The sequence below is a fragment of the Nymphaea colorata genome, chromosome 5 (assembly GCF_008831285.2).
Source record: "Nymphaea colorata isolate Beijing-Zhang1983 chromosome 5, ASM883128v2, whole genome shotgun sequence".
In the NCBI taxonomy this organism is placed as follows: domain Eukaryota; kingdom Viridiplantae; phylum Streptophyta; class Magnoliopsida; order Nymphaeales; family Nymphaeaceae; genus Nymphaea; species Nymphaea colorata.
Genome location: NC_045142.1, coordinates 9,588,917 through 9,733,095, shown reverse-complemented (window position 1 = coordinate 9,733,095; position 144,179 = coordinate 9,588,917). Strand labels below are relative to the sequence as shown.

General features: G+C 36.5%; 3 protein-coding genes and 1 long non-coding RNA gene across 5 annotated transcripts; all 4 read right to left on the bottom strand.

The window, feature by feature from the left end:
• Positions 1-9,097: 9,097 nt before the first annotated feature.
• Positions 9,098-22,030, bottom strand: LOC116253864 (serine carboxypeptidase-like 27). 2 transcript variants are annotated; one of them, XM_031628832.2, is made up of 10 exons: positions 21,657-22,029; positions 18,160-18,527; positions 17,984-18,079; positions 17,801-17,893; positions 17,570-17,655; positions 17,227-17,487; positions 12,668-12,795; positions 12,469-12,564; positions 9,588-9,693; positions 9,098-9,497 (listed from the first exon to the last, which is right to left on the bottom strand). In XM_031628832.2, the coding sequence occupies exons 2-10, from the start codon at positions 18,515-18,517 to the stop codon at positions 9,357-9,359; spliced, it is 1,365 nt and encodes a 454-aa protein (XP_031484692.1). In that variant the 5' UTR covers positions 18,518-18,527; positions 21,657-22,029; the 3' UTR covers positions 9,098-9,356. The 2 variants fall into 2 exon arrangements, with proteins under 2 accessions (XP_031484692.1, XP_031484693.1); XM_031628833.2 differs by lacking the exons at positions 9,098-9,497; positions 9,588-9,693 and adding an exon at positions 9,757-9,844 and having other exon boundaries at positions 21,657-22,030.
• Positions 22,031-39,894: 17,864 nt separating this feature from the next.
• Positions 39,895-40,940, bottom strand: LOC116254923 (uncharacterized). The gene is made up of 3 exons (XR_004172785.2): positions 40,552-40,940; positions 40,338-40,461; positions 39,895-40,061 (listed from the first exon to the last, which is right to left on the bottom strand). It is a non-coding gene; the product is annotated as an uncharacterized LOC116254923 (long non-coding RNA).
• Positions 40,941-58,831: 17,891 nt separating this feature from the next.
• LOC116254962 (importin subunit alpha-9) lies at positions 58,832-89,950 on the bottom strand. Its single transcript, XM_031630641.2, has 11 exons — positions 89,763-89,950; positions 86,719-86,938; positions 84,871-85,024; positions 84,571-84,673; positions 80,967-81,151; positions 80,714-80,793; positions 79,225-79,375; positions 67,453-67,534; positions 67,297-67,355; positions 60,095-60,400; positions 58,832-59,196 (listed from the first exon to the last, which is right to left on the bottom strand). The coding sequence occupies exons 1-11, from the start codon at positions 89,827-89,829 to the stop codon at positions 59,029-59,031; spliced, it is 1,575 nt and encodes a 524-aa protein (XP_031486501.1). The 5' UTR covers positions 89,830-89,950; the 3' UTR covers positions 58,832-59,028.
• Positions 89,951-105,618: 15,668 nt separating this feature from the next.
• On the bottom strand, positions 105,619-128,760 carry LOC116254700 (glutathione S-transferase 2-like). The gene is made up of 10 exons (XM_031630244.2): positions 128,516-128,760; positions 128,099-128,189; positions 127,920-127,976; positions 127,716-127,801; positions 127,525-127,596; positions 125,409-125,462; positions 125,219-125,294; positions 120,978-121,039; positions 118,694-118,750; positions 105,619-105,887 (listed from the first exon to the last, which is right to left on the bottom strand). Exons 1-10 carry the CDS (start codon positions 128,531-128,533, stop codon positions 105,786-105,788), a joined length of 675 nt encoding a protein of 224 aa, XP_031486104.1. The 5' UTR covers positions 128,534-128,760; the 3' UTR covers positions 105,619-105,785.
• Between the last annotated feature and the right edge of the window lie 15,419 nt (positions 128,761-144,179).

Below are 144,179 nucleotides of genomic sequence, written 5' to 3'. Positions count from 1 at the left end.
CATAAAGATGTTCAAGCCAAAACGAAATGCATCAAGAATAAACATAGCCCTTAGGTTGATTACCCCCAGTAAAGGCACTGAGAATGGTCTATCCTCGTATCGACAGGGGAGTCCCTTTTTCTCTCATTTTCAAATCTCATTTTTCTAGAGCACTCCAAATACCAAAAATTTTGAGAATGCAAACATTGGCTTGGTTACCCTTGCTAAAGGTGGCAGGAATAGTCTGAACTCATACCGATGGATGAATTCTTTTTTCATAAAAAAATTTCTAAACCATTTCCAATTTCTGTCGCACAGCGTTCCCCACTCTCATGCATGAAGGGTGCAAACAATCATGCGTTACAGTAATATTTTAGTATGCACCTGGATTTTCCTACACCTACATGCACCCCCTCTTTGGAACTAACCAGGTCAGCCTAGTAACATACCCAGGGTTTATTAGCCCATGTATGTGAACACTTGAATCCAATCTGGTCCTGAATGGGAACCAATTCAAAATCAACTTTTTCAAATAATTTCAAAAACTCTAAGTCATGTAGGCGTGTAGTCTAAACCTAGTCAAATTCTCTAAGACTTGACCCAAACCAGTCTTAGAGCCCACTATCCATGAACCTAGTGTCATATTCCAGATCTGGTGAACTTATTTAACGGTCATCCATATAAGGTGAATAAAGTCTATATCATAAATCATATGGTTTGACTAGGACCAAACACATTTACTACAATCAAAACCATCTCTAGGTAGGCTCAAGCCCAATTTAAACAAGACCAAACGGAATCATATCGACCTACCCTTAGCCTATTCAAATTTTGGATTTTAATTTGAAAGTATTGGATCCCAATCATGAACCTTATGTTGAACTAAACTGAACCCAAGTCTAGCACACTTGGAGTTCAATCTCAAGTATTGCATTTTGGATGTAGATTTTGAATATCAATTTTTGGATCTTGGATCTCAAACTTTTTTTTGGATCTTGGATTTTGAATCTTAGATTTTGGATCAGATTTTGAATTATAAGTAACAAACATTAAACCTTAGGTCAATCCCCTTATAATCAAATGCCAGACAGGAATATTGAACCACATTAATCATTAGAATTGAATCTGTCCTCTCGTAATTTGGAAATTTAGAAGATCCAATTATAAATACATGATTAAATTTACTATATCTCTAACCCTGAATTTTGGATCATGAGTCTCAATAACATGAGACTATGTTTGAGACCTCTATGACATCTCTTATTTCAATTTAATATGAATTATATAAAATTTCTCAAATCATGATTACAATCTTCTATTTCAGATCCTGTTTTCCCCTAATAGATCCTCATCCTACGCCCAAGTCCAAGCAGCAACCAGACTCCACATCTATATGGCATAGTTTTACATGTATCATATCAGGTTTATAATATTGATTTTCATTTATCTATGATGATCCCAACATGAACAATATATCAAATTGATTTTCATTTGTTCACCAGTCTATTTCAGGAGTCTACTAATTTCAAAACATGCAAGATTGCAAAACTATGGTGTTTTTTCTTTCTTAGGATTTGGTGAAATTTAGACTTAAAATCTGAAACATTTTAATCTAGTCATTAGTTTGATTACCCTGGTAAAGGTGCTTGAATGCTCAGACTACCGACAAGTCGAGTCCCGTCTCTCGGAATCCCACATAAGTAATGGAGGTGAGTACAAGTAAATTATATTCCATTATGTGGTTTGCATGTAAGATGCAAATTTTACATGTAAACAGTGCCCTATGGCATTAGCCCTAGCATGTGAACACCTTGGCCTAGCCCTCACACAAAACCCCTTTCTAAAACATAGGTTTCTTCAAAATTATTTCAAAATCAACTTTTCAAATAATTTCAAAAACCTTAGATCATCTGGGCATGCAATCTAGCCTCAGTCAAGTCCTCTAAGACCTAGCCTAGGCCGGTAATTAGAGTCCACTATTCAAATCCAAACTCTAGAGCTATGACTTACTCGACCCTATATCAATCCAATGATCACAAGGCAACGTCTTTAAAGTATGTCCTCTCTAACCTCTACTTAGGGTTGACCTAGATATCTTGATTAGACTCGTCCCAGGCAGGTTCATCCCGGTTAAACCCTCAAGCATGACACCTCTTTGACCTTCCTAGCCTTAGGCATTTAAACCTTAGGTGTTGATTCAAAAGGAATCAGATTGGATCAACCTCCGTCATGATACAGAGCTCAAGTCAAGTATACTTAAGTTTAAATTTCAAGTATTGGATTTTGAATCTCAGATTTTGGATCTCAAACAGTAGATTTTGGAACTTGACATTAGATTTTGGATCTTGAATACTAAACATTGGGTTAGAAAACCTTAAACCTATTCCCATAGAATTAAATTCAAAAAAGGTCCTTAAACCATGAAAATGCTCGCATTTGGATCTATTTTCAGATTTTAGAAGATTAAATCATTAATACAAGGTTAGAACTTATTGGATTACAGATCTTGGAGTTTGAATTATGAACTTTTGATACAAATTTTGGATTACAATATTCTAAACTCTATCATAGTTCTCATCACAAATTTAGAACAAAAGATACATGAAATCTCTTGGATCATATTACAAATTTCTGGATTTGGATTCAATTTTTCCTAATAGGTCCACATTCCTAACCTGAGTCCTAGTAGAAACCAGATTCCAATGCTTATATCATCTACTTTTGCATGCATCGTACCAAAAGTAGTATGTCATTTCACATAGATCTGTATTGATCCAAACATGAACAACATTAGATCTATTTGATTAGTCCATTTTTGAGATATAAAATTTAGAAAAAACTATATGATTTCTAAATTAAGTTAAACAAAATTTGGACTTATGAATTGGAACATTTTGGTCTAGTCCTTGATCTAATTATCTCTAGTGAAGGCATGAGGAATGGCCAAATTTTGTACCGATAGGTTAGGTACCGTATCTCAGAATCTCGCATAAAGTAGGAGAGTACAAGTTAATAAGTTCCATTAATACGGTCTGCATGTAAGGTGAAACTTTTACATGTCAACAATTGGACATGCTATTTTTATTTTTTTTGTACTCTAACTAGCCAAGTATCTCTAAGCAGAAAAGTCATTTGTTGTCCACAATAATACTGCACATGTTTAAAAATATTCATGCTTTGATGCATCATATATGCTCTTATTTCAACATCCCATGACACTTTTAACTCATCAACCAATAGCTGCAAAATAACATCAACTTTTATTTCCATTTTGAAGGTTGTTTTATGCATACCTGAGAAGGCAATGTGTGCATCCATTGATACATGCCATACGCTACTACAAGATGTAGTTAGGTTTTCAAATGGGTTGAACACATTACTTGGTAAACCAAGTCCAATGTTCTTATTGTCTAATCAAAACTTGGATGATTCACCAAGTGATTTTCATACTTGGCCATCTGCAGGATGTTTTAAATTACCATATTTTTGTATGACCCTGATCATGTCATCGCATATCAGTTGTTGTCTTTGTTGACATAAATTGCCCTCTAAGTCATGGTATTATAGGAAAATACCATAATATTTTAGCAAGAACTTTCCAAACTTTGGATTCATCAACTAGATTGAAAAGACCATTTATAGTGCATCCATATATTTTCTTTAACTCGATATGTCTTCAAAAGAATGACATGGTAACATGTCCATATTCATATTGTCAGCAAAAAGTAATAAGAAGAAAACATTTATCATTCGTACGTTGGATCTTACATCTAAAATAAGAAAAAAAACCATTTATCTCGAGAACATAACAAAGTCTCAATCATGAAGACATTCACACACATATTTTCAAACAGAAGTACAATCCAAAACCAAAAGGGCAGAAACAAAAAGAAACTGTATTTGAATATGCAGAAGATATAAAACATCATGCAGCAATGGGGTCTGATCTCCTTGCACATTGAATCTACTGGTTCTAGTCTTCTTCTCCCCAACTTTGTTGTTATTCCCTCCTTGTAACTCTTTTCGATCTTCCTGACATCTTCTGACATTCAACACATGTTGTAGTCTTTGATTATGTATTTGTCACTTTTGATTCTATAATTTGAATATATTGAAACTAGCAATCAAAGTATAAGTAGAAATATGAACACAATAATATAAAGATCTGAATAAGATGCACCTTCCTTACCTCAGTGCACTCGCAAGCAAAGTAACCGAACATTTCCTAGTCAAAGCATTTCATTAAAGCTTTATCTTTCTTCTCACTGCATTTTCCTCATTATTGATTGGGTCCGTCTTTTTTCATCTGCTCATTGAACAAAGTCTTGCTAAGCTTCTTTGATATATATCTCCTCTTTTCTTAAAGATGGGATGCCCCGTAAAACCCTCAGTAACAAATACATGATTGCTGGTTTTATAAGCCTCTAAGCACTCATATTCAAGTTCCAGATAACAGGCAATATCATAGTCCTGATCTTTCTATCGTGCTGTATTAATCTTCAGGCATCAATAATGTCCAACCAAGATGAACTTCCTGATCATATTTGCTATCTACTTGAGATCTTGTCTCATAGTAGTTCAAGACAGCATTCAAAATCTCCTCTTTTTCATTGATTCATATATCACCTTTGATCCATCATCTCCTTTTTTTTCTTAAAGCCCTCAGCCATAAATACATGTATTTCTGGTTTTTACAACTTCTAGGCGCTCATCATCAAATATTTTGATGTTTTAATTGTCTATGATATTAAGCGTCATACCCTTTTAATGACTAGGCCGTGTGCCAATCATTATTTGGACCTTCCGTTCAATCATCAAAATGTACAACTAGGTTCAACTTTGTTCATATTTATCTTCTTCTTAAGATGTTGGCTTATAGAATGCTAAAGATGTTTCCAATATCGCTTTTCTTTTTATCCATATTTTTCTTAAAAATGGGATGACTGGGCACTTTGAATAACAAGCCTAGTAGTCTCTAAGTGCTCGTATATATGTTTTAGATAATTACAAATATGATAAAAATTTTGATGTTTACATTGTGTGCTATATTAATCTTTATATGCTTACTACTACTAGGCAGTAATCCAATGACTACAATTGGGCCTTACCATTGATTTGTCAATGATGTGAGGTCCAGTCAAATTGAATTCTTTTATCATATTTGCCATTTCACGGGGTTGTTAACTTGCAACCTTTTTTAAGGGACTTCGAACATGATTCCAACCTGATGGCTAGTTTTCTAAGTTTGATAGTTGATAGTCTACCTAGACTTGTCCTTTAATATTAACCACATTTAGTGAACTACATTACACTGCTTAAACTAACATTAAATAATCTTGCGTTGCAAAAAGAACGGTAATTCCACCACAAAAAAAGGGACCTACTGTTGCAAGACAATGACCGCATCAGTTAAAGTAGTGCCTTCAATGACGTATTTTGAGAAAATTGCACTGAAGGCTCCATCCCTGGGTAGTCAATGATGTTTCAAAGCAAGATGTCACTAAAGGTCGGTCATCAATAATGCTTACAAGAAACCTTCCGTAAACTTCCTTCCTTCGGCCCCTTTATTGATGTTTTCTATGTAAACGTTAGTGAAGGTCTCCTATTCAGTGGCATGTTTGTTATAATAAAAATTATATCACTGAAGTCAATCTTCAATGACATTTCTATCACTAAAGATTATCGCTCTGGTGGGTGGTTACTGATATTCTTTATGAAAAAATACCAGTACAGGTCTCTTCAGTGATGTTTCTGGTAAGACATCAGTGAAGGTCCTTGAATTTTTTTAAGGGGAAGAAGGATCATTGGAGACAGTTTCAGAAAAACGTCAGAAGTTTCCTTCCCTAGTGGACCTTTAGTGATGTTTTTTTATGAAGACAAGTAAAAATACTCTGTCTGTGAGTTGTTAGTGATGTTTGTTGACGAAGCATCAGTAAAGATCCTTTCCTGGTGGATCTTTAGTGACATGTTTTTGGAAAATTTCATGAAGGACCTAACCTTCATTGACTATTTCTAACGAAATATCAGTAAAAGTCCCCTCCTTGGTGGACCTTTATTGACGTTTTTTATGGAATTGTCAGTAAAAGTCATCTTCCAAGTATGTCTTCGGTAAAGGTCCCTGCTGGAGGTGGGTTGGGGCAGTGTCTTTGGTGACATTTTGGGAAACGTCAGCACAAATCATCCACTAAGGTAAAGGTCCACAATTAGGCAGTTCTTTTAGTGATGTTTGGTAATGAAACATCAGTGAAAGTCCCCTCGCTGGTGGACTTTTTTTTTTGTGTTTTTTATTTGAGTAGCAAAAAGTTGAGCATTTTTTATCTTTACCCCTTTCCTTTTCTGCCTGAGCTGCTGATTGAGCAGCTATAAACCTGGGAGCCGTCTGCTGAGAAGAATGGCTCTGCAAATCCCTTTCTGTTTTCTTTTTTCAATGGAGGAAGCCTATAGTGTCGACAAAAGTCACAGCATAGCTCTATAATGATGACAGTCTTCGATGACAGGAAAGACCAAGCTAGTATAGGTACCAACATTTATTGACGTGAAATTCGTGTCAGTAAAAGGGAGGCAAGAAAACTGATATTCGGTGATGTTTTTTTCAAAGTTTATTGACAGTAGAACCGCGCCAGTAATATGGTCTTTGCTGACAGTTTGCATTTTGTTAGTGACGCATTTGTGACATAATTTTCTCTGAACATTCTGCAAAAACGTCAGTAAAGGTATTTTCTATCAGTTATCTTGTCTTTTCTGTGTAACCTACGCAACATTACTTTTGTTCTTTCATATCTTGTAAGTTTTCATGTCCTTATGACCTTATGCCATGTTAGTATTTTTTAGGTCCAGCTGTGCTAGCATTCAAGCCCTCATGAACATGAGCTTCTTCCAATGCAAATTGTATCTTACTGTGCTATATGTCATAGTTGTTGTTCAGTTTGTTTATTAGATAGCACCCTTCAGCGATAGTTATTAATAATCCAAATTATTGATCTCTTCAATCATTTTAATGTCTTCTCATCACACCCTTAAAAAAAACCATGGTTGTTAAGCAAACACAGATGAGGATGAATTACATGGGACTGTGAATGAGAAAGAGGAAAACGAAATGAAATGGAAGGAACGTAACTACATTTATCAATCTTGTTGTGTTTGGCCGTGGAATATGGTGCGCAAACATGTTAACTTTTTTAGAGCAAAAATTTGGTTTTTTAAGAATAAATGAAATATGAAAAGATAACTACATGTATCAATTTTGTTGTGTTTGGCCATGGAATAAGGTAAGCAAACATGTTAACCTTTTTAGAGCAAAAAATTGGTTTTTTAATTAAGAATAAATGAAATATGAATCTGCAAATAAGCCTTTTTTAAATCATCATCAGTGTAATGCAGGAGTATGTCCATCTGGTACAAGTAAAATTTATGTATTTTTTGTCCATATTTTGCTTCAGATATGAGAAATTTTCTCATCTATTTTTTTATAGTAGTGAAGGAATTTGGAGTATGTCAATCTGGTACAAATAAAAATTTATGTATTATTTGGCCATATTTTGCTTCAGATAAGGGCAATTATGCTGATCTATTTTTTATGGCAGTGAAGGAATTTGATTTGGCGACTTTACCTGGTCATTCTTGAACACATATGGAAGCCTTCGGTGTGCAAGGCTTGTGCATGCAGGGGAGATGAAACGGAGAACATAAGATTCACTGTAAATTATCACTTGCATTACTAAGTTGTGATTATATGACCAATTAAAGAGTTGTGATGTATGAAAATGCTGCATTGTTGGTCCTCATTTCAATGAACGGTAAGTTCTTTTGTGGAAGTCTACATCTATTTCGTATAAATGCTTTTTCTTTCAATAAGTGCGTCAGGGTTTAAAAGTTGAATCTCCGAGGGTTGATCCTTTTGTCAATAAGAGCAAAAGAAATGCCATTTGTGGTGCAATTTTTGCTTCATGGTTTCTTTAATTTATGCACGCCAGTTATTGGGTCAACATTAAGGTGGTTTTGAAGCTTTAGGGCCATGGAGTTCAACCACACCCTGGGGCCAGGGCAGTGGGGGAGTCCGGGGCGGAGACAGAAATTTTTCATTGGCTGAATTAAAGTTTCTAAATTTTGACATGAGCCAAAATATCATTTTTCAAAATTTTTATATAGGATAAGTAAAATTTTCTAAAATTAAATTAAAAAAAAAATTGAGGTGGAGTCAGGGCCCATGTCTCCCTCAGTGAGTTGGCTGCTTACAAGGCAATGACCCGAGTCTGGTCTGGGCAGCGCCCAGCACAGGAAACTGGACCTAGGTCAAGTGGGCAAGGTCATCTATCCCTCTATCTGAGGCGCCAAGAGCCTGATATTGATTTTGGTCCGTCATCTTCCTTGTGTCCTTAACATATATTAGCAGCCTATATCCCCTGCAAAATTTTTGTAAAATAAAATTTTGATGTTGAAAATGTACTAGCAACCTTGAATAATTTTTTTACAAAAATCAGTAGGGATGTTCGCTTATATTTTCTGGTGTGGCCTTTCTTTGTTAGCACAACCATGCAGGGAATCTGCACTCTGTGCAGGTTTCCCTAGAGTGCAACTATCGTAGGGTTGTTCTACATGAGACTTTTGAAGTGCTGCTGAGACCTTTATTATCTTCCTGAGTTTTTCGGTTTTGTTCTTTCCCTATGGCCTGCTATGTGTGGTTTTAGGGTTTTTGTTATGATTTTCTGTTATATATATATATATATATATATATATATATATATATATAATACAATATGGTAGACTCCATTCGATTTGATCGATTGATATATATATTCAACAGTTCCAAAAGTTGTAAGAACACCCTTTTCAATTACTTTGTGCCAGTAAATAGAAAATAATTTCCTTTTCCTCCTGATTAGTTTCACAATAAATCTGTAGATAAACTTCTAAAGCACAAAACTCAAGGTTTATATGAAGCAGGTTCACCCTACACACTCCTAAAGAATTTGCTTGAAAGTAGACGGCACTTTCTAATAATGGAAAAAAATATACAAGCACACTTTCAATAACATGAATCTGTCTCAATGGATCAGCCACCAATATTAAAGTGGCAGAAATGGGGAAAAGAGAGATATATCTTCCAGACAAAAAAAAGTAGACAAAGGTTTCAACTTCTTATTCAATTTGAATTTATTTCTCTATTTATTATAAGTATCGACTGTATCGTATGAACCTTACAAGCATGTAATACAGTTTCACAGACAGCCTATCAATTTGCCTTCAGATAATGGGTGAAACCATTGGGAACCAGCAACAATGTAATTAATAATACAGAGGAGAGACCTTTGTACTCCCCAGTTCGCTATTTTCTCCCTTTTAACCCAGTAATTGTACATAAATATATCTCTAGTATATCAACTTGGCATAGGTTGATTATGCAAGAAGGATCTGAATAAGATATAAGCTTGCCGAGGGCGATGAAGTGGAACCTCGTGCCCAGCACCTCTGATAGTTACGAAGGTCAAGCCCTTGTACACCTGACTCCAACCACCGACCTGAGAGAGAAAGAGGGAGAGAGAGAAAGAGCTATAAAAGTGCAGAATTATGAAGATAGTTCAATGTGCTTTTACTTGTACGCAACTGACCTTCCCATTGTCATACCAAGGGTACCAGTTGGTGACAGTTGGAAGCTTCAAAGCATCTATTGAATATCTGGTTGCAGTCACGGGAACAACTGCATCTGCATCTCCACTGGGCAAATGCAGCAGGAACCAGAAATTTGCAGCACAATCAGATTTAAGGTCATAAAATGATCAGTCAACAGAAAAACTATAAAGCGGCCAACATACATCTCTTAGTACAATCCAAATCGCCCTTATCAACCATGCAAACTTTCCAAGTACTAGTCAAAGAAGAAAAGTAACTATTTAAATTTCATAAAAAACTAAAACCATTGTGGTCAGATAATCAATTTAAAAACATTCAGAAGGCCTGTAACAATCAACATAGGATGAGCCAACTTGATATTTTGGCACTATCATCACAAAGAAGAGATTTAGGGTTTTGGATCCCTCATTTTCTCAGGAAAGAATGAAACAAGTGAAGTCTCTAAAACAAGTGAAGTCGCTAAAAGGTTTCAAATCTTTCTTTTATATTGCTTGTTGCAACCAGAACCAGTATTGGGGTGTTTTCGCTTGAGCCAAATGAGACGAAAAGTGGAAGTAGAATCATAAGATTACTTGCTGTCACAAACATCACTATGTGATGTGAAATTAAACTAAGTTGCTTATTGGTAATAATCCATATGAACCAGAAGGATTACAATAAATTTCACCACTTAAGATGCATAATTCCAAGACTAGAAATTTAAAGTTGCCCACATTCGTGGGGCATCCTTTGCCCATGTCAAACAGCATACCAATCGTAATAGCCATTTTCCTTAGCTTGTGGCTCTTGATAATTCATAATTCTTACTTCACAGTGGCATGAACTTGTCCTTGCCTTTGGCTAACAAGAATGCAAAATCAACACTTGCCAACTTTCTTTTTATGGTGCCCCTCTGCTATAATGCGTACATGCTTTTGTTTAATTTCTGTGTGGTTTTGCATGCTTATTAATTGATAGACAGTGGAATTTGTATTCTCCTAGCTCTGGCCCATGTATCGTGTCTGAGTAGGGGTACTATCGCTCAAGCTTTGCATTTAATTGTGTAAATCAATCCTGTAACTAAATTTATTGCAGTAAGCATTTTACTATTGTTCTAATTTCAGCCATAAATTGCAAAATCTCTCATGTACTTCTGTTACAAACTGATGATCTCAAGATGCCTACTAAAATTTGATCTAAGAAGAAAATGAATCACTTTCAAGATTGCCAATATTTCACCTTCCCCGTAATGAAGATATCTATCAAAAGGCATGCATAATGATGATAAATCCTTGAGAATCATGTTAATTTGGGACTTTAGAGATATGCATAATGATGATAATCTGACTCATAACCTCTTCTTAGCACTACAATGTGTTGTAGAAGTTCAAAAAGGGGAAATGGAAAAAAGCAGTGGCCCAGGGAAGGGGTAAGGATCAAGAGAGAAAAACGAAAGACGTTGCCCATGAGCAAATGGATGGAGTGTGTGTGTTTGATCCTAACAACTTCCAACTGTAGCCTGACTACTGTTGCATCCCTATCTTCTTCCCTTCTATTAAAAAATGTCTAGATTTTCATGACGAAGGAGAAACAGAGAAATAGAATGAGAAGACAGGGCCATCAGGATCTGAATTTCCCATCATATATACATACATATGTATGTCTGTGTGCGTACATGCGCACGCGCATATGTGTGTGTGTGTGTATATATATATATATATATATATATACACTGGATGCTTTGAATCAGAGGGGCTTCTTTTTATGAATTATTCAACATTTTAAGAATTTGTGACATTTTGATTTTTAAAAGTGTAATCTTATGAAGCTAATAAATGTACATAGCAAATAAAGAACATAAACATAATTTACTATATATTGAATACAATATTTTGGGATTTTATTTCCTCATTAATTTGAAAAGCTGCCTGAAATTCAACATTTTTGTCATTTTAGTTGTTCAAAAAAGTGAAGTAATTCAAGTTACATATTGTAGGCACCATGAAGGCAATATAAAGCCACGAGGATACACAATGGCATTGCGTCCTTTGTTCTATGTGCTGGGCACTGTCAATCTGTCACTAAAATGAGGAGGAGGGAGAGTAACCAAAATATGATTCCAGAAAGGAGCTTCTTCTTCAATTATTCAAATGTTCAACAAAATCAAAGATTCAAAAGAAGACCTGAACCCAAATGACTTCTGAACTCATTTTGGAAAAATTATACCTACAATCCATTTTGTCTATATATATATATATATATATATATATATATATATATATATATATATATATATATATAATTATATACTGAGAAATTTTTAAAAAACAAAAACTACATGACAAGGGAGGTTAGAACATGTGTTTGACTAAGTAAATACAATAACAGTCAGAAATGTCAACAAGACAACATATGTTTTTCCCAGATAAAGAATGGCTCTAATCTTCAGAGGATTGAAAATTGTGAATGCAACTGTTGGTAAATGGGATAATGGTTCCTTTTAGTTGAGCAGTGAGCCTAGTCATACCAACGATGTTGAGCAAATTATACCAAAGAACAATTTAAAGTCCTACATCCTTATTCCCCACCTCCATCAACTGTGTGTAGGACAGTAGGTATATATAAAGACATAAACATACTAGAGAAAAATGTAGTTAGCTTTGACCTGGACATGAATTAGTGTCCAATTTAATAGATTTTCCTTTATGGAGTTTCAAAAAAGAAAAGATGCAAGTGTTATAATGAGATGCATTTTTAAGTGCAAGTCTATCCACCAATATGTTATTATTGATAATGCAATCTTATGATGAATGGTAAGGGTCCCCGAAAATCACCATATGTAGTAAAGGAGCAACAGAAAGCAAATTAGACATAAATCACCTGAAAACCCATATCCGGAGGCCACCTGCTAGAAGCTCCTGATATATAGGAAGCATTGATTTAGGGGAGTCCTGCCAGGAGCCAGTAAGAGTATCACTGCACAGGAAGAACCATCGGTCAATAAGAAAAATCGAAGCTGACTAGAATACCCTGTACTTAATAAACATAATTTTGGAAGGCTTCAAGTAAATCCAGACACCTGCATGATGTCCAAGGGTAGGGAATTCCGGTTATATTGGCATGCATTGCCTTCTGTACATCTGGACTATTGAAGTATATCTTGGAATATCGCTCTGTGCAAGGATCATATGCTCTAGACAACCATGGCTGTTATAGAACAAACTTAAAAATGTTAGCTCATCCGCCATAAAAAACTTAGAATCTTAACAGAAGAAACGCCTCCGTAGTTGCCTGATGCCACATTGTTCAAAGGGAATAAATTTGCATCCATGGTCATTAGTATAGGCTTTCTGACAGCTTCAACAAAAATCTATTTCGGTAGAACATATCTTTTTCTTTTTCCTGGAGAAAGTTTATGAGGTCCTAAGTACCAGATAAATCCAAAATTAAAGTTCTCAGAAATAGTGCTCAAAATCATATGATGATAATGATATCCTCAATAAGTTCCTATTTTGCTATGAAAATATTCGCCCTTTTTGGGTCAGAAGCATTCAGAGGCAGGAGTTTGTGAGATCACAGGATCTGATTGCACTTCCAAGTAGGTATAGTGAATAATTAGTGTTGAAATTAGAAAGTTTGGTTTTAAATGTGGTAGTTATTTGACTATTTAAAAGTTAGGGTTCCTTTTTGTCTTTTTACTATTTTATTTGTCCTCCTCTTGTAACTGCCTCAGCCGTGCCCTAATCTCCCTTTAAGCAGAGATTAGAGCACGAGATGAAATATACTTTTTCCGTCTCTCTCTCTCTCTCGTTCTCCCCTTCTTCATCACGTAACATGGTATCAGAGCCTCCGCTGGCGTGATCGACTCAAGTTTGCTGGCGTGATCCTCTCGTCACTTTTTTCGAGTCTCAGTCTTACTTTAGTCATACTTCTGCATCATCTGAAGTACCATGTCCTATCCCTTTACCTATCCCTCCTGTCCCGTTGCAATCCTTTCCATTTCCTACTCTAACTATGAATAGGTTTCAGTATCCTCCATTGGTCTATACTCGGCGACGGGACCCTTCTCATGCTCAACCATCAGACTCTTCTCAAGATGTGAGCTCCACTGAAGTAAGAATACCTGATGTTGTTCTTTTAGATGACTTGCCTATAGCCCTGCGCAAACGCAAGAGACAGTGTACCATGCATGCATCCTATCTCTCACTTTGTTTCCACTGCCCATCTTGATGATCACTTACAACAGTTTCTGAAGGCTATGGCAGTTCATACTGCCCCAACTTGTCATCAACAGGCCTTACTAGATTGTAAATGGCGAACAGCTATGCAAGATGAGATGGATGCTCTCGTACAGCGTGGTACCTGGGAGTTGGTTGATCCACCTAAAGATTGTGACATCGTTGATTCCAAATGGGTATTTACAGTCAAATATAATTCAGATGGGTCATTAGAGCGATACAAGGCTCAATTAGTGGCTAAAGGTTACACTCAGACATACGGGGTTGACTTCTTTGAGACGTTCTCTCCAGTGGCACGATTGGGCACTATTCGCCTTATTATTTCTGTTGCGGTACACTCTGATTAGCCTATGTATCAGCTTGATGTGAAGAATGCTTTTCTGTATGGTGATCTTGAGGAGACTGTATATATGCAGCAACCACCAGGGTTCGAAAAACAGGGGGAGTGTAGGAAAGTGTGTAGGTTGAAGAAGGCTATCTATGGACTTAAACAAAGTCCCAGGGCATGGTTCGACAAATTATCAGAGGTGGTTTCACAATGTGGATTTGAACGATCTCCTTTGGATCATTCCCTATTCATCAAGAAGACTTCCATAGGTATAGTTGTCATGATAGTTTATGTTGATGACATTATCTTGACAGGTGATTGTGGTCGAGAAATATTTGCTACAAAGGTTTTTCTTCAAAAACATTTTGTCACGAAGGATCTTGGTCACTTGAGATATTTTCTTGGGATTGAAGTTGTGGAAAACAAAGAAGGTGTAGCATTGTCTCAAAGGAAGTATGTCCTTGATTTACTGCAGGACACAGGGATGCTAGGGACCAAGCCCGCTAATCTCCCTATGAATCCACGTATTCACCTTCATGATGATCAATCAGAACTAGTAGATTCCCGATCTTACAGGTCTCTCATTGGAAAACTACTTTATGTTACTGTAACAAGGCCAGACATAAGCTTTGCTGTTGGAAAATTAAGCCAGTTCATAGAAAAGCCTAGAAAAGTCCACTGGGATGCGGCGTTGATGGTGTTGAAATACCTAAAATCATCCCCAGGCAGAGGCCTCTTCTTTAAGAAAGGTGAATCTCTTGATATTGTTGCTTACAGTGATGATGACTATGCAGGGTCTGTTGATGATAGAAGGTCCACAACTGGCTTTTGTGTCTTTGTTGGGGGTAATCTCATATCATGAAGAAGCAAGAAACAAAATGTAGTCTCTAGATCAAGTGCAGAATCTGAATATAGAGCAATGGCTCAAACGGCGACTGAGATTACGTGGGTTAAATCTATGCTAACGAATATGAGTATTCATGTTCCTCTTCCTATGAAAATGTATTGTGATAACAAGGCGGCCACTTATATTGCAAACAATCCAATATTTCATGAAAGAACTAAGCACATTGAGGTGGATTGTCATTATATTCGTGATCTTATAAAAGAAGGTGTGGTGTCTACAGTTCATGTAGCTTCTGAAGACCGAGCAACAGATATGTTTACTAAAGCTCTTCCGATTGGTGATTTCTCTAGATGTTGTGACAAGCTGAGCATGATTGATATCTATGCTCCAGCTTGAGGGGGAGTGTTGAAATTAGAAAGTTTGGTTTTAAATGTGGTAGTTATTTGACTATTTAAAAGTTAGGGTTCCTTTTTGTCTTTTTACTATTTTATTTGTTCTTCTCTTGTAACTGCCTCAGCCGTGCCCTAATCTCCCTTTAAGTAGAGATTAGAGCACGAGATGAAATATACTTTTTCCGTCTCTCTCTCTCTCTCTCGTTCTCCCCTTCTTCATCACGTAACAATTAGAGCAGCTCATTGTTCAACTTGGTTTAGCCTCTCAAAAAACTCATTAGAAGAGAATAATGGGCATAAGCTCGTCACAGCTGCAAACAAGCGGGGTACGAATACGATGTGATTATCTCAACTGCCCCATATAGGTTCATTTATGAATATTTTTATATGTTTTAATAAGTTGATATCATATTTACTATATATATTTTATTTATTATATTTTATTTTACTTTATTCTTAATATCAAACTAAATGTTCTTGTTTTATACCATCAGTCTCATGCTTGACACATGCACATGCCTCATCTCGACACAAGCCATAAGCGAAGCTATAGCTGGCTTGTGGGTGAATGAGATGGGCCCAAATAAGAAGTGTTCAATGTGTTGAGCATGTTTGCCCCCGGAAAAATCTTCCAACCATCCGCAGTTAAAAGAAGCTCTACAATGACTTGTCAGCAGTGCACTAATTTGACAGTCGACTGACATAGTCAGATTCATGGAGACATTAGGATCAACAACATAAAAGTCAGCTTCACTTTACTATGAATGAAGAGGACAGCGCATAGTAGTCCCTAGTACACTACTTCTATTTCAGAGGCCTATTTTCCTTATGAGCAAACATGCACAAGCATCTTCATCTAAACAATTGTTTATACAAAATTAGTCACTGAAAGTTCATGATCAATAAGCACATCCAGAAAAGTGATTGTATTAAATATAAATTTCACTAGAAAGTGCAATGCTGACTAAAATGTAAGAATAATGATATTATAAAATTGAAAAGAACAACTCATTACTCGACTCTACCATATAGACCATTTTCACCCCTACTCTACTTTCTAGGCTTATGGCCATTGAGGAATTCATCTCTGCTTTACTTAACCATTCCAAAGTAGGCTTTTGGGGTCGGATGTGCTTAGAAGAAGTCAGCATGTTTTCTATTCTAATGAAAAAACATAGTATCTTTAAAAAGAAAGGAGAGGAATGACTTGCATAAGAAGGCATACAAGTAATTTATAGGCAACATAAAGCAATTACTGTGACTATGCCGTTGACCATGGTGAAAGTGAGAGGGAAGAACTTGACTGAAAAGTGAAATGTGATTGTTGGAACTGCCAATCACAATTTGGATTTTTAATTGCCTACAACTCAGAGACGAATCTTCACCAAAAAAGTGCCCCATTTGGAAATATCATGGCATGCTTTTTAAAATCAAAATATAGACATTTTTATTTTGACATCTACAGATAAAGGGAGATAATAAAACATTATTGGATACCAAATTTATACCAAATGACTTTGGCAAAGTGGATATCTCCTTCACAAGGAATGTTAGAAATGAAGTAAACAGAACTAAATAGATAACAATCTTTAAAAGGAAACCTGTTTAGTTTCTAGCACTGAAATCTTAAGTAACCAGAAATGTTGACTAGGAAGCAAAAGATTCCATGTGGCTGTATAGATCGTTAGTGTAACTTGAAGGCTCCAATTGCAAAGATGTCAGAGATGATAAGAAAACTAAACGGACTAGGGAAACAGCACATAGGTGTGTCCAATATAAGAAGTTTATTAGGCGAGCGTAGGATTCAAACAGAACCGGCAACAGAAAACTCACGTAGTGGGCCTTAAGTGATTTCCGGCGAGACCCTGTTTTATTGCAGGAAGGGGTAAAAATACTATAGGCGTCAATATTTCCTTCCTCTTTGTCAGCAAGGTCCATAGCTTTATTGCATTCGACCGAAGGGTGTTGAGAAGAGTCGAAGAGGCAAGCTGCTCTAAGGTAATGATATGTGGAATCTGAAATCAAACCATGATTCCACCAGTACTCAAAAGTGCCCACGTAATCATGGTAGTCATCTGTAACAGCATTTCCTACCTGAAATACAACTTTAATAATGAGAGTCTCCACCTGATACCTCATCAAGAATATGAAAACGCAACAAAGCACCTATTTTTACCATGAAACCTTTGAGGTTGATAACAGGATTCTGCACACCCTGATTCCTTTTGAATACGAGGTGAGCTAACTGTGGAACATAATGCCCTGAGATTGATATAAAAGAAAAAAGGCCACGTTACATTGAGTTTAGCTTGTCAGTTTCTTAAAGACACTATTTCAAAGATAAGACATGAATGAATCACAATAGCTCCATAAAGGATGAAAACGGCTGCTCGCGAACTCTTATTACCTGCATAACTTTCACCGGAAATATAGAAGTCCCTGTGTTTGTATTGAGGAAATCTTTCCAACCAGTTAATAAGAAACACATATGCATCTTCAGCTACAGGTTTGAAACGAATTAAAGTTATCGTCTGAATGTACAAGAATGGGCACTGCCCTGCACTTGTAAATGAATTCACAAAGCAAACACCTGTTCTTTGGTCTCCGGTGTCGTATAGATTTGATGAAGTATTTGTGTAAGAGAAGCCCACGCCTGCTGGCGACTCCAAGAACAGCATATTTGCCACTATATGTCCACGGATTTTCTATAAATCATCCGTCAATCAAGACAAGAACAATTATCAGATTTTCCCAAACCATACTTACAGTTGTTCCATGCGTATTTATTCAAGAAGAGTGTTCTCCCATCAGGGTGAATATGAAAAGGCCCCAACTCTTCCGCAGCTCCATAGGCGATTGAAGAACATCCCGGCCCTCCGTTCAGCCATAGCACAAGCGGCCTTGAGCTTGAATAAGTAGGGGACTCAGTAAGCCAGTAAAAGAGTGCCCTTCCCGCCTCTTCATTAACAGTAACATAACCGGAGAACTGAGAGAAGCCAACACCTTGTGGTTGTCCAGGCAACTCGAATATCCTATCTCTTTCTTGCCCCTCCAAGTTCTGACACTCCACTTTTATTAAGATGATGGCCAAAAAACACGCAACCAATACCGCATTTCTTTTCATTTCTTCTTCCCTGTTTAAACGAACAACCAAGGGTTCAGTTTATCGTCCACGAACAAGTACACAGGCTCATCTTCAATATTAAAAAAGAATGGTGCAAACAAGAACTAAACCTGCTCCAGTTAAAAAGCAGTCAAAAGAACCAGCTTGAATTGCGTGTTGGAAAGCATCATTTCAACTGTTTGGCTGCCATGAGCGCATCAACGCACGCGTGCCCATACACGAAATATGCAATGTTCCAATATTTCCGTTATCTAATGGACAAAAAGGCCTCTACAGTCCAAAAGATGGGTCCTGTGGAATGAAGAATTGGAATACTAGGAAGGGGCTCAGTTTCCGCAGATATCACCAAAAGGTCTATCTTCCTAAGCAGGTACCTTTCGGTGGATAAGATCAATCTAAAAGGTTCAAGCATAACATAACGACCGTCACTGGAGATTGATAATTGAAAATGGGAGAAGGGGAAATGCAGCTACCAGCGGTCTACCCCTGATGTACTCTATCTTGAGACCTCAATAGATTATGAAATCAGAAATATGTAAAAGTATGTTTTTGCTGCATCTATGACTGCTGTAATAATTATACCTTTTCCTTGTTTACATGTCAATTTATTCAGGTACTACGGAGTTTATCTCCTTCTTCTGGGTTGTTGACTATTCCATTGCTAAATACTAGAGATTAATATTTTATATTTTTGGCAATCTGCTCCAACTGTATTTGATGCTCTAAGCCTTGGATGGTTTTACTGTAAATCTTATTCTTTGGTATTCTATAAAGGTTCCATTATGGAGTATATGTTCTGACGTTGGGTTGCAGTAATCATACAGAAAAACGTCTCTATTTATCTCAAAATTCGTTTCCTGATATTTAATTTCCTTTCCACTTCACACCAACTTCAAATCCCATCGCCTATTCCTGAGACTTTGAGTTTTGATAACTTCTGGAGACATCGAATGAGAGCCACTGAGCCGTGACTCTGGATTTTGTTAACATTTTGGGACATCAAATGAGAGCCATCCAAGGATGGATGGCCTCCTTTTCACAGCTTTTTATATTTTATTAATAGTTTTTGAGATTGTGTGAGGAAAATAGAATCCTTCCCCCTCCCCACCCACCCTCCCTTCCCCACCGCCCGCCGGCAGCCTTTCCCCGCGTTCGACGACCCATCATCGGCGATGGGAAAAGGAAACCCCCTTCTCACGTACATTATTGACCTTGAAGCCATGTATAGATGAATGAGAAAATGGGCCGCATGCATTATTGGCGTTGAAGATACCTATGGCTATGGCTAAGCCATGGCATCGATTCCGACACCGGGAAGCAGCAACCAGGATAACAAGGGGATACCATGCAACTCTATAGTCGAAGCAAGCTGATGCTGAACAAGAAGAGGGAAGCCCATAGAAGACTGTTTGGATTGCTCCAGATTTGCTCTCTCAGGGGATCCCGATAAACGCCCGATATATCAAAGATGTGAAACTTTTTTACTTGACTTTTAGTCAAAGCTCTACACCGAACGGAAAATCCGCGACAGGTTCAAGATACAGCGGAATTTCCATGCTCTATTTAAATTTTCTCTAGTTGCCTTTAGATCTTTCTGTAACCACTCCGAAAGAACAGTTGTCTACAGCCAGATCTTCTCTGGCTGAGAAATCCCCAGAAACAAATCCGTGTGGGCCTCAGACTTTCACAGTAAACTGGGATGAGTTCCAAAATTAATCTAAGGAAGTATAATAGACACCAATGCCACTGACGGGTTTTACCGCGTCTCCGGTTGGCAGTTCCTAAAAACATACACACCCCACACAAACAAAAGCATACAGGAGAACGATACTCAAATTATTGTAGTTGTCGGCTGAGGGTGATGTATTTATTCACGTAAATAAGCATTAATCAAATACAAAATCATAAACATGGAGAACGCTTAATTTTTCAAAATTTTTACAGGCGTCTTTCTAAAATTTTAGTATGTAAATTTTAGTTTTTTTAAATATTAAAGGGGGAAGACTAAAAATACTGAAAATCCAAGACTTCCCCACAAGAATTTATGCGTTTAAACTGAATGTCAGGACTTACTTTTCAAAGATTGTGAAGCCAAGCCAAGTGGGAAATAATAGAATTTCTTGAAGAGATACCACTCTGGTATAGAACTGTTTTACTTCCTTTAATGCGGATTTCTTAAATCGCACCTGTTAGGTCCAAAATAATGAAAAGGGACCTTGTCTTGGCATCCAAATCAAATCTTCTAAACCAATTGGTTTCAAAAGATCTAAGGTGACTTTTAGCAGACTAATAAACCTTAATAAAATGTTTGAGAAGGAAAACATTGTGTTACATTTTTTGTCTTAGAGAAGATGATATGATTATAGATGATGATAGATTTATTCTTAAATCCGAAAATCAAACAACGAACATAAACATTTTATATATGAAATAAAGACATAACATACTCAAAGTGTGTTTTAGAAGCATATTTTGGTAAACGTAATGCTCTTTTTAACAATAATCGAAATACTAAAACATGATAAGGTCGAGACTTGTTTGCAGTTTTTCAATTGATACAGTTTACAATTTCCTTTCTATGGTCCACAAAACGCACTTATTTTGCTTTCTTGTAGTTAGCAAAAGAGAGTCATGCAGAAGAACTTTTGATCGTAACTACTTAATATTCTAAAATAATGATAAACATGCACCTTATCAAGGCAATTGAAACCAGTTTTGACGCTAAAACTTCTAAATTTAGCATTATCTGGACGAGCATTTACATCTTCATTCACTTGGACTCGATTAACCTTGTCGCGCAAGAAAGTTGAGCCAATTTTTACGACCAAATGAGATTCAAAGTCCAAAAATGCATGAATGAGATTCAAAGCGAAGGCAAGACATCTCGCAAATAAGGTGGGGAAACGCGCGGTGGTTTTGGGTGAAAATGGAGGGAGGCGAGCCAGTCACTTCCAGCATCGGCGGCGCCGCCGCGGGGCATGGGCTCGTCCAGAGCCCGTCGACGGCCACGGTGGCCGTGTCACCGGTGTGGCCTTAATCGTGAACAACAACCGGACCAAGGAGCTATATCTATCTATACAGGGATTATCATAATCGGATATGTGGCTCGATCGGCTTCAAGCAAGGAGAATGTACTCACCGTCGGCCACCGGAAGCAAAGCACCAGGGAAGTGGATCACGGAAAGCAACGCCGGCGGGAAATCGGCGTCGACGAACTGATCAAAGAACTCTTCAGGATCTGGTGAACTGCCATTCTTCCGCGCCTCTCTTTCACCGAAGCGGCCGCGGCAGTGAAGGGGAAGCGAAATCAAGTGGCGGCTGTCCGCGATGCCGAGGACCCAAATTTGTACCCGTCGCGTCCGGAGACTGCTGGAGGTAAGTCGATGGTGACGTCGATGGACTGATCAGCAGCGCAGCCGACTGCAGCTCCAATCTAGAGGCCTCCCTGCCTCCATCCCCGGTGCTGAGGTGAGGAGGCCCCATGGCCCATACATCTCCCCATGGCCTTGCTTTAACCGCCCGGCAGCAAGGCTTAGCTAGGTCCTGATAAAAAGCACGCACACCATCTGTTTGAGCAATATCGGGAGAGAGGGACACTTCCAGATTTACCATGACGAAGGAGCCCACATTTGGCAATGACCGATGAGTCGGGGCTCTTACCAGGCGGAGAACAGTATGTCCATTAATTAGTGTCGCGCATTTTACTGCTTGCAGTCAACGAGTACTGCTGAATCGAACTGACAATCTGATTTTGATCGACTTTTTCGTGGGAAGAAGATTCATAGCAAAGACAAAAAAAAAAAAAAAACTAGTAGCGCTGCATGGTCAGGGTGTGCTGGTGGAGTTTAGATGCTGGAGCTAGGGCTGCACACGAGCCTAGTCGAGCTCGAGCTTGCCCAGCTCGAGCTCGACTCGACTCAACGAGCTCGAACTCGAGTCGAGCTACCTAACACAAGCTCGAGCTCGACTCGATTAAATAAAGTCGAGCTCGAGCTCGACTCGATTAACTCGATTAGCTCGTCTAAATAAAATATGATCCTTCTTTTTAAAATATCTAGTAAATTTCATGACGTGGGATGAAATTTGTTTACTCGTCGAGTATAAACGAGTCGAGTCGAGTATAAACGAGTCGAGTTCTTAAAACTCGAACTCGACTCGTTTACTCATTCGAGTTTCATTGTAAGCTCGAACTCGACTCGTTTATAAACGAGTCGAGCTCGAGCCGAGTTTAACCGGGCGAGTTCGAGTCGAGCCCGAGCTGGCTCGACTCGTTGTGCAGCCCTAGCTGGAGCCACATGGTCATGACATTGCTGCCTCCGTCCAGTAGCATAAGACCATCCGCTTCCTCCCTTTCTTTTTTCTTGTTTTTTGTTTTGTATTTGTGTTGAAAGGGCATAATAAAGCACTCCCAAAGTGACTCCTCCATTCAGATGGCGTTGATATGTGATAATTTAAACAAAGCATAGGCGCCTCTGATATCTGAATAAGTGATTAGTTGTTGCTGTTGGAATCCATGAGGGGTTAGCCTAGTGGGTAGAGAGGGTCAGATTGTTCTTTTGTTTTGAATCTTCAAAACGCCAACTCCTTACTACAAAAATAGCATGAGTATGCAAGTTGATCATAATATGATGTTTTATTCAAAAAGCAAGCTTATACTTTGGAGATAGGGGAAAGAACGAGGGTTTGAATTTTTTATTGAGTGGTAGGATGAAACACTTTCTTGTTTTTGCTTTGGGGATAGTTATGGCTAGAACAACCTTAAAACCATCCTTTAAAAAAAAAAAAAAAAAGGGAACCTAAACTAAGCTAGCATTTCATATTCATCATACATTAAAAATAACAAAAATGTCCTTAAAATTTTAATGGGATAAAAAAATATGTTCAAGTTTTGACTTCTTTCAGTTAGTGTCTCGAACTATGTAAAAAATGAAGGAGATCAACTTAAGCAAGTTTTATGTTACTCAATTAAGCGTATTGGGCAGTAAGGTAGTCTGTCTTTTCTAAAGACTCAGCTTTGAGAGTTGGAGTGGTCATTGTCAGGTTCCAGTGCGCTAAAGGTCCTGAAACATGTTATGTGGAAACCCATAAAAACAACCACAATAAAACTAGTGTCATATCTCAGGATGGTGGAATGAAAAAAAAAAAAAAATGTCCACCATTTCTCCCCAAATCGATAATCAAACTTGCTTTAACAACTGCAAGAATGAATTACTAAGAAATGAAATGAGGAGGTGGATGCTAACATAACACGCATGGCGCTGCATATTGAATGACTGAAAAGCGTGTGCTGAACAAAGCCAATATTTTGGCAGATGGCTATTTATTTTACTTGTTGCTTTTGTTCAAAGCTTTGACAAAAGCCAGGCTAGCATTTTGTGGGAGGGGGGGACCACGTCTCGGGAAGCGCCCACATGGTGACCTCGCTTTTCCTTTGAGGTTCAGGAAGTAGCCATTTATTGCACTCACATGGCCTTGGCAGGAAGGGGCAAAAGTCACCCATGCGCGTCCACTGCGACCAGAGAGATGGAGAGTAACATGACTCTGCTTAAGCGACAGAGAGAGTTTTGGCAATGGATGTTAATATGACATGTTTACTTTGAAAGCGTGTTTGGATGACACCTTTAATCGGATATTTTTGCGCATAAATTCATGTTTTGCATCTAAAACCTGGATTAACGCTTGCTTATGTGACAGTCAAATTTGAGTTTCAGAAAAAAAAAAAAAAAAACAAAAACTCAAATTTCATAAAATGACATTTTTGAAAATTTGCGAAAAACTCAAGTTTTGCAAATTAGGGTTTAGAAACTGATTAGAAAACCAAGTTTGAACAAAATATGATGTTTTCTGATGGTGTCACGAGCGTTGTTCAAGGGTTCGTTTGTACCCATGAGTTGGTTGGGTTGGAACTTTGGCGTTCGTATATTGGTTGCTAAAGTGGGGAATGGAGCCTTACCTAAATCCTCCTATCTGCAAACCCGATAAGCACAAATTGGTTTTCCTTCCTTTATGGGCCGGAGTGCCATGTTACTTTCTGGTCTCGGCTTAATGGTAGCCTAGTAGATGGCATGCATGATCTCATTTGCACCCTTTAGTTTATGTCATCTTGTTTTTCCATATTTCTATGTGACATTCTTTTAGGGGGCGTTTGATACACTGGGAAGAATTTAACGTGGTAAATTTTTCTGAAAAATTTTTCTGAAAAAAAAAAACATGATGAAATTTAACCCTCTTTCGATTTGAGGTCATGTTTGATGAACTGGAAGAATTTAACTTGGTATTTTTAACCCTGTTTGTTTGATGCCCATGAAGAATTTAACCTAATTGAGGGAGCTTCACTCTAAAATTTGTGTAAAATCGTAGAAGTTTCCAAAAATTACCAAATTTGGTCATGAGCAAGCCAACATTGTCAGGAGTAGACGCCCCAAATTTGAGGCAAATCCGAGCAGTCTAAGGCCAACTCATTGAGCCTTGAAGATTCGGTTCACTTGTCGCCTGTGGAGAGACTCAGTCCTGGAACACCGTGGATTTCCGGCTGTCGCATCCAGATTCGCCATCCATTGTCCGATCATCCTAAAATTTGGTGGAGAGGATAGTATTGATGTCACGGATCGAATGGCACCGGAATCAGTTTGATCCAATGGTCTGATCGCCGGCAAAGTCGCCGGAAACACAGACTGGTCGGCGGAATAGTAGGGCAGAAGCTGTTACGACTTTCGGAGGCCGTAACTCGCGCTATACTAGGCCGATCATCGGGATTTCACCTCCCTTGGAAAGATCTCTTCGAGAGGAATCTATCGACACCCAAAGCCCTAAAAAGTTAACTACGATTGAACTATCGATCGTAGCTAAAACAATCTCAGGCTTAGTTAGGCCTATTCACGCCTGAACCGAGCGATTGAAGCTTTGATCGTCGAAAAAAGGGAGAAAGTGAGGAAGGGAGATGCCTCCGAACCTGCGAGCGAGAAGCCGTTTGCTGTGCGATGGTGATTAGGCCACCTACTAGGGCACTGATTTGGGAGAAGATGAGGGCAGCAGAGAGAAAGGGGGAAAGATCACCGGCAGAGACGTGGAGCGGCGACCGTCAGTGCGACGACGGCGGACTGGTGACGGTGGGAGCGGCCAAAGACAGTGAGCGAGGAGGAGCTGCTGGCGGAGGGAGGAAATCGAGCCGGTGAAATTTCACCCGCTCACGTTACGCGTTAAACGGGGTGAATTTCACCCCGTTTGACGCATGTTTAGGTCGGGCGGGTGGAATTCCACCCGCCCGTATGGTTTTTTCTGAAAAAACGAAATTCACCCGGGCAATCAAACGCCCCCTTATGGAAGATTTTTTTTTTGTCAATTTTAAATGGCTACTTACGTTATATACAGCTATGTCCGTTAATTCACTTTTTAATTATGTCACATGTTTTTCTTTTTTATGATATTTTTTTGAGTGAGCAAGAGATTCATTCTTATGATCGAGAATGAAGCTTGAAGGCCTCACCATTTCCCTATATTTGGGGTTTTGAAGCCCTTCAAGTTGAATGCGGTCTCATGGTCGTCAGTCCTTGAAGTCCATCGGTAAGTTTCTTAACGCGTAGTGTTTGGTTGTGTACGGGGGTGCACGTGGGTTATGGCTAATTCTCACAATTGAAGCATATGCTGTATCCACAACTACGTAGAGTCACATGGGAGTAAGCAAGTAAAAGTTCATCATCGAGTGGGGTGATAGTCGGCTACCTTGTTTAATGACATATAGTTGGTAACTAGTTTTTACTAAAGACTTCCTTCAAAGGGAAGTCTTCCCCACCCAAATTTCGTATAGAGGTAGATATGTACTTGAAGAAATGAAAGGATTCTGATACGGCCTTGTAGCCATGACTTGCTAATGGTATACTGCAGGATAATTTTAGGTAATGGTTGAACGAGTGCCTAGTATTCCTAGTTTAGTTCATGGTTCTAAAAAATTAAAGAATGCTTTGGCTACATTAAGATTGATCAAATGCTGACCCCTAAAAAATGTGGAATGCTTGTGTTCATGAGAATCCAATTAAAGACTTGCTTTTAGAAAGAACACTTTACCATTTCAGTTTTTTGCTTTAATTATTGATTCCCGTGGCCCATGTTAGGTGGAGGGCTGCTAGGCAATAGAAGAGATTATCCATGCAGTGAATTGTTCAATAAATACGACAAATAATACATTGGTGGGGGATGGATGTAGATCTAGTGGCTGGTCCCGGTCGAAGATGGTAAACACGGCCGGCCAAGGACAGTGGTTTCTTGGTATTCAATTGGCAACAGCTGGAATTCGGATTCGTCAAATTACTAAAAAAAAAAAATAATATTAGTAAAAGTAATCGGGATAAAGTTTTCTTATCAAAATCTAAATTTAGAAAAGATTTACCTGATTAGCTGTAAATTATAATCTTACGTTCATCACGTTTAGATATTCTTCATCCGAATTCAGTTATTAGTAGGGGTGAACAACACTCATGCGCGACTGGTTAAAACTCGGCTCGCGAATGAGTTCAAATCCAGTCATTTGCTTAACGAGTCTATTAGTAGACTCGTTCAAATAATCAAATTGAGTTCGAGCTCAACACGTAACTGTTAAGTCGAGCTCAAGCCTTAATCGAATTTGACGAGCCTTAATCAAATCAATATATTCAAAGAGTTTGCGAGTTTGTCGAACCTTAATCAAGTCGAGTTTCAATTCGTAACAATGAATATCAATTCTATTCAAATGAATTTGTCGAACCTTAATCGAGTTGAGCTCGAGTTCAACACATAATAATGAATATCAATTTTATCAAACGAGTTTGTCGAGCTTTAATCAAGTCGACATCGAACTCAACACGTAACTACCAGTCGAGCTCGAGCTGCTTCTATCGAGTTATTTTTGAGTTGGAACCGAGTGAAACTTGAGGTTTCATTAGTCGAGCCGCTTCAGCTAACTGAACTCGGGGTGATGATTTCTCGGTAACTTGTGGCAGCGGGCGGTGATTGTGATGGCGTTTGATGGACTGTTTTTTCTTTACCCAAGTGAGAAGGGGGGCAGAAAGTGAAACGCTTGTGGTGGCTTCAGTGTCATTAATGATGATCATGATGATGATGTTACGATTCGATGGTCATGCATCATCGAAGACCGTTACACATGACAGCTGACAGCAAGAACCGTCGATGACAGAGAGGAAGTAATTAAGCCGAGTTTTGTCGTGCTCCTTTCTTAAGAGCTTTGGTCGTATATATTATTTCTACCAACTAATTATTACCTTTCCTACAGTTTCTATTAAAAATGCACCTGAGTGTCAATAGCTAGAAAGTTCCAGCAGTTATGATACTTTGGAGATTTTTTTTAAAATGTATTTTTTAGTATTTTATTTTATAATTTTTTTGTCCTTATAAAAATTACAAGATTCCTCCTTTTAGTGATCAGGGGTACTTTAGTTATTATATACAAATTTTTTGTGCAAAGATGCGTATAAACAGCTTGAGAACGAAGCACATGCTATATATTTACATCAACTAATTATTACCTTTCTACTACTATTTCTATTAAAAACGCACCTTAGAGTTTTTTCCACTGTTATTTAGAAAGATGTAGTAGTTGCTCTCCTTCGGGGCCGCAATTGAGGGGATCCTGGAAAATGGTTTCAGATTGACCATAAACAAAGAAGTGAGAGTGAGTTGTGTGCAAGCAACAGAAAAAAGAAGGTACAGGTTATGATATTTTGGAGATTTTTTTTAAAAAAGAAATGTTTTTTTAATATTTTGTTTTTTAGTACCTTTTTTGTTCTTATAAAAAGACCCATTTTTTTTATTGTCAGGGATATTTTGGTCATTAGATAAAGCTACATAAGAAAAAGCAGATACCTCGCCCAAACTTGAGCATGTTTTCAGGAAAACTAGTTCTCCAAGGACTTTCTTTAATTTTTATTCAAGTAGCAAAATCTTAACTTCACAGCAGCGACAAGAAGAGAGAGAAAGAGAGAGAGAAAAACCAGTGTTTAAAGATATCACCAGCTACCAACAAGTGTTGAGAGGGGAATAACCAACTTTAAGATAAAAGTTAAGGCTGGAAATAATAGGACCATGGATGCAGGTTAGAGTGAAGCCAGAAATTTTTCATGTAAAAGGTTAAATTAGAGTTTTTAAATTTTGACAAAACATGAAATATCATTTTTGAAGATTTTTATATAACACAAGTAAAATTTTTTAACTTTACATGTAATATTTTTTAAAAAAAACTGAATTCCTAAAGTAAAATTCAATTTTGCAAGCGAAGTCTCACCTTTTAAATCCACGAATATGCTTGCTTTTAACCAAGAGTCAAGAGAGAGAGAAAGAGATGCGGAAATGTCAATTTCAAATTTAAGTTGGAAGATAGCTGCGTTAGTTGTCCTGCATTAAATGGGAGAATGACCGTGCGACGGAGCCGAAGATTCAAAAGACTGATACTTGAAAAGAACAAGGGCGCCCTCGACAAATATATCAACGAAAAAGCTACCGTGAGAAGACGCCATTGAATAATCCAAAGCTGCATGTCTACATACCGATCTCCCCAGTGCTAAACATCAAATCAATCTACCTCCATATCTACAGAAACGCCTTTGGAAGAAGGCCAGTCAAACATGCACGGCGACTCCATCGCCAACACAGGTGGTGGCAGTGGATTAGGCGGCAACAGCAACAGCTGCAGCACCATCATCATGCCCAGAGCGTGCATGGCTGTCGCTGCTCTTTAAAAAATACGAGCTTTTATGTAAAGATAATCTGGTCAGCTTTTGAATATGCAAAAGAAAAGGAAGAAAGAAAGAAAGAGCTTTTCATAAAAGAGCTTTTCATAAAATACAGGGACACATATGAACACTTTCATGTGCTTTATTAGGTTTGCATTAATATATCATTTGTTTTTCTCTGGTGGTTCCTGACTTGTCGACTGCAAAGTAAAATAGTTCTTCTGCCTTTCCATATTTCTTAGTGAACTTTCGCGGAACAGGTTCTGAAGTTAATGGCTGTTTGCATCGAAGCTGTTGGGAGTAAAGAAAATATGAAGATCAGTTTGGCTAAACGCAAGTTTGCTTTTGAACTCAACCGTTGATGAAACTCATACTCTTTAACTCCTATTTTGCAAAGCTAACTGTAAATCAAGATGTAATCTCCATAACCTGTAGGTATCAAGCTTGTGTAGATTACTAAATTAGAGCTAAAGGTGAAATATTTTGTGCTCCCTGCAAGGATGTGAGAGTGCCAGCCTGGGCCAGTAGCTGCTGGGCAACCAGTCGCTGGTTTGTGTCATAAAGGAGGGAGTATGCATTAATTGACTTATGGTGCGGGCTCCAATCCAGGCACCGACGCAGTTCTGCATCACAAATGTGAAGAGTTTCGGCTCTCGGTAGAGAGATGAGATTTCCTTTCACTGTTATGAATATTAATGAAAACTTGTTTTCAACGAGCGCTCCCAAGTTCTTTAACGTAGAAATCACATCCTTTTGCTTTTCTTTCCTGTCATCCGAAAAATTAATGTAAAATATGAACATCGAATCGGTTCTAAATAACAAGGGGTCCAAGCATTTTGTTCCAAAGACAAGATTGTGATAACTCTACAGTAGTTAAGTAGCTATAACAAAGTTTTATTTATCATAGTTACTAAGATGTCGCACTAAATTTAAAATGAAAAAAAATGGACACCTTTTTTGTAAAATTTTATAATTCAGGGATTAATTTTGTAACATAATGCACAAAGCAATGGTACTGATAGGTGTTGCCTAAACATCAGTTGGGAAAAGGGATGAAGCTAATTAATTCTCAGAACAGACACTCCACGAAGCCGGCTTCTCTGTACCATTGCATCCACAGACTGCACTAAAGTGTTATTTCTTACGCATACACGAACATTGGTCGATGAAGGAAGATGTCAGCTAATTATCAGAACAGGAACCCCACGAAACCTGCATCAATACCAAGTCCGTGCAGTCGTTTGTTTCTTTGTAGATTTGTTTTTCCTCCACCAGTGTATATTATAGCTTCCACTCACCGCAACTTACAGATCTGAGCTACTTTCTGTGCAAATCTAGTGGCCTTGAAAATGGCTTCCAACGCTAACATTTTTATTATCAGTGGGAGTCAACGAGGTTTATTTCTCTTGATATATACTTGGTGACATATGATATGGATACACGCATAAGCATAGCCAGAAAAAAATTCTAAAGGGGTACACATTCACAGTTTTTCATATCTGAATGGACACTCATATGCCTAACAAGACAAATATTTTAAGATGTTAATGTGAAAATAAAGAAACATTGAGGGTTTGGTGTTGGTAACACTAGCTCATTTGTGGCTTCGCCACTAGATACATGAAAAAAATAGGTGGAGGTCACACATATTTTCGCCATGGGCCCATATCTTTGAATGAATCTCACAAATTCTTCTACCTGTTGCTATTTTTCGAGCTCTTCAAAAAGAAAGATGTTCATGATACAAGGGGAAAGGGTTAACACTGAATCTTAGTTATACAAGGGGAAAGGGTTAACACTGAATCTTAGTTATCTCCCTACATCATGTGTACTAACGGATAAATAATGATCCAAACGTTGGTAACTCCAATCTTAAGATTGCATCTATATATGCTCTTAAATAGCAGAGACTATCTCTCTATTTTGTCCAAATTTGCGAGTCTTTATTTGAGTACAAGAAAAGGCAACCTCCGGTATGTTACTGTACTGAAGGCTGATCGATGGGGTGCAGAATTACAAAAGGCTTTTTATTATTAATACTACACAAGAACTATGGACTATTATGGCCCATGACCAAAGGCAGCATTAAAAAAACTTTAAGGTTTAGAGAAAAACCAACTATTTAGTAGGGTTCGTTGGAAAATCCACATCCTTGATAAAGACTCTTTCTCTTTTAATTTTATTAAGTGATCCCACAGTACCTGTTACAAAATTTTTCTCGCCACCTATATCAATTCATGTTGCCATGTTGAATAATAAGTTCATGGTATTCTGTTTTGGTAACTCTTCTTTAACTTTTTGCGGTAAATATCTTCTTATCATCTTGAACTTGGTAAATACCAAAATTGTCACTCGTGCTAGAGTGGCATGTTTCCAAGGCTGAGTGGTGGTGTGGTGCTCTCTTTTCTCTAACATCCCCCTTCAAGTTCATGGGGTCAGATACCACATGTAACTTGTGTTACAAAAATGAGAACCTATCCTTTGCAAGTGGCTTGGTAAAAATATCAGTTGTTTGATCTTTTGAAGAGATATGTTGAATCGAATTTGTTTTCATGCTAGTTTTCCCTAAACAAACAACAAGTTAATTTTCAATGTTTCTTTTTATTATGAAAAGTATGATGAGAAGCAAGACAAATGACACCAATGTTGTCACACCCAAATAATTGGTGTGCAAGACATTTTTACAAAAAGTTTTGGCTTTAGTTAGCTCATCCACAAAGCTTCTACAGTAGCATTGACAAGTGCCCTATATTTGACTTGACTAGGACACTCCACTCTTCTTTCAAGAACTCCATGAGACAAGATTATTTCCCAAGAAAACAACATACCCACCTGTATAACATACCTGTATAACATTAATAAAAGGGACAACTTGCCAATCTACATCTATAAAAACATTGAGAGAGGTCAGATAAAGGTTAAAAATATAGTCCTTCATCGATAGTAGTCTTGAGATATCTTAGGATTCATTTGACCAATGTCTAATGATGTTCATTTAGAGAGTGCACAAACTGACAGGCTCTCTTCACTGCAACGCTTATGTCAAACCTTGTTAAGATGACATAATGAAGTGCACCAAGTGTACTTCTAGACCAAATGACATCCAAAAAGGCTTGTGTTTCTTCTAAAGGCCGTGATGTGGCAATGGGGGTAGTCACTGGTAGAAAAAATACCTTCCATATGTACTCTAAAAAGTGGATCCATAGTGTATTTTTTATGACGTAGAACAAGTCCATTTTCCTTTTTCATTTTTTGCTTCAGTGGCCAAGAAATAGTGAAGTTGATTCAAATTGTTTAACGTAAACACTTTTCCAAAAAGAAAAATGAGTCTATTAACTTCATTGTCCTTGTTGCTTGTGATTATGACATAAACTAAGATAAAAATTTAGGCAAACTCTGTATTAAGAATGACAAATGAAGTATTTGTATTTGCAATTAATAAGTACTCAAATATAAGTACCAAGCATGTAGTGCTTGTTTCAATCCATAGAGTGCCTTTGTAGTTTGCATACATAATTGGGTTGTTGAAGGTCCTTAAATGCCGATGGTGTTGCATGTAAACAACTTCTTTCAAGTTGCCATGTAAAAATGCATTTTGAACATCTAATTGTCTTGTGCACCATCCTTTGTTGAAGGTGACAGTAAGAACTATTCTTATGGTTGTTGGCTTGACTACTGGACTAAACTTTTTTGATGTAGTCTAGTCCTTTTTGATGGACTATGTCCCTTTGTAACCAATCGGGCCTTATACCGTTAAAGAAACCCATATGCTTTTCTCTTCACTTTAAACACCCATTTTAACCCTCTACTTCTCTTAGCATGGTCAAGTGGCACTAACATCCAAGTTTGATTTTGGTACAAGGCATTGAGTTCAGACTTCATAGCTTCATATCAATGTGGCATTTGAACAGGTGCCTTTACACCTTTTGGTTATTTATCTGTCATGACCAGATACCAGAGAGCAATAGGAAAAGGACATTTGCTAGTTGAAAAAGTTTTAGGTTTCAAACTATGTGTTTGAAGCCAAGTAACCATTTGGTGAATTCGACCTTGAAATTGTTGTTCAACTTGTTCTAAATTAACCTCAAGGTTGATGCCTTGGTCACTTTGAATACGTCTAGTTGAGAGTGATCTTTGGGCTGAATGTGCATGTTTTGCAGGTCTTTGTTACAGACTTTAATATGCTAGTTCTCATTGTAAACTGATTCATGTCGAGTCTACAACTCTTTTGACTATGAAATAATAAAATTAGGCACATCAATTGTATGCCCTAATGAATAGACTGTACATGTATTACTTTTTTTATCTCTTTTTTGTTGTTGTTCAACAAATAGAAACCTGGTTTCATTAAATTTAACATGGCATGACATAAATATCTTGAAACCTTTCATTTTTAAACAAAGATAACTTTTATGCTGAGGAGCATATCCCATGAAAGTACACAAATCACATTTAAAATCTAACTTGTTTCTTCTATAATCATCCAAACAAGGGAAGCACGTACAACCATATACCTTCAAAAAATCATAATTTTTTTTTTATGTAGAACTTCAATTATTGATTTGAACTTTTTTTTGTGGGCATACAATTTATGAGGTAAACAGTTGAATTCAAAGCATAAAGCCATTTTTTTTTTGGAATCCCTACATGTGTCATTAGTTTAGGTCAGTTTCTATAATTTGTTAATGTCTTCTTTGTGTCATGCCATTTTGTGGCAGGTGTGGACATGATATCTGGTGGCCTATTCCATGTTCTTTCAAGTAGTTTGAAAAATACTTGAAACTCACCACCCCAATTTGAAGGAAATAATTTAATCTTTTTACAATTAATATTTTCAGCACGAGTTTTGAAGGTAGGGAACATATGGATCATGTTGGACTTATTTTTTAAGTAATATAACTATATAAATTTTAAAAATCCATCAATAAACTCAACACAGTAATAATAATTATTTGTATCTTGAACTGGGACAGGTCCCCATACATCAAAAGACACCACGTTCAAAGGTTCCTTATAGGACTCATGTTTACTTGAAAAGGAAAATTAATGACATTTTCCTTCTTGACATGCTTCACATATATAAGCATCAAAATGAGAGTCATATTTTAGATTTAGAGATTCTAAAATAGACTTCACTATTCTAATGCAGGATGACCCAACCGTTAGAGCCATTTAATAATTGTATCAACTTCTAGCAAGTCACTCCTTTCCTCTCATGTTGCAGTGCCATTTGACATAAACTAATCTTACATAGACCTTGAAGAATGATCCTCCGTACTTCTATTCCTTGACATAACAAGCAGTACGAGTAAACTCAAATATTACATTGTTACCTATCATAAATATATGTATCGATAACAAATTCTTATCAATTTTGGATATACGTGAAACATTCTTCAATTTAAGTCTGTCTGAAACAAGAGAGGAGCCAATGTTTTGTATATACAAGCCTAAGCCATCTTGTATTTTGACATTTGTCATTGCCATGGTAAGAAGAATGTAGAGTCAACTTTTTGAGGCCATTAGAGATATGGTGACTCACACCTAAGTTTGGGTACCATATTTTCTCGTCTTCACACATTGAGTTACATGCAGTGGATGCATAATAGGCATACACATTAGACAATAAATCATCTTTCATAAGCAAATTTTTATACCTATAGCAATTTTGGTAGAGTGTCTAATTTTTATCACAAATTTAGTAGACTAGTTTGCTTCAATTTATCTATCCTCCTCATTTCTTCCAATATCTCTTGTTTTCTTAAATTTCATTTTGTTCAAATTTGTCTCTACTCTAATAATATTGATTACTTCTTTAACCAGTTTTGACAACAACATTTACACTCAGCCTGGTTAGAACAGATTAAGAATGGTCTTTATTAAAGTGCGCTTCTTGAATAAGAAGCAGGCTATGTAGCTGACTTAGAGACATAGGATTTGCACATATCTTTAACTAAAAATATTTTTTTTTTCATGTCGAAAGGGAAGAAGATACCTAACCTTGATCCAAGCAAAGTAAAACAGGTAGCTTGAGGCAAAAGGATAATAACTCTCTTCCCCTCATTTCAGAAGCTCAAGTTTTTGAAATTGAATGTTCAAAACATGGTTTTCAAACAAGTTATCACTTTGTGTGAAAATTTTCAAGCGTTTATCTTTGCCGCTAAATACGGCTTTGGCAGACTAAGTCCGACTTAGTAGTGAAGTGAGTCGTTTTTATAAATACCCAATTTCCACCAATCAGAATTACCATTTTGCTTAGTGACCTTGTACCATTTTGCCCTTAAAACCTAGAAAAACCCTAGGAGTGACCCCATTTGAGTAAATAGATCTCAATTAACCCATTTACAATCTTAGATTAATTTCTAGTACCTTCATTTTTTGGCTTATGAGAGCTCTACCTTGCTCATCCTAGCTGAACGAAGCTCAACTAGGCTCAGTTCATATCATTTTGTCAAAAATAGTAGGTTTTCAGCTCTGTTTTACACCTTCAACCTTGACCGAGCCAAGATATGATAGTTATGGTGTGGATAGCCTAACCCTAGCTCAATTCTAGTTAGCTCATCCCATATTCAATTCAATCTATTTTCCAAGTTACTAGATGGCCACTCTCCCTCGTGTCTGTGACTATATTTGATGTTTGATATCAATTTCATCACAAGTTCATCATGTTAGTTCCTGATGATCAGTGAATATATTTATCATGAGTTATCTACCTTCCCCACAACACCATCCATGGTAAAGTGCAATTTTAATTTGAGGAATTCACTAACCACTTCACCTACTCGCAATGGAATTGAAAAATAATGGCAGGTTTTTGTCCTAAGCACCACTAAATTGACATTAAAAAACTATGTTCTCTAAAGTGTAGAAACACAATTATGATATGGTGCGACAACTTTGGACATGTGAAAGGAACCATGGTTGAGGCTAAAAATTGTTGGGAAGTTGGTACGTGAATGAATACGTTGCACTTTATAGTATTTCAATATCGAACCCTATCTTAGACTTATGGGGTTCAAAAGTTTGCAGTGTTTTTTGTATAGTACAAGAAAAACAGAAAAACGTGTTAACTGGACAATCTAGGATGATTAGTGGATGACCGTAACGACCATGAACATGACTAAAACATGTAAAAGATAAAAATAGAACAACTTTCCTTCTGGATTTCTTGCATGGGTTTCATGGAACAACTTTCCTTCTTGGGCAAGAGCGCCTAAAGTTAGGGATTTATTCAAGTCAAAGATAAAAATAGAACACAAAAGAAAATAGAATGTGAATGGGAGACTAAAAGGTAACTAAATCAACACTAAATCCAGAGAAAATTGAAAGGACAACCCTAGGCACATTGACAAAGTTACCATTCATTGGTGGACTTGAAAAACGATGTCAAAATCTGACCATATAGCATCGAGAACACGTGTTGATTCTCGTCATCCATTTTGCTGCAAAAAGTCAGACTACAGAAAATAAGTTCTTAAAATATAGTTAGTAGAGGGATCAAACGACATAAAAAACACACAAACTGGAAAGCTAAAAACAAAGGTTTCTTGCAAGATCAAGATATTATGCCTGGTTCATAAGCTATTAAACTATAAATTGTAACATAATTTTGGGACAAGAGTTTTCATATATAGAAATTACAGAAAATAGGTGTTTATATTTCATATAACTAAAAGGCAAAACAGACCCCAAATTAATAAAAAATGGTAGCAAGTGAAAGTAGATATTCTGTTGATTCCAATGTTTGTCTAAACATGAAAAAACTTCTATTATAGAAGTGGTTCCAAAATCTGAAAATGTGAAATTTTTACTACGCGAGGGATGGAACTACCTGAGATAACTAGAAACAGGAAGAACTATTATGTGCATGGGTGTGTGTACATGATTTACACCACTAATGCAATAAAACAACAAGATGACCCTAAGGAATGGTATGTACATGATGGGAACATATTTAAGCAAATACTAGTTGGTTTGATCCATTGAGCATATAGAATCTCCTCTAAATCAGCCATAAACACACATGAAACATAGAAAAGTATGAAGGCATGAAGAAGAATATTGCAATTCCTGATGTAGACATGAGATTCAAAGGCTAGATTCCTTACTAGGATGCCATGAAACCCATGCAAGAAATCCCTACGAACCTTTGTAGAGAGCAAGTGGTGTCACACAAGGAGAAAATATGCATGCAAAGAAAGAGAAGAAGATACCATGGTGGTGTTTCTCTCTTCTTTGATGAAGCATCTTTTCTTCCTTCTTCATCTTCTCCACTTTCATTAAAGAACTCTAGAGGCAGCAACTTTTAAAATTCTTAAAACTTAGAAATTAGAAAAAGATCAACAGAAAGGAGGGATAACTTTATCTGAAAACTCAAAGTTAGAGACAAAAAGGGTCCACGGTACCATAAAAGCTTGAAGGATGGTGAAGAATGCTTGAAGGTGCAATAATGAAGACTCTCTAGCTCAAGGATGAAGAGAAAGGAGAAAGAGATGTCTCTTTTATTTCTCTCATTCTCTTTGTCTTTTAAAAAGCCAAAAATAATGTTTTTTCAAAATAAGCACAAATATTTTCTAATCTCTTCTAAACTCAAAACACACTCTTGAGGCCTTTTTAAATTTTTCCAAAAAATCATGGACGGTTTGGAGCTTTGAGATCTGATTTGTACTCCAATATGGTCCAACATCCATCATTAAGTGAGCACTAGGTGGATCCAAATCCAAACAGATTTGCTTGAAAGCACGAAAAATGTTAGATCTTCCTCGATTTAATTTTGAATTCGTTCAAATTGGAAACACAACTCATTAACAAATCAAACAACATAATCATGGGTCTAAACACTAAAAATATGGATGAATGCATGTAGATGATGATAAAATATAATGCATTTCATGCATTATCAATGTGCATCATGTATCTACAGGTCCATGTCATGATGCAGTGATGTGATGAAACGTTAGACTTTTTCATAACCGATGCCCTAAGGGTCCTCCTGGTTTTCTAAAACCAATTCTTCTTACACACTCTAGTATCATGTGTATATTCATTCACCTTATTCATTAGGATCAAAGCATAACACTTAGCATTTAGGCATTGAACGAGTTAGTTTGAATCTTGGATTGGTTATCCATAGTAAAGGTGCTAGAAACAGTCAATCCTTGTACTAACAAGATAGGTCTCATTTAATTTCCATAAAATGGATGCAAGTGCTTTGTTTTCCCATGAAGGTTATGAGCAATATTTTTCCCACAAAATTTTGCATATAAACAACGAGACCCTTTTTTATAGCCTCACAGAGAGAGAACACTTCGCTCCAAGAATCGAAATATGACTAAACTTGTCTCCAAGAATCGAAATATGACAAAACTTCTCTCCAAGAATCTTATGAAATCAAGTATTAAACACAAAAATTTTATAAAATGACAGACATAAAAAATACATTATGATGATATTTCGACCACTTTGCACTTGATTTTCAATGGCAACTGATTGTTTCAGTTGAGAGATGATGTAAACAAAGTGCTCAAGAGTTTTGTAAAGTTGGTTGACATCAACTTATTAAAAAAAGAATGAAATTTAGAGAAGCATTTGATGCAAGAACCATATTATAAACAAGATAAAACACATATATTTGGCACAAAAGGAGAAGTGTTTATGTTTGATGTAACTGAACACACTTAATCAAGACTGAATTCTGAGGTATAGAGCATGATCTGAATCCAATGAAAGTTCTGGAAAAAGATCCTGCATATGATACTCAATCTGGATAGGGAAGTTCATAAATATGGATCTGGAAAGATGTAAATTATAGATCTAGGATTTGATATAGTGATCTAATTGAAGGTCTGGAAATGGCGTGTCTTTCCACTGACCAACTGAGCATCACTTAAACTTTGGATGCCCCAAATGGTTACAGATTCAAATCAGCTTACATTCTTTGAATATTGTAAACTTCCACCAAAAAAAGTTGTTATAGCTCATGAATTTCTCAAAAGCCTCAAACCTACTTGTTGCAATATGCTGGTTGGCACCACCATTTTGAGCCTTCTTGTGATTTTTAATATTTTCGAGAATGGATAAGGATCTTGGGTTTAGTTTCCAATCCAACACATGATTTAAAATAATCAAATTTGTAGCAGTTTCAGATCTAAATTTTCATGCAAAACAAATCTAAATTACAAAATCACTTGTACCTAATGTAATTCTAGTTGCAATGCAACTTGGACTTTGTCTTCTTGATGCCCCAAGCAATCTAAATGAAAAGTTATATGCTAAAATAATGTATGAATTACGTGCACTTAAGCGGACAAAACGTCTTGTCCACCACACCACTGTTTTGTCTGTCTTGTCAATAGTGTTTTCTGTCCACTGTTTGATAATTTTAACAACATAAAACTATGTCCTTGCTGTCTAGTGTTTGAATTGCATCAATTTGTTTTTTGTTTTTTCTTTTTGTTCCACCCATTGTTTGTGCCTTGTAATACCTCAATTTTTTTGAACCAATGGTAGTGAGCAGACATGCATATGTTTGTGTGTGTGTGTGTATATATATATATATATATATATATATATATATATATATATATATATATATATATATATATATATATATATATAGAGAGAGAGAGAGAGAGAGAGAGAGAGAGAGAGAGAGGGTTATTAAAAAAAAATAACACAAATTCTATATTGATAACTTGTTGATTACATGACTAAAAGAATTAACTTGTTACAATCATTCATCAAACATACAACAAAATTCATGATCCATCAAGTAATTATCTTCACCTCCATGTCCATCTTTTTTCTCTTTCATGACTTTCCACCTGCAAATAAAAAAAAAATCATACTTAAAATGATAAATCATCAATGAAACATGTACTTTCACCAAACGTTTTCTATGCAAACATTTCATCAAACATTTTCTGTGCAACAAATATTCATCCTTGAACAGACGATGCAAAATAAAAAAAAGTCCCCAAATCTATTTATTCTTATTGTAATTTATGTATAGTTGATGCAAAGGTTAATGGTTTGAAGCAAAACCCCAAACTAGACAATGCAAAAGGAAAGAAAACAACTGGTGTTCATTATAATGTTACCTGAAAAACTAGTCATAATTTGCTCCAAATTTAACAAATACAGAAGAAATCAAGAGCTTCACGTTTCCGATACCCCTCTTGCCACTGATTTCCCTCTTTACTGAACCAATAAAGCTTCGCCTTCCTGAAAAAAGACAATCATATCAGCATAAAACTCTTACGCTTGAAGAGACCTCAAGCCCAAACAAACGATCAGAAGGCTCCCTTCACTTACATATTGAGAAGAACTTCTTCGTCCTCCTCAAGCTTGACAATGGCTGCACGACTGCTGTGGTGTCCTTGTCATCTCTCATGGCCTCTGATGTCACCTCCTCTAGCCCATTCCTCTCTGGATCCTCGGTGTCATGGATAATCGGTCAATCGTGTGAGGCAAAGAGTTGAGGGCAAGAGTGACAGAGTGAGTGCCTCGGGAGGGATGAGAAAGAAGAAGCTGCAAAGATTAGGGATTCCAACCATTCCTAGCTCAAAACAGCGAGAGGGGGCGAGAGCGCAGCGGGAGAGGTTGAGGGAGGGAGAGAGGAGAGTAAGAAGAGTCGAGGGAGATCGAGCCGTGTACTGTCCTCTCCGTTCCTTGCTTACCCTCGGAACACTTCAAGACACGGGCAAAATTTATACCCCATGTCCCAGTGTCCGCCCTGTCATGCGGCCAGCATTTGATGGTATTTTTTTAAAAGAAGGAACTGATCGTTCTGTTCCTGCAGTTTCGGCCTATCAAACGACCTCTAATTGTACACATGAAATGAAGTCCGTTAGTAATTCTTAGGTTCTCAGTTTAGATTGTGCATCACAAACACTACAAAAAGAGATGGACTCACCGACGCATGGGAAAAGGGGCATGCGCGAAAGGCTACTTTTACTGACATCCGGCTTAAAATGTTGGTGAAGAATAATTTTTACCAAATTCCAAAACAAGATGCCGGTGAAAGTAACCTTTCCCGATGCGTTTCACTAACATGTTGCTGAAGTTGGGATGTTACCGACAGCACGTCAATGTCGCCAAACATTTTACTTTTACTGACATCAAAAGAACAAGGTTAGGATGGTCATAAAGTTTGGCTTTTACTGACATCATGCTTAAAAAAAAGTCGTGAAACATTACATTTTTACCGACATTTAAAAATAAATGTCGCTAAAAGGGTTTTTACAGACGTTCATTTTACAGATGTCTATAAAACAGAAATTAGTTTTACCAACATGTGGTCATGCTTGCGTCGGTAAATGTTTTCGGGCAAAGAATTACCGACATCCACCCATGCACCGAGCCTTTATTGACGTGTTTGCTTTGGACGTTGCTAAAGTCGCTTACACCAACACACGTTAAATGTCGGTAAAAGTTACTGCATAAATTGCATCGATGTTTTTAAGTATGCCCTTTTACCGACGTCTCCATCACATTGATAAAAGCTTCCCCGCCTTTATAACCCCACCCCCACCCCCCACTCTCAGAGAGCCTTTCTTATCCTTTTTCTTCCGTCTATTCCTCTCTCCTCCTTGATTTACTGAAAATTTTGGGTGATTTCAAGCGTTTTTCATCAATTTTTGATATCTAAATAATAAAAAGGCAAGTTGCTCTAACTTAAGTTTTTCTCTATTTGTGGATGATTTTAGGTTTTGATATTGTTCTAGGGCATGTATTCAAGTTTTTCCAATGAGATTTCACAATTTTTCGGTAGTATTTGATCATGAAACTTTCTAATAACGTTTGTTAAACTTAAAGAGTATCAATTTGATACATTAATTGTATAAAATATCTGCACAAACACAAAAGCCCTAATTTTAAATTGAGCACAACATTTCCTGAACATGGAATGTAAACCTTTGGTTTTTTTTCATGAGATACTGTACTCAATACTCATTGCATCTTTTACCTATTTTTTTAAGAAGTTTTGCAGTTGGAGTAGTTGCTATTTCTTCCGATGTCCCTATTCCATCTTTTGGTGACTTAGTGGATCATGTTCCGAAGTTCTGGCCATTTTTTGAGTATATTGAAAATAGTTAAGCACAATTAGAGTCACTTTTTGAATTATAAGTAAACCTATAAATGGTTTCATGTAGCTGCTAAAAAAAATTTGATTGTATGCTTTTAGGTTATTAATATATCAAATTTTATTGTAGTCTTGCTTATAAAAAGTTTTACCGACACCCAACTTGCCGCTAACTTACTCGGACGTGGATAAATGTTTTACCGACATATCACCATGTTTTTACCAACGGTTTTTTAGCTATCGGTGAATCCTCCGTTTTTTTTGTAGTGATAGATGTCAACCGTGTTCGGTATGCATATAATTGGCTGCCTCTTATGTGATTTGAGTGTATGTTTTCTTAGGAACAAAAGCTGATGAACCTTCATTTTGCTCGAGTCGTAGCAGCTTTATGCTTAGTCATCCATTTGTATGAAAAAAAAAATGGGGCTCCAGCATATTTTAGGCAAGGTAGGGCCTTCACAAATTTGCTATATAAGTAGATAACATTTTCTAGATATAAAATATCTGGCTCAGGTGTAGAGCCATTTTTGTTTTTCCCCTTTTCAGCTTTGAAAGCTTGCTACATTTGAAACCACTACTGAGACAAAAATTTTGAAATGCTTAATTGGACATCAATATTTTCTATCAATTTGATATTATTGTTTTTGTTGTTGTTGATGTGCTAGTTTATGGTTTTATATGTTGCACAAGTGATGCAATATTGGTCCTGTATGGATCTTCATTCTTGGAGTTGCAATAAAGTTTTTTGTTTTACGTGCAGTTGAACGTATTATAATTAAAAAAATTGCACATAAAAAGTACTTTAGGACAAGTCTACTTGGAGATTGCGATACTATATTTTAGAAGGGTTGCTAGAATAAGGTGTTTGAGCCGTTTTAATATAAGTTTATGGTTAAAGATAAAATTTGTTGTTTTTCATTGTCAATATAACTTGATATACGTGTATGCATGAAAGATAATTAACAAAAACTAATTACAACAAATACTTATTTCACATTGTTGCGTCATAATATAATTGTCACCTGGATTGTGCTTAGGCCGGTTCCCTAGAATAAACCACAGCCTTACCCAGATCAAACACTCTAGCAGATCTGCATTTCTATTTCATCATAAGAAGAAGAAACACTCCATGTACCTGGCACACTAGCGAAGCACCAACTGCCTAGCCCGTCTGAGGATTCACCGGCTGACAAGCAAAAAATGGTCCATAGAATGGAACCCATTTACGGTGCCAAAATCTGGAAATACGTCGCAACTGTTGTGAACAAATAAAAAAAAAAATTTACAGGATCATGCTTGCTTCTGTTAAAACTACAGCACGTCAAAGACAATATTGAAGACACTACCATGGCATTTGACTTGAACCAAACAAGATAATGCAATGTCATTATTCAATAATCATGTCTTCAAATGTTTGTTAAAGAACTAACAGAGAAAGTATGTTTGTTAAAGAACTAACAGAGAAAGTTACATTCTATTATTATATATACGACAATAAGATACATCAAAATTGAAGAAGTTGATTTGAATTGATGCAATCAAAATGACTTTGTCCGGCAATAAAAAGTTACCAGGTAAGCTCAAAAGCTGCTTGTGCTTTTATTGCAGCCTGCTCTTCTCTGATCTTCTCAAGATCATGTGAAACTCTGGTTCCAACACCTGCATCAGCACTCTGTACATCTTGGTGCACAGCCACAAAGGTATCTACTTCACATGATACTTCAGCACTTGCCCTTGTCTCAGTTTCCATGTTAGAGACATTTACATCATTTTTTGTAGGAACTGGCTGGGAAACAAGGTTGAATTGGCAATCAAGTCAGCAAGAGGCTCATTCGCAGAGCTCAGCTAGCCCTTCTCATTTGTGACCTTCGCATGAAGATCCAAAAATATCCATTTTTCTCAAATATTCAAACAGTCTTTAAGTTAAACACGTCTAGGAAGCAGAAAACAATTTGCAAAGAGAGAAAAATAGTTTTCCTTCTTCTAAAGCATTGAAACTTTTAATGCCCAAAAAATGCATTTTATGTATGTTCAAATGCTAGCAACAGTTAAATCATTCATCTTAGTCTGAGTAACAAACAAATGTTTACATACAATAATAATAATAATAATAATAATAATAAAATCTTAATGGACTTGGTGAATTCTATAAATGTACGAGCTAGCAAAATTATAAAAATTAAGATCATGGGTGTCATCAACTTCACCAACTGGCAGACCCACAAAACTTTTGCAGCATTCTCCTTTAAACTTCAGGGCTAAAACTGGACGAGTCCAAATAAAAAATCTTCAGTAGATTTAATGCTTAGAGAGATCGACAATCAATCCAAAGAAAAGGCAACCGAACTTTTATTTATCAAATCATTCAACCATTAAGGTAAGTATAATTTTTTTTATATATGCTCTTTCTCCTTTGGAACGTAACTCGTAAAAATCACAGTTTAAATTCTGTTTTTCTTTTTTTCACAAATTCTTGTTCTTTATGAACTGTTATAAATCTTATCTAATATTGTAGGAGAGAATCAATTAGTTGCATTAATATTAAAAAATAAAATATCCTCTTGTCAGGAAGTTATACTCCATCACCTCAAAGATTGACCATATTGTAGTAATTCCTGCAGCCAAGACCCCAGCAGATATCCTCTTGTCCTTCAACAGCAGCACATCAGCAACTGCAAAAAAGCTCAATTTATTCTTATAACTTGATCACAAGATACTGCATATAGTTCAAAGGCCAGCGTGAATCCTCAAAAAAGGAACTTAACCAATCTTTGCAATCCGTCTCAAAAATTCTACTGTTTTTCTTGTTCACCAGATCTCTCGAGTATCATTTGAGAGAAGATCTTCAGACAAAAAAGGTATTTAAGAGATCGAGCTGGGAAACAGGTGGGTTTCAGCTACAACCACACGAAACATAACTCGCTACAATTGCCAATTGGGGGCCCTCCCGAGCCCTTTCTGTTTTTAAAATTAGTAAAATGAAACTAAGCTACAACTATCCATGGGGGGCCTCCCCAATGCTTTTTGTTGGCATCACCTAAAGGTTTGTGATTCAAGGAAACCATGATTTTTAGTAGAACGTCTCTCTGATTGCCGAAATCAAAGCCGCGTGAATGGACAAACAGCCTCTCCAATTTCCTCCACTACTTTCGTCGGAGCTCAAAATTGAACTTTTTCCTCTTTGATTTTGTAACAAAGAAAAATCGAGATGACCACCATATGGTTATGAGAAACAAAAACTTAAAAAAAAAAAATCTGAAAGAACAAAACTGCCTCTACAATTTCAACATTGTTCTAATGAAAAATGGAAAAGGGGGGTGGTAATTGTCTCTGCAGAGAAGGAATTCAGAGAAACCCCGTCACTTGGATTTACAGTTCACACTAGACCCTGCTAAACGACCTGAATGTCCAAGAAGAAAAGCACAAAAATCTGAAAAGAACCCAAACCAGGAACTCTAAAAAGGTTGCATTCGGTTACCAATTAGAACTGAGGAAGCACGTCAAATTCTTGATGAGAGATCACCCTTTTCATGTTTCGACAATTGCACTAGCAAGGGACATGAAGGCCAAACACAGATGTGGAGATGATGCTTAATCTAATCTTTGAAGGGCTCCCCAAATTTTAAGTGGATACTGCTTTTACGCAGTAATTAGGGCTGCATAACAAGCCGAGCCAACTCGGGCTCGACTCGAACTCGGTCAAAAAAACTCAGCTCGTGTTCGACTCATTTATAAATGAGTAGAGTTCGAGCTTACCAAGATACTCAAAACCATAAACGAGTCGAGTTTAAGTTTCAGGAACTTGACTCAGACTCACAAACCAGTACTTTATATAATATTGCCAAAACCTTCACCAAAACACTTTTAACTTTTAGTGTAAATATAAATTTTCACAAGTTACACGAGTTGAACGAGTTATACGAGTTAAATGAGTTACATGAGTTAACGCTTATACGAATTAAACAAATTACATGAGTTAACGCTTACACGAGTTAAACAAGTTAATGGTTACATGAGTTAACACTAAACGTGTTAATGCCTAAATGATTAAATGGTTAACAAGTCAGGTTCTAGCTTGATTTTGTGTAGTTGAGTCAAGCTCGAGCTTGGCATAAGGAGCTCGACTCGAGTCCGAATGGAGCTCGAGCTAGAGTTTTTTGAGCGGAGTCCCTCGGCTCGTGTGCAGCCCTAGCAGTAATAGTTTTGAAAAACAATTTGTTTTTTCAATGGCTATTAATGGCGCCATTCTTTTGCAACAATGCACATGGCATCCAACCCTTATCCGAGAGAGAGAAAGTTGATGATATAAAAAGTTACCCCACGCCGAGAGCTTCACTGTTCACATAGTAATGAAAAATAAAACCTAATTACTCAAGTTGATTACCAGAGCATCGTCGGCAGAATTGAAGTGGGATTCGACTTCTGGGCCTTTTGTTCTAAAAAACTCTGTTGTGAACAGTGAAATCGAATCTATCAAACCTGATGTATTGGGTATTCTAGAAAAATAAATGGAGATGAGATGCTGTGCACTGGCACTAGAACAAAAAATGTCTTTTCATGATCGAGAAGAAATCAATGGCCAGCCAGTGACAGCCCACATGTAATTGTCATACAGCTTGCTGTGAGCTAATCGAATCGTCAGTTTGTGGTCTACTCAATTATTGGTCAGTAGGGACAACGCGCTATATTCAATGCGGGAGGACCTCTAAATTTGAGTGCGTTATTAAATCGGTACTTGCATCGTAATATAAGAAGATAGCAGTAGTACTACTCTAAAATGAGCCAAATGAAGCACATGAAACGGCCAGTAATTCAAGCGTCAGTGGTTCAAATTAAGAAAAATTAATCGTTGAATGAATCCAAATTAATAATAGTTCATCACTAAGAGTTTCTTTAGATCATCGTCTAAAAAAGTATTTGTTGACAACATAGGCACTTTGTAAGTGTGTCATGAATCTATTTTACCGTTGAAGTAAATTCATGAAACACTAGTTCTAGTGCTTTATGAATCTGCTTTAATCTTTAAGACAGTTTCAATTGCATGTCCAACACTGTATCCTATTCATTTATGATTGTCAACGTTTGTCTTCCTAATCTTAGCTTCTCAATCTAAAAATGGCAAATTTGTCAATTAAGCACACACTACTGCAAGAGACGTTGACGACCATGCATGCACCAATCATGATCCAAACTCATGAGGTTGTCTTCTTAAATGGTTGTCTGCCTTTTTAGCTGAGAAGAATACTTTTAATCTATTGAAAGGGAGACTCGTGTGAAAAGCAGTCAAAGGTAAGTAAGTTACTTGCATATGCCCAACGTCATCCTGGCCCTCAATAAACGATAGATGCACAACTGGGTCATCCGGATGACTTAAGGCTCCTAACTCAAGGCCTTACGTTTGCAGTAATTCCTTTTGGAAGTATAAATTTACTCGTCCTCCCGGTTACTTTTTCTCGCTTATCCACCCGACGTTGTGGATCACCACGCAACACAGCCCTCTCTCTCTCTCTCTCTCTCTTTCACACAAGGGTTGCTTTCCAGGGAGATGATACCGGTGGGTGGACGGTTCTCCCCAACCAGCATCCTGCCTGCCGGTATCATCATCCCTTGTAAAGTAGCCAAGTGCTGGAACGTGATCACCAGAAATTTGGAGCGGAAATGAGAAGAAGGAATTCTGGGATAGAATGTTCTGCTCTCTCTCTCTCTCTCTCTCTCTCTCTCTCACCCACACACACACATCTGTCCTTAATTATATCTTGTAGGGCTTGATTGGGAGAGCTGTAGCCCCCATATGTTGGTGGTAAGAAGACATTAGATTAATCAATGAGGAGAAGCGCCGCGGATCAAGCTGAACTAAAGTGAGTCAGCCTTTGAGGCTCCAGAATTCTTATTTTTCCTTTTTTGTTCTCTCTACCATATAATTGCCTTGTTCATTGGTTTGTCCCGTTGGCTGTTCAGCAGATATTTCTCAGATCATTGATTCATATCGTTTAGTTTTAAACATTGCCAAGGCAAACAACAAGATTTGTACGTGGCAGCTAAATACTGCTATTACGAGGATCAGAACATATAAATTCAATTGTTTCGGACTAATAGTTCTCGTAACTTGTTAAAACTTTTACCAGTTTCCTACAATTCCTTTATAAAGAAATTTCAAATTTTCCTTCAGGATGTTTTTCTCTTAACTTGGAGAAAGGACTTAATTTGTCGATGCGTAGCTGCAAATTAATTAATTATGCCTATGGAAGCGGTCGATGTATTCGTATTCTGAACTTTCTTCAACTTCAAGGATGTAAGATCAACCCAGCAACCTGGTAAAAGGAACCTTCCTTGCATCCCATTTGCTAGCAACTAAAACAATTAAAATAGTTCCGCATGAGCTATTGGGTATCCATTTTTGAGATTTTAAGCCTCTATCATACTGGTATTAAATGTAGCTGCTTGAAAAGGCTGCATGCACACGTTACGCGTCGGTGAAGGCTGATTTTCATCAGCGTTTGCCTCCGGATGCCGGCGAAACTCAATCTTCACTGACATCACATCCTAGACGTGGTAAAAATACACTTTCACCGACAGCCATTTTTCCATGCGTCTGTGAATCCATGCTTTTCTGTAGTGTTTGATTGCCTATGTGTCCCTTGATGCAACACCGGATCAATAATTTTTTCTCCAAAAAAGAGGAGGAAGAGCAAAGAAAGGATGGTCCATGTGAAATTTAAAATACTGCAAGCTATCGACTTTTACGCATCTTTCTTGTCATACAAAAACTAAAAAAAAAAAAACACGCACACATGCAAACTTTTGATATTAATGTTTGACCTTTGGAAAACGAAACTTGAGTTTAAAGATAAGAGGGATATATATATATATATATATATATATATATATATATATAATGCTTACAATATGACTTGGAATAATCAAAGTTTCACGTTAAAAAGACACCTAAATATTTTAAAATACCGATACAATTTAAAACAGCAAAAACATGTCACTATACATGTCGTTGCAATTAAATGAGCACATGCTCCAACTGAAAAGTTCAATATGGAGAACTCAAAATTAAGAGTATTTCAAAATTGTCACCAAAGCCTTAAAATGTCCAAGTTATCAATTCCCTTTATAAGACTTCGACTCTTGATCTGCTTGTTGGAAATAAAATCCAGATCTAGCAGGCACCATATCCAACGTTTATATATAATCAAGTCAGTTGATATTTTTCAAAATTTCACGCACAGTTTTGGATTGGGTGACCTCAACCAAGAATCAAGTTAGAGTTTTGCTATACTAGAATTCATTCTGGGTCAGCAATTGGATATCAGTATTAGTGTAAAGACCGGTTCATTAACTGAAGTGGCAGAGCTACCAAGTTGGTGAATCGATCAACCAATTTACAGATTCAGTTGAATCAAGTGTCGTTAGATGTGTATGCCTTGCTTGAAACAGTGGTCGAGCCAGAAACTTTTGCTTTAAGGCGCTATTTCTCCATGCATTCGCCATCTGTTTTCATTGTTCAATTTTTTACAACATGAAAAAACCAAACGCTCTTCCTTACATCTCTCTCTATCCAGGGGATGGAGGGGAAAATTTTAGGCCCCCTCAGATATATGGCAAAATGACTGAAAGGCATTATATGTAGATAAACAACCAAATGAATGGGACCAACTAATACGCAAATAAGTAAATTTTGTGGGACTGTGTAGGCAACTGCCCACACAGGCCTACATGTGGCTCTGTTCCTTACTTCAAGGCTTTCTTAGCCAAAAACACCTTGAGGTGATAGTGTGAGGTGGGTCTATGCTGAGAGGCATGAACTTCACCTTGTGAAGCATGCACGCCACGCACAATAATGAAAAAGAAAAAAAAATAGCTTTCTCGTTTGGTTGTTTTCTTCTTTTGATTCTTTTTATAAATGATTGTGGTGTTCTATGGTTCAGCACGTCTGACGTTACTTGATTTGTCCTCTCAGTTCAGTAATCTCTTCGAAATTCTGCATGTGGGATATCCTATAATAACAAGTTCTGACTTTACCACCATGCTTTTAGCCACACATGTAATGGAACTGAAGAACCTTTTGCATAAGCAGTTGATATCAAATGCAGCACGGTTCAAGGACTCAGGAATACCGATATCGTTGTACACATGAAATGAAACCATGAATATCCTTTCGTAATTCTCATGTTCTCAGTTTAGATTGTACTATGCACCTCATCGCATAGATGTCATCTGTGTTCGGTATTCATATAATTGGCTGCAGCCTACTTGTGTAACTTTAGTGTGACGTTCTCCTAGGAGCAAAAGTTGATGAAACTTCATCTTGCTCGAGTCCTGCAGCTTGTATGCACAGTCGTTCCTTTTGTATGAAACAAAAAATGCGGTTCTAGCGTACTCCATTCTAGTGAACGTAGGGCCTTCATAAATTGGCTATATAGGTAACGTTTTCTGGATATAAAATATTTGGCTCAGGTGCAGAGCCTTTTTTTTTTTCTTATTCTCCTTTGAAAGTTTGCTACACTTGAGACCACAACTGAAACAAAAAAATTTCAATATTTTCTATCAATTTAATATTATTGTTTTCTTTTTTTGTTTTGTTCATGTTGCTAGTTTATGGTTTTATCTGTTGCACATGTGATGCAATATGGGTCTTGTATGGATCTTCATTATCGGAGTTGCAAGAAAGCTTTTTTGCTTTATGTGCAGTTGAAAGTATTATGATAAAATTTTTTTGCACGTAGAAAAGTACTTTAGGACAAGTCTACTTGGAGATCACCATAGTATATTTTAGAAGGTTTGGTAGGATAAAATGATTTGAGGATGAGACCACGTTAGAAAAGTACTCTATGTTTTGGTTAATTGGTTAAAATATAAAATCTTACATCGTGGGAGGAACACTCAACATTCATTCAGGCCTGAGAGATCCATTGAAATAGACCTACTGGGAAAGTAGGCCTTCGCTCGTCCATTTACTACGAAGAAGTCAATCAACATATTTACAAAAAAAAAAAAAAAAAAACAAGCGTTAACACAACATCCAAAGCAAACATTACAACGGTGAAACGTGAAAACATAGACAGACCTGGAAGTTCAAATTTCAACTTGGTAAGAACCTTATAGAATCTGGTCCGACATTAGAAGCTTGAATACCAACTTCATCAGACATAAACTGCTCCCCTCCACTCCTCTTGGCCAATGTTTAAAAACCCTATTGAGTCAACCAAGTTGACTCGACCGATTCAGTAACTCGGTCTTCAAACTGGTAAAAAAAATGGATAACCCAAGAATTGTCAAGACTTGGCCGAGTCATTGGAAGACCAGACCCACAAGCCATATTTTGGTTGACATAGAGGTGAGTTCAAGCGAGTCATGTATGAGTACGATCTAAGCATTTCATATTGTACAAATATACTAGTAAATGATGCCAAAACCATATGTTATATCTACTTGTAACTGATACCAAAATTGTATGTTATATCAAATTTATAGTGCAGAACACACACACACACAGATATGTATATGTATATATATATATATATATATATATATATATATATAGATTACTAAAATTTGTATTCTATATATGCATTTACAATATTGTACTGTGATATGTAATAGATATCAGCCTTATAATGAATCAAAGTCACTATTTTATACATATGAAGATACACTTTGTGCAAATAAAAAAAAAATGAAGTCATCAAAACCATGACAAGTGACTAAATTGACTCCGCAAGTCACGAGACAATTCACTTTATGATGTCTTCCTTCCTATCCATTACACAAACTAAAATAAAATCTGAGCAACATTTCCATTGCCCTTCACTTCCCCTACATTCCCTCATCCGAATTAATCATGCAGATCCCAATACTTGATATAAATTCCATACAACACCATGAAAGCATAGCCTCCAAAATAAGGTTCACAGGCACCTCTCCCTCTCCTCAAACTCTCTCTCTTGTTAAGGGATGGGAACCCTGTCTTTCTCCTCTTGCTGGCAGCCTACCAACCATGACAGCTAATGTTGCTGTAAATGCATCATATTTTAAGGCTTAGGTACTCTTGATTCCTTGAACCATGCTGCATTTGGTATCGACTGCTTCTGCAAAGCTTTTTCAGTTCCATTACATGTGTGGCTAAAAGCATGGGGGTAAAGTCAGAACTTGTTTAGGATATCTGGCCACATGTAGAAGTTCAACGAGATTATTGAACTGAGAGGAGAAGCCAAATAACGTCAGGCATGCTGAACCACCACAATCATTTAAAGAAATCAAAACAAGAAAACAACCAAACGAGAAAACTACCTTTTTTTTTTTTCATTATTGTGTGAGCATGCTTGCTTCACAAGGTGAAGTTCATGCCTCTCAACACAGACACGCCTCACTATTATTTCAAGGTGTTTCTGGCTAAGAAAGCCTTGAAAACAGGGACTGAGCCACATGTGGGCAGGTCCCATTCATTTGGTTATTTTATGTATTGTGCCCCTCAACCATTTGGTTATCTGCTTATAATGCCTTTCAGTAATTTTGCCATATATTTGAAGGGGCTAAAATTTTTGAAATAGTATCCTCAACCAGAAGTTTTTGGCTCAGCCACTGCTTGAAGCGAGACATACACATCTAACTAGACTTGTTTCAACTGAATCTGTAAATTGGTCGATCGATTCACCAACTTGGTAGCACTGTAGCTTCAGTTAATGAACCGGTCTTTGCGTCAATACTGATATCCAATTGCTGACCCAAAAAATAAATAAATAAATAAAAACGTCTAGTATAACAAAAATCAAACTTGATTCTTGGTTGAGGTGACCCAATCTGAAACTGTGTGAAATTTTGATAAAGATCAACTGACTTGCTTATATATAAACACTGATATGATACCTGCTGGGTCTGGATTTTATTTCCAACAATCAGATCAAGGGTCGAAGTCTTATAAAGGGAATTGATAACTTGGACATTTTTAGGCGTTGATGACAATTTTGAAATACTCTTACTTTTGAGTTCTCCACATTGGGCTGTCGGCTAAACTTCTGTAAGAAAAAGTAGATGGCTAAAGGTGTAGTCAAAAAACGATCATGCTTGTTGTAGATTCCATTTCTCAACAGTTGAAACTGTAGCGAAATATGCTAATTTATGGTTGCATAGGATGTCTCAACACTCCTAACCGTTGAGAAAACTAGTGTTTTCCTGATGGCAATACCATATATATATATATATATATATATATATATATATATATATATATATATATATATATATAAGAGTCCTTGCAATAAGAAAAAAAAATTTGTAATATTCTTCAATTCTAAATAGAGCACTTTCACTCAATTACATATAAGATACAAAAATTTTAATGGTTTGTTCATAGGACAAAAACATGTTGATAGTACAAAATATAAGTTCCTCCAAACAACCCAATACAAGATGCCAAGAAGGTTTTTCCTTCACAAGGCCTGGTGTGAGAGTACTCCAACAGCCAACCACCATGCTCGAGAGATAGAGTTGTTCGTATGGTATTTCTTCGCTCTTCCTGCCCTTTTTCAGAGAAAAAAAATTATTGATCCGGCGTTGCATCAAGGGATACATGTTCCAGGAAACAAATTTTTGACCTCCTTGTGCTTCAGGTTTTGACGAACCATGTGCATGCAGCCTTCTCAAACAGCTACATGTAATACCATTATCATAAAAGGTTTAAAATCTCTGGAATGGGTGCCCAATATCCAACGAAGAACTGTATGGATGGCTTTAGTTACTTGCAAAAGGAACGCAAGGAGGCCTTGCCTTTTACCAGGTTGCTGGGTTGATCTTACATGCATCCTGGAAGTTGAAGAAAGTTAAGGATATTAATACGGCGACCGCTTCCATACGCATAACTAATTGGTAGGCAGGCATCGACCAAGTTAAGCCCCGGTCTCCAATTTAAGAGAAAAACATCCTGAAGAAAAACAATGAAATTTCTTTATAAAGGAAAAAGCTAAATAACTTTTGGTGGAAACTGGTAAAAGTTTAACATGTTACGAGATCCATTAGTCTGATACAATTGAATTTATATGTTCTGAGCCTCATAATAACAGTCTTTAGCTGCCACGTACGTACCTTGTTTTTTGCCTTGGCAATGTTCAACAATCAAGTATACGGATCAATGATCTGCTAAATATGTGCTGATAGTCAACGGGACAAACGAAAGAACAAGACAATTATATGTTAGCGAAGAAACAGAAGAAACAAGAATTCTAGGTTCAGCTTGATCTGCAGGCGCTTCTCCTCATTGATTAATCAATCTAATGTGTTCGCATCACCAACAGATAGTGGCTCCAGCTCTCCAAGACAAGCCTTACAAGATAAAAATAGTTACCTTACAAGATAAAAATAGTTACAGATGAAAGAGGGAGAGCAGACCATTATATCCCAGCATTCCTTCATGTCATTTCGTCTCCAAAGTTCTAGCGATCATCTATCAGCACTTAGTTGCCTGCTTCACAAGGGAATGATACCGGCGGGATGCTGTTTGTGATCAACCGTTGCTTCCAACGGTATCATCTCCCTGTGAAGCAAGCTTTGCGCGATGAAAGAGAGAGCTGTGATCCACAACTCTGGGGTTGTGTGGATAAGCAAGATAGCGTACCTGAGAGGGCAAGTTAATGTAAGTTCCAAAAGGAATTATTGCCAACGTAAGCCCTGAAGTCACGAGCCTTATGTCATCCAGGTGACTCAGTTGTGCGTCGATCATTTATTGCGGGCCCCGGTGATGTAGGGCATGAGTCTCCCTTTCCATACATTACAAGTATTCTTCTTAGCTAAAAGGTAGAGAAAAGTGATCCATCTAAGAAGAGAGCCTCATGCTGATCCATTTAAGAAAACAACCTCGAGCTGAACTCGGATCAACTTCTATTGTTGTTTGTATGGTTATCATCACCTCTTCTAGCTGTGTCTTTTAATTGGCAACTTCGCTATTTTTCACATTGGGAAGCTAAGAACAGGCCAACAACATTAATAACCATTGACGAACGTGTGAAGAATATAGTATTGGACATGCAATTTATAAAACTAATTGGTATAAATGTTGATTTTCTCTTCCATTTGCTGGTTAAAGGTATCAATTAGAGTGGTTGCACGTGATATTTTGAAGGAAATCGACCACCGGCTTATTCAAGAGAGAAACATGGCAATGCTACCAGGATGGTACTCTTTAAGGGGTTGAACCATTAATTTGCACTCATTCAGCGATTAATTTTTCTTAATTTGAACCACTGATGTTGGATGACTGCCGTTTCATACGCTTCACTTGGCGCATTCTAGAGTACTACTGCTATCTTCTTCTATTTACCATATAAGTACTGACTTGATAATGCACGCAAATTGAGTGGTCTTCTCGCATTGAATATAGCGCACCCTCCCTATTGACCAATAATTGATTAGACCGCATTAACGCCAGTATTGGAATATCTCACATGCAGCAAGCAGGATGACAATTATATGTGGGCTGTTAGCGGCTGAACATTAATTTCTTCTCCATCAAGGGAAGACATCTTTTTTCTAGTTTTTCAGTGCATAGCATCTCATCTTCATTTACTTTTCTAGAATACCCAATATGTCAGCCTTGATAGATTTCATTTGACTGTTCACAATGGAGTTCTGAAGACAAAAAGCCCAGAAGTCGAGTCCAACTTCAATTGTGCGAGAAAAAGCGAAAGCTGTGCCGTTGGCGAAAGCAGCCCAATGAATTAGACAGTCTGGCCGACGATGCTTTGGCAATCAACTTGAGTAATTAGGTTTTATGTTTCATTACTACGTAAAGCGGTGAAGCTCCCGACATGGGGCAACTTTTTATATCATCGGCTTCATCTCTGTCGAATAAAAGTTGGATGCCATGTGCATATTTGCAAAAGAATGGCACCATTAGGTGAAAGTGGTTTACACTTGAGGGTAACCCTTCAAAGATTATGGATGAAAAGGGTGATTTGCTACTCCAACTTAAGCAAGCAAACACACGTCCATACATGTGTGTGCATGCTCAAATGCATGTACTTATACATGTATGTATGTATGTATGTATGTATGTGCATGCATGCGTGTGAGCGTGGCTGTCATGAACTGTGAATGAATTGAGAGTGAACAGCAATGGCATAGCCAGGAATTTTTAGGTGAGAAAAGCCATTCGTAAGAGTTTCATATTGAGTCAAGGAGACATGGCACAAAACTGGTCTGTGCTTGCCCTTGAAAAATGAATGTGTCGTGTGGGCAATTTCCCCCACACGTTCACACTGATCTCCACTGCTGGTCAATAGAGAAATTTAAAACCCGTACAACAAATAATGCATCATTTGACCTGGTAATCATGTTTTCGAATTTGTGCTCATCCAACTTGCTCATTAATCCAAGTGGGTCAGTTTCCGTTTCCCAACTTTCAATACCAACGGACCACACTGTTCATTACGTCGCTATATAAACAACTCATCATGAGCACGACGCGCACATTATTAGTAGCCTTTCAAACTTACAGTTGCCCCTCCGAATAAGAACCTGTTTGCTGTAGCTTCAACGCTTGTCTGAGACTATTCCATCTGGAGTCCAATCATTCTCCACACGCGTGCGGGCACACACACACACAAATCCAAATGATCCTCATCCCATGATTTGGATGAAGATAGACGGCTACGGTTTTAATAAAAAATTATTTTTTAAATTATGAATTTTTTTAATATAAATTGTATTTTAAATAATAAATATATATTATTAAATTTAAAAATAATAAAAAATATTTTTTTTTAACATTACCGAGCCTGGGTCAGGCCTGGTCGAGGCCGTTACCCCGCCACTGCCCCGGCCCGGTGCCCACCTCTAGCAGCAAGATCTAAGAAACTTTCCAATCCTTTTATTATACAATAGGTAACAAGATATACACTTCCATAACCAAGGCCTACATACGGAGTGAGAAATAAGTAACCATAATATGGAAGAAACGCAAGAGCGTTGGGCACATCAGCTCAAGCCAGTGGCTGGCTGGCAGACAGCTAAGGATGTCAATATATCTAAATGAAATCGGATATCCGACCATTAAAAAAAATGGATATAAAAGGAAATTTAACATCTCAATAAAAAATGGAATCGGATTCTAATTTAAGAAATGACATCAGATCGAATTTGGATATACTTAAATATTCGATCTGATTCAAATGGGATCAGATTTAGTTTCAAATAAATATCTTATATGCAATGCTCTTACATTTTGAAAATTGATCAGATTCGGTTCAGAATTTGGATTCGGATTTGAATGTAAAAATCTAATTTATATCAGATTTGGATTATGAAATCAGATTTCAGATTCTTATTCGGATGTGACTTATTTTTTCATATTTGAACTGAATATATGAATATCCAAAAAAACTGATACAGTTAAACTATTGTCATATTTGAGATCCACTGACATTCTTGTAGACAGCCGCTCACCAAGTCGAGTGGCATTGCATCAACCTCCATTATGTCAATGGGATCATATATTGAGGGCCTCAAATACAGCCCTTCACCTTGAGAGCAAAGAGGGATAAACTCCAACTCTCAGTTGGGCAGCGGAATGCCCGTCCAATTAAACCGAAAATGTTTGTTTAGACATGGACTCAGTTACCTTACCTAATATGTGGACATTCTTTATTATTTTTTCCCCTTGAATGTTCTCTTTCCTTGTGTCCCGTAAAAGCATATATAATAAGAGGTTAGGTCTAAAATGAGAATCTAGTCAGGCCAACTTTAATGCCGTGCCCCATGTGTCTCCTTGATTTGATTAGTGAAACCATTATAATTCTCGTGCACGAACTTGTACGATAAACCTCGGAAAGAATTTTTAGCACGTTCGTATCGCAAAACTACTGCTATATTTGAATTTAAAAGTATTTGGTAGTATACAATGCCTTCATATAATAATATTTATCGATTGCAATCCATTTTTTACAGCAAGCTTTGCTGTAACAGGTTTAAAAATATTAAAAGAAAACGAAGCCACTTGGCTTTGTGCAACCTGCCAGCCATAAAAAGAATTGAATGCCACTAGTGTCACATGATTCAAATGTATCCTTCTTTATACCAGATAGTGGCACCTAAGCCCAAGAAATTCACGATGGTTCCTTTTCTCCATCCAATGGTATATAACGGAGAACAAGTTGGTAAATTCCGTCCTTACTCTTCAGTTGCGATGTATAGGATCTCTTGCAGGAGAGGTGATACCGGGTGGAGTTTGAAGCCTCCTCCAGCCGGCATCACCTTCCCGCAAGTGAACCTATGGTGTCATACAACTTAGGAGTATTTCCTACACTCATTGTTTTCCTGAACAAAATACTAATAGCAGACAGATCGGGACCAATTCTCCAGTTTCCACAGCGTTTGGTGAGCACGTGCACAAGCATCAGCACACTTCAGGACACATCAATGAACTGCTTTAAGGTATTGAATCTAGACCAGCATAATTTTCTTTCAGAAATGTGAAAGCCATATTATTGGAAAACAGTAAGTACAAGTATCTTAACATTTTCCAGGTGGAGTTTTTTGGAATTGATCTTATGCAGGCAAACATGCATACGTCGATGAAACTCTTCAAAAGAGTGACTAGTACAAAAGCATATGTAACTTGCAGGTATGAATGAAACGAAACATTCATCAGACTATCATTAGCTTGTGATCATCGTTATCACCAGAGCAATCAGATGCGGACGTTCCCTCTACATTTCATCAAGCCCATAGTCCTCGCCAAAATATGTATCCACTAACTTGTTTGCCATATTTCTTAGATCCTCATTTTCATGAAACTGAAACCTTTCCATTGCATCGATACCATCTTCCTTTTCAACAAGCTTTGGACCTTCACCATTAGGAAGTCCCCGCATGACCTGAATGCAAAAGCGACAATAAGAAGTTGCAACTTGCAATGGCATGCTGAACTACTATTCCTTTCAAGCAGATCCAATAAACCAGTGAGAAACATAAAAATTCTTTCCTCCCTTTCAATTTTTGAGTTTCAACTTTTGGGACAAAAATAACAACCTTGTCAAATTAGGAGGCTACCATCCATCCAGTGAGACAAACGGCTGTGTATTTTGAAAAAAGAAGCCAACCATTTCTTTCTTGCCTCCCACTTATTTACTGATTTCAATCTTTTCTTAGGACAAAGATTAACAACCAATCACTTTCAGCTGTCACGGTCAGAACAGTATGCTTTCCAAGAGTGTAGATAAGTTGGACGTGGGTGCTTGGGAAAGGTGTGGAGTTCAGACCATAATCACCAAGGATGATAGGATGATTCATCTTGAACCAAGAAGCCAGGAATAGAAACTCACAGGCGTATACAGGCATATGACAAATCATAAAGATTTAATTTGAAAACGAAAAACAATCTGCGTCAGCATATGTTTGTGCATGTAGAAGACCAGAGCTGTGACAAAGTGGAGATCCAGAAAATAGGGTTCCGACCAAACACAGCCTGACCAGTTGTAGAAGTTACTCCAAGTAGACAAAGCAATTATATAGTTGTCAATATATTATCCACTTTTACTACTAAAGGACAGACCAAATACTGATTTTATGTGTGAAATTGTAGCATTCAATTTTTTTTTATTGAAAGCATAGATATAGGTTCAAAAAGATAGGGATAACTGATGAAATTCAAACTATATCAGGAAATCTTTCAAAAGTTTTACAATAATTGTGCAATCTGACAAGTATGGCTGCTATTACTGATATTCAAAGAAAACTACTAACGAAAGTCATCTTGATGAGGATTATGCTTACCAGTTCTAAAAATTGAAGACCTAATCTTGCAGCCTCAATATCAGGTGATCTGACCAAACTAATATATCCTGAGAGGCACCCTCTGTCAATAAGTGCAGTTAAGTGCTCCAACATCACGTTTGGCTGTCCAGAACCTTCTGCTGGAACAACACAGAGGTTTCCTAATGCGTAAGCTACTTCCTTTCTAATATCAAAAGAAGCAGTTGAGAGAAGCTGCAGCAACAATAAGACAGCCTCGCTAGAGTATATCAACCGTTTGTGGCTGACTGAACCAGCAGCTATGTTTGATAAGACCCAAGCTGCCTCCTGTACAAAATTGAAACTTATGTGAGAGAGAGAGAGATGTCTTGATTGTAATGTTCTCTTTCATTGCCACTTAACATCATCACTGCTGATCAAAAGTAGTCTTTCATATGACATTTATTCCAAACAAATTGTATGAAAACTTCAAAACAATTCATCATGCTAATAAAAAGCAAGTATTTATAGTCTTATTAAATTCTTATGATTTACCATGATATCTTATTTTTGGACCTTGCAGTTATGTATTGAGTCAACTTGCAGAAGATAAGGGCACAAAGACAAGCCAAACATGGATCATATTTTGACACAGTACATAGTGCATTGGTCTGCCTTTCTAATTTCAGCCTTCAGATACTGTTGACTGAAACTTCATCTCCTTCAGGAGGCATTTTAGCAGATCCATCTCTGATCTCCCCCAATATAGTATTTAGACACCAACTTGTTAACATTCTAAAGATGCTTCATGCAACAGACCATATAATATTTCTAACGTACATTTACTGAAAGAACATGTGACAGACAATGGGGGTTTCTAGCCAAAGCATTAGTCAACTTTGAGGATTCAGGTCCCTGAGAAAGAAGGTCCATGCATTGCCAAGACTACTCAGTCCAAGCAGACTTCCCAAAATAAAAAATCAAAGTGTAAAATATTTATCAGAAATTGCTAAACCTTGTCGGAGAATACAGCTATGAAATTAGGCTGCAAGGTTACTATAAAAACATCGTAAGGTACATCTTTCAGAAAGATATAGATAGCATAGGATACTGGAACTTAAAAAACACTTAAGAATATATGAACACACAGAACACTAATATTGCTTGAAACTGTAAAAACAACAAAATAATGGGCCACAGTATCCAAAAATTAAAACCTGATTGTTGCTCTAGGCAGCTAAGCGGTCTTAGGTGCCCTAGGCATGTCTGAAGGATTAATACAATGTATGATGATATATGTAATGACTCGGGCATCTATTTCAAATGCATATCCCATTTGTGCGTAACCCATCTTTTTCCGGTTTATTGGTTTTGTAATGAAAAGTATAGGGTTTTGTCACCTCTCCAACTATCTTTCCATTCGATAGGATTTTGTTGGCCCAAGCACGTATTTGTTTAGGAGAAACTAATCCAATTCAAAGTTTGAGTACCTCTATAGGATAGACCTCAACAGAAAACTGAAGAGTAATGGCAGCAGGTGATTGAGTTCAGTGGTTCATCATATAAAATTATTGACTCTAGAGATAAATTGTCTTTATACCAACAAAGAAAGCTCCATCCTTGCTACTTCAATTCTGATAAACGAAATGAACTACTTTTTTGCCTTGATATTCAGAGAGGTCCTTTGGTTACACCAAAAAATGGCCTGTAGCATACCAAAATCATGATGCAAAAAAATTGGTCCTTATTTTCAGCTGCATCATAAGCATACTAGAACCCCAGGACAAACAATTCTTGTCTGATAAGTAAATAAAAACAATAAATAGCCCTTGGACAGATTGTATTGTAGTATCCATCTAATAGGAACTCTTTAAGAAGATGCTCCCTGCTGCACCTGCACTAGTGCTGATGCAGGTGATGCTCTAACTCATCAAATTTAATCATCAGCCATGATGATGTGATCATCTACATCTTTAACATTAGACTCAACATTGATTCAAGTTGTACGTCTGCTATGTCATCTACTCATGCATTCATTAGTTTCGTTGCAGCTTAGGCTGGCAGTTCAGCCTAGAGCTAGGATGGGCACACACAAAGAACATACGACTGTAAACTTGTAACAACAAAGTAATTAAATGCACAATAACACTAAAGCATTAAAAGCATGACACAGTAATAAAGACAATAAAAGGTTTTAAGAATAAAATTTCAAGGTTACCTAGAACAAGGAGAAACAAGTATACAATTTAACACTAGCACTTTTTCAACAGCATAAAGCATGCAAGATCTTTGAGGGAATTAGAACATCACGTAAACAACTGTGCTTGCATAGACCACTTTGCTTGCAAGCCTAAGACCAAGAAAAGAGTATACATGCAAAGTAGTCGAAAACCTATAGTAACATAAGAAATATTCCAACTATAATCTAAAAGAACCATAACTGGTAATTCTATATATATAACGCACGTGCACACAATGCAGACATTTCTAATGCAAAATGACATAAAACAATAAAAAAGCATTAGGAAAAGAAAGTACATATAGGAAAACAATAGAAAAGAAAAAAATAATACAAGAACCTTAGATGGCAGAAGAAGAGAAAATTAAAGGAAAAAGCCTTTCTTTGGTTGTTTTTGAAAGAGGAAGGGGGTGGGTGGGTGTGGATGGAGAGGGAAATCTAGGTTGTTAAAGGAAAAAGTGTTGAGGTAAGTCACAAAGCTAGGTGTAATGTGCCCAAGTATCTGTATCGGTATGCGTGTACAGTTACACAGGTACGTGGGTACAATTGTGCTTTAAATTTTAAAAAATTTATATTTGCAAATTTACTTTTTTTCTTTAATTTTGTTTTTCTTTTTTTCTTTTTTATTTCCCTTCCACCTAGATTCTACATCTTCCTCTCATTTTTCTTTAATTTTTGAGAATTTTTGTGGATTGCTATAGATATAATGTATATATTAAGTTATTAACATATACACTATGTTGTAACCCCGTACCTGGATTTTCTAGAATTGCGGTACTCGTGCCGTAACACATACCGATGTGACTTAGATGTTGAGGTTGTTGGGTCTCTAGGCAAGCCTAGGTGTCCCAAGTGTGATCTAATGTTTCTATTGGCCAATAGCCTAGGAACAGCCAGCCTAGGCAACCAGCCAAGTCTTGGGGCTTAGATGCACTTAAGCCCAAGCCTGGGCTTGCATTGGACAACACAAATACAATTTATCAGTTTTGCTCTTCTTTAGATATTAAAAGATGCCACATCCACAATCACACCTATGTTCCATGCAATGTTGTAAAAAGCGTATCGTAAGCCGTATCGGTCTAGCTTTAAGATACGCCGTATCGTAAAATATCGTAACGTATCGTAATCATATCGTTTTTTTTTAATAAATCAGAAAAAAATTCAAAAAAAATCGAAAAATTCATAAAAAAAATCAGTAAAAATCAAGAATAATGTGTTCTTCATAAAAACACATAGATTCATAAGTCATAAGGTCCATAAGTCTATGAAATACCACATCAAAAAATAAGTTTTAGAAGTTATGTATTATTACATCACAAGATGATAATAAAATTGTGAAAATGTTCAATGTCAATACATATAAAATGAAAGCACTCATCATATTCATTTTCATCCTCATCTCCATCTTCTTCTTCATTTTCATCTTCACGATTTAAAAAAACATTTTTCCTTCCAACGGGAATCAGCCACCCACGCACAAATCCATGGTTTAATCGATGATTTAACAATGAAAATCGATGATTTCCCTCCACGGAAGCACAATCTCTAGGTTAAAAATAAAGAAGGGCCAGGTTTTTATAAAAAAAAAACTCGAAAAAGAGGGGTTCCAGCCCCCCTTTTTTGAAATCAGTCTGTATCGTACGATACAGGGCATATCGCACCATATCGTACAATACAAAATCCTGTATCATACGTATCGTAAGATACAGGCACGATACACCTCTATTTACGATATAGGGGGTGTATCCTATCGTATTTTGTAAAAAATACGTATCGTATCATACGATATGACCCTATATCGTATGTATCGTACAACACTGGTTCCATGTATATGTGTAGGATTGATAGATATGAGCACAATCATATATGAGCGCTTTGTGTGCATTGACATCAAACATTCAATCAATACAATCATGTGGTTTACAAATGAAGACATTAAAGTAACTTTTCAAGTTGGGTGGTCCTCTCTTCTTAAACAGGCAAGATCCTTTAGGCCACGTTTGATGGCTTGGATTTTTTTGAGGGGGAATTTTTTTAGGAGAAAAAATCCACGGTAAACTGACATGAAGGTAAATTTTTCTTTTTCCTGTTTCAGGCCATGTTTGATGGCCTGGAATTTTTTTTCAGGGTAAAAAATCCTTAGTTTGATAAACAGGAAAAATTTTTCATGAAAAAAATTATTGACCGTTACACTAGCATTATTAATGCATTATTAATGGGGCATCCACATAACATGGTTAGCATAATAACCACTGCAAGATGGACCCATGTCTTTTTATTTTCTAATTTTCCTAAGTAGATAGGAGTAGGACCCTAGAGAAAGAAAGAAACTAACATGTTCATCAGAATTACATGTTCACTCATGAAATGCTACATTCAATGTGGATCAGAATTACATGTTCGCTCATGATATGTGTAACTAGAAACACCAGAATATGCCAAGATTTTTCCTAGCCAGTAAAAAAAACAACTACCAACAGCATGAAAAGAGGGAAAATAACAAAAACATAGAAGGTTTGCTCTTTAATTTCAACTATTAAAAGACAACAAAGCAATAGTTCCTAAAACCCTAACCCCAACCCTAACTTTTCGGATTCCACCACCATGAACAACATGAAGAAATGTGAGAAAAATTCACTCGGAAATGAATCCTTCACTCAAACAAAAGGCCTCAAATTGCTCCCCATTTCTCACTGTTGCAAAGAAGATGGGATTAGAAAAAGGAAGAACGCAGAATAGGGAGAGAGAGGTTGGGGGTACCTCAACAACTTCTAAATCAACCACGGCGACGGACAGATGGAGGCAGAGCGGCAGTGGTGGTGGAGAGCACGACGACGAAGAAGAACTTCTAACCACGACGATGGATGGAGGTAACGTTCAGCTGTGGTGGTGAAGAAGGTGATATCCATGCCGGCGCAGGGATTCAATGTCGAGGACTCGATTAGGGCATCTTTGATATGCCCAGATTACACTGATGAAGATGAGAATAATCGTGTTAACAATCAAAATCATGCTTTGACGCCCACCACACCATTGGAGCTTTATGGGGAACGCAGAACCGCCCCTTCTCTTGTTCAATCAGCAGCAGGGCAGGTTGGGGCAAGATGGACGGAGATAGAGAGAGACAAGGAGCAAGAGGGAATGGGAGGTAGAGAGAGAGAGAGCGAAAGAGGGTCCACATCCCAAACTTGAACAAGAGAGTGAAGGAGATGCTGCCGTGAGCTGAACCAAACTCGGTCGATCAGAGGAGGAAGAGGCGGTGGCGACAGAGAAGAGAAAGGACGCGAAGAATGAACATAACGGGCAAAAAAAAAATCCTTAGAAAAAAGTCGGACCCTTCGGGGTCCGACTTTTTTCCAGGGGAAATTTACCCGGATCGAGCCTTTTTTGTGTGGATTTTTTTCCTGCGTTTGATGACACCGGTTGAAGCCGTACGAAATTGAAAAAAACCACTCGATATACAGTGTTTTTCTTGGCCATCAAACGTGGCCTTAAGTTGACCTATGCAGCCACAGATTTGACACAATCAATCTGATGATATGAGTGCATACAAGTTCCCATATTTGGCAGTGTCCATATATTGTATGTGTGTAGGTTTCTTAGATATTAGCACAATCATATATGAGCACTTTGAGTGCACCGACATCAAACATTGAATCAACACAATCATATGGTTTACAAATGAAGACATTGGAGTAAATTTTCAAGGTGATTGCACAAGATCCTTAGTTGGCCTCTGCAGCCAATGATTTGACATAATCAATTGGATGAGATGAATGCATACGAGTTCCCGTATTTGACAGTATCCATATCTTGTGTATGCATTCATGTACGTGTGTTTCCTAAAATCAATCACCTATAAAAACCCAAGAAGAATATATGTGAAAACATTTTGCATGTACATTTGTAAGTGCAGTCTCATTTGGATTTCATGATCCAAATTGTTTTAACTTGATCCAATGGTGTAGGTGTACTCAACATGATCTCCATTTGTGTTTATTGACCTAAAAACTGTTTTCCTATTTCGAGTTTACCAAAGAGAATTTTCAGCCATTGACTTTTGGAACTTGGTATATGTTGGATTTTGTTTATTCAAAAGTTACAAACCACATCATGTGTCTGAGAGAAAGAGAGAGAGACAGAGAGAGAGTTAATAATTATAATCTCTACCAGATCACTTTCAGCACTTGTTGGTGATTTTGTTGGTTTGGTGCAATGAACTAATAAGGGCTTAAGCAACCCAAGGAAACCGAACCAGTAATAGTATACCATCTAGTTTCTCAGCAACAGTACCATTCATTTGTTGCTTGATAAATGTAGAACTGGATAACACCAATCCAAGTCTCTGCTGATGATATTGGAACTTTAGTGGGCTGTCATATTTCAGCATTTGAAGTCCATTAAGCTGAAATGTATGAGGCACAAGAACAGAGAGATTTATGTGTACTTCAGATCTTGGGATGCACATGTAGATCTGAATTTTTAAGAGGTATAAGCTTTCTAATTGACCCTATTTAGTTTTCTCTATCTTGGCCAAAATGAATACATGCATATTCACGACCAAGAAGGCAAGAAGGGTGTCCAATACGGGTGGCATATATGGATGACATCCATGATCCAACAACCATAAATAGGATATGGCAAGAACTTTTCATTGATCCGCAACTAACCATTTGGATTACCCCCACAATAAACTGTATGTAGTATATAAGATGTATGTATGTATATATATATATATATATATATATATAGAGAGAGAGAGAGAGAGAGAAGTCCAGTTACAGTTACAGAAAAGGAACTAAAAAGAACCAATTTTAAACTCAACAATGATATATTAATAGAGGGTGTGAAATTCTAAACTCCAATATACCAAGTAAATGAAAAAAATTTAAGTTCAGACTTCCCGAGGGCTATATAATATGAGTTAACACTGTATGCAATTACTTTCTCAGTTTAATATCAATGAGGCATGAGAGCGTGCATTCCAAGTAAAATTGGAACTGACCTTCTTCAACACCCGATGTTCACTTTTCAGACATTTAATGAGGCCAAGCACAATTTTATCTGATTTTTGAATGAATGACAAAAAGTTAGCTACAAGGAAAAGGAAAATGCAAGCTCAAAAGAAGCAAACTTGAAAATATAACTAAAAAATTCTAACCTGTGATACCATGCCCTACAACAAGGACTGCATCTGTTATATAACTATTGCCAGCTACCAGATTGCCAATGCTACGCAGCACCTTCATTACAATTCAAACAACTTACTCTCAGATTTATGTACGTATCCAATAACATCTAAGATTTTATATGCAAAAAGGATAATCAATGCTGTGCAGCACCTTCATTACAACCAAAACAGTGAAACACCTACTCTCAGATTTATGTATGCATCCCCAATAACATATTAGATTTTATATGTAAAAAGGATAATCTGATTCTGAAACTAGGACCACTTCTTGCCACTAGATTGGATGTAAGCACTCATATAATATAATATATATATATAAAATTCAGTGTCACAGTTATCACAATATTTTCAAAAATAAATATCACCATATAAATGTTAAAAAGGGGAAAACAAAAAAAATGCCAAAAATTCACGGTTTTTTTTTAAATATCGACCAAAAATTTTTATTGCGATACGATATTATCACGATAAAATCGTGATTTTTACACCACTTAATTTCTGTGCTGTTTATAAGCTCTTGCACACGGTTTTAACTCATAAAAACTGCACATGATGAATTCTTTTGTTAAAGAAGGGTATAACGTGTTAAAAGTAAAGAAGCAAAGGGTATTTTTTGAGCTGAAATTTCTCTTTATTGTCAAAAAGGGTACTTAACTCTAACTTTTAGTGAATAGGTTTATTAACTTTACCTTTCGTGTGAGATGTGAGAGTGGAAGCTGCGTATTCCAGCTGTGCCTTACCTTTTATCGAGTTTTTGCCTCTTCGGTGAGGGTTTGAGTGAGGAAGCTGCATCACAAACTGTTATTAGTTGTTACTTGTGTATTTGGTATTTATTAAAGTGCCAGTTTCTATTTTCTAGTTTTCATTTCTTGTTTGTCTAGTTAGATTTTTGATGTTTCCATATTAGTTTCTCCTTTATTTTATTTTTACCGAATTTTGACAATTTTTTTATTTTTTTTAAATCGTCGAGATTTTTCTGAAAAAAACAGCTTTGCCAAGAAATATCTTGCTGCTAAATGTTAAAATATAAATCATTCACCAGCACGTTGAAGAGGAGTCTCTTAGGATTCCACCTCCTTGTAGAATGTATTAAGATATTTAATGTCCTTGTAACATGTGAAGAGTCGCCTAGGATTCTATGTTGTAGTTAATATCCTTGTTATATGTGAAGTCTCCTAGGATTCCATGTTGTAGTTAATATCCTTGTAATATGTGAAGTCTCTTAGGTTTCTATGATGTAATTAATGTCCTTGGAGCTTGTGAAATCTCTTAGGATTCTACGATTGGAGACTCTTAGAATTCTGGAAATGGGATTATAAATAGAGGCCGTGCAAACCATTTTGGCTACGGCTTCTTCTCCTCAGTTTCTTCTTGTTTTCATTCTCTCTCTCTCTCTCTCTCTCTCTCTCTCTCTCTCTCTCTCTCTATCTTTCTGCGTGAGTACTGTTTTCTGGTTACAGATATTGGTGCTGGATTTCTATCATGGTATCAGAGCGCCAGGTTACGTTATCTCTACCAAACGAAATGCCCAAACAGGTCTGATCTGGTTAGAACTCTTTTCTCATCTTGTCTCTATCCTGAATTTACTTTTCTCTTGCGCAATTCTTGTTCCTTTTTCTTCTTGCTTACCTAAGGACACATCTTGTTATATCGTGTCTTCTTTCCCTCTCATCTTCTACCTATGTACCATTCTTTTCTGCTGTCATGGAAAACCTTTCGCATTCTGGCATGTCCTCAAGTTTTCTTCCTCACCTTATTACCGAAAAACTCAACCATGAGAATTATCTGATCTGGAAAAGGCAAATCATGCCTTTCATAAGAAGTCAAGGCCTCTTTGGACATATCGATGGTTCAACAAAGGCTCCACCAATATCCGTTTTACAGGAAATAAAAAATGAGGCAGGAGAAGTTATTGTTGTTCATGAAAACACCAATCTTGAACATGCTACGTGGATGAGACGTGACCAAAGTCTGGTTGCGTATATTTTGTCCACTTTATCTCAACAAATGTTACTTTCAGTTTCTGATGATTGTACTGCAGAAGAATTATGGGAAACCTTTGCTGATACCTTTTCCCAAATATCAGAAGCTCGAATTATGTACTAAAAGAAAGAATTTCAGAATTTGAGCAAAGGTTCAACGTCTATCATGGATTATTTGGGGCGTATTAAGGCCGTCGCAGACCAACTTGCTGCCTCAGGGAATAACATTTCTGATAAGGAAAAGGTGCAGCAAACCTTGAATGGACTTGGGCATGATTATCATGCTTTTATTACAGCTCTTGAGGTCCTTCCTGTTCTGCCTTCCTTCAACGAACTACAAGGTAAACTTCTCCAACACGAAATGAATATGAAAAGAGTCATTGAAAGGACTGATCAAGGGAACTCCCAAAATGTGTTGACTATGAATGTAAAGTTTGGTAAGAGCCATGGGAACTCCAACCATGGTGGTCGTGGCATTCTACCAACACCACATAACCAAGGTATGTCTCCTTTGGATACTTCAAGAAAAATACCAATTTGTTTTCAGTGCAACAAGAAAGGGCACAAGAAGGCACAGTGTTGGTTTAATCCTCAAAATAAAAACAAAGGGGTAAGACATGATTATAAACAAGGAAGACAAAGTTCTAAATCCACCGCTGAAGATATGCAACAGCTATTGATGACCGCATTCTCAAAGATGACTATAAAGCAAAATGAGTAGGGAGAATGGTTCTTGGATTCAGGTGCAGCTACCCATGTGACAGGAAATGCAGTTAAATTGACTAACTTATCCCCTCATTACGGTAGAAGTTGCATTATAACAGGTGATGGAAAATCTCATCCCATTACACATATTGGAAATGCACATATTCCATTGTCATCCTCGTCTCTATCACAGTCTAATGTTGTTCTTGCTCCCAATATCAAAAAGAACATCATATCCATTTCTAAACTCATTGATGATACAAGCTCTTCTGTTGAATTCACACCTTCTTCTGTCTATGTCAAGGACCTCCAAACGAAGAAAATGTTCGCTAGAGGGGAGCGTCAAGGGAATATGTACGTCCTCAAGGAATGTCTACCCAAGGATTCATCCACTTTTGATATAGGATTGAAGACATTTTCTCTTTCTCATAATGCGTCATCAGTGCCAAGTTCTTGCCATTTTCAATCAAAAGTAAGGGGCCCTAACCAATTTTTGGAGTCTGATTTGTGGCATAGTCGGCTAGGACACTGTGGTCGACATTTCATTGAAAAACTTGTCACAGATAGTCTCATTCCAAGATCAAGCTTACCTCTTACTTCAAGTGTCAAAAAATGTTCGCCTTTGTAAGAATCATGTTTTACCTTTCCATAATATAAATCAAAGGGCTTCCAAACCTTTTGAAACTATTTTTTCTGATGTATGGGGGCCAGCCCCTATTGATTCCATGTCTGGGTCAAGATATTATGTCTTATTCATTGACTCTTACTCACATTTTACCTGGATTTACTTCATGAAACACAAATCAGAAGTACCCCACATATTTCGAAACTTCTATGTCATGATTCAAACTAAATTTTCATCCAATGTGGTGCATTTTCAATGTGATGGAGGGGGAGAATATTCCTCGCTTGATTTTATTGAATTTCTACGTGAAAAAGGGATAACTAGACAAATTTCCTACGCTTACACACCACAACAAAATGGTGTAGTTGAGCGGAAACATCGACATATAGTTGAAAGCGCCATGAGCATGATGCATGATACTAATGTGCCCATTTCCTTGTGGACTGAAGCCTTCCATACTGCTGTATACATAATAAATTGTTTGCCTATGACACTCTTGATGTCTAAATCGCCATATTTTACACTCTTAGGAAAACAACCTGATTACAAGAACTTGAAGGTTTTTTGTTGTGTATGCTATGTTCACGTTGATGCTGCCTTGAGGAACAAGTTTCAAGACAAAGCTATTCAATGTAGATTCGTTGGATATGCTGATGAATATAAAGGTTTTCGATGCTATGATCCAACAACTAAACGTATCAAAACTTCAAGAAATGTCATTTTTGATGAACATAGTTTTGATAATACAAATGAAATGCCTATGACCATTGAATCTTATGATCCCTGGACCAGTACACAGTTATTCAATGCAGATCCTGTTATAGAAAATGATGTGCCTTAAAATGAAGATCTAGATAGAGCAATACAACCGTCGGATATGGCTCAAAGTGAAAATCAAGAAGATCCAACACAGTCATCAAGTCATCACGAAAGCAATAATGAAGAACAGAGCAACGATGCACATCGGTATTCGGGTCTTATCTACAGTCGACGACTAAGGGACAGAGATGCTCACAGTGAAGAAGACAACATGCACCTTAAAAGATCCCAACGCATTCGTCATCCCATTCACAGGTGGGTTAGCTATGATTCTTTATCACTTGATTTTCAGTTATTCGTGGCAAAAGTTGGCAAGGAGGAAGAACCTACTTCATTTGATCAAGCATCAAAATCACATCATTGGAGAAAGGCAATGAAAGAAGAAATGGATGCCTTGCATGAATGTGGAACATGGGAGATCGTTCCGAGGCCACACGAAAAGAACGTAGTGGGCTCCAAATGAGTATACAAAATTAAATACAAACCTGACGACAGCATAGAAAGACACAAAGCAAGGTTAGTAGCAAAAGGGTTTACACAATAATATGGAGAAGATTATGATGAGACATTCAGCCCTGTGATCAAAATTGGAACAATTCGCGTGATTATATCATTGGCAATTGAATATGGATGGAGACTACATCAAATGGACGTGAAGAATGCTTTTCTTCATAGTGATTTAAGGAAGGAAGTATATATGGAACAACCTCCAGGATACACAAAAGGAGACTCTCATGCATGGGTTTGCAAACTAAGAAAATCTATTTATGGACTTAAACAGGCCTCACGTTCGTGGTTTGACAGTTTCTCCTGCAAGATTCAAGAATGTGGTTTTCGGAGATGTCCTCTAGATCACTCTCTTTTCATTTATCGAAAGGAAAACATATTTATTTTACTTCTTATATATGTTGATGATATTGTTATCACAGGCAATTCAGAAAAACACATAGAAGAAGCTAAAGTTTTGATGATGCAAAACTTCAAAATGAAAGAGCTTGGTGATTTACGATTCTTTCTTGGAGTGGAGATTGATAGGCACAATAATCGCCTTACATTGACACAACAGAAATACACGTTGGATCTGCTAAAACAGTCAGGTATGTCTGATTGTAAGCCTGTTGGAACTCCTAGTATTCTAAATCAAAGACTAAGTGCTCAGGATGGGGAGTTATATGAAGATCCTACGCAATATCAAAGTATTGTTGGGGCACTTCAATATCTTACATTTACTAGACCAGATATTATATATGCTGTGAATCAAGTATCTCAATTTATGCATGCACCTAGAGATACTCACATGGATGCTGTCAAAAGAATATTAAGATATCTTAAAGGGACAGCAGGAGATGGCTTAATTTATGGTAAGAGTGAAAATATAACTACTGGACATCAACTTATGACATTCACAGATGCAGATTGGGCTGGAGATCCCGATCAAAGAAAGTCCATTTCTGGTTTTTGTATTTTCATTGGACGTAATCTTGTGTCTTGGAGTTGTCGAAAGCAAAAGGCAGTAGCAAGATCCAGCACTGAAGCTGAATACAAATGCATGGCTGCAGGTACTACTGAAGTTACATGGGTTAGACATTTGCTAGAAGACATTGGAGAAAAGATTAAAACGTCAATGTTAATGTGCGATAATCAAAGCGCTATTAACATTGCCTTTAATCCCATACAACATGGTCGAACAAAGCACATTGAGATTGATCAACACTTTGTTAGACAAAAAGTGGAAGACAAGGAGATTCAGCCTATTTATGTTCGTACAGATGAACAAGTTGCAGACTTATTTACAAAAGGATTAACAAAAGAACGATTCTGGTTTTTAAAAGGCAAGTTGTACATGGTGCAAAACCATGCACAACTTGAGGGAGGGTGTTAAAATATAAATCCTTCACGAGCACGTTGAAGAAGAGTCTCTTAGGATTTCACCTCCTTGTAGAATGTGTTAAGATATTTAATGTACTTGTAACATGTGAAGAGTCTCCTAGGATTCTATGTTGTAGTTAATATCCTTGTTATATGTGAAGTCTCCTAGGATTCTATGTTGTAGTTAATATCCTTGTAATATGTGAAGTCTCTTAGGTTTCTATGATATAATTAATGTCCTTGGAGCTTGTGAAATCTCTTAGGATTCTACGATTGGAGACTCTTAGAATTCTGGAAATGGGATTATAAATAGAGGCCGTGCAAACCATTTTGGCTACGGCTTCTTCTCCTCAGTTTCTTCTTGTTTTCATTCTCTCTCTCTCTCTCTCTCTCGCTCTCTCTATCTTCCTGCGTGAGTACTGTTTTCTGGTTACAGATATTGGTGCTAGATTTTTATCACTAAAAACCCAAGAGTGATATTTGTGACAATATATACATATATATATACACACACACACACACGCATATATATATATATAGAGAGAGAGAGAGGAAGGGAGAGAAATTGGTACGAAACACTTAGATCAGGGATAAAAGCCAGACCTTTCATTTTTTGCTAAAAAAATTATGTTAAATAAAATGTAAACCACAACCACAAATATCGTTCGTGGGAAAATATCGGCGAGGTTTTTCTATCATATTTCTTGGAAAAATCTCGGCAATTTTTTTTTTAAATAAAAAAAAATCACATGTCACACCTTAAAAAAAGAAACAAAACAAAATTTGAAGTCTATTCTGGAATTAGGCATAAAGCTTGTTGCTCCTCTATTAAATAGTTAAAAGATAGGACTAGGTGGGAGTGAAGGGGAATCTACAAATAAGATTTAAAATATAAAACCTACCGCACGTGGTTTCTGCCTAAGTTCACTAAAGAGCAGCAACACCCAATTCCTATCGAGGTGGGAAAAGAGGGTTTGGAAACCCTAATCCTTTTTTCCCTTTTCCATTTTTACCGTTCAAAGGAAAAAAAGAGTTCAAAACTGCCCTCTTAAAACCTGTTCATTACAAAAATTATCCCTGTTTAAAAAGCAAATGGAGCACATGCAGGTTAAAGTTTTAAAATTTTTCAAAAAATGCCAACAAGACCCCTGTTTGAGTGCAGGTTTAAACAGGGACAAAAAAAACGTGATAAAATTGTGTTTTTATTGCGATATATTTTTTGGTGGTATTTTGAAAATATTGCTGTATTTTTTCATCTTTTTCGTTTTTCTTGTTTTTATCGTAAATATCACGATATTTTCGAATATATCGCGATATTTGTGGCTATGATATAAACATCTTAATATATTTATAAAAATTATTTTGATATAAAACATTCTTTGAATCAAGTTGTTTTCATGAAAAATGTTGATTTTTCTATTATCAAAATGTTGATGCTATGAGAGCCATTCAATTTTGCTTATTATAGAAAGTAGAAACACTATTAAAACCCAAAAATTGATCAACTTAATATATATTTTGCATCAACCTTAAAAAAAAACACTTTAAATATCAACATTAAAGGGTCTGGTTTTTGTCCCTGACCTATTGGTCTGGTTTCTACCAATCACTCTATATATATTTATTGGATTTGTGAATTTTCCCATCCGGGTTTGGACGGAGAATCCTGCAGCCTCTCACAGCACATGGCCCAATGCGTAGCATCAAGCGGTGTGTTGAATTAACCACATCTGCCTGATGCAATCTGTGATTGGACAAAACTGAAGATGGTCAAAGGATAGACACACACACATATATATAGAGAGAGAGACCATTCTTTTGGTAAGAAGATCTATACTCCTCAAAATTTTGGGGCACAAAAATCCAAAAAACCAGTAAGAAAACAAAAGAAACAATCAATTGATAAACCAAGAAGAAAAACTAAAAAGTACTTCTTGTGAAAATCAAAAAATAAAGCTTCATATCTCAATAGGGACAAACAGTCTGCAAATACGACTAAAAACAAAATTATAAAAATAAACTTAGTTGTATTGTCTGCAATGAAAACAATCATTTATGAAGTTGTTGCCCTAAATTATTAAATGCTTACACTAAAGAAGCAATCTTAATAAATACTACAAATCAATAACTCATTAACATCAATGAATATGTTAGTGATTCTGAATCCATTTATTTTATCGTCTCTGTCAAAGACATAGAACAAACCAAAAATAGTAGTTGTAAAGAAGAGTATCCTTTAATAAATAAATTCACAAAAAATGATAAAAACATTCTAGACAAATTTATAAAACTATATATTCCGGATAATGAATTATCTCGAATGTTATTATTACTGGAAATTCAAAGAAGGAAATCTAAATAAGCAAATGTTTTCATTGCTACAGAGGCCCTAGTATGGATAACAGATGGGGATGTACCCTCTGTTACAATGAAACTTGTAGGCTTTGTCTGCAAATTTTTGAACCAAATTTGGAGTTACCAAGACAAGAAAATGGTAAAACAAAAGAAAAATGGGAAGAATCAAGTTAGAATATGAAGACTCGAAAACTATAAAGATGAGATTGAATCTTTCAAAATAGAAAGACAAAATCAAATCTTAGATTTACAAGAAAAATTGAAAGAACTTACAACCCAACCATCTTCTTCTGCTTATATGCATAAAGAGGTGGAAACAACTGTTGCTGATCAGGAACCAGAAAAATTACAATAATAAGGAGCCAGAAAATTTACAATATTTTCATCAGTAGCTGATCAAATGTAAAGTTACAATAGGGACCTCTATTATAGATGTCCAAGCTTTAGTAGATACAGGATGTACTAATACTATTATTGATAAGTCTCTAGTAGATTCACAATATATTAAAAACATGGAACATCCTATTGCAGCCGAAACTATGTCTGGAGCTAAACTCCACTATACAGAATATATTCCAAAGGAATTAAACACAATGAGTATGAGGGATCGTCGTTGAGCAGGAACATGTTGAGTATGAGGGATCAGCGAGAGACACTGCCTGTTGACAAGGAACCCTCCAGCGGGTGTTGGTCCAGCGATTGAGACCAAACCAGATTAACGACCGAAGGAGAAAGGGTCTGTGTTTTCACTTTTCAGTGCGAGAAAAAAAGGACTCTAGGACACACTTGAAAGAAACTGCACATGTACTTAGTAGATGAATCTGGGGAAGAATTCCAAGAAGCAACAGCAGAAGATGTTAAGCACAGAAATGACAACATACCAGAAGAATCCATTCCTGAAATTTCCCTACATGCGTTGGCAGGGGATAATGTTCCCCAAATGATGCGCGTGGATGGTAAGCTGAAGGGGCATGAGCTTAGCATTTTGGTGGACACAAGGTCCACGCACAACTTCATTGGGAGAAAGGACTGCAAAAATGTGTGGATGCAAGGTGTTAGAACAGCCAGAATTTAAGGTGGTGGTTGGGAATGGGAGTTTGCTATGGTGCAAAGGACACTGTCCTCATGAGAAAATTAAAGTGCAGGGACAGAAATTCAAGGTCAAACTATTTCCCTTGGCCATGGGGGTCGCTGATATTGTATTAGGAATCCAATGGCTGAACAGCTGGGTAATGTGATATGGGATTTCACCTCAATGACGATGACCTTCAAAGGTGCAGATTGGGAGCAGCACATACAGGCCAGGACAGCAGCCCCCATGGTAGTTGAAGAGAACATGCTGATAACCCAGGTCAGACCCAGTGAGGAAGGACTACACCTCCTGATGACTGTTAGGCCTAACAGCCCAAAATCTGGTGATACACAGAAGCCAACAGCTCCTACCTTCTTGCATGAGGTGGTAAAGGAGTACGCAGACTCGCAGAGGTGTTTGAGACACCTAAAGGTCAGTCCCTAAAGAGTCTTTAGTTGGGTCATAGTGAAATAATGTATGGGTCGGGTCCATAGGAGAAGACCCAATCATACTATGCTTTCCTTGTATAAAAGGTATTACTCGATGTAAGTTTCTTTCATCTAATAATTAGACATGAGTCTTTCCCTCAAGTGAGAGGGTTAGCCCTAATTCTCTGGGAGATTAGGCTTGTTTGTGTGAGTTGAGTGTTGTGTTACCGGCAGCTAACACATTGCCTACATGGTTGGTACCAAAGTGGCAACATGTGTGTGTATCCACATTTCCATCCTGCTCCCTTCGTACTCTGTGGAAACATAGTTGTTTGGGAGAAATCATGTGCAGCTGATCCAATGGGTGTAGATGTAGGCATCCTAAATCGTATACTTGAAATCGTCCATAGTGTTCTGAAGCTTGATGGTGCAATAACATGAGGAAATGTCAATCTAACAATTGTTGATAGAGAAAGGGATAGGGTGCATCCTTGGAGTGGCTAACAAAGCGTCTGGTGGTAGCGTTGGTGCTAAAACCCCATGGACAAAGTCAACATCCCATGCACCGGAGAGGGTGAACCGGTTATCAGAGGAAAGGATGATGTCCTGGATGTGGTAAGAGTTTCCAGTGAGACGTCGCCAAGGCATGCCTATGCAGACAGACTTGTCGCTCGGAAAGAAGATAGTCGGTTTAGAGTTGTCAATCGACTCACCGTCGCCTTCATGGCGTCGAAATCCACCTTGATTATCCCTCTCAACACCAAAATATTTGCCCTTAGCTTTTCATTGTCACTCAGACAAAGAGCCATTGTTGACACCTCATGCATTTTGCTCTTATATCCTTCCATAGCAGCTAAGGTAATAGCTATAGGCGACTGGGAAGGTTGTGTTAGAATTTAAAGTTTATCTTAGATTTCATGTACGTATATATATATATATATATATATATATATATATATATATATATATATATACACTTTCATATGTCACATACCCTTAGTTGCTTGACATATGGTTGTGTATATTTTTATGTATGTGTGCATAGGTCTCTTGCATATTCTTCTTTCCTTTTATGTATTTTTCTGTTTCTTTTTACTTTTATCATTTTTATTTGTAAAAGGGAGAAGAACTAGCTGTTGGAGCTAGCCCAACAGCCATCTCCCTCTTCCGCTTTTCTTTTTCTTGTACTATAAATAAGGGACTGTTGTCCCTTGATTTGATAAGGATTTAAGGCCTGTTTCTATCGTAAATATCATGATATTTTCGAATATATCGCGATATTAGTCGCTATGGTGTATATGTATATCTCGTACTAATGTAACGATTTATTATGCATGACCCATACTTTTTTGGCATTAATATAGCCTGTTATTTTTTTTCTCAAATGTCTCAAGTGAATGTCTTTGTGATTTGTCCTTATAGTGACAATATTGTTCTTTCGCTTTTATTCCTTTGCATTGTTCTTATGAACCTTGTGAGATTCAAGTCTTTACTTAAGGAGTTTCATTACAGAGGGATGGTTTATGAATTGTTCCTGTGAGGTCCTTTAGTGGTGGCTTGGCAGTTGTAACACTTTTTGACTGTTCCATGAACCTACTTCAAAGATTGGGGCAGATTCATCGAACATGCACAAAGTGTTCCATTTGCCATGTGAGTCCTTATGATTTGCTTTGTGCTATTGTTAACAAAATTGCATTTGGGCAAATCACAGAATAGTTTCCAAACTAAAACATAAAATTTTTAATAGGACAAGTCCGTTCACATTGACCATTTTGATAGGAAAAAACATTTGTTCAGGTATTCATAGAGATCAACTTTGAACAAATACAAATCACAAATGAAACCCTCTTACACTCCCACAAAATATCTTTAATTCATAACTTTTACCGGAATCAGCAATTGTAATTGTTCTGAAGCAGCTAACCTCTCGACGAGTAGATGGACAACCTCACTCTTCACCATTTCATTAACAGCAAGATTAGAGAGGGCAGACAGGTAGACTACCACCCACGAAACTTCAGTGGCCAATTCATCATCCCTGCTTATATGAATAAATAATTACATTGAGCTCTTGAAAAAATGGTATTCTAATAATTATCCCACTGATTAGAGAAGTGCATGGACCAACTCAGTTCAGAAAGCTCAATTTTGATTCGAGATTCAGGCTAGTTCAATGGAAACATTTTTACATGTTTTCAACCGTAAAAGTTCTGATCTAGCTTGTCTGTAAGGAAATAATGACAGGCTTAACCAAAATATATTATTCTCAATTGGTATCAATTAAAAGAAAAGGTCTGATAAAGTAAAACTATCTTTGCAAGGTCCAATCTTAGTTTGAAAACCATATCTTTAACAGTATGTGTCAGATAAGATGCCCAATGAAAATTGCATCCACTCACTGGCACTTGATAATACATCAAAAATACTCATAAGAAGCATATATGCCTGATGGATACATACTTCATCAGTCCTTACAAACCAGAACCCTGGGTGATTATAAGGAACTTATTATTCGAAGGTTAAATGAGACAAAAATATAAAAGAACATTTCCACTGAACATGTAAAACTTATCAAAAATCTATGGGATCTCAGTTTTTGATGCATCACATTTAGCTCCCTTTGGTATTGAACTAAAAATACTTCTGCAAAAGGTTATTTACTCCCGAAACACATCTGAAGAATGAAGTAATGCATGAAGCAAGAAAAATTATCCAAGTAACTACAGTGATAGATTCAACAAGAACCAATTTAATTGAACATATAGAAATATTCTATATGATATATTTATACATGAAGCTAGCCACACGCATATACAAGTATCAAACACATATTTTTAACTCTGCCCTCCACTGTGCCATCTGGAATTTTAAAGTTGTTTTAATAAATCTAATGGCACGTACAGATTAAGAGCCCAAAATATAGGAATAAATAGAAAGAACTTGTATTCTTCAAAACATAGATAAACAGTGGAAAAACTTGAAATATTGATTTTTAAACCCTTATAGAGCTCAATTACTCGTGGACAAAAAGTGAACCTTTTCTTCCTACATCTTTAAACATGTAAAATGCATCTATTGGTTGGATTTGACTCATTTGAGAAATACAGCCCACAAAGTGCTGGTCTGCTGAATGTTACACTTGAGGGCAGGCAGATAAGGTGGACACCACAATCTAAGCCTACATATAGAATTTAACTAGACACTCCTTGAAAACATGCGCATATTCAACTTTGAATATCTGGCATACCTGAAGCAGCATGATTCTTTCTACTTAAGCCATCAGCATAGCTCAGTTTGAGAAATACTAAAGCTATAAGAGATGTAATGTTTATATTCAACCAAGCTTATTAACAGTAAAAGCTAACTTGAACCTTACATTTTCTTTAGATGCTGAATAATTGATTCTAGGACACCATTACTCTTTATTAGATCCATTGCAGCTTTAGGATCAGGACCCTGCAATCATTGATAAAAATATTTTTGTCGTAACTGACATATGAGGGACAAAACTGCCAAAATGCAATCTATGATCATGTACATAGGAAATCACTACCCTAGACTGTAATAAAATTAAAGTATTGTCAACATATCATGTTAAGACCTTTCAGAAGGAAAAATAAAAAACACACCTTAATTAGATTGGACAATGTCCATGCTGCAGTTCTTGCAGTGGAACCCCTATTTGAAAGTAACATTCTTGCTAGAGGTGGTAAGGCCCCTTGTGCCAGTAAAATGTTTCTCATCTCTACTCCCTCACCAGCAAGGTTGCCAATAGCCCATGCACATTGCTCCGCAACATGAATTGAGCTCTTCTCTGATCAAATATGTCCAAGAAAATTAATTGGTCTCAGCGAGAATTTGCATTTAGTATTAGAAAACCATCACGAGCAAGTAATGAAGCTGGAAAGCAAATACAGAGGCTGATATGCAGAAAATTTATGTATTAAAAATAGTCTTAAACTGAAGGGGAGCCACCAAAAAAATTTCCGTGATTTAGAAAAGTTGAGTGGGCATTGCATCAGTAAGCTGGAGAACTGAAACTGCATAGCTAACATTGGCACAGACGATCGGGAACTATGCTTACTGTTAAAGTCACCCTAAAGCATGATACGTGTAAAGACAAAGAATGAATCCTTTGAGATTTCCACCATCAACTTTTAAAAGCAGCAAAAGCTAAATGCCTCAAAATGCAAATAGATGAGACGTTGACAAAAATATTTGGGTACTTTTTAAATTTACTGTTTTCTGAATGCCTTACAAAGTCTTTCCTTCTTCAAAGCTGACATGCTTAACTACATAAACACCAACGTAAGAATTGGTACTGAACACTCTATGTGACATATATGATAGAGAAGAGTAAAAAGGGGTAAAGCATCTATTCTTCCTCCCACTGTTTATATCCTAACTAAAGTGAAGAGAGAATGGCAGCATTTCACTTATTTCCTCATCTGTCAAATTTAGTTCTTCCTTTTCTTGTCACAAGGACGTAGGGGGTAAATCATCATCTCCCTCATTTCTCTCTGAGTGTGGCTGTGGAGAGAGTTTCTGACCCATTTAATGGAACCTACTTGAGGCGAATATGCACACGTGTAGTAGTGGACTGTGCTCACCATGACTGATGATTGAATTTCTGAGGCAGAGCTATTGAGATCAGGGTATTGGATGCATTTAGCTATTTTCATTTATTTAGTGAACTTGGACCTTTTGTTATTAGCTTTTGGATATTGCCCCTTTTGTATGGATCCGAGATCCATTTGTTTTGGCAGCAGCCGTGTTTAAAGGGCACGTATGATTTGTTTGAGTTACTAAAGATTGGTTATTGAGGTTTGCTTGCCCTACTCCTTTCCTCTTTCACGTTCTTTTCTCTATTTTTTACATTACATTTGCTTTCGCGTTTCCTTCAGTTTGCATTTTCGTGACAATTAGAATGAGGAACTCCATCAAGTTCATTAGTCAGACCAGCACGTGAACCAGAACCCCATTGAAGGTGCAAACAGCTGCAGCAATATCCTCAAGGACTTCATGTTGCTCAGGTCTACTGCTTCTCACAAGGACATTTAGAAAAGGATCCCCTTTTCAGATCTAAGTGGCTGCTATGCTTTATTTGCTAAAAAGGGCTTCATTTTCTAACATGTCCAGTTGTCAATCTTCAACTTCCAATCTATTAGGAAATGCCAAATTTTTATGCCTAAAAGCCAGAACCCTGTTATAAGGTTTAGCAAGTTTCTTGGTCAGAGAGTATACGGACATTACTTCCATGAACTATGATTAAGATGATGTATTCTAGAACTTAGATTCCTATTGCACAGGAGATCCAAGGACAACCCAGGACAATTTTGTGTTCGTGATTTCTGCTGATGGCTTGTAATTCATGAACATGGATTGCCATAGAAAATGGTTTACAAAGTCAGCATGGGCTCCACATTTGCTTAGACTCTTCGAAAAATCACCCACCCTTGCAGAACCAATCTGCCAAGCAGAACCAGCCCAGCCATCAAAATTAACATGGCTCTGATACCACATGCGACAGGCGAACTTTTTGAAGCATCCTGTGCTAAAGGTTACCCAAGCCTTAATTTAGTGCAATCTTTCATAAATGCTTCTTGGCGTGCATTATTCTTTTCAATGTCTCTACACTAACAAAATGATCTGGGAAGGACCCAGTTGAGAAGAAGTCCCCAACCAAAGTTTAAGTGGCGACTGTCTTGTAAGCAACACACTCGCTCATCACCTTACTCAAAGGCCAGTTTGCTGTTTACTCAACCTTGCACCATCATTCATAGTTGTGACTGCAGCCTATGTGTCCACTAAAGGAATTAGCCCTACCTCATGTGCACCCCTATACACAAACCAAATGCTATGCATCTTATTCATACTCGGCTAAGGGTTCACTGCCTTGGACATATATCTTGCATGTCTTTGTGTTGCCGCTGTACACATTGCAAATGCGAAGCTTTTTGCTTAACTTTCCTCTGATTCTTCCTAATGCTTTCTAAGCTAAAACAATACACATTCGGTTGCATGAATATGTCCTACCATTCACTTCTCCTAGCCAGACAAAGTCAGTCCAGAACATAGTGTACATACTTATATGTTGATACGAGACATACATACATACATACATTACTGTATAGGATTCTGACTAGTGTTTCATCACCATAGGTGGTGAACAAGTGGTAAGGGAATGTCAAGGGTGTAAACTTGAAGACACTAGACCAAACTTCAACCTTGTTATTCTGTTGTCTAAAGTTTTTCCCTAGCATTTTCTTCACAACCTTTGACCTTCTGTGTTCACCATTATCATCAAATGAAAAGAAAAAAAAGGGTATTGATACTTCAAAAATGGTATGTGTAAAGTGAATTCAGAAAGGTGGATGACAAGTAATACATTGATTTTGAAAAGGTAGTTTCACACAACAGCTTCTGAGTCCTCATATTTTCTTAATGCACATATCCTAGAACTCCCTATAAAAGATTAGGTAGAAATCAAATAAATCAGAAACTAAGAAGAAAACATAAATAAAACTAGATAAAAATGATAAAAACTAAAAAGAATTTTTAATGATGATAAAAATGATGAAACATGATTTCCTTTAAGTTTAAATTGGAATACATCATGATATTAACGTTTTAAAAGAGAAAAATGAAAAAATTGGAAAAGTAATGCAAAAAAAATGCGATAAATATATTTTCCCATTCTTTTTCAAAATACCACAGTTTTTTCTTATTTCATTCATTTTTCAGGTTATTATCATTTTTGAAAATATCGTGATATCTGTGACACTGGCTAGTTGAGAATAACAGAAAAGCTACAAACTATAAGGTTTTCATTATTCTTTTCGCACAAGTACAACGAAAGAATCAGTAAGCACAAAAGAAACTAAAAAATAGTAACTACACACTTTAAATGAAATTTTTTGAAAGTTTTTCAAAAAAATATTTTAACACTATCATGTTAATATTGCAATATACAATTTGTAACCAATTACAACGGCACATTTTCATTAACAAGAGAGCCACGCACTTGGTGAGGGAGTGGCCTAATTATTCGAAAATAAAGGAGGTCAATAGTAGGACAATTGGAGTGCATCCCTCAGTAGTTGGATAAACTGGTAAACGACCTGTCTAATGGTAGCCTGCTTTAAGTGGAAATTTCCAAAGCACTAGATGACAATCACATGACTAGAAGAAAGTGGTTATCTACATAATCAAATCTTAAAAACTCATACAAACCACCAAGATGAGCTATAAGCAATGGAAGTGCAGGTAACAAAGCTTGTGTCTGCTCAGGCTCTCCTGCAGCTATATTTGTCAAGCACCAAGCTGCTTCAAGCAACTGTCAACCAGAAGTAAATAAATTAAGCTATTAGAATAAACATTCACATGAATACGCCTCCATCACAAAGTTGACATCAATTTATCTTTAAAAACCAATGGCCATCTGGAAGATAAGCAAACCAAGTAAACATATCTACATAAGGCCATTATTCAAGCTGGAATCAGGGAATAACTACTATGTTTTTCAAAAGAAACCTGTTCATCTTGCGATCCAAAGGAAAGGCATTGCACAAGTAAAGGTACTGCACCAGCTTCAACAGCAGCTACTATTGGAGGTGTCATTGACTTTGACAATAATCGTCTCAACTTACGTAGTGATTCTATTTTCTTTTGTACTGCTCCTTTTCCTCTGAGCAACAACAAGAAGAAAGTACGGTAAGTATTGTAGCAGCAGAGAAGAAATAACTTTTTCACTGATATATCAGAATATTTGGCTTCCTACAAACCCTATCACAATGCAAGGAAATGGTTCCTTCAAAAGGATGGTCAAAATTGATTTTTCAGAGGGTGATACCCTCTTGAGGAAATACAAGCTTAAATAAAGAACAAAGTAGAAGGCTTAAATAGCCAAAACCACCACTAAAGGTCTTTACAGAGCATAAGCACACAGAGAACAAACGAAGTTTACTGATATAATGCTCAAAACAAGCATAAACACAAAAAGTGGATGGAACACCTGATGTATACCTCATGAAAAGATATTACAGCTGCTCTGTATCTCCAAGTGGCTAGAATTCAAGCCGTTGGGAGCTGTCTAACAACTAGAAGCTGTCCTTTTTTTAATGACCAAAATGCCACATGGAAAAAATTAAAAATGGAAATTTACAGTCATAAAGAAAGAAAAATCATGAACATATATACATATATACACATGATATGCCCATGCATACATATGTATCAATAAACATGCATATGTGCATAGATATATACAATCCCTCTATAGAAATTGTTTGTCTAAAACTGTTGCCCATAGGTCCCGACACAAGGTTAGAATTCTATATGCCCAAACCCAATCTTACGGAAGCGTAAAGCTTCACAAGGTCTAAGACTGTCACTTGGCCCAAGACTGTCTCAGACAGTCACTTGGCCCAAAGCTAATCATGGTGAACAGTAAAGCTTCACAGGGTATTTCTGTTAAAGTTATAGCTAGTCCACATCTTCACATATATGTCTCTTTAGCGAGCCTCTCTCTGAGACGATGACAGATTGTCATAGCTTCCACACAAGGTCAGAAACTAGTCATCAAGGAACATTGCTACCTTAGGACCATTATAGATACCGCCAACATCTGTAGGGGCCTCAGTATTATCTCTTCTGTCATTAGGTTACGAGCTTCCTTAACTTTCTAAAACTGGGCAAGCATTTAAAACCTAATTGGAAAGATTAATGAAGGGGCTTAGTTTGACCATTAGCAATAGGTCACTCATTCCCTATGTTTGTTTATATATTGCATTACATCTCATTGTACAACATTCTAGTCTATGATATTTAAGAATCACCATCAATACCTCAATGTTATAGGACAATCCTTTGGGCTTTGTTCTATATCCTTGGGGATATTTGTAACCAGCGTTTAAGAATTCTTAAATGATACACTAGCAGTACATTAAAGATGAAGTCAGACATTCCCCCCAAAACGCAACAATCACTTAGAACAAGCATAGCACATTCATGTTAATGTAATGATGAAGAATGCATGTTTGCTATGTTATTTTGTACAAGTTCAGATAAGAAATAGTTTTGGGTGGTAAAACCATAAAACACAAACATGATAATTCAAACCCGAGTACTATTTGTAACTAAAATAGTAAGTCCATTTCATCTTGACACAAGATCTAAACCCCTATATAGCAATTCAATGTTTTTCCTAAGCTTGGAAGTGCTAGCCTTGTGCGGCCTAGCCTGCCCTGGCCAACAAGGGGCGTTATGCTACATCACGGCATAGGCAGGCATCAACACTAAGAGGCTTAACATAACCAGATATCTCCTGCTATTTGTTGCCAAAACATATTCACATGATTACCAAAAATGGCAAATTCATACATATAAGAGGCTGCAGACTTTAATTCTTCGACTGCAGCTGATGTTTGTGCATTTAGAACTACTTCCTCATCATCCATAATAGCATCTTCATCAGAAAGTGCATTTGTCCCATCCAAAACTCCATCACGGCAGAGCCGTTTGGTGCGAATTGCTGCTTCACGTCTTTCTTTTCCCACTGCAACTGCATGTTGACGCCTCTTTTGTACAGCAATATTTCCAACTGGGAAATAAATATGACAAGTTACTGATCAAGCACTTAAGGAAATTAAAAGGGATAAGATTCACCCAGAGGTCAAAACACAGATGCAGACATAGAAGAGAGCCTCAGACACAACCTGAAAAGTAAGTCCATCTAGAGCCCAAAGGAAAGAACACAAGAGAGTTCAACTTGCAAAAACAACCTGAAAGTTATCCATGAAATGCTGATGGACATCACATAGCACAAGTACTGGTATGTAAAACAAGAATAAGCTGAAAAGTAATTTCAGCTTCAATATGCCTTAAAGGTGAACAATAATCTCTCTCATACACCCACATGCATGCATACATGCAAACATACATACAATCTACAGTAGATCAACAACATAAGTTCACAGTGTCAGCAGTTTTATATTTATTATTTCATTGGTGTTGGATTTTTAAACTCCACATTCTAGTTTGGAATTAAGAATGTTTTGACAAATTGTCATGCTAAGGGCCTCAAGATGTTAACAAAAGCAGCTAAACAGCTAACTTGGAGCATTAATGAGAACAACAGCCTAGGAGCAAGTGATTGGTAAACTTTAAGAGAAATCAGCAATTGTTCAGGCTCAATGGCTTATGACAATCAAGTATTTCACAAACGAATAGTTTCGCTATTCGGTAGCAGCAACCAGAGAAGCATCATGGCTCAACCAGTGGGGACCCTACACTGGTCAACTAGATCTACAAGAACACTTTTCAGGAATTATTGTGCCTTTCCATAGCACGGTTTTGTGGCAATGTGCTCTAAGATTGAGTGTAGAAGGTCAGTTCATGGTAAATGGAATTTATATCTTCATATCAACTACCTACAAGAGAGTGAATTTTACATGATCTTCTAGCCTATATTTCATTGTAAATGCATCCTTTCCTTTATCGGGTGATTCTAATCATGTGCATTCATCTGTTCAGTGTTCACAACTTATCCATCGTGTAAATGATAACTTGTTATGAACTTAACAAACATATCAATACAGCAGGTCATACTAAAGCTATTGCATAGACACAGGTATACCTGAAGATATAAATATAGACCAGTCACAACTATTTTTTACCATTTTCTTGTACAATACAATCTGTCATGTGGATTTGATTTTCATGACCAAAACATTACAAATCCTTATAAAAATTACATTTTTAAGTGTGTAGCTAAGATCTTATAAAAGTTTAACAATCAAATATCAAAATTTTTAGCCTACAGAACTCATCTTATACATCAAAAGAAAATGTTTTTCTATATAGATTTTTCATAATTTTCTACTTAAAGAACACATCTATATATATATATATATAATATGTTTGTGAGTGTGTTTGTTAAAGACAAATTATGTATAAGAACGCTGACAAACCTATGAATTGCTTTCCCATTTGCGAACATGGATCTTGAGACAAAGTCAAATCTAATATACACAGTCTCTGTTGACTATGTCTGACATGACTGATAATTGAATTTGGTGAGCTGGAGCAGCATTGACACCTGAACCAGCATCTGACATGGGTGACACATGGGCAACATTACCTTCCTAAAGAGTATGTGGAAGTATCATGTTATCAATTTTAGGCATTCAAATTACAAGTTTCACCCTCTGTGCATACGAGATTGGATTTTGTTGGTTAAGATGGCTAGGTCTGTGTCCTGCAAACTGAGAGGTATGTCTTCTACTCCATGCAGTTTCATGTTTAGTTCAAGCATCTTTTACAGTTCTGAAGTCAACTCTACAGGAATTCTCTGTGAATCAGATGAACTGAAGCAGAATTCATATCATGTGTGAAAATATTGATTAAAAATATATATGTTTAATTTAAAGAAAAACTAATCTAAGGAAAAATCGGCCATTTAACTGACTCAAGCACGGTGCAGCCAAGTCCGCTGGTAATCAACCAATTTTCCCCTTTGAATTGATGCCTGCATTGAATTAAAAAGGTGTTGATTCAATTTTAGAAGGCATTGATTTGATTTAAATCAGCCAATTTGAGCACATTTGATCCGACCTTGACAACACCGATAAGTTACAAGGATATATTACGCCCGCCTTAACACATGGATCGACTTGTCGCCAAAATGTTGAGCGCCAGTACCCTTAATTTGTGGTATCCAATTTACAGGCCTTACCCATAAAATTCAAAAGGAATTCACATTTCCAAAAAACATATGGTTCAAAAGTGATTACTTTTTTATAACATTATAACAAGCCTACGTCAAGGTGGATTTACTTAAGGAGAAGTTCATTTTCCCCATCAGCTCGTTATTGAACAAAAGATATAGGTTGTTCTTCCCGTTCTTCGGATTACATCTGCGGAAATCTACACAAAATACAACCATTTGGAGATTCAAACCTCCACCAGCACCCCACTCCCCTCCACAGAGAAAAAACAATAGTTTCTTCTAATGAAACTGAAACAAAAATTAACTGAGCGAGGCAAACTCATTTTTTAGAATTATTTTTTTTAAAAAGGATCAATTTGATGTGCGTAGTCACAACAAAAGATACCACAAAGTGCTCAATTCCAGCCGCGGGAAGCAATTAGCTAGATTTACGTCTATCGCAGCTATCGTTTTGGAGCGATCTTCCAAAAATTTAGCGGAGGAGTTTCATAAAGGAGCGAAGTCCAAGATGGAGCTTCTGCCAAGTGACAGCTACTTCCCTTAGCAAACGCCAAAGTACGATCTCCGACTATTTTTAACGAAACTAACGCAATTCCAAACAAAGCAGAATCGCGTAGTCTGTCCAATGGGAAGCAGGTAGGAAGCAACAGAGACCAGAAGAAATCGTTGGAGGGGAAGATGAGGGAGAACAACAAACCTGATGTTTTGAGAGGCTCTCTTATTTGGGTAGACGATGAGCCTTCCTGGTCTCCGGAGTGGAGCATCGAGGCCACGGAGATAGCGGGCAGGGCGCGGGCGGGACGACGACGGAGAATGGTATTCTGGAGGCAACCCACTGTTTTGAAAAAGGCCCCGCTGCAGCGTTTCTTAGACTCGCACCACGTATGTACCCGGGATCGTTTGATGACTGAGAATCAAAAATCCACTTCAAACACGAATGGGAATGAAAGTTCTTGCGTGTAAGATCATTTGAAATTTTTGATTTCGGAATTAAAACAGGACTTGTTTGATGAAAAGGAAATTAAATTTTTTTAATTCATGAATTAAGGTCTTCATGTCTTCGCCTTAAAAGCAGATGAAAAATTGCCAGAATCCCAAAATCATAATTTCATCTATCGTATGAGGTCAAAATCCCGAATTTTGATTTCAGAATAAGTTTATAATTTCATAATCAAAATTATTTTGTTCGATTTAGCAATTACTTTTTTTTTTAAATAATTCTAAAATTTCACTATTCCCAAGCCAATCAATTGCCCGCAATCCCATAACCGAGTGTTCGGATTTTAGAACGCAAATTGCCTGCAATCCCCTTTCGAACACAATACTTTTTATATCCAATGGTGAGAAACAAGGTTGAAAAAGTTTGACCTCAAGACATGAAAGTGATATGTCCTAATCCATTTGTATAGCACAAATGGCCCACTCATCATACACACCAATAATTATATACTAATATGTGATAAGGGTATTGATACACCTACAACTTGGACTATCAGTTGGTCCTTGTTCTCTGGGGCAGAGCCAAGAGGTGGGCCGCAGGGGTCTTGGCGCACCTTAAAAATAAATAAATAAAAGAAATTTACATTTAAATTTTAGAAAATTTCACTTGTCTTATATAAAAATTTTGAAAAATAACATTTTGGTCTCCATTAAAATTTAAAAACTTTAATTACACCCCTTCACAAAAAAATTCTAGCTCCGCCCCCGCTTGTTCTGCTGCATCTTGCTTACGCTTACCTTAGTTTTGCATATTTGACAAGAACCGTATGCTCACTTCCATCGTCTTTTTAACTGCAAAGTCCATGTATGCTGCTTACTTTTTCTCAGTGCCTCGTTGATTCATGTTCAAATGTCCATCAAGGCTTATAGGCAACTAGCTAGATTGCCCTCTCTTTCACCCTAAAAATGTTTCAACTAGTAAGATTTCAAAGCAAAAACCTTCTTCACCTATACAATGGTCTAAGATTTGAGGTCTCTTTCTCTCTTTTTATCTCAGGTTTGATTAATTTGCTTGTCTTTGAGCGTGCATTAGAGGTGCTTGCTCATTTTCTGGTGGTGGTTTCTGTGAGTTGATGTTCATAGCAATGGGAAGTAAGTATGGCAACTCATGGCCATTATGGTTCATGTGATTTCTTGGTTTTCATGGTGATGGTGGTCAATAATAGTGCATGTAGTCAATAATAATGAATGTGATGGTTGCTAGCGCGTTGAAAAGTGTCAAGATGAAAGATGTGCATTGATCGTAGTGGTAAAATAAATAGTAAAGTAATGATTGGGCCGATAAAATGGGAAATATATAACAAAATTTGGGGACAAGACGTCCCCTAGATATAGTAAAGTAATGATTGAGAGTCGCATTAGAGAGTAGCGGATAGATAATGGTTGCTAACTGCTTTGTTCTTAAAGGTTGATAATAAGGAAGCTAACTGCAATGAATAGAAAAAAGAAGAGGCCGCTGACACGTAGGCTATTGAGGTCATTGTTAACTAAATTTTAACTTGTATGGTTTTTCTAACAGTGATTGGATTGGTTCAATGAATGATAAGAAAAGCATGTGGTCACTCTTAGATCCAGTGCAGTATCTTGGAGCTCAAAGAAACAAAGCTCTTTGGTACTATTATCCTTTGAAACAGAATATGAACTTGCAACTACTTGTCAATCTATCTGGATGAGGCGCATCTTGAAGATATGCACATTCAATAGAATCATTCAACTGAATTTTTTTTGCTACATGACTACCATTTATAGGGCAAAGAGTTTAGTATAGCATGGAAGGACAAAGCATATTGAATTCAAGGCACCATTTCATTTGCAAATCTGTTGTTGCAAATGAAGTCATCTCAGTCAACTATTACAATACTAGTGACCAAGTTGCAGACGGTCTCACCAAGAATTTATCCAAAGTTAAATTTTAGAAAGTCGATGAGAATATTTCAGTTCTCACATCAAGGGAAGGAATTGATGTTCATAGTAGTGGGTAGTATGTACGATCATTGTGGTTTTTACGACCTCTTGGTTTTCATGGTGGTGGTCAATAATAATGCATGTGGACTTTACGGAGTGTAAGTGCATGGTGTTCATGGCTACAGGTTGAAGTAATGAAGGGAATGGCTGTTAGGGTGCTGCACTATGTCACCAGGGTGCGGCAACCCTGGTGACGCACCCGCGTCGACGCAACGCGGGTGTTGGTGTGGGTGCGACCCAAATTCGCACCCAACCTGCACCCTATTGATTTCAGTTTTTTTTTATCAAATTTTATATTATTAATATATTATAATAATAAATTAATAATAATAATAAATACCTTCGCCACACCGTAATTTTTTGAGATGTATCGCGCCGGCACCTGCATCCGCACCCCGCATTCTGGTGACATAGGTACTGCAAAGTGTCATAATGTAAGAGATGTCATGATGGTAGGTATAGTCCATGTGTGTTTTACAAAGTGTCTTGGTTTTACGAGTAGGGGTAAAATAAATAGTAAATTAATGATTGAAAGCCACATGAGAGAGTAATGGATAAATAATGGTAAAAAATAAGTAGTAATAGAAGGGTCTCTAAGATGGGCATTTTAATGTCTATAAGTTACTTACTCCTTCATCTAATACCTATATATACCTATGTTCAGCTGAAGCAAAGTGTGAACGAAAAGAAGTGCCTTTTGTGAAATCTTTTTCCAGTTTTCCTTTATCTTTTGTTAGATACTGCAGGTCATTTTTGTTCATGTGTTGAAGATACTCCAACAGTTTCTTGGTGATGGACATGTTTGTGTGTGGAAAAAGAGAGAGCCAACTGTGTTGTTCTTGTATGATATATCCTAGCAAAGTATACCTAGACCATGATTCATTATGCTAAAAAAAAAAGTTTGAATCTCATAGAGATTAGCTCGGAGATTTGAAAGATATTAAAGAGCAAAAGTAAGCTTTTGAATATGTAGGTTGTGGTGGTTACTGTCAAAGTCAATACATAACTCCAACATGACATCATGAACAATTGCTCATGTATCCTTCAGAAATTTGTAAAAATAAGCCAGTTTCCATCAAAATTGATTTTCATGAAGATGTGACTCCAGAATGAGCAAAATACTGTAAAAATATGAGTTCTAACATAAGGTTTTTTTCATGTCAAGTGAAGGGACCAAAGTTTAGTTATGTATTGAAAGTTTCAGAGAATTTTTCCCTCTCAAGTCTATTTAACACTTTTGATTTTAATCCACATATATTTGCTTTAGAGATTAATTCATATTATCATATAGTTTGCATTCTTGTCTAATCATAGTATACATTAGGGTCATGCATATGCATTACATTTTAAATTATGCACCTAGATGTAGGACCATGTAGAAGCTAGACTTGACTAATTAGTAGCATGCCATGTGACAAACAGTCCCAACATATAAAAGCTCACCTCGACCTAGGCTCTCCAGTGCGCTCACCTTCAAAACATAATTTTCAAATGCACATTTTCTAAAATCCAAACCCATTTCAACATGTGTTCGTAAAACCTTAAGTTCAAGCATGGTTGAGACCTAGCTTAGGGTCAAACCCAGTTTAAGTCTTCTACGACCTAGATCAAACTGGTCCTAGAATCCTCTACAACTTGACCTAGTGTACATCAAGACCTTAGAGTCTAACTCAATTTTGTTGGTCACCAGTGAACCCACTCAGTGTTTAACCTTTCTGTTTTTGACTTAGGTTTACACCTTGGTCGAGTAAGAGCACATTTTGATGAACCTAATATAAAACAATAAGTAAACCTAGTCCCTCCTTGGCTGAAATATAGTTAAGTCTACTCCAAGTCTCCAAGATCGTACCATGTGTGCATCTATTGAATCATGTCAATTGGGTCAAACCACTGTTCTTAGACGAATGCCATTGAACTTGGAATTTCAATTCGGATCAAGTTCTAGATTGGATATGGTATTCAATCAAACCTGGAATTTTGGATCTACAACTTAGAACTTTGAATCATGATTAGATCAAGAGCATTTTGGAAGTTAAACTTGGATATCAAACCCTAAGCAAATTACTGGATCCAGATCAACCTAGTTTAAATGTGGATTAAGAATCCAGATATTGGATCATAATATCAGATTGCAGACCTTGGTTTTGGGTCTTGAAAGCCATTGGATTTTAGAGTTTAGATCTTTAGGTCCATGATCATAAACCCTAAAATCTATATCCCAACCACATCTGATCTTAGTCTGGAATGCATCATATTAAACATAGATTTCGTTAGCATGGATCAATGATGATCAGAAACATGAACTACGTCCTTTATTCATATTACCAGTTCATGAAATTCCTAAGTCTGAAGATCTGCATAGGTTTCCAAACCACATGATTTCTAAAACCTAGGGCACATTTATTTATGTTTCAATAGAACATGATGATGACCAAAACTTAGACTTATGCAATAATTTAGTCATTGGTTTAAGTACGCTTGGTAAAGGTGCCAAAAACGATCAAACCTCGCACTGAATGGACGTGTCTCATCTTGGATTCCTGCATGAGCAAAATGGAGGCCAGTGCAAGTTTTATTTCCCTAATGAATGGTCGTACGCAAAGTTAAAAAAAAATTGCATGGAAAACATGTGTTTTAATTATATCTAATTAATCTGGATCTAACTCATGTCACGTATACCATCTTACATTTCTTGATTTAATGATTAAATTGTACAGAGATCTGTATTTGGATCTGGTTGACTTGAGACATATACATCTATATGTGCAGAGTTGGCCTAAGGGTAGGAGTTGCTTGAGAAGGAACAAGGTGATACCATAATATAAGGTAACTTGGTAGTGATTTTTTCCATAGATTAGGAGGCAACTGCTCAAACCTTAGCCATAAGTTGAAGATAATGAACCCAAGTAATGCCATTAGTGACTTGCGGTGGTGGGTTTGTAAAGCAACTGTCTTTGTAATTAGTATTTAACATGTATGAAATCAAGGTCTAATATAATGTATTAACATGCATATTTAGTGATGTCTCTACCTCTTGTTATGTTGTGAATTTGGAAAAAGGGGGGATGCGCTAGTAAGTTTCCTCCAAGCTGGCATTGACAATGCAGAATTTCCATGGAATTTTTTGATGCCAAAATCTTCATTCTTGGTCGAAAACAAGCTATGGAAAATTTTTAAAATGTTTAATGATTATAATGATGAGATAGTTGAAAACTTTGGGTCAGCTTAGGAGGACTATAGGAGCCTGTCCTGCTTGTTTCCATTTTTCTCCATCTTGATTTTCTGATAAACTAGGATCTTGATTCTTTAGATACATTTGAAAAGGCTCTTTTCTGATTAACTGATGCATCTGCTCACAAGCCCCTTTAAACAAGCTCCAAACGAGCTCAACAAGTCGCTGTATCATGTAGCTTGATATTTTAAATGAGTTAAAAAAAAACAAATTAAACGTGTTAAACGAATTGACCTCAAGCCCAACATTGTATGGTTGAGTTGAGCTCAAGCTTGTTCTATGAAGCTTGAATCGAGTTCAAGCTGAGCTCAATCTCGAGTTTTCTGAGTCGAGCTGAGCTCTAGCTGGCCCGGCTCGAGTCATGGTCACCCCTAATGTATCATGCTGTGTTTCCTTGTTATCGTTATCTTCTTTTAAGGTAGTCTTTGAGGTGTCCCTGAAATTTTAAAAGTGGCAACAGTTTTCAGGGAGGTAGTAGTCTTTGAGGTGTCCCCAAATTTTAAGTGGCAACTACTTCCAAGAAGTAATAGTACTTTTGAAAAGAAATTTGTCTTTTCAATGTTTATTAAAAGCGCCATCCTTTTGCACCTATGCATAAAGGCAGAGTTAAGGTAGGGCTTGCATGGGCCTCAACTATACCTAAAAAAAATGTTAAAAATAAAAAATTTACATGTAAAATTTAAAAAATTTTACTTTATAAAAATTTTAAAAATAATATTTGATGTCAAAAGTTAAAAACTTTAATTTGCTTCATAATAAATTTCGATTCCGAGGTCCAGGTCCACTTTTACCTATGAATCAAACCAAATTACTCATGATGCGATTGCCAAAGAATAGTCGGCCAAGACTCCCTAGCTAGCTGGGCCTTTTGTTTTCAACACGTACTCTACCAAGCCTGACACACTGGTTATTCTGGAAAAACAAACGAAAAAGAAATGCTATGCCCTGGTACCAGACAAAAACGTCTTGCCATGATATAGAAGAAATTAATGGCCGGCCACTGACAGCCCAGCTGTGAGCTAATCCAACGCTGGGTTTATGGTCTACTCAAATTACTGGTGAATTGGCAGCATGCGCGATACGTCAATTCGAGTCGGCACTTATATGTAACATATGAAGATTGCATAGTAGTACTCTAGAACGAGCCAAATGAAGCACATGAAACGGCCAGTCATTCAGGCATCAGTGGGGTTGAAATTAAGAAAAACTAATTAATAGTTCATCACTGACGACATAGAAGTTTCTTTAGATCATCAACCAAAAAAGTTAATTTGTTGAACACATCTAACACTTTGGCATGTCTTGAAATCATTAACACCACCACATGCAGGGGCCGAGTTAGGGTAGGGCTCCCATAAGCCCTAGCCTCACCTTCATTTTTTTTTTTAAATTTACATATAAATTTTAGAAGATTTCATTTATAGAAAATAATATTTCGACCTTAGTCAAATTTAAAAAAACTTTAATTTGCCTTTTTCAAAAAAATTTTTGGCTTCACTCCTGTAGACTCTTTAGATAATACCATCCTTGCATCCTTGCCATGTTTCTCTCTCGTATAGACAAGTGGCCGATTTCGTTCATAAAATCACGTCCAACCACTCCAATCAATAGGTTTAACCGACAAATTGAAGAGAACACCAAGATTTAGACCAACTAGTTTTATAAATTGTGATGCACGTTACCATGTGTCCTTCCCAACGTCGTTAATGGTGATTAATGTTGTCTGCCTAACAGAGAGGCCAAGCTATATTGTAGCTTGTGTTGGCAATTACCCATACCAGCCCACAAAAGTTACTTTATTTACATATATAAACTTCATCAATTTGTAGTTTTTTTTTTATATATGAGTGCCTCTTATACTTTAAAATTTAAACTTAAAGTGCCCCTCAACCAAAATTTTTTAGCTCCCCCACTGCTGCCTAATCTTAGCTTTTCAATCTAAAAGACCTTCAATCTAAAAGACCGCGAGTTTGCCAATTAAGCACACCAACCATGCACGCACCAACAGAAGTTAATCCAGACTCAGCTTGAGGCTGTCTTCTTAAATGAATCACTTTTGTCTACAAAGAATATTTTTGATGTATTGAAAGGGGAGACTGATGCCTAAATGAAAAGCAATGCAAGATAGGTCGGTGGGTTACTTGCGTGTGCCCTACATCACAGGGCCCTCAATAAATGACATAAGGCTCGTGACTCAAGGCCTTACGTTTGCAATAATTCCTTTTGGTGGTATAAATGAACTTGCCCTGTCTGATACGTTATCTTCCTCATCCACGCAGCGCCAAAAGTTGTGGATCACAGCCCTCTCTCTTTGGCCGCACAAAGGCTGCTTCACAGGGAGATGATACCGGTGGGAGCGACGGTTCACGCCAACCAGCGTCCTGCCGGTATCATTCCCTTGTAAAGCAGCCAACCAAGTGCTGCAGGAAGGCGATCGCTGGAAGTTTGGAGCCAAAATGACATGAAGGAATGCTGGGATATATTTCATCTTCTGCTCTCTCAGCTGCACTTAATTATTTCTTGTTCTGCTCTCTCATCTGCACTTAATTATTTCTTGTTCTGCTCTCTCATCTGCACTTAATTATTTCTTGTAGGGCTTGTTAGGGTGAGCTATAGCCCCCAGATGTTGGTGGTAAGAACACATTAGATTAGATTAACCTGTGAGGAGAAGCGCAGCAGACGAAGCTGAACTAAAGTAAGCCTGCCTTTCACTCCAGAATTGTTGTTGTTTTTTTTTTTCTTTTTGTTCTCTAACATCTAATTGTCTGGTTAATTCATTCGCTTGTCCCGTTGAGTATCAGCACATATTTAGCTGATCATCTTTGATTCTTGTAGCTTATTCTCAAACTTTGCCAAACAGCTAAATACTGTCAACACGAGGCTCAGAATATATAAATTTAATTGCTTCGCACTAATGGATCTCGTAACTTGTTAAGCTTTTACCAGAAATTTCCTTCACAAGTTATTTAATTACTTTTTCCTTGGTAAAGAAACTTCAATTTGTTCTTGAGGATGTTGTTCTCTTAAATGGGAGAGCTGGGGCTTAATTTGGTCCATGCGTAGCTAACAATTAATTAATTATGCCTATGGAAGCGGTCGATATATTAAGGATGTAAGATCAACCCAGCAACCTGGTAAGAGGAACCTTCCTTGCATTCCTTTTGCAAGCAACTAAAACAATTAAAATAGTTCCTCATGAGATATTGGGCATCCATTTTTGAGATTTTAACCCTTTATCATAAGGTTATTACATGTAGCTGCTTGACAAGGCTGCACATGGTCGGCACAGATATATCTTAAAACCTTCTACTTTAAGGCGGTAAAAAATTTGTTGCTTGGAGTATGTGTGTTCCCTTGAATTGTGTTTGTATAGTCATCATCTGCTGTCGTTGTACTTGCTTCATTTATGTTGAGTCTTGGTGTAAGCTCGAGTGTTTACCTATGTCTCAGAACCCTCTCAAAACCGGCCCCAAGTGTAAGATTGTGATTCTTTGTTTTGGATAGTCGGCTAGAAAATTCTTTAAGTGGCTTCGGTTATCCTTTGTAAGTAAAATGTAAAGCTTGTTTGTTTTCCCTCATGATGTACTCAACTGTTTAAGTGAATATATTGTGAGTTTTCATTTCACATTTTTTGCGTATTGTGTCTTGAGTTAAAAAAAAACGTTCAAGTGAACTGCGTCCACTTGAACAAGGTGAAGGCTTGCGGCGTCCTGACGAGAGTTTGCCATGCCGCATGGTTCGGAGGAGTCAGGCAGTGACAATGTGTCTGTGGATCAATAATTTTTTTTCTAAAGAGCGGAGGAAGGGCAAAGGAATACTATATGAACAACTCTGTCTCAGGAGCATGTGGTGGTTGGCTGTTGTAGTACAGGTACATCCCAGTCAATTAAGTAGATCCTTTTGACTCTAAATAACTTCTCATTGATCTCCATTGAGCACCATGAGATGTCAACTGCACTAAGGAAATTTCACAAGGCCGAAAGTTACCCCTGTTGTAAGTAGGCTTCCATCATTTAGTGTCAAAAACTATATGCACAAAAAGCAGGAACTTGTCCTTGTGCATTTTATACAGCAAAATCCATTGCTCCTTTGTTCTCCATTTTTTTAAACTCAAATTTGTGGAAGGTACTTCTTTTTTCAGGCTCATGCTTCCCTCCAAATGATAAATTGAGTGGCTTCTTAAGAAGAAGGAAAAGACAAATAAGAGAAACTGCCTAGAAAGTTAGGCCCGTCAAAAGAAAAACATTCAAACATTAAGCATGTTCTTTAGTATGCCTTTTCTTAAGGGATTCTGTGTGGTTGTACATTATTTAGTATAATACTTTTCATTGAATTGATGCAGGAAAAAGGTGCATGTTGTCATAAAGTTAAACACATTATAGGGATGAAACTTAAACGATAGGAGGTTTGTGCTTCGCCCTTGCAAATTTAGACTAAAAAGGTCGTTGCAAATGTACACTCTCTAGCTAAGTTGAGAAAAATAAATCCATTAGTTTAAGTTTGTTAAAGAAAAGTAAGTTTGATTAAGACCACTCTGAATTCTATAATTCTGCAGCCTGAGATTTCTCATGGTGTTTTTCTCGTAAGATGTGATGCCGGAAGCCAGGGAAAAGACATAAGAAGCTAACCTTGACTCGATGAGCAGCTTTTTGAATTTCTGCTGTCTTAACTGGAACGTCTGCCTCTTCGTTCCAACTTGTTCCCAAATCTATCAAACACAATGTTATTAACGATTAGAAATCTGCCAATCAAGTTGGGCATCCAAGCTGGACACAGTATTTTAGCCAATTAAGATATTTTTAACACCCCACCTAATTGTCTTAGCATCCAATTGGTAAATTGTTGATTCCTTAAGAATTTCATAACAAAGGGACACGATTCATGTGCTGTTGGATTTAATAATACTTTCTAAAACATTAAAACACATTATTCCTTGTCCATGCAATACCTTCTATTTCACAACACATTAACGGTGGTCTTTTCTTCTCCATTTCACGACAAATAGGACTCTTTAAAAATCAGTTTTTTTTTTATGGAACAGACTGAGTTTGAAGATGCTATTTTCTGGTTTTAAAAAACAGAAATTTGATTTGGATTGGTTGCAAGAATCGCGAGGATACATGGACATATGCTTTTAACATGTACATTTTTTTCGTGGCAACCCAGCTAGGCATCATACCCAACTTTTAAGTTAAGAGAACCCCACCTCACCTCACCTCACAGTCATTGATTGTCTTCATCCACCATTCACGTGAAGATTTATATAAAAGGTCCACCATTTTCTAGCAAGTGATGCTTCGCAGCACCAAGGATCCTGTTTTTAGGACAGCAAATGAGGCTGCTGAGTTTTGGATTGACAACTCCCATATCAATTGGCCTTAGGGTACCAAATGTAGAACACCTCTAGAACTTGCTTGCTCGAATTTAAAAGGCTTTAGAAGACATAACTACACAAATGTTTATAGTCACGTAACTTCACAGAATAGACATAAATGAAGATTTTTGCCGCTTCTTGCTTGTTTTAATTGGGTCAACTCATTCTTTCTCTCTCAAAAGATCAAAAAAGGGGAAAACAACATGGAGGAGAAGGCCAAAACTCCATATCTCTCTCTCTCTCTCTTCTTTTATATAGGATAGAGTCCAAACCTGGCTTTGAGGTGATCGATGGCCACAACATGCCATGGTTCCTATCCAAGCCTAACATTAGTCACAAAGAAAGCATTTTTTTGAAAAAAACGTGAAAAAAACTTGATAAATTAACTAGCCGTTTAAAACCTAAAAAAGAACACATGTTTTTGAAAAAAACGGTAAAAATGAAAATGCACATTTTTAATGCGTTTTTTTCAGTTTTTTTAATGTCAAATAATTTCTTTTCATTTTCTATTTTTTATTTATTGCAAATCTACTTATCTTTTGATGTTTGTGTTATTAGTTTTTCACTTATTTTATTTTTCCCTTACTTTTAGTTTTTTAAAATTTTTTAAAACTTTAAGCTTTTTTCCCTTGTTTTTTTCAACTTTACCGTATTATACTTGAGAAAAACATCGCCGTTTAAAACTCTGAGACGTTATTTGTGACTATGCTTCCGACTAAGTCATTTGTAAGTTATTTGTGTTTTCAGCCAACTTTCCTTGACGGCCATTTTTTTTGTCCTAATCAAACAGTGGAATAACAATTGTTGGAACCAGTTCATTCCTTTTTGGGTTTTGAGATGGCTTTGACTCCTACGAAGAAATTTATGTATTCTCTCAGTTTTATTCCTAAGCCTACATTTCATGTCCTTTTCTCATATAAAGGATGGATCCGCTTGCTTGTCGACTTAGAAAGACTCAAAACGGAAGCAATGAGTCGTCAAACTGAATTCTCAAGTACTTCTGTAGTTCCCTCCATTTAGGGATGTCAACCGACTAGATTCGGATCGGTTATCTCTTTTTCAGATATTCACATATTCAGATTCGAATTCAAATTCAAATTTGAATAAAGAAAAGTTATATCTGGATCCGAATCCAAAATCTGATTTTACAATCCAAATCTGACCCAAATCCAATTTTTATATTTATATCTGAATCTGAATCCCAGTTTTGAATCGGATTTTGCCAATTTTCAAAATTTAATAGCATTAGATACAAGATATTTGCCTAAAAATGAATCAGATCTGAATCCGATCGGATGCCATTAAAAAAATCCGAATCCGATCCGATTTCTTAATCGGATATTAAATTTTTTTTCATATCCGATTTTTTCACATCGAATCGATCAGATATCCGATTCAAATCAAATATATTGACATCCCTACCTCCATTCAATTGCACTATTCGTCTTCCTAGTGCAGCCTTGAAATGCATGGTCGTGGAAGGAACTTGTTGACTCTACGAAGCTTTGCTTCTGGGTTCACAATTAAAAAATGCCCCTTCTTAATGAGTCAGAGTGCTAAGGCTTACAAAACTACGAGCTAAAAGGCATGCCGAAAAACGAAAATGCAGAAAAGTCAGGTCACCAGTCATTCGTTCGATGTGCATGCATGATTCCCCTATGGCTGGACACAAGCTATTCACTCTGCCTGTTGTATAGCAGGATTGAATAACATGAAAGACATCTCAGGTTGGCATTATCTATATTAAGAGAAAATGGGTTGAATGTCACGTTCAGCATATGTGAATTTTGGTTGAACAAGATAACATTCTTGGGTCATATTATATCTGGTGAAGGTATTAGTGTAGAACCATAGTTGTTAACTGGGAGCAGCCTGCTATCCTTATAGAAATTCGTAGTTTGGTATGGTTGGCTGGATATTGTAGAAGATTTAATAAGAATTTTATATTACAATATCACTATTGATTCGGCCGATAAGGAAAATGATAAGTTTCAATGTGATGTAACTTGCGAAGAGATTTTTCAAGAACTAGAATTGTTTACCTTACCATAAGAAGGGATTAAATTTGTGATATATAGTGATGTCTCACGTAGAAGTGGAGGTTGTGATCTGGTGCAGAATGATAAAGATGTTAATTTATGTTTCCCAGTTCAAACATGGAGAAGTCTATCCTACACATAATCTGAAGTTAAGTTTTTTATTTTCTTTGAAAACAGGAGGCATTATTTATATGAAACATACCAAATACTTATGTATCATACAAGTTTAAAGCATTTACTCAGCTAAAAAGAATTAAACTTTAGGTAGAGAAGGTGACTGAAATTGACAAAGACTATGATTGCACCACTAATTATCATCATGAGAAAGCTAACTTAGTGGCAAACACCCTAAGCAGGAAGAACACCAGCACTATTGCCTAGTTGGCAGTTGTATGCCTTCCTTTTTATTGGAAATGTGATCCTATAAATGCGTAACTTCAGGTTCAACCCACTGCATTTGATCAAATCATGAAATTAAGAGTTCAAAATGTAACTTGCAACAAATTATTTAGGCAATAAAAAGGGGGAGAAAAGCAGGCATTTACATTGGATGAGGGAAGCATATTGATCATTGGGAAAATATTATGTATTCCTTCTAATGAAGAACTCAAAAAAGAAACCTTAGAAGAAGCACATGCTCCAACCTATACTATACACCCTGATCGTACAAAGGTGTATCACATACTTAACAAAAGCTACTGAAACATTAAAAAAAAAAAAGGATAGTGCAATATGTTTCTAAGTGCTTAACCAGTCACATAGTTAAAACAAAGTTGAGGGCAAAGTGAACAGGAGCCTGAAAGGAGTTATGGCTTTCCTCAAAAATTCTAGAGTTTTAATTTGGTCCCTGCAACAATTTTGGAAATTATACAATGTCCCCTCTTAGAAAAAATTCTCACTCTACCACTGAGCAGAATATCTGGTTGAGGGATTTTAGGGGTTTTTTTCTATATTGAAGTATAGAGTAATTTGAAAGTGGGAAACAGGAGGATCATGATTAAAAAATTTAATTCCAGCATGTTTTAGATTGAAATATTATCTTTTTCTCTCAAGAAGGGTCTTTCGTGTGCATGTTCTACCTTTGGAGGCCTTGAATAGAACTGATTTTCTTTTATTTAAATTATATTGCATTTAATAAAACCATAGAATAGTAAAGTCTGTGTTTAGCATGAAAATGAGAGTGAAAAGGGATTTTCTTTCAAATAGGATTTAGATTATTTAAAATTGGTAAAAATTAGAATAATTGTAGTGAATTAAAGGAGTTGAAGAAAAGTAGCACTATGGGACAATTTTGCATATTTGAGTTACGTCTACATGTAGAACTTGTCACAGAACTTATATTGTTCAAATATATAGGTGGATCAGCTTGGCAGACACGCAAAGACATGCTTGAAAATCCTATTGAGCAGGAAAGCTTCATTTTTTTTGGTGAGTAGATTTTTAGTAAAGCCTACTTAATGCATATTCTTGAATTGTTTAGGTTAATGGAATATGGATTTTGATATTTGAATCATAAATTTGATTCAGTTAGTTCTCGCTATATTTTTGAATTACTATAAGCATTATTAAAATGATCTGATCTCAAACCTTACAGAGAATTACGTGTCTGGATACTGGTTATATATGTTTTCTAATGTGGGATATTAATTAGAAATTCAATAAAAAAAAGATTTTTCATGTCACAAGAATTTGTCATATTATGCAAAATGAGAATTAACTGCTGCAAATGGGAAGCTTAAGTTCTCAAATATATTCTTGTTAACTGAGCTACATTATATGCCAAAGTGAGCTGTTAGTATGAGAACTAAAGATTCAAATAGTTGATCATACGGAACAACTCGTAATGAGTTAAATGCTAAACTTCTCAGTTACCCTTTGGAAATCTAGAAATTAGAGAGGCATGAATGTACCTATTAACATTTCTTTGAAGTTTAGAAACTAGAGGTATATAATTGCTAGATTTAACACTCCTTAGGAGTCTAAAAACTAGAGGTGGTACGATGAACCTAGCACTTCGTGGAAGTCTAGCAACTAAAGGTTGTGAAATCTAGAAATTAAAGATGAACGGTCACTAGTCGTGAGTTCTACAAAGGAGTGAACTCCTCAAGAGTTCATCAATATGGAAAACGAGTCTTTCTTGAGGTAAAGAAAGTGCATTGAGAAAAAGAAAATTGAAAGACGTCAAAATGTTAGAACAAAGAGAATAAGAACTTAGTTTAGAGTGAGATACAAGTTTATTCATGTTCAAATTGTATCTTGTACTGTTTAGTCCTTCATTTCTTATCTAATGCTGCAAAATTTGTCTGTCCGGATTGCTTTTTGTGGACTGCCTACCAGGTCTTTAAGGCATCATTTTTTTGTATTTCCCCTCTTTAATGGAACCAAATAGGACTCCAAACAGCACGCCAAAGTAGAGCCAGGATAGATCAACCATCTAAACTGTACTACTATAAAGTTGCTTATTTTGTTTTGTTCCAGCATGGCATGTAGAAGGAACATGCAAGATTCTTTTATAAAGAGAACTAATTGTAATGCTCGTTTTTTGGCAAATGAATGAAAAAGTTGATGCTACATTTGAATTTTCCAGCCCATGCTACTGTTAGAATTTGAGTTTAACTTACCATCAGAATTTGAAATCTGTATAGCAAATAACGGGTTTCTTCTCTTCACACACTACAGGAGGTGACATTACAATGAGCAAAATACATATGCCGATGATATATCTTTTGTTCCTCCTTTCAAATGATAACGAGAATCTATTATGAAAAGCAAAAGATAATTCCATGTCATGGAAGAGAAAAAAATAACCTTCCTAGAAATAGTAGAACAACCTTAAGCATTTGCAATGAACAACTGAAAGTACTTTTGCTCATCCGACATGGTTCAGAATGCAGATCACTGGATTTGGAGGATCAAATATTTGGGGTGTTAGATCCTGAACATCTGAAAATGAGACATCCCTCACCAGATGGTGAAAGATGCTAAATTTTATTTCATCCACCGAATCTCTTTTCTATTACATAAAAGACGTCAAAGAAATAACATCATAAATCATCTAGGAGACAATTTATTCACGAAGCTCAGGGATTCTACATAAGCCTGGCAACAATATCATGGTTTCACAGCATCCGGTTGATTTTCTGGAAGGGCAGCTTGGAAAGCTAGGTGTTCTTTATAAGCTTCACTTACCCTACTTATAGTCGGAAACTCAGACTGCAAGGCAAAGGAAAACAAGAGTTAAAAACTTAAAATGTCTTTCATCCTTTAACTACACATGAAGGTTTGTTCAAAACTGTAGTAGTACTAAATTCAGATTAATCAATGAAAAAATCGACCATATTATGTTTCAGCAATTATTTTCATTTTGAAAAATTAAAATTGATCATCTTCACTAGAGAAATTTCACGCTTCATTGTAGAAATATTTCCATCATGGGGTGTCACCCAAGCGGCTATACTCGCATCATCTAACATATTTCTAGCATTCCATTGCTGATGTTTCCATTTCAACGAACTCCTTGCTGATCGTAGAGGAGCCACTTGCACATTAAATTGACCTCTAAAATATACACTTTCTGTACTACAATAATCAAACAATACCTTGTTTACTCAATATTTCTCAGAAATCAAGGTAATATCCATTAAATTAACTGTAAGTGTAGAGGCAAAATTTTAATGGCTTCACTAGGCCCTTTTGCTTTGCAAGGTTCTGATCGTCCACCAAGTTTCTCTTGATCTGGTGGTCGTACAACTAATGTTTCTGGTGTTATTGGTGCAAGATTCCCACCTTAGAATTAGAGGCAACCATATCTTCTATTGTACCTTCTCGATCATTAGTTTCGAGAACAACATTTGAAAAAGGTGGATACAGGTTGTTAGCTGCAACTGTTCTTCTCTGAGTGGACTAATTCATAAATCATTCATAAATCAAATGCCGTAATCATGTAAATGCATGGTGGCACAGGATATGGACCACCATCTTGTCAGCCAATTATAAAAAATTTCATGTACAGACTCCACCTGCAGATGTCAATTTACCAAAAAAATATATTGCCATTTTTTCAATCATATGTAACTGACAATCATATGTCATCAAATCTTATGAATCCAAACATTGTCAAATCTGAGTCAAAGAAAAAACTTGTTTGGTGATCCTCTAAGATCTAACCAATATTAAAAAAAAAGACTGATAAAAGTTAAAAACTTGTGTATCTTTGATGGTGAAAAATGTTAAAGACCTATGTCTTTAACATTTTTCACCATCAAAGATACACAAGTTTTTAACTTTTATCAGTCTTTTTTTGTACTGGAACATATTAAATGATATGGTATATTACATACAATACTACTTTTGACAGCATAGACTGAAGATCCTGATCTACGTTGCCAAAAACAAAAGTTGGACACTCAAAAACCTGAAAAGACTAAACGGGATTATTTGGTCCAAGTCAATTGACTATAAATAAGTAAACACACATATTTACATGGAAATATGTACAAAAAAATGTATATCTATAAAGAATGCCATAGATATTTATAGGTTATGAATTATTCATCTAACCAACTACTAAGCTGTCTAAATAACTAGTTTGAATAGCTAGTCACTGGCATGAAACACAGGTAGGTCAATAAATGATTCAACTGACTAGTCAGATTAGTCAACCAATTGGCGAAGGTCCTGATTCAGTCTGAGTGACATGAAAAAGATTTCTCTCCCTTTTTTTCATAAAGGCATAAACCTTCTTATCTTACAAGTGATGTCTCTGACCTTGATCTAGGACAAAGTAGGACAAAAGTGATGTCTCTGACCTTGATCTAGGACAAAGTAGGACTAAACAAGTTTTATCTCATGATTATGAGCTATTATACAAGAATCTATAACTAACCCAATATTATGCTAAAAGTAAAGCAAGATTAGAGTTTACAATGGTCCAAGTCTGACACAATATGGTTCCACTATATGCCCAAGATCTAGAGACAGGGTTGGGCATAATCAAATTGTGAAGAGATTAAAAAATCAACTTTGCCCTTTAATGGCTTTTGAACTAATACCAGGGTGTGCGAATTCATGATAGAACAACCTGTTGAGGAGGTAACCTCTAGATTGCTGACACTTGAAATTAGAATGTCATTACAATTGTTGACGGATCTTGATGTATGGGTCCAGGTCTGGACCCGATCCAGTGAGTCCTGGTTTGGGAATACTTATACCATTGTAAACTCTAATCTTGCAAGTTAATGAAGTTTTCTAAGAGAGAGAGTCTGGCGGCTAGTGGGCACCAGATCTCCTCACCCGTGGTTTTTTCCCTTTAGTTGAGGGTTTTCCATGTTACATCTGTGTTCGATCTTCGTTTCTTGTGCGTCTATTATTTCTACATGGTACCAGAGTCGACGAGTTTGGGAAATTTTTTGGGGTTGTGAAGTTCCAACCCTAACCTCTCTATCACTCACTGCTGCCGCTGCTGCTGCTGCTGCCACAGCCGCCGCCCGGCTGCATCGCATGAGACTCTCTGCGTTGCCCGTGTCTGCCGCTGCCCTTTGCTCCTCTAGCGCCGCCTGATCTCTTGCCTGATGCTGTTGCTTCCACCCAACGGAGTCGCCTCCCACGTTCTGCCCGACATCGCCACTTCCGCTGCTGCTGTTTGGTGTCGCTGGACTGCCTTGGCGACGCTCGTAGAAGCTCCCTGCCGCTGATAGCCGTCCTGCTACCGCTGCCTTCATCTATCTATATGCCGCCGGTGACCTTGCTGTCGTCGGTGACCTTGCTGTCGTCGGTGTCCTGTGCTGCAGTCGGAGCCCTCTATTGATGTCGGTGCTATTTTTTTGTTGCTGCAGTCTGGTTCGTGATCATGGCAGCGTCATCCTCTTCGACCGTCAGCACTGATCAGACTGAAATCGGGGCTTATAGAACTAAGAATGTTCCGGTTCAGGTTACTACCATTCGTCTTACCAAGGAAAACTATCTTAAGTGGTCTGCCGCCATCACTATGGGTATAGCTGGTCGAGGCCGTATTGCCTATGTGAATGAGAGTAAGGTTGAACCTACTGCAAATAATATGGCTTGGGATACTTGGTTTCTTGAGGACAACCAAGTAAAGACGTGGCTTGTTAATTCAGTATCCTCTGATATTCAACCTCTCATTCTTCGTAAGAAGACTGCGAGAGATATGTTGATTATTTTGGAACACATGTATGGTCAAAAGAAGAGAAAAGTTCGTGTGTATCAACTAATGAAGGACTTGTATGCTCTTCGACAAGGGGATCTCTCGGTCGCTGATTTCTACGCCGCATTAAAATCTAAGTAGAAGGATCTTGACTACCATTCTGATGATATCTGAAGTTGTCCTTAAGACCAGATGCATTATATGACCAAGGAGTGGGAGAATAGGATATTCCTTTTCTTAGCCGGACTGAACGATGAATTCGAAAATATAAAGAGTCGGATTCTTAACTCTAAAGAATCATTCAATATTGAAGATGTTTATTCCCGTGTTGAAGCTGAAGAGCCCGGTCATAAATGGGAGAAAGGGAGATCACATGTCTCACAATGAACGGTCAGCCTTCGTTAAACGTGCCTCTATGGGAACTGCCCGTTTCTTTCGTAAATGTACTCACTGCAAAAAACTAGGTCACACTATGGAGTTTTGTTGGGATCTGCATCCAGAGAAGAAGAATAGTAGGGGGAGGTCTTCTGGTGGGAAGAAGTCTGTTTCGAATGCAATGAACCATAGTGACGGTAAAGTTTCTATTTCTGCGGAACAGATTCGTGAGCTACGAGCATATTTGAGCCAGATTGATGTTGGTCAGGCAGACACATCAATCAAGCACTGGCCGTTTCGGGTGAAAAAGGTACTTCTTGTTAGGAAATAAGATATCTTGTTGATATCATAGCTAGATTAGGTTTTACATTTTTTACATTTTATTTTCATTTTTATGTATTTTATTATTTCTTTTATTTTTCTTTTTATTTTCTTTTATTTTCTTTTTCTTTTCTTTTCTTTTCTTTTTCTTTTCTTTTATTTTTCCTTTTCTTTTTCTTTTTGTTTCCCCTTTGTTCTAGCCGTTGGGAGTTCCAACGGCTCCTTTATAAGCCGTTGGAACCTCCAACGGCTAGAACAGCCCTCTCTTCCTTCTCTCCTTCACTCTAATTGGTTATATATATTCTTGGGCTGCCTCTTGTACAAAGCATGCTGTTTTACACTTGACATTCATTCAATAAGATTGATATATTTCAAGTGGCCTTAGTGCCTTTTTCTATCATATTCTTCTTTAGTGACTATTATAGTCACATTTATATGGTATCAGAGCCATTGGGCTGCATGTTGGAAAGCTTTTATAAGCTGTTTTTTGCTGTTTATGCTACTGGACTGTTGAAGAAAATTTTCAGACGAGGCCATTGTTGCTGATCAACATTTCTTGAAGACCTTATTATTGTTGCTCACCAACTGTTTGGTGAAATTTCTAGGAGGACTTCCTCTTTGTTTCTCTTGGAGATTGTTACTTAAAATCTTGCTCTTATGGAGGACTCCAAAGTCTTGATCGAAGGAGGAAGTTATCATGCTCCGTACAAGCTTGATGGAACCAACTACACTCTATGGGCATAATGCTTGGAGATGCATATCAAAGGGAAATATTTATGGGGTTTCATAAGAGGTACGTCTACCCCTCCTTCTCTCAAGTTGACCAAAATTGAAAATGGAGTTGAGAAAGACTTGAATGTAGAAGAGAGAAAAAATGTCATGGATGAATACTATAAAAAATTAGATGATTGGGAGGCCAAAAACTCTAGAATTAAAGAATGGATTTACGGAAGTATAGAACCTAGAATTGCCCAAAATCTCATGTATTATGAAAGAGCAAGTGAAGTTTGGGAATATCTCAAGGGAATGTTTACCCAAAAAGATATGGCCCGTAAATATCTCTTGATTCAAAAAGCCCAAAGTATCAAGCAAGGTGAGAATAATGTTAGAGATTATTTTATGGAAATCTCTGGTGTATGGAATGAGTTAGATCAACTTACTCCCAAACTAGAATTGGATTGTAAATGTCATGAGATTAGAAGAGAAGAAATCGATGAATTTAGGTTTTTTCAATTTCTTCAAGGTCTACGACCCGAATTTGAACAAATTAGGTCAGCCCTACTTTCTTTAGCCTCTCCTCCACCCATTCATGAACTTCTTACGAAGTTAAGCGATGAAGAAACTAGAATGAAATTATCCAAAGAATTAGATAGTGTTCTTATTTCCAAACAAGAAGAAAAAGTTTTAGCCGCCTTTAGACCCGGGAACAACATCAAATCTTTTAGACCTCCTCACTTTAAAAATCAAAATAGAGGGGAATTTAAGGTTGTTTGCCATTTTTGTCATGAACCGGGTCACATTAGACCTAGTTGTCCAAAGTTGAATAACAATGAAGGACAACCACGAAACTATGGAGGAAATCTTTTCAAAGGAGGAGCTTCATATCCTCAAGGAGGGCAACACAACCGTGGAAGTGGAACTTCATATTCACAAGGTGGGCAATACAATAATAGACAATTTGACCAAAGGAGGGTTGCAAATGTTGCAAATGAAGGATGTGATCTCTCTTCAATCTCCACAACGTTGAATCAAATCATGTCGGTGCTTCAACCTATGATCAAAGAGTCGAATCCCGGAGCACTAGCAACAACAGCATCTACCTCCAACACTCCCGGTATGTTTTCTTGGCTTTTAGATTCCGGTGCATCTTTTCATATGACACCAAATATATCATCTTTGACCAATTTTGAACAAGCAAGAAAAGAATCTAATGTAGTTACTGCCGATGGAACATCTTTGAATGTTAAAGGGATCGGGGATTTTGAAAAAGAATTTGGAAAACAAAAGTTCTTTGTTCCAAAAGTTAGTTATGTCCCTAGACTTAATCTTAACTTACTTTCTGTATCTCAAATTTCAGATCTTGGTTTTGACATCGTTTTCTCCTCAATCACCAAACCGGGAGATTGATTGGGGAAGGTTTTAGAAAAGGGGACCTTTACTACATGAACAATTTATGCATCCCCAAGGAAAAGTTTTGTCACTATGTGAAAAATATGGACATTAATGTTTGCCATCAAAGATTAGGTCATCCAAACATTAGAAAATTGTCTATGATGAGTCCTACCAAGGACGTTTGTATTGAGAATTTCAAATGTAATGATTGTATACATGGAAAAATGAAATCCTTATCTTTTGGACAAAGAAGCTTCTTTTCCTCTTTTCCCTTTGAACTTGTTCATTCCGAAGGAGGGCTATCATATTATGTGATATTTGTTGATGATTTCACTAGATATTGTTGGATATATTTCTTAAGATACAAATCTGAGGTTTTTGAGATGTTCAAAATTTTTCACAACTTAGTACAAACACAGTTTAATGCTAAATTAAAAATCCTAAGGACTGATTCTGGAGGCGAATACATTTCAAATGAGTTCAAAAGATATTTAGAAAACTATGGAATAGTCCATCAAAAATCTTGTCCAAGAACACCTCAACAAAATGGACCTTCTGAAAGAAAACATAGGCACATAATTGAAACAACTAGAACTCTTCTTATTGCCAAAAATGTGCCTAAAAACTTTTGGGCCGAAACAGCCCTAGCATCTGTATATCTCATCAATAAAATGCCTTCAAAAGCTTTAAATAATACAACCCCTTTTGAAAAATTATTCAAATATGAACCTGATTTGAAAAGGCTTCGTGTTTTTTGTTGCAAATGTTTTGTTCTTAATGACAAGGCTGATAAACTAAGTTCAAAGGTTATTGAGTGTGTTTTTATTGGTTATTCTGAAACACAAAAAGGCTACAAATGTTATGATCCAGTCAAAGACAAGATCATAGTTCAAGAAATGTAAAGTTTTGTGAAGACGAAAATGGATTCAAAATTTGTGAAAAATCACAACACAACAATGATTATTCCTTTTTATTTAAGTATCTCTCTCAATGTGATGATGAAATGCATGATGTTGATGATAGTAACACTGATGATAACGATAACGGAGTAGCCAAGGATATAATCACATATCAAAGAAGAAACCGACAACAAGATGTTGATGAAGGAGAACATCATGAGACTATTGATCTCCAACTAACTCCACAAAGTGAAGAAAACCTTAGAAGATCTATTAGAAATGTAAGACAACCCAATAGGTTTGTGTCATATGAAACTTTCACCCCAACTCATAGAGCTAGAATTAATGTCATTCACTCTCACTTTGAACCTTCGACTTTTAATGAAGCCTCTAAATATATTGAATGGAAGAATGCCATGATAGAAGAATTAGATGCCTTGAGAAAAGCCCAAACTTGGGAAATACAAGACCTACCTATAGGAAAAAAGACTATTGGATGCAAGTGGGTTTACAAGGTGAAGACTAGAAGTGACGGATCTTTAGAAAGATATAAAGTCAGGCTTGTTGCCAAAGGTTACGCTCAAGAATATGGTATTGACTATGAGGAAACCTTTGCTCCTGTAGCTAGAATGACTACTGTTAGGACCCTTATTGCTTTAGCATCTATTAAAAACTGGAATATCTACCAAATGGACGTTAAAAATGCATTTTTAAATGGAGATCTTATGGAAGAAGTTTACATGAAAGTACCACCAGGGTTGTCAGTTCCTCAAGGAAAAGTTCTTAGACTTAATAAGGCTCTTTATGGCCTCAAACAAGCTCCTAAAGCTTGGTTTGACCGTTTCTACTCTGTTATTTCTGATTATGGATTTCATTCATGTTTAACTGACACTGCCTTGTTTGTTAAGAATACTAATGCAGGTATCATAATCCTCCTACTGTATGTTGATGACATGATCATTACAGGTAGTGATAAGGAAGGTATTAGAGAATGTAAAAAATTGTTACAAAGAACTTTTGAAATGAAAGATTTAGGTTTTCTAACGTATTTCTTGGGTATTGAGGTTGCATATTCTACTAGAGGATATTTTTTATCACAAACTAAGTTTGCTGCAGAGATCATTGCTAAATCAGGCATAACAGATGATAAGGCCATAGAAACTCCTGAAGCAGTAGAAAACAAAATGAAGATTGATGATGGAGTTCCACTTACAAATCTCACTCCTTACCGACAACTTGTGGGTTCCTTAATGTATCTTAGCATCACTCGGCCTGACATTGCTCATGCAGTTCATACTGTGAGTCAATTCCAACATGCTCCATCAACCGTTCATATGGGAGCTGTTCTTCGTATCATTAGATATATCAAGGGAACAATAAATAAGGGAGTATTTATGTCTTCCTCTTCCCCTTTAAACTTGATTGCTTATACTGATGCTGATTGGGGAGGAGATCCAAATGATAGACACTCAACTACTGGTTTTTGTGTTTTTTTAGGAGAATCACTCATCTCATGGAAGTGCAAGAAACAACAGAAAGTCTCTCTATCCTCTACTGAAGCTGAATATCGAGCCATGGCTTCTACAACTATGAAAATTGTGTGGCTTCGTCAAATGCTTCTTGATATGGGAACAAGAATAAAAGAACCTACTGATTTGTGCTGCGATAACAAGAGTTCTATCTACATTGCCAAGAATCAAACATTTCATGAACGAACAAAGCATATAGAGATGGATTGTCACTATGTTCGTGAAGAATTTTTGAACAAGACAATCAAACTTCCATATGTCTCATCCGAGTTCCAACTGGCTGATTTCTTCACGAAGCCTCTATATTCTCCCATATTCAACTTTCTTTTAGATAAACTTTCGGTGTTAGCACCGTAAGTTTAAGGAGGGGTGTTAGGAAATAAGATATCTTGTTGATATCATAGCTAGATTAGGTTTTACATTTTTTACATTTTATTTTCATTTTTATGTATTTTATTATTTCTTTTATTTTTCTTTTTCTTTTCTTTTATTTTCCTTTTCTTTTTCTTTTCTTTTCTTTTCTTTTTCTTTTCTTTTATTTTTCCTTTTCTTTTTCTTTTTGTTTCCCCTTTGTTCTAGCCGTTGGGAGTTCCAACGGCTCCTTTATGAGCCGTTGGAACCTCCAACGGCTAGAACAACCCTCTCTTCCTTCTCTCCTTCACTCTAATTGGTTATATATATTCTTGGGCTGCCTCTTGTACAAAGCATGCTGTTTTACACAGCCATTTGACATTCACTCAATAAGATTGATATATTTCAAGTGGCCTTAGTGCCTTTTTCTATCATATTCTTCTTTAGTGACTATTATAGTCACATTTATACTTCTTGCATGGGGAAATGGATGGGGAAATGGATTGTTGATAGCGGTGCCACTCATCACATGACTGGCAACCCCAAACTCTTTCATGACTACAATCTATCCTCGGGAAAGTAACATGTATCTCTTGCCGATGCTTCTTTTACCTCTGTGGCAGGAAAATGAAGTCTTTCTTTGTTGAACAATGTTTTAGTGCATGGAGTCTTGCATGTTCCCCATCTTCCCTTAAATCTTTTATCTGTTAGCAAGATTACCAAGGAACTGAAGTGTGAACTTATATTTTCTAAACAACGTTGTGTTTTGTAAGACTTGGTGACAGGGAAGAAGATTGGGATTGGTTTGGTGTCTGATGGTTTGTATCGGCTTTCTATACGCGTTTGCCACAGCTCTTATGTCAGCAATTAGTAGGACAGAGAAGAAGAAAGAAGAGTGTCGTCAATTATTTTTGTATTCGCATGAACGCCTTGGTCATCTCCCTTTTGGGGTTTTGAAACAATTGTTCCCGGAATTATGTTCTAGTTTAAACATTTCCATGTTATCTTGTGATGTGTGTCAGTTTGCGAAACATGTTAAAGCTTCATATCCAATTTCAAATAGTCGTGCTAATAAAGCTTTCTCCTTGATTCATTCTGATGTGTGGGAGCCCTCAAGCATTCCTTCTCGTGGTGGTTTTCAGTATTTTATGACTTTCATAAATGACTATTCAAGGTGTACTTTTATTTATCTGTTGAAAGATCGTAGCGGAGTGCCTCATATTATAGAAACATTCATCCTCCTAGTGGAAAACCAGCATGGTGGGTCTGTCAAGACATTCCAGTCCGATAATGCTCGTGAGTATATGTGTCTTACTGTCGAGGAATTCCTTCGAAAGAGGGGGATTGTTCATGAAGCATCATGTAGTTATACACCCCCTCAAAATGGAGTTGCTGAGAAGAAAAACCGTCAGTTACTTAATGTCATCAGAGTTTTATTGTTCCAAAGAAATCTTCCAAAATGTTATTGGGGAGATGCGGTTATTACTAGTGTCTATTTGATTAATCGCATGCCTAGTAGAGTGCTAAATGATCGTACACCCTACTCCATGCTTCCAGGGAGTAGCCAACCTTTTCACCTTCCTCCTCGTGTCTTTGGATGTGTGTGTTTCATTCATGACCACAGCCCAAATGTGAAAAAACTTGACCCCAAATCAATTAAGGGAATGTTTATTGGGTATTCTCCTACTCAAAAGGGTTATAATTGTCTAGATCCCACCACTGGTCGAGTTCACATTACGAAGGATGTCACATTCTTGGAACATGTGTCTTATTTTGATGAGAATTCTCTTCAAGGGGAGAAGTCAATGTCTAAGAAAGAGTATTCTCCAAGTCAGGAAATTTAGTTTACAGATTTTTTGGATTACAGGCACGAAGAAAATCCATCTGTTGAGGTGCTTGGAAAAGAAGACGAGACGTCTATTGACGTACAAGAACACGAAAAGGAGGGAGAGTGTTCTATGGAGACAGAAAGAGAATGCAATCGTCTGTTTGGGCAGGTGTATTCTAGGAGAAGATTTTGTACTGACAATGTGATTGATGGGGAGAAGTCCACTTCGAATCCCAATCCTACTTCTTCCTTGGATGACCCAAGTCATGCTCAGAAGCAACCTGTTGAGAGAGAAAGTCAGACAAAAAATGAAAAGGAGGATCTTCCCATTGCCCTGAGAAAGGGTGTTAGGTCAACACCCTATTGGTAACTTTGTATCTTACTCTAGATTGAGCACTGACTACAAATGTTTTGTATCCTCCTTGTCTGTGGCTGTGATTCCCAGGAATGTTACAGAAGCTCAGAGTGACCCCAAGTGAACTCATGCTATGCAAGAAGAGATGGAAGCCTTAGACAGAAATCAGACATGGGAAGTGGTAGAGATTCTTGAAGCAGCTCATTTGGTTGGGTCAAAGTGGGTCAACACCATTAAGTACAAACCAGATGGGAATGTTGAGAGGTACAAAGCACGTCTGGTGGCCAAGGGGTTCAGTCAGAAATATGGGATCCACTACTTAGAGACGTTTGCTCCTGTCGCGAAAATGAAGACCGTTAGAGTTATTATTTCTTTAGCGGTGCTGAAGGGTTGGGAGATGTGCCAACTCGATGTTAAAAATGTCTTTCTCAATGAAGATCTCGAAGAGGAAGTGTATATGTGTATGCCCCCAGTGTTTTGAGAGACCTGAAAAATACTGTAAACTAAAGAAGACCTTGTCTGGGCTCAAACAGTTTCCCCAAGCATGGTTTGAGCGTCTCAAACTTGTTATGAAGAAGCATGGCTATAAACAAGGAAATATAGATCATACCATGTTTATAAAAAGGATGAAGGGTAAAGTTACTCTACTGTTGGTCTATGTTGATGATATGATTGTTACAAGTGATGATGAAAAAGAGATAGCAAGATTAAAGGGTTTACTATTTGCTGAATTTGATCTCAAGGACCTTGGCAAGCTAAGGTATTTTCTTGATATTGAAATTGCCAAATCAGGGTACGACTCTTGTGCTTAATCAAAGGAAGTACACCTTGGATCTACTGAAGGAGATAGGAAAACTGGGATGCAAACCAGCCTCTACTCCTCTGGATGCTGGGCACAAACTCGATAGCAAGGATGGAGAACCTTTGTGTAAAGAAGCTAAAGGGAGATATCAACGTCTAGTTGGTAGATTGATATACCTCACTCTGACTAGACCGGATATCACCTTTGCTGTAAATGTGATGGGTCAGTTTATGCATGCACCTACGGATGTGCACTTGAAGGCTGTAGATAGAATCTTGTGTTACTTGAAGAAGAATCCCAGAAAATGACTTTTATATGTGAAACAATGGTCATTTGAAATTGAAGGGTATTCTGATGTAGACTGGGCAGACTGTGTTGACACCAAAAGATCTACTTCAGGGTACTGCGTCTACTTGGGGGGAAATCTAGTTGTTTGGAGAAGCAAGAGACAAGATATTTGTTCCCGCTCAAGTGCAGAGGCTGAATATAGGGCTGTTGCTACTGGAGTATCAGAGTTGTTATGGCTAAAGATCTTGCTGACTGATATTGGGATAGAGACTGAAGGGTCTATGAAGATGTATTGTGATAACAAGTCTGCGATTAACTTGGCTAACAATCCAGTACTTCATGATCGAACAAAACATGTTGAGATTGACCGTCACTTCATCAGAAAAAGAATTGATGTCAGGGAGTTAACATTACCATACATGAAGTCTGAAGATCAAATTACTGATATTCTGACTAAAGCTTTACATGTAACTCCATTTGAGAGAAATGTATCCAAGTTGGGCATGTTTACTATGTATGCCCAACTTGAGGGGAGTGTTGACGGATCTTGATGTATGGGTCCGAGTCTGGATCCGATCCAGTGAGTCTTAGTTTGGGCATACTTATACCATTGTAAACCCTAATCTGCAAGTTAATGAAGTTTTCTAAGAGAGAGAGAGAGTCTGGCGGCTAGTGGGCACCAGATCTCCTCACATGTGGTTTTTTCCCTCTAGTTGAGGGTCGATCTTCGTTTCTTGTGCGTCTATTATTTTTACAACAATCAAGCAAAGAAATATACTACTTAGGTAACAAGGAAATACAAAGTTGAAATTGGTTTGTTGGAAAATGTTTTCTTCCTATGCCAGAAACTGGGAAAATATTTGCTCAATATGAAACCTTGCTAAATTCTCTACGAGTCTTCATATTGATGCTTCACATAGATACCTAAAGCAAAACATAAACACATATTCCTGTTTTTCCTTTTCTTTCAAAAAGAGAGATAGAAAGAGAGATTACCACGTCTACGTTGAAACGTTTTGCACCATAAATCTGTGGAGCCAAAAACAAATCTGCCTGCAATTACCACAGAGAAAGCACTTTGACATTTTATAGAGGACATAAACAATTGAGAAATTAGAAATTGACAATTTAAAAGACTTCAAATAAATGGAGCAAAGAAAATGGAAGTTTACAATTTGATTGAATGTCAAGGCAAAACCTACCATTAAAATATCCAAATCTTCTTTTTCAGCACCACAAGAAAATTCTAACCAGATGCAGTCAGGGCCATATCTATCTATCTAGTTATGTGTGTGTGCATATAGGGGGTATATAAAGGGGAGTTCAAACCTGCCAGATGCTGGATGAATAAAAATAAAAAACATGTTGCTGAACAAACAGTTGTCGCAGGATCATTAGCACCAGTTTATGGTGCAATAACGGTTCATTTTGTTTCTAGCAACAGGTCAAAACCATTTGCAACGGTTTATGGTGCAACAACAGTTCACTGCATTTTTAGCAACAGCTTATGGTGCTTTCAGCAACAGATTTTTATTTTCAGCCATCTGGAAAATTATATATATATATATATATATATATATATATATATATAGTCACAGAAAACGTGTTTGTTTGAAAAAAAACGTTAAAAACAAAAAATACCACGTTTTTAACTCGTTTTTAAGGTTGACCAATGCTCTGTACAGGACATAAGGATGCACATGGAGACTCGTCTGGAACATTTTCATAACTCCAAAGCAGCAGGCCATGAAGAAATGGAAAGGACATATAAGAGGATGCAATCCTCTTTCTATTGGCCTGGGATGACAAGGTCGATCACAGACTATGTTCGGAGGTGCCAAGTCTGCCAACAAAACAAGCAGGAAACCAGGAAATCAGCAGGGTTACTACAGGCACTTCCCCAACCGCATCTGGGAGGATATTTTCATTGATTTCGTGGAAGGGCTGCCAAAATCTAGGGGAAAGTCAGCCATTTTGGTGGTGGTAGATTGTCTATTGAAACATGCCAATTTCATAGCATTAGCCCACCCCTTCTCCGTGAAGATGGTGGCTACAGCTTTCCATTACGTGGGAAAACTCCATGGCATACCTCAAACTATAGACAGCGATTGAGACTCCCTATTTCTGAGCTTATTTTGGAAGGAATACTGACAACTTCAAGGCTTCAAGTTGCAGATGTCCACAGCCTATCATCTGCAATCGAATGGGCAGAAGGAGAAAGTGAACAAAAGCCTCAAAACATACCTCAGGTGCTTCATAGGGCAGCGTCCAAAACTGTGGGCAGACTACTTGAGCTGGCTGAATATGCATATAACACGGGCCGACACTCTTCAACAGGGGGCATGCCCTTCAAAGCTCTCTATGGACGTTCCCTACCTCTTACCTAAGGAGATATCAACCAGGAACAGCAAGGGATGAAGATGTAGATGTACAGTTGAGCTGGCTGAATATGCATATAACATGGGCTGGCACTCTTCAACAGGGGTCACGCCCTTCGGGGCTAAGTATGCATGTTTGAGTCTGACGCATTAGGTAGATGGATCGGGTGGACAATAGGAGATAATAACCAAGGTTGGGCCTTCACTGGAGCAAAATGTGCGAGTTAATCTTCCCCTGTTATTCGCAGGCTAACATTAACACACACGCACACACACATACAAGTAAAGAGAAGGGGGAAGGGTTGAGTACGCATAGAAATGTGAAAAAACAACACTGATCAGCATTCAGAAGCACTGTTAGAAAAACAAAGAAAAAGTCAGGCTGATTTTCAAAAGTGCAGCTATTTTTTCTCATTTTTTACATTTTTTCCATTATTCACCAAATGTTCACCCAAAAAGCTGTTATTAGATACGCTTATAAATATACACGTAACTACACATATATAAATAATATAATACAGAATTTTATTTTTTACTTGTTTGCAAAATCACAGACTTGCCTTTTAGGTTTCCATGTTGAAATCCGCACATACTGCCTATGTGGAAGTAAAACTATGATACTGAATCGTACTATTATGGCTCAAGCAGAGGGAGACAAAACATCCTCCTTTTTTTTACTGCACAAGATTAAAACAAGAAGTACAAAATTCTGAATCTGGTCTTTACAAATGAAGAACAAAAAAGATGCATAACTATGAATAAATCTAACACAGCAAGATAAAGCAGTTGAGCTATTTAATAGACAAAATGAACATGAAATTGAACTGCATAGTTTGGTACTTTCTTGGAAAATTTCTATTGAGAAGAGATATTAAGATCAAGATGAAAGTTTAATAGCAAACCAGGTAGACTTCATCTCCTGTAGCATACTTTCCAGCAACATCTTCTAATAACTTTTCAATGGCTGAAAAAAAGGACAAAGGATCAAAATATAAACTGGGTTCAGAAAGTGCTTTGATTAAAGTAATCAGAGGAATTGACAGAAATGCACATTCATGTTTTGATGTTCAAAACTTCTACAAACATTTAACGGTTTCATACTTTACAAAAGTCCAGTTAGTAGTCAATCCACAGTCCACTTAAAAGGATCAATGTGCTCAGTAGGTAATAAGTACCTCAAGCGTGGCTCAATCTTAGTTAGGTGGGCCTAGTTGCTTGGATTATGTTATGGCACACATTCTAGATGCCATTAGCTTTCAAACCTAAAAGGTTTAGGGGAGCAGTGCAGAAACAAAGGTGACTCAGAAACGGAAGAGAAATTTAACTATGTGGAGTGTTCCTGCAATTGTGCATGAGAAAAAATAAAATAGAGCAGCTACATAACATAAAGAAAAACTGTAAAATGAAGAGCACGTGGGGTTTGGCTTGAAAACAAGCAGAACCCAGACCTGGGACCCCACAGCCTACTGAGCAACGCAAATGCCAGTTTTCCTGCATGTCACTGCTCTATCCAACAACTGATAATTTTAAGGAGTACCTTTTTATGCATTCCAGCTATGTCATGCGGATGCAGCTACCGGTGCGGCACATCTCAGAAAATTTGGGTGCAGGGTTGCAAATATACATATATATATAATAATGCTATTTGTTTATATTTTTTTTGTTACTGAAAATTAAGATATTTTCGAAGGTCATTTGCTTGCTGGGTGCAGTTTAAATTGAACGTGAGTTTTGGATATATTTTAAGGGCATATGGAAATGGAATACAGTTTATGTTTAAAACTTTAAATGGCATAAGATAAAACACTTTAAAAAGATAGGCAGTCAGGTCATCCCTTTTAAAAGATAGTGCATTTTAAGGGCACTTGGAAATAGAATATAGTTAATTTTTAAAATTTTAAATTGAATAAAATAAAGTTTTTTTTAATATAGGCGGTCCGGTGGCCCTTTTTAAAGGAGCAGACTGGTTGTCCTTTAAGAAGGACAACAGACTGCCGAACCTTTTGCTGTCTTCCTTTCAAAAAAGAGAGAGAGAGAGAGAGAAAGCGGAAAGTTTGAAAAAAAAAATGAGGGAGGAAATAAGATAATTTTTTAAAAATATATGCAGATTAGCCGTCCTTTTTAAAGGACAGGCTGACAGCAGAGTGGTCGTCAAACTACTGGGCCTTTCGCTGTCATCCGTTTTAAAGCGAGAGAAGGTTGAAAGTTTGAAAAAGAGAGAGAGAGAGAGAGGAGGAAAAATAGGAGGAAAACAAAAATAGGTAGAGGAGGAAAATGGAAAAAAGGGAGACAAAAAATAAAAAAATAGAAATAAAGAAAAAAAAAGAAAAGAAAACAATAGGTGCGGCTTGGGTGCCGATGGAGCCATGCCCGTGTCTGCACCTGCATCATGTCGGCACGGGTGCTGGCTGCATTTTAAAGAACCTGTGTGACTTAGCAGGCCAGGCATCCAACATTTCACCCAGAACGCCTGGAATGGGACATCCAGGCCTTGGCATGGGCATCTGTGCAACAATCAAATAAACTCCCGGTGATTACAAATATGTAACAGGAGGGTACTTTTCCTCTATTATGGATCTCAATTGATTCTTGGAGGCTGGTCCCCTTGAAGTGCTCTCTCTCTTAGAAACAAAGCCACCAGTTCAGGTCATGCTCCATGCACATAATCCAATTTTCTTCCAACCAGTGATGCAACCATATAAAACTTCCCTTTTCAGGCTCTATCAGGCTTCAGTTGTAGCTAATCAAGGGAAATCAATTATGGGCCTAGCACCAATTAATTTATATGTTATGCCATGCCATGAACGGCATGCATAGGCGATGCCCCTAGGCTTAATTGGTCACCTAGGCTGGCTGTTCCTAGGTGATCTGCCACTTGAAAAATGCCTACGCTGTTAACAAATCAGATTCTTTTTTCTTCAACAGTCAACATATATATATATATATATATATATATATATATATATATATATATATATATATATATCTACATTCTTTTCTTTTTTCTTCTTTGTCTGCCATCTGAAGGCAAATCTTTCTTTTTCTCTTCTGCCATGAAGTAGTTTTTTAAGAAAAAGAAAAACAAAAATGAAGAAGATAGCTATATATCTTGATCTTCCCAGTACTTTTACTTGTCTATGTTAATAAAAGACAATTTTACAGTAAACAATATTAATATGGAAGCTGTAGTTATTTTTTAAATCTGTGTTCCTTTTTCCTATTTTAATTAGATTAGTAATTCTAGGCTTCAGTTTGAGATTGTTGGTTTATAATTACAATTAGAGACTTCACAGATGGTTTTTAGAAAATTAGTAGGATTTGCATGCTCTACAACATTTAAAAACCTTGATGATTAAATTGTAAACTTGCTCTCATTATTCTATATATTTTTTAAACTTTAATTACTTCAGTACCTTTGATTTTTCAAACCGTAAATCATGTTTGCATGTTACGGAATGTTTAATATATTTTATCTGTTGGTTCTCATAAGTTGATAAACATAGGTTTTGCATTGGGGAAATGCTTCAAGTTTATAGTTAGTCTAACAATTAACATTGCATGTCATAAGTATCCTGCTCTTATGAACTTAAGGCACTTAATCCTGCCTCTGGCCTCCGCTGTAGCCTCAAAATCCCTGCCTAAGATGCATCCAAGTGCTTTTAGCACCATAAATGTTACAATGGCAGTCCCTACAATTAAACCCAAAACAGTGAGTAATTAGGCTTAGTTGCTATATATATACACACACACATGATAGTTTAATACTCCATGTGTTGGATTTTGCCGGATGGCTAAAATTTAAACATTTATTGCTAAAAAATAGTAACTAAATTGGCATTAGCCATAATTTATAGTGCGGTGAAGGTTTATGGTGGCTTTAATGACAATTTATGGTTTTTTCAATAACAAATTTTAGTCATCCAGCAACCATCCGGCAAGCAGCAAGATTGACTTTGCTTATATATATATATATATATATATATATATATATATATATATATATATATAGGAAAACATGTAGGCTGTAGCTACCACACTCATAGTCTCATACCCAATTTTGATGGGACTCATCTAGGCTATTGATTCAGACAGTAGAGATTAAATCACAAATATAGAAGGCAAGCTGTCTTTTCAAGAGTAAAAATACCCTTCAAGAAAGACAAGGGATCTCATTTAAGGAAACTCATCTCTCTCTCTCTTTGTGTCTCTCTCTCTTATCCTTTTAAGGGTATTTTGGACTCTCGAAAAGAACAGTTTACCCTCTACATTTGCAACTGAATCTCCACCATCCAATCTCCTTGAACAGACAGCCTAAATGTCTTTCATCTTGTCTGGTATATGAGGGTTTGGTAGCTACCCTCTTTCTATATCTATATATATATATATATACCTCTCCTTCTGTTTTTATATTTTTTATTGATTTTATTTTAGCCGACCAACTTGAACCAACTAGTCCCCACTCCCCACAAGCCATTGTAAGTGCTTGACCAACTTTTATGTGAGTTCCAATTTTGACAACTGAGCACATGTTAGATGTGAGGTTATGGTTACAGGATTACAGCTGACTTAGATGTGGTAAAACAGGTAGTTGAGTAAAAACTACAAACAGACAATCTTATTCTAGTACCATAGAATGAAAGGAAACCTTTTTATCAATAATGCTGAGGGGAGGTCAAGATTTAGCTTAGTATTAATATTCCTGGGATTCAGCTTTTCTTTCCTCATTCCAGCCAATGTAAGTAGCAAGTGGCAAATGACAAGCAAATTCATTTACTCAGAATTAATTTCACTGCAGATATACTACTAGCAAAACAAAGCAAAAAAAAATGGAAAATATCTGATCATAGACTTAGCCATAAGCCTTAAATAAAGTTTATGGCATTGTATAGAGAGATGGCATCTAGCAAAACATGTTCATCCACATGTCGATGTAAAACTTGCCATAATAACTTTCAACATGCATTTGCAATTTTGTACCATTTAGAAGAGAATCCTCAGTACACTTGAATTGAATGGAATTATGGAACATAACAAAATGTCTAGACTTACACCTAAAAGCAAATAAAAATAAAAAACAAGAAGAGGTGGTGTATGCTATATGCTAAAAGTTGAGATTTATCATTTAGTAGGAGCAAATGCTTGCCTGCAAAACCCTTTCTTATGTGCTTCTGAGCCCAAGCCATTTTTTCTTCAATACCAATCTTTTTTTCAATATATTGCTGTGCAAGAGATACAGGATGAAATTAAAAGTTCCATGACCAAGCATAAAACAAATTTCATTACTCAAAAGGGCAAAATTTAGAAAAAGAATTAAGGAGAGAAAAATAACTCACCACAATAGAAACATTCTGAAGAGGCTGAATGCTTGAGCCAACAATATTTGCCACCTACAGTATATGATAATTTAGTCATCCATTAACGTCACAGACTAGCCAATAAATAATATGGAAAACTATTCAAACAACACTTAATATGAGGGGCAAATAGGAACATAACAAAAATCTAAAACATTTTGTAAATATGATACTAACATGAGACTTGAGAGCCTCCAATGTTGAGTCCATGATAGACACTTTCACAATCATCCAGAGTAGAAATAATATTTGAACATGCTTGTGCATATTTTCTGCTTACAATACTATAGATTGCCAAACCAAACCAGTTATTTTCTTAGCATAACCCACAGGCTTCCTGAAGTTGTTCTGTTCCTTATTATAGAAACATGCTTCATAGCTATGCCGTCAAGATTGAATAACATTTATCGAATTAATCTAATCCTCTGCCATCACTGGTTTAAGCTGTGGCATCCAGACCTGGTGAACAAATGTGGTTCTGACCCTACAAAGAAGAAGAGTCCATCATATTAATATGATGTCAACTTGTAGAAGAAAGTCGAGCCTTTACATGGTTCAGTATCTTTATATCAAACTCAGACTAGCTTCGCTTCTTTGACTGCTCTCAAGGACTTCATCAATGCCTCTTCCATGTATTAATTTGTTCATTTGGATGATTTTAGTATCTTGCAGATTACTTTAAATCAATTGTGTCATCTGTTTGGTTCCCAGCTGGATTGTAACTTGAAAACTTGAGTTTTTTTAATCCTTTAATGTTTAGACCACTCCAGCTAAGACATATTGTATAACAATTTGAACTCAACAGTGTGACACTCTTATGAAGTCAGAAAAAACATGAGAATAGTTCTCATATGAAAGCTACTTTTTCAACTTGTGCTGTCACTACATCTTTTACCTCTTATGATAACCTACAACGTTTAAAAGGCCTTAGGTAGATGATGACTTACAGGCTACAGCAAGGTTGCATTTGAGAGCCATTAATATGAGCAATGACTATCACCTTAAAACTAAAAGAACACATTCTTGTTCATAAAAAGATGGATGGATCTCTGCGCCATTGAAAATGAGTGTTTGTGATCCCTCGGTAGGATATCAGTGGAGCTTTTAACTCTTAAGTAAGTGGGACCTGTTCATCCTTTCTCAACAAACTTGAAAGCCAATACGGATTCGTGTCATAGGACAGGACTTGGCTGTCTGACTGTGACAGGCAGTTACATTCATAGATTTGAACTATGTCACACGGACTCTTCAAAAACAGGGCCGCACTTATGTCAACGCGACAGTTGTGCTGGTGCTGATATGGGTGCGGCTCCGACACGCACCCCAACCGCATCCTTTCTTAGGCATGTTCAACATATTTTCTATTATTTCTTTCTTTTCTCTGTCCCTTTCTTTCTTTATGTACAGTCATAAAAGTAAAGGACAGATTAAGCTAATAAACAAGCTAAAATTATATACATTATGAATGCATACATTTACATATATATATATATATATATATATATATATATATATATCATAAATACATTATATATGTACACTCTCACTGCACCCTTGCACCCAAATTTTTTGGGATACGCCGCGCTGGCACCCGCATCCACACCAGCACCAGCACCAGCACCCCCGACTCATGTGACATAGGATTTGAATCTTGTGGCACTACTCCTTGTCTAAAGTAGAGCTGGGTGTAACTCCCAGGGTCGAGCAGGCCTCAAGGTTTTTCCACTACTCTCAAGAACATATATGCATATTTTACTGTTACTTTTTATATTTCAAATTTCTTCAAACCCAAGATTTTTCAAGAAATACAAACTTTCTGATTAGTACCTGAGAAATATCTCACCAATAAAAACATGAGAATAATGTTTGTGACTACACACACTCGCACACACAGAGCCACAGACCCACATATATTGGTATTCCAGCATGGAAAATGCAGCATATAGAAGTTTAAGACAAGTTGAAGAAGCTATCTTGAAAGAATAGTGCATATCTTTGAAAACGGGAGGTCCACACTTCCCAGTTAGTAAGCGAAGTTAAAGAATATATCACAGTCTCCAAATGCAAAACTTTGGTTACAAAGGATGGCATCTACCTGCAGATTAAGTGCTCTTTTCTTCATATCAGAAGGCAGAATGGGGTGCTCCGGGTATTTCTCCTCCAGGTACTGACACGATTACAAATCGCTCATCCATTCTCCAATTTGAAGAAAGGCAAAAGCAGGAACCATAACAAAAAATACAGGAACCTTTCTCGATCGAACAGCAGATAACGCAGACTACTAACCAGTAATATGGCAAAAGAATCCGAGATCACCATATCACCATCAGCAAGCACAGGAACATAGCCCAAGGGATTCAACCTAGTAAACTCTGTGAGGCACGGGTCAGAAATCAAAAGCCCAACAGAACAAAGAGAGAAGAACCGCACCCATCTCTTCCTTTTCATGAAGGCCACCGTCAAAAAACCGATATTGATGCAAAATCTCACCAGGTGAACTCTGCTCATCTTTCAGAAGGTTGACAGGCTTGTACTCGTAAGGGAGCCCTGCAGGAAGATGGCCAACAAAAATCACAGGAGAACGCAAATAGAGTTTCCGAAGCAAAACGGCAAGCAGAAAAAAGCAAAAGAAGAGGACGAAAGAAGGAGAAGCAATGGACAATTAGAACCTTTCAGATTCAAAGCGATTCGTACGCGCCATGAGCAGGAGCTTCTCCAATAGGAATAGAGCTGAAGCTTCTCCATACGACCATCCAGAGCCTGCGCACAAGCCATGCACCCAAACACGCACTTGGTCGAGTTCTCATCAATTAAAGAAACAAGGGCGAGTAAAAGATCAAGACCCTTTTTTTTAATCATACAAATTCATGACCTCCTTAACTACCAACTGATTAGATGCGGTAATTTAGTTCTCTCTGTTTTCTTCATTTCTTTTTCTTTTCACATTTTCTCCTTTCCCAAACATGGAAGCACGAGGAGAGAGCAACAGACATTAACGCAGACGAAAGCAAAATTGCTACAATGAGAAGAAAGGGAGAAACAGGAAAACTACAGAGAATGAAGGCTGCAGAACGAGGCTGCAGTACCTGAGAGTGAGAAGCCATAGAAAGAATACACTTTAGACTGCAGTTGAGAGTAAACAGAAGTACGCCAACAGTTGCAGCGAGTTCCAGGAAGGGGACAACAGAACTCCTGCCGTTCCTCTTATCACTCAAACGCTTGCTATATCTTGTACATTTAAAATAATTCAAAAGCTTTTCGTTATTTAAAAATGTTTGTCGCAACTCTTGAACTCTTACCTGAATCACGGTGCAACCACAATCCAGAGCATTTGTGTACAATTTTTAACAAAACTAAGTTCTACATTAAAAGCTTTCAAAATATGAAATTGATGTGTGATATTTTGATGAAAGGGTAGCTCTATATCACGTTAGGTGAAGCTTTGTTACTTTGGAGGGCATTGTGCATGTGGCAGCTGCTATTGTTAAAGATCACCTCATCAACTCTCCCGGTCCCATTCTTGAGGATTCAATTTTGAATAATAAATACAAAACATTGCTGGTGCATGTTAGTTGTAGCACCGGGCGTTTAATTGCAAGTCTTTTTGGCGTTTTTAACCCGAGGCAGCTTACTGAGCTAGACTACCTGCCATTTTATAGATCACCAGGACATCCTCATATTTGGCCAAGCTCAGGATAAGATTATCTCAACACAACCCAAGTAAAAACTAAGTTACTTTTAGTTTTGGAATCCAAATTTTAGTTCTAGACTAAGATGTCTGATTTCACTCTTTCAGTCACTTCTATTTGGCAAGATCTGAAATCAACCAAATGTAGTCAGTGCACACCTAGCTGTGGTCATATTTTTCAGTGCTGGTTCTAAGTATTATTAGTTCAAGTCAAATTCACGCTTCTTATATTGAACTCGAACTCAACTGTGATTTGATAGATTCACTAATGACTTGTTTGGTTGGAGGGAAAAGGAGAGATTGAGCAATCCCTCATTTGTTTGGTTGGCTAATTAGAAAGGAGAGAAATAGAGGGAAATGAAAAAAGTGTGTTTGGCTATGAAGAGAGGAAAATGAAAGGAAAAGGAGAGATTGTGTAGTGCAAATGCAATCTCTCCCAAATCGAACAAATTTGGAAGGAAAGGAAAGGAAGGGAAAAAGAAGAGTCTTTTTATTCTCACACTACCACTCCCATTCCTTTCATTTTCTTTCTATCCAAACAAGCTTTTAAATAACCTCTTTTTTTTCATTTCCATTCCTTTCATTTTCATTCTCTTTCTCTTCCATTCCATTTCCTTTCCCTCCCTTCCTTTCCCTCCCTTTCCCTCCAACCAAACAAGGCATAAGAGTTATCCAATTTTAGGCTTGACACTTAGTGCAGCACTCAACTTCACTAAGATTTATGCAATTTTAGACAACACTTGGTGCACCACTCAACTTCTAAGCTCATTTTTTTATCTATCATAGTGTCAATTTTTTGGTTTCTTTGTTGATTTGCAATCAGGCACTCTTCACGAGATATTTTTGAGCTGAGTTTGGGCTGGCATACACCAAATCATGTTTTCCCAAATTGCCCTTTATGATTCTAAAATAAGTCTTTCATAGTGTGATTATATCCCTAACCCTCTTCTACCTATAGAGCTTGCACTGCCAAATCGGTGTTGTCTTAGGCATTCAATGTGGATCCACTGCCTTCCAACACCATTGCCAGTGCTTTCTACTTATTTTACTTGACAAGCATTCCTCCTCCAGCCACCCATTGATCCTTCTCTAGCTACCTCAACCCCTACACGCTTTGGTGTCTTACAAATGGATTTCATACACTCATGTGTGAAGATTGGTTTTACAGTGCATATACCACGTCACATGCTTGGAAATCAAAATATTAACACATACTCGTAAGGAAAACTAACACTTTATTCAGTTACTGGAAAAACCATACTTGTAGATAGCTCATCAACCTCAAACGAAGTTGGAGATACATGGCTGCTATTTGTCTCTGGAACAGACTCCATGAGACCTTTACTAGACTTTTACCTGGTTACAGGTTACACACAAACTACACAGGCTCCAAATTTTAGGGGAGGAGTTCAAAGGTACATAAGGAGAGGAGAAGGATGTGAGAGAGAAGGCTAACGATGATCCCTCCAAAGTGGCCTTCGTCCTGCTTCTTATAGATGTTGCCTCCAGATTCTTTGGCGGAGATCTGGGGTTTAGAATTGCTGAGACCCGAATCTAGATGGACGGCTTTCGTTACAGATATTTTGCTTTTCTCTTTCTGTCTATTCATTCTTTTATTTTGTCTACCATTGTTATTTCGAATCATTTCTTTAGTCTCCATCATCTTGTGCTTTACCATAGTGCTCCTTACTTTGCTTTATTCTGATTCTTGTTGTTTCCTTGGTGCGATTTATGATTGTACGAGTTCTCTTTTTTGGAATATATTCTCAATCAATCATAGCTTTTTCATTTTCATAGTAGTGATTGAAGTATTGACCTGACCTTTCAGAGTCTTGACCTTTCCAGAAAGTCCTAACTTTTCCTAAAGAATTGCTATTTTGTTTTGTCTTTTCAAAAAGAGACTGAAAATTTTTCTTTAGAGGTTAATCTCGCACAGTTCTTTCCCCTTGCCACATTCTGAACATTTATGTTCTTGGTATTTTTGCATAAACTGGCAATATTCTCGTAGATTCTTGGTTCCCATTAATGGTCTTTTGATTGCTTTGATCTGAGATGGTTTATCTGGCATAATCAACGTTTCTAACCATCTTAGTATTTTTTCTTTGTTTCTTTCTTTAGTCTTCAATGATAGAGAGTAGATAATCTGGTTGTTCATTACTTCGTACGTCCATACATTTGGCTCTTGGTATTGATGTAGAAGTTCTTCAAATATTACTTGCAGATCTCTGGGTCTTTTTTTCGAAAAGAATTCTTTCATTTCTGATAATAATATCTCTTTTTATTGTTGGACTTCTGGATCTACCATTTCTTTGGTCAGACCAATCTTTACAGCATAAATAGATGGTATTATTCGTTCTTCGAATATTTCTACCTGAGCAGCGCATATTCTTAGGAAAATAAGTGGTGCTTTCGTTATTTCTAGATAACGTTTAGCTGCTTTGCATAATTCTGGAATTTCTTCTAGTTCTTTGGCATTACTAGTATATCAGTATGGAGTAATCCATAACTATATACTATTTTTACTAGATTTGGGTCTATGTTTAGGTAAGCTATCATTTTATTTATTCCTAGGTATGAGATAAGAATATAACATTTTCCTGGTACTGTATTCTTTTCTCTCGGATTTTTATTTAAGAAGTCACACACTTTCTTTAGGTTTCTTAGGTAGTTATTTACTATTATAGACTTTTTTATGATAGTTTCTAAATAGGTTTGAGTTTGAGGGGATGTAAATATGCTAGTTCTGACTGACATGATTGTTTTCTGGAATCTCTGGTTTAGATTGGTATTCTTGAATTTTGGCTTGAAAATGATATTTGGATTTTCTTGTTTGTTGTTTCCAACATTTTTGGTTCAGATATTTTTGGTTTATCTGCTTCTGGAATTTTTAGCAATGGTTCTATTTGGGTTTTCCACTTCAAGAGTTCATTTATTTGGTTTTGTAATATTGCTAATTGGGTTTGTTGTTTTTCTAGCTCCATTCTGATTAGCTGCACAAATAAACAATTTGTGTTATTGAGAGACTTGGCTTTTATGCCGCAACTCAATCTGTGTGTGTTTTGTGATAGTTAGTTTATCACTTTTAAAAAGTGACTATCCATCAACAGATTTGTTTTGTCTTTACCAGGAGCTGTTTGCTCTAGACTAGCCATATTCTTTTCCACACATAGTGGTTGATGGTGAATACGATTACCAATGTGTATGGTTTGTGCTAATTAGTTCTCATAATTAGCTTCTTTACTCTTCTGGCTTGTTACTTTACATTCCTGGACAAATAATCTGCATAGCAATTCTCGTTAGTTCTGATTACTTCAATGTCAAAATCAAATAACTTGATATTGTTGACTAGTCTCCTTATTTCTTTTTTTACAATTGAATTTTCTAGTTTAGCATTTAACCAATACTTTACTTGTGTGTTATTTGTTCTAACTTTAAATTTTGTATAGACCACATATATTTCAAAATGTAATAGTGCATAATATAATCGTAGTAATTCTTTTCGATTTATTTCCCATTTTATCTCATTTTCTTTGAAGCTTCCTCAATGATATTTACAAAGGTATTCTTTTCCGTTTTCTAGGTATTTATATTTTAATACTGATCCATAGTTGAATTCTGAAACATCGGTTTCAATGATCCATATAAATGGTTTTTGCTCATTTGGAAATTCTAGTTTGGGTAGGTTTGTACAAACTGTTTTTATTTGGTTTATATGTTGTTTATCTTCCTCAGTCCAATAATATTCTCTATCTTTTTTCAACTTTTCTTGTAAAAATTTACAGTGTTTAGCTAGGTGAGGTATGTATTCTCTAACTTGGTTTACTAGTCCTAGAAAAGACTGTAATTTTTTCTTGGTGTCTAATTCTTCCGTTTGTGCTATTTTTTGGATAATGTGTGTTTACATTTTTATTCTGGCTTTATCTATTTCTATGCCTAGAAAGTCTATTTGTTTTTTACAAATTACTACTTTATTTTTGCTTATTGCTACTCCTGCTTTGGTTGCATAGTTTATGAATTCATTTAGTACGTCATAATGGTCTTCTTGTGTATGGCTGAATAATAGTATATCATCTATATAAATCACACAATTTCTTAATCCTTTAAACTGTTTATCCATAAAGTTTTGGAATCTTCTTGGTGCATTTTTATATCCAAATGGTAATACGTTCCATTCATAGAATCAATTAGGTACTGTGAATGCTGTTAGTTTTTTGCTTTCTTCGTCTAGTTTTAGATGGTAAAATCCACTTTTACAATCGAATTTACTAAAGTACTGGTATCCTGATATTTGTTTTAATTTTAATATTTTATTTGGAATAAGATTATTGTATGTTTTTACTTTAGCATTTAAATTTCTATAATCTATAACCATTATAGTCTTTTCTCATTTTTGTTCGCTATGTTTGTTAACAATGAATGTTGGACTGCTATGTTTTGAGTTTGATTTTTTAATATAATTATCTTTTAGTAGTTCATTTATATGTAAATCGAATTCCTTAAGGTCATCTGGTATGTATTTTAGTGGTGGTTGGGTTATTATACTGTCTTCTTTAATTAGTTATATTTTAACTGTTGTTTTGTGTTTTTCCCAATGTTGTAATGGGTTTTCAAAATATAATTTTTTCAGTTTTTGTTCGATGTTTTCTAGCTCGTTTATTTCATATATATTTATAGTTACTACATTTATTCTTTCTCGTGTTAATTTTTGTGGTATTTTACTATCTTCTTTAATCCATGCAGTTTGTTTTCGTTCATTATTTTTTACTATTAAGGCATTTATTTTTTCTCCACAAGGTGTTGTTAGTACCAAATGTTTGTCGGTTATATTTATTGGTAGATAGCCATTTAGGAATGGTCTTCCTAATATAATATCTTTGCTATGTAATTTAAACACATATATTCTGTTGATCTTTATTACCTTCTTCCATATTTGAATATTAACATTTTTTGCTTTATGATTTATTGTGGCCCTGGCTCCGTTAAATCTCCTGACTTCTAATGGATTTTTTAATTTTTTCCATGCATAATATGGTAAGCAGTTTTTTTTGCATAGATTTATTTGAGCTCTTGTGTCTATGTAGGCCGTGTAGTATCGATTATTATATCCTCTTGGTATAACCTTGATTAGTATATATATAAATTTATTTTTATTGATGTTCGTTCCTCTTCACTTGTTTCTTCATCACTATAAGTTCTTCTCTCAAAAGCTTGGTAAGAGGTGTGTGATATTCTTTTGTCTTTTTCGTTCCAGTAATTCATAAATTTCTATTCTGCTATTGCTCTGGCCCTTAAGTATGTGAAAAATTGTCTTCTATAGTCTTTAAATTTTCTTTTTATTACTCTTTTTTCTAATTTTTCTATAAATCTAAGTACATATATATATATATATATATATATATATATTCTGCATAATTTTCCTATTTTATTTTGTACAATGTTTTTGGTTTGATTATTATATACCCTTACACTTGTAGTTGAAAACATTCTAATTCCTTGTATGAGATGTCTGACATCGTTTTGTCTGATTCTATATTTCTTATTTCTCTCAAACATTTTTCATGTACTTTATGAATTAATTTATCAATAAATTGTTTTACTTCAATCATCTTTTTTAACCAAAGAATCAATTTGTTTCTCGTATTTATTAATTGTCTTCGAACTTTTCAAGTTATTGGAGTTATATATGTCAGACCTTTTCCTAGTTTTATCATCATTCCATTCTATTCATTATATTTCTCCATATTATGTCGTCGTCATAATCATAATATGATTCTCCATAGTCTGTTAAGTCACTGTCGTATTCTGTGTATGCTGATTCTAATGCTAATCTTTTTTCTTCTATTTCGTTTCTTATGTTATTAATGAATTTGTATACCATTAGATACAATTTGAATAGTTTTATAAGCTTTGCTTTTCTATTTCTTTTCTTCCAATGCTTTATCCAACACATTTTTCATGTCTTGTTCAAATTTCCTTTTGCTTATTTGGCTAATCATCTAAGTTTCTAGGAATTATTATATGTTTGCCCAAATGTTCAATTTCTAGTACATTTTTCTCTATTTTAAAATTTTTATATTTATTTAACCATTTGTTTCCTAATATTATTCCTGTTAATGTATCATTTCTATGTGCTTGTACTTCAAATTCTATTTCAAACATATAATCTACTTTCTTGATTTCTTTGCTAACTCTTTCCATGCTGTTGATAATGTTTCCTTGTATATCATTGTACTTATGTTCGCTTGGCAACACAACATCATTATTTATCATGTCTGGTGTAATGTAATTATCTTCTGATTTGTGTCTATTAGGATTTTCTTAATCATATTGTCTATGTTTTCTTTTATATGGAATTGCTTTAGGTAACTGGTTTTCCTTGCTGTACTGATGCTTAATTTTTGTTTTATAATTTGTAATTCGTTTTGTCCATCTTCTAAATAATAGGGTTCATTATCATTTATTACTGTTATTAGTTGTTTAAATGGGTTACCAATCTGTACTGTGTCATTCATTTTTCGCTTGGCGGACATCATGTGCTTATTTGTTACTACATACATGTTTTTACCTTTGATAGTCATTACTTTACACCTTTTTTCTAGTTTGATTTCTGATAATTTCCAATATAACACTAGGCTTCTATCTATATGTTTGTCAGTTAGACTTATTGTATGGTCTGGTTTTACTATAAACTTAATTTTTTGGTATATTAAATTGCTATTATTGCTCTTTCAACTGGGTATATTATCCTGTCTTCTAATAAATAGAGTTCCAAAGGTGTATTTATTCATTCCTTAAAGCAGGCTTTTATTAGTATTTTTATTCTTCCAAAGTATATGTATTTCATAGGATTTTTTACTTTTAATTATCTTAGTTCTTCTTGGATGCCTTTTGTTTGCTTATTAATGGTACTCTAGTTGTTACTTCTGATATTCCTACATGTTCTATGTCTATCACATGTTCTTTTTGGTTAATTATATAATATTTTTCTATATTCTTTTTAAGCATTGATTTTATTAATGGTATTTTTCTTATTAGTGGAAAATCAAATAGTTCTTTTGTACTAATATCTAGTTCTTGTTTTTCTATTTGCTTAAAGACTTTCTCATCAAATATCACTCTTTGGATAGTATAGTCCTGTGTTAATTCCTCTTAATACCTTATGTCTTGGGGTCTTTCTATTTTATCACTTATCTGAGTCACTTTCTGTTTCATATATTGTTTCATCTTCCAAAATATCTGTTTCACTAAGATCTTCGATGTTTATGTAATCATCTTCTATTATATTTACAAGTTTTTCTTTCATTTTTTGTCTACAATCTTTGGCTATATGTCCAATTTTTCTACAATTATAGCATTTACAGCTTTTAGGGTTTCTTGGATATTTATTTTATTTTTTATGTAGTATCTTCTTTTTGGGTGCTTATTCTCATATTTCTTGTATTTTTTATAACAGTATTTAAGTTTTTTATATTTTTTATGTCTTCTTGTTTTATAGTATGGTTTGCATCCTAATTGTGGTGCTACCTGTTCTTCACAACATTTATATGGTGATTGTATGATGAGTTTTAGTTTTTTTGATTTTACATGTTCTTCGCACATCGTTTTGAACCATGTCCTTAGGAGTTCTATTCTTGATCCTAAAATATCTTCCTTTGGTTTATTTTCCTGGAATGTCTTTATCACTTGTGCATAAATCACTGGTGGCAATTTTGAAAAGAATAGGTCCAGATATCTAGGCTTTTCTTTTGTGGTTATGCTTGATTGATAATAATATTTACTAAATAATTCTATGTATTCCTCTAAATAACACATATCACATATTGTTAAGTTTAAAATATTTTGTCTTGCAGTTATTTTTATTTGATCTTCGTATATTTTTTCGATGTTCGAATGTGAAAATTCTGCCTTGATTGATCCTAGGTATTTTTCCAATATATCTAAATGGTTTGTAGTCGTTGTTCCCTTATTATCCGTTTCTGCTCATAAAGATTCTTTCGAAGAGTGTGGTAGTTGATCAAACCATAAGTATATGTTTCCTACGAATGAATTTTCAATATACGCTGACACACTTTTTAGTTCTATTTTGCTTTCCATAATGTGCTTACTCATCTCTGCCTTCCATATTTCTAGTAACATTAATATATTATAAGTATCATCTAGGTTTAATATTCCTTGTTTCCATTCTTTCTCTTCTATCTTATTTTTTAGTCTAGATTTCCAAATTTTTTCCCATTGTTCGTTTTCACTATAGTCATCATAATGTCTATTCCTACTTGGGTTTCCTTTATGGGTTCTTGGTCCTGTCGTATATTCTTCCTTGATCTTAATTCCTTCTTTAGGTATTGTGTTCATATTTATTTTCATGTCTGTAATTTGTTCATCATTTTCTTTGTCCATTAATTCAGTATACGTTACACTAGGTTCATAGTTTTCTGTCTCTATGTCATTATCAGTTTCTGTTTTCTGAAGACTGTTAATTTCTAACATATTGATTTCCTCTTCGTTTACCCTATCCAGTTTTTCCTTTATTTGTTCAAATTTCTGGTCAATGTTTTCAATAAGTTGTTCTAGCAAAATTATTATTTTATCCATTTTATCTTCCAGATACGTTGGGCAATCTTGCACCAACTGTGATATATTGGCAGGGCAACCTTCATATTGCCGTATCCTTTATTTTTTGGGATATTTTCATTGTTTAATCTTTTTATCCTTTCTAGTATCGTTTTTGTATTCATTTCTTCTTCGTCTAATATTAGATACATATCATTTGGGTTTAATTCTAGAAATTTCCTGTCTAGGTTTGTTTCAACTATTCGACATTTTTGTCCAAACATAAATGTTTTCTTAGAACTCGTTTCGTATTCTAATTTATTCATATGAATGACTCCGTTTTTACTCTCCCTATTACTAAATCTTGGTTATACATGGCTGTTAGATATTTTATTTCTCTTTTAATTATCTGATTTGAAATATAAAGTTTTTCTGGTTCTCTTTCTATATTCTGGAGTTTTGGTTTTTTCTGGTTTACATTTCTTATAAGATCATTTAGTTGTTTACTTATGCTTTTTTGATTTTCTAAAACTAGTTCTAAGTCCTGTAAATTTTTTCCAAATTCTGTTTTATCCATGAGTTGTGAAGTGTTTTCATGTCCGAGAAGTGCAAACATTCCCATCTTCAAGCATGTGCTTTGTGTCCTATAATCTATTTGTTGCATAAAATGAAATGGCCTTTGTTCTCTATATGATATGCCCAGCTCAAAACTTGCCCTTAACGTGTTTTCCTCATGACATGACCATCTCACTTTCCCCGATCAGCCTATGTCTTTGTGGGTACTCGTCTGGGGTCTTTCCCTCTTGGATTACACATTCAGGCTCCCCTTTTGCCAAGTAATCATATAGGCAAACTCCGGTGAATTCAAATATTAACACATTCAGGCTCTGATACCAAAATCATGCATGTGAGAGAACATGATGGAAAATGATGCAACTGACAGAACATGATGCAACTGACAGAGACTGAACCGATCCGAAAAAATTAGATATGGAAAAAAATTTAATATCCAATTAACAAATTGGATTGGATTCATATTTAATAAATGGCATCCGATCTGATTCGGATATACATAAATATCTGATCGGATTCAGATAAGGATTCGGATTGGATTCATTTTTAGACGAATATCCTGTATCTAATGCTATTAAATTTTGAAAATTGGCAAAATCCGGTTCAATGTTCGGATTCAGATATAAATATAAAAATCAGATTCAGATAGGATTCAGATTGTAAAATCGGATTTCGGATATGACTTTTCTTAATTCGAATTTGAATGAGAATGTGTGAATATCCAAAAAAGTGGATATGATTAAGAATGTATCTGATCCAAATCTAATCTGTTGACATCCCTAACCACATCCATCCATTCACCATGTAGGTATACGCTGCCTAGCTTACAAATGAAGCAACAACCATTGCTAAACCCAATATTTGGTGTAGTGGTGAAAACTTCATGAGGTCAAGTTTGATCCATATTAGGAGACACATCCTAGAGGTAGGTTCTCTAGGGACAAGATTAAACATTTAGAATTACTAGATGGTTTTGACAAGAAAAAAGAGGGATCTAAAAAGCCAGTTCAATTTTTGAGAGAAAATACACATAACATATAACCACACACATAAATGCTCAAACAACACACTTTAAGAAATAAGGATCAAGTATGCAATTTTAAAAGATTTGGGCTCCTAAAATAAGTCACTCAAAGTTTTATCAACAGTAGCTCAGTGATGAGATATGCGTATATACCTGGACAATAAAGGTTAGTTCAAAATAATAGGGTAAATCACTAGTTATTTGACTAATAGAATTGCAATCCTTTTTAAAATGACATGAAGAACATATAAAAGATTTTTTTAATAGAAAGAAAGATGACAACAAACTAAGTTGGGTTTCTCCATTGGGAGTAAATATGCATCTTATTTCCATTTCCAAAAATGACTTGATCTGAATTATAATAAGGGTTTAAGTTGAGGGAACTGACACCAAATTTGCAAATTATTTTCCCTCTTGAGTTTCCTTTAAGTTTAATAAGAAATAAAAGAGAGAATTAAACAAGAACACAATTTAACGTGGTTCAAATGATCTCATACCATGAAAGGAACATCACAGAGTGCACGTGTCTGCCTTTCTCCTTATCTTTCTTAACAGGTACAATAAACGTATAGCAAGTGTTGGGAGGAGAATCTAGAGGGAGAGATTACACGATGAACCCAATGGCTATACATGTAAATAAGGCAACATGAATATCAATGTTTAGAAAGGTAACATGAAAAAAATGTCATGCTAAGAGCTTCATTCAACTATTTGAAATAGCTTGTTTTAACCCATCTATGAAGTATTCTGAATTCTTAGGGTATAGGGAGTGCATATTTCTCTGTTCTAAACTTGTTCTCTTACGAAAGTTACAATGAATTTCTACATGTTTCATTCTTTCATGAAATAATCTATTTGCGGTAATATATATGGCTGCTTGTTTGTCACAGTGCATAAGAGTAGAAATCCTGAACTAAAGTCCCATTTCAATTAACATGGTCCTGATCTGGGTGATTTTGCTAGCTATTGTTGCAACAGCTTTATATTCTAGCTCCACACTGGATGTGAGGAGACCCTTGGTCTTTTACTGCATTATGATACAACAGTTTCACCTAAATAAGTATAGTAGCCAGTGGTAGATTTTCTATCTATGCCTCTTGCCTGGTTAACATCCAAATGCCCCTGATGTAAATGTGAATTCCTTTTATATCAATATCCTTGGCCTACAGCCTTGAGAAATCTGAGAGTTCTCTCAACCATCTTCCAGTGTTCTTTGTAGGGACTATGCATTTGCTAGCTGACAAGATTCACTCCATATCTGATATCTGGTCTTGTAATAGTTAAATAAATGAGCTTGCCTACTATACATAGATACCTTGAGCTTGCATATTAGGCTTACTTTTGCAATTCTTTCCTTGAAATGTGGCACCCTAGTTTCTCAGTTTCTTTCAACAAATCAGTGACATATTTTCTTTGAGATATAAACAGTCCTTTCTTGGAATAGGCAATTTCCATGGCCAAAATCCTTTATGTCGAGTCATCTGAAGAAGCTCTTTTGTATCTTTAATTTTGAAGTAGTTGCTTCCGGTAACAGTACTATTGTTGGCATAAATGACAACCAAGGTTAGATCACCATAACTTTTGTTAATAAGCAACAAATTGTCTGCCCTGAAGTTGTGTCATTCAAGAGCTTGATTCAGTTTAAGGTACCATGCCTAAGAGGATATCTTCAACTCATAAATAGACGTTCATAGCCTGCAATCCTGAATTTTCTTGGGGGCAATTAGGATGCAATTTCATGTAAACCTCTTTCTGTAAGTCCCATGCAAAAACACATTCTTCACTTCTAACTGAAATAATGGCCAGTCATACTTGCAAGCAATTGAAAGTAATCTATGAACAATGTTAATTTTTGCTACTGAAGCAGGCATTTCCTCATAGTCCAGTCCTTGGGTCTGACTATATTCTTTAGCGAAGAGTCTAGCCTTCTATTTCACAACCATTTCATCATTATCGTATTTGATTTTAAGAACCCACCTATATCCGACTACACGTTTTCCCTTTGGCAAGTGAGTCGTCTCCCATAATTCAGTTTTATGAAAGGCGTTGAGTTTGTCTTGCAATAGCCTTGGTGCAAATAGGATTCCCTTTGGCTTCTTCACAAGATGCCCGTTCTTGTTCCTTCTCCATGATGCTAAAAAAGTTGCATAGGACTTAAAGACGTCCTCAAAGGTTACATGGGGCACTTAAAGGCATGAGACAAAGCTCTGGTATGCATAGACATCAAGGCATGAGGTGAGACTTTGGTGCACCTAGACACCATATGGAGCAGATCTAGGTGTGAGACGAGGATCCAGTGCGCATAGACACTAGAAGGTGGGTGTGAGACGAGGCTCTAGTGTGCCTAGACATTGGGACACATCTAGGTATGACGTGAGACTCTGATACACCTAGACACTACTTTTCTTTTCTTTTTTTCTTTTTTCTGTCTTTTTATGTTTTTTATTTTCACTGCAACCAACATTTTTTAAGATTGTCGAAGCTTAAAAATGATGCTTTGAAATTCAGTCTGATGGATAATGGATTACCTTTTTTTTTATGCACACACACGCATGACCTTTTATGGTGACCATATTTTTTTACATATGTGTATGGGATGGTCTAGAAACTTGTGGTGATAAGAACATCTAAAAGTCATTTAAAAATTAAATAAAAATAAATACAATAAATAAAATGAAAATTAAGCTACATATAATTTTTTTTAATAATTTATTTTCTTTCTTTTCTTTTCTATCCAAACATTTTGCAGGAACCTCTTTCCTTCTATTTCATTTTCTCTCCAGTCCCTTACTTTTCATTTCCTTTTCATCAATTCTTTTCCATTCCTTTCTCTCCATCCAAACAGGGCTTTCGAGAGGAGGAATATAGGTAAGTTGATGAAGAGGATGGCTATTAGCCGTAAGTGAACTAAAATTCATTGATTAGCTCTGATATCATAAAGTAATGATCAGACACAACTTTTAAGCGGTTCAATTTTCATAAAATCCTACCACACAAGGCTGAAGCTGGCTTGCCTACATCCACATTTTTATACAAGGAAAGAAAGAGAAAAAGAAATACTAAACAAATAAAAGAGCCAACCTGCTCGCCTAAGAGCAAATACCGAAATTATCTTTAATGGTTGCTATATGCTGCAATCAGGTTCCATGCCTTATGCTTCAAACTTAATTAGCAGCTTAATTTATTCTTGAAAAAATCATGCTTGAATTCAAGATTGCTATCTGATTCTTTCCTTATACCTTAATGTGATCTTTTGCAACTTCATCATCCTTGACATCATTGGTAGTATTCTTGCCAATATAGTCATCAATCTCGTCAACTGGTGCAGTTATTTTCAAGTTCCTTGCCTTGTCCGTCACCATAGTTCCCCTTTCTATTTTTGCTGGCATCATTGTCAACTCCTATAGCCTTAAGAGTGCGCCTCAATTGCAAATATTTCTTGCGCTATAGGTTGTCATCTCTATGCTTGTCAACATCGTTGCCAATGGCTGCAGCTTTAGTAAGAATAAGGAAGATTATTATTATGTTCTTGGTTTGTACTTTGTTTATTGATTCTTAGCTCTCTATATTCTATGAGTGATTTCTAATTTGAGATTGGGGTCTGACTTTAAAGATGAATTTGTCCACCATGGAAGGCATCTTTGATTTTTTCATGCGAAAAAATCAACAACTACTACTTGACAAATAGACAGATGCTTCGCTTTATGGAAGACTATGGCGTCCATTCTCTCCTTGTGGCCACCGAAATCAGTCAATCAGAAAGAAATATTAATTTGGTTGCTAAGAATGTGGAAGTTGAGGAGATTTACACGCATGCCTTCCAAGGAGATGGCTTACTACTAGACAAAACCATATCTCAACGGTAGCGAAAGGTATGTTCAATCGCATCTCTCGTATCCAAAATTTTCGTTGTCATTTTCAAACCTTATCTTTGTTATTCATTAAGCTTTTTTCTTTTTAAAACTTTCAAAGTACTTCTCACTCAAACTTCTTGAACCTTTGGTATAAGATCTCGAGGTCATTAAGCCGGTTTGGTTAGCTCACATATCAAGAAACAACTGGATATTAGAAGGTTGGTAATAAGATCTTCAAGCTTTTCCTACTGTTTGGACAGGCAAGTAAAGAAAAAACTTGAATGTTTAACAAATTAAATCAAGAAAAAGAGAAAAACCAAGGGGAGAAGCCTTTTATGAAAGTCAGATAAAGTTTACTATTCATTTCCCTGAAAACACAGGTTGTCATCTCTATGTTTGTCCACATCGTTGGCAATGGCTACGGCTTTAGTAAGACTAGGGAAGATTATTATTATTATGTTATCGGTTTATACTTTGTTGATTGATTCTTAGCGCTATATATTCCATGAGTGATTTCTAATTTGAGCTTGGGGTCCAAAAGGGGGTGCAACAGCTTGAACATATGACATTAAATGCCAATCTTATGAATTTGTCCACATGTAAGGCATCTTTGATTTTTTATGCAAATAATCAACAACTATTACTTGACAAATAGACTGATGATGCATTGGTTCACCGACGACTACGGCGTCCATTTTCTCTTTGTGGCCCCTGAAATTTCTGGATAGCGAAAGGGAAGTTCTGTCTTATGTCTCGTATCCAAAAATCTTTGTTCTTCATTAAGGTTTTCTTTTTTATTTTTTAAAGATTTTCTCAGTCAAACTTTTGAGCCTTGGCAATAAGATCTCGACGTCATTAAGGAGGTTTTGGTTAGCTCAAATATCAAGTAATAACTGGATATTAGAACTTTCGCAAAAAGATCTTCAACCTTTTCCTACTGTTTGGACAGGAGAGTAAATAAGAATGTCTTTTTTGAAAAAACCAAAGATCTTCAACCTAACGTTTGAACAAATTAAATCAAGAAAAAAAAAATTACATGTAAATTTTAAAAAAATTTAGTT

Excerpts from the sequence above, each read along its gene's own strand:
- LOC116253864 (XM_031628832.2), bottom strand. The coding sequence starts at position 18,517 with ATGAAAAGAAATGCGGTATTGGTTGCGTGTTTTTTGGCCATCATCTTA. Across the intron at positions 12,796-17,226 it reads AATCACTTAAGGCCCACTAC|CCATGGTTGTCTAGAGCATA; the intron begins GTGAGTTTTCTG and ends GTTCTATAACAG. Across the intron at positions 12,565-12,667 it reads TACCCTTGGACATCATGCAG|TGATACTCTTACTGGCTCCT; the intron begins GTGTCTGGATTT and ends CTTCCTGTGCAG.
- LOC116254962 (XM_031630641.2), bottom strand. The coding sequence starts at position 89,829 with ATGCTCCACTCCGGAGACCAGGAAGGCTCATCGTCTACCCAAATAAGA. Across the intron at positions 86,939-89,762 it reads AGAGCCTCTCAAAACATCAG|TTGGAAATATTGCTGTACAA; the intron begins GTTTGTTGTTCT and ends TTTATTTCCCAG. Across the intron at positions 67,356-67,452 it reads TGTAGGGCATGGTATCACAG|ATAAAATTGTGCTTGGCCTC; the intron begins GTTAGAATTTTT and ends TTCAAAAATCAG.
- LOC116254700 (XM_031630244.2), bottom strand. Across the intron at positions 125,463-127,524 it reads AAAGAGCACTTAATCTGCAG|GTGGCAAATATTGTTGGCTC; the intron begins GTAGATGCCATC and ends CATATACTGTAG. Across the intron at positions 105,888-118,693 it reads AACGTTTCAACGTAGACGTG|TCTGAGTTTCCGACTATAAG; the intron begins GTAATCTCTCTT and ends TTTGCCTTGCAG.